Here is a 144,179-nt window from a genome sequence, read left to right on the forward strand (position 1 = left end):
GAACATTTGTCTACTGTAGTGAGGACAAATTGTCTCTCCCTCCATGACGGAAAGAAGTATAATGTAATCAACCTACCACCGTGCAGCAGCCCTGCCACCGGCCCCTCTCTTGGAAGTGGTGACCTGTTGGAAAAGAAGTGTGGGTTTCTGCCCTCAGCAGGTTAGGCATCAGGAGTGGCAGTAGCCAGATGAACCTTAGTGAGGGGTAATCACGTTGTTGAGCCCACACATAGCCATCATCCCTGTTGCTATGACCACTTTGTACATGGGCCATTGAACAAGCTGAGGGGACAAGCTATTACTCACATATTAATATCGTCTTGTTCATCTGATTTTTGAAAGTCCCCTCTGCAGTGAACGCCATTGAGAAGCAATCATATGGGACACAGACATCATCATGCTCTGTCCATTCTGGGAGGTCAGGTCTCTTCCTTAGACTTCCCTGTTAGAAATCTTCCAATTTTGTTCTAACTTCCCAACCAACCAGCCAAACAATTAGCTAATATCTATGAATCAGTGCAGATCCTTATCTCTGACTCTCTTGTTAGGCAAAGTACTCAAAGTTTTACCCACTGAACAGCTCTCCCCTCACCACTGTCCTTCAGGGCCACCCTTGAGAGGGGCTGAAGGCAACAGCAGTCCATTTCTTGCTGGTGCTAACGTGTTGCATAGATGCATCTGCAAAACAGACCCAAGTTTTTATGACCCTCTCATATGGTCCTGAGGGACTTCCATAAGGCCTTGAGTTTGGGGTTAGAGAAGCAGAGCATGGTAGCAAGAGTAGGTGTCATGGAACTCTGTCATTTCTGGATCTGCTTGAGCCCAGTCTTATGCATATTCAGTTATGGAACCAGTGGAGAAACAAGGTTGGGAGGGCTGCACTACAGAATGCTTTGAGCCAGGGAGTAATACATGGCACCATTTCTTCCACAGCAGGAATTCACAGGCCCAGGGATCAAGGAGTGGAAATGGTAGCGAACCCTCTCAACATTACCTGATGACCCGTTTCCATCCTTGAAAGCTTGGTCTGGAGGTTTCGAGTCTTTGGTTGTCAAGAAGAGAGTGCTTCACCAGGAGATGTGATGATGTTCCCGTTGACTTGCATGCTGAGCCCTGGCTATTTTGGGCTTCTTTATACCACAGAACCAACAGGCATATAGAGAAAGGAGGCTTACTGAGCCAGCTGGGCAATACCTCCTGACTTCCCAGGGGGCAGTGGGTTGGCACTATACAGCAGGGACAAGAGAGGTCCAGGGTTGGCACCGAGGGGATTTATTGAGCTTTTCTTAGTACTTCCATATCCAAAAGCAAAATCTAATGAAAAACTACAGCTACCCATTAAAGGCAGGACCACTAAGGACTCAGGTGACTCAGAAATAAGGGTTTGTGTCATCCTACGAGGTAAAGAACACCAACCACCTGATGGTCAAGGGAACTTGGAATGGGTGATAAGAAAAAAAAGTGATAATATCAATCTCATGAAAGTTACAGAAATGAGAACTGTGGTAATTTTAAATAGTAAAATATAATGAAAAATATAATAAATATAAAAATATAAAGTATAATACATGAAGTTTTAAAATTATATACACACACACACGTACCTACATTCCCACTTTACCTGTTGCCTATGGCTTTAGATGAGGAGGATTGACAGCAGTTAACCAGCGTAGTTCATAGACCACCAGAAACCACATCTGGATTTGATAGAGGGGACTGAGTATCACCAGAGATCCTGGACTTTGAGAAGGATCCAGAGATTGCTGGGACTTCGTGTCTCTCTATGTGGAGGGAGAGGGAATGTTAAGGAAAGTTAATCCTGGCAGGTGGACCCATGACATTATTGAATGGGAGTTAAATGTGGGTAGATATATGAGACTAGATACTGAGTCACAAAAAGAGTGGTTGTGCCAGTTATTTGCCATCTGCTCTCAGGTGCCTTCCCAGCCCCTACCTGCTTGGCTCTGTCAGACTACATTTCCCAGACTTCTCTGCCAATTTCCAGTTAGTATCAGCCATGGGAGGTCCTGGCAAGAGATTGGCAGGAAGGAAATGGAGAGAAGCAGAGCAGCCCCTCCCCATCTTCCCTGCTCCTGTAGCATCTCTGTCTGGGTCTCCTCTGCTTTGGCCCTGGCTGGGTGGCTCCTCCCCCGTAGCCCCAGTTCCAGCCAGGCAGCTTCTGTGGCTACAGCTCGCACGAGTGGTCTTGGCTTTTGGACTCCTGGCTTCACCTCCTCTCTTTGTCCTTTCTGCCCTAGGGAGGTAGTGGCTTCCTGCAGTTACTAATGTCTGGGATACCTTGCCTTCACTCTCAGCTTCCTAACACATTGTTCCTAGGTCCTCAGGTTAAGTCCCTGCTCTTGATCTTTGGGGTTTTGGCACGTTTCCCAAGCCTGGCTGCTGCTGTGTGTGCTGTCACAGCACGAGAACGTATTGTGATGAGCCTTATGAATTTCCATCATCCCCCAGACTTTTGTTTCCCCCAAAATCCAAATGAGCACAATGTTTGTGAATACGTTGAAAAGACAAAGTCACACACATCAGTGGCCTGCAAGGAGCATCTGGAACTGAGATCGTCCTGGGAAATGTTAGGATCATTGCAGCCTCGCCCTAAAAGAGGTCACGACTGTTCTACAGCAAATGGTTACACCCTAAAATTGTCATTTCATCACATCTAGTAAGGCGTGCTGATGAGGGAAGGATCCTGTCCTTGGTGGATGAACTGTCATAGTGATAGCTTGCCAAGTTCCTCTCTGCCTCAGGAGCCACTCTTCACCCAGAAGGACACAAGGGGCAAAACTTTCTGAAAGGAAAGTTGTGTTCTGGAAATCAGCTCTTAAGAAAATGGAATATTAAAAAACTTGGAATTTTACAATAATACATGAGGAGATAATCAGCTGCTATACAGAAAATATTCATTATTTTAGGAAAGTGTAACATTATGATACCTTTAAATAGTAAATCCCTGTGGTACGTTTAAAGTACCACTTTCAGGAATGCATCTCACGCTGGAAAGCTTCATGTCAGCTTCCTTCACCTGGCATGGAGACAGTTGAATTTCTCTTGCTGTCTAAGAAAGGTCTGCGTTTTGCTGTTCCCAGTTTATAAGAAGCTTATTTTTTCTTTTTCTCTATTCTTTTCTTAATGCTTACATAGTCAGGTGTTTATTTTCTGGTCCTCAGCAACAACTGCAAAGTTTTATTTTTTGGTCAGAGCATGTCTTCCCTTTTGTTGGTGGGGTGAGGGCGTGGCTGGCAAGCCTGGCTCAGGGGGAGCCATAGAGGTTGGCTGACCCCCCACAGGGCCAAGGTGGGTTCAGCCCCCGGGCCCCAGCCCCAGGACTCTTGGTTTGCGGAGCACCATCACCTGGGCTGTTAGGCGCCGTTCTCTAACCCCGCCCGGGAGCCCCTGAGGCAGAGTCAGCCTTTCAGCAAGATCCCTGGTGGTTCCATTCATGTTCAAGGGTGAAAAGCACAGCTCCACTGTGTAGAGATTTCTACTAGAGCCATAAAAAGTCAAAGCAGTTGTGGATAAGTTCACAGACTGTTGAGTTTGGTGTCTGGGTTCCAGCACTGAGTGTCTCTGGCAAGCACGGCTCTAAGGAAAGAGCAGAGGGTGGCTGTGGTCCCTGAGGGCCCCACACACTGGGGTCCTAGGGACAGGGAGGGCACCGGGCCTGTTTTGAGTCAGGGCATGATCTCCTCTTCTCTGGCAAGCACAAAGTCTGCCTGTGGCCCTTCAGAAACCGGAGGAGACTGTCTGCAGCAGACCCGGCCTCCTGCTTCCTTCTCAACAAGGCGCTGCCCCAGGCAGGTGGCCCCATTCCCAGCTTGGGAATGCCCTGTCAGCCCCAGGTCTGTGTGCCCCTTCCTTCAAAAGTGAAGGGCCCTTTCACAGTGCCCCCAGCGGACTTCCCCACACGTCTCATTAGCCAGGATCGGTTGCTGGCCTTTGGCTAAACCTTGCCTGGTCAGGCAATGCGCCTTTGTGATGGACTGACTGACCAATATTTCTACACTGGGGAAAGGTTGCCTTCCCAAATGGCAGATTCCCGAGCACAGCTGGGAAGAAGAGGCTCTGTGCACGGGAAGGCAGCCACACACCCACTGCAGAGAGCAGGCCTCAGATGTCTGAGTGCAGGGGGTCTCCTGGGCCAGCCAAAAGGGTGTGGAGAGGAGGCAGGGGAGTGTAAGGGGAGGCCAGGGCCCCACCTACCCCCATCAGTGCACCCATCAGGCCCACTGCCTCCCTGTGTGCGGCTCTATGGGCACTTGGGGAAGCTGTCACCTCAGAGGTGGAACATTTCCTGCTGGACCCAAGTCCAGAGGAAGCAGTTTTCCTCATTCTGGTTGAAGGAAGGGTGTTCCCCAAGTTCATGGGGCCAGAAACAACCAATCATCTTCCCTGGAGGCTGTGAGGGGTCGGGGTGGGGAGGGACACAGAAATGTTTCTAGTCCCTCTTTGCTAGTTTTGCCCCCTGCCCCAGTGACCACAGGCCAGTGGCTTGTTGGACGCCGTCACCGGCACGCAGGTCTGGCCAGGCAGCGGAGCCCCGCGTGACTTCCTCAGCACACTGGAGAAGCGCTTCTCCCCGGCGTGATTCTCTCTCCTGGTCCTGGTAGGAAGAACAACGGGCTGAAAAATGGATCCAACCTGAAGGAACTTCCTGAGGTGGCTGAACAGCAGGCCTCTGATGTAAGCAGGGAGGCCCAATGGCACAGTAGGCTGACATCCAGTCCTGGTTTACTGAGATCAGGAGCTATCACTCTGTGACCTCCCTTACAATGGGAAAAAGGTGCCTATTGAACATTTAGGCCTCTGGCCCCCTTCCCGCGCCGGGGCCCACTGACCCAATTCCAGGTAAGACACGTGGAGAAGGGGGATTGTCTGGGGTCTTTGAGAAAGACTCCCTCACTCTTCAAAGGAAGCTCTGGGGAGAAGTGGGTCTCTTCCACAGGCTATTTTGGCGTCTGGCTGTGAGGGGCTCACATCCTGCAGCCCTGAAGTGGGTGGTCTGAGCATAGTAATCTGAGGACTGCAGAGCACAGTGATGGAGAGGACCTGAGTCCTTGATGACATCATGGGGTGACCATGTCACGCCTGAGTTTGAACCCTGGTTCTACCACTTAAATTTTTAATAACTTGAATGTGTCTCAGCTTCCCCATCTGTAAAATGGGCTTGGTGATGATAGAGTTGTGTCTTTATCTCCTTGCTCTCTATGCGGGCAACTTCTACATCTCTACACCTCCCTCTTCCAGGGCCCAAAGCCTGCTAATTCTCTTCTGGTCTCCCTGCTGTGTTTTCTCAGCTGTTCCATTCACAACAAGGTATGAGTGATGATAACACTGAAACTGAAAAATTTCTGTTTCAGCATCCATTCATTTGATCCATTCATTCTCTTAAAGAGGAAGTGCAGCCCTGAGGCTGGACGGTTGATTCAAATCCCAACCCTGCATAGACTGCCACTGAGAGCTGTTGTCAGGATGAAATGGTCACCTGTGGGTGCTGCTCACAGCACTGGTGCAGAACAAGGACCGCCTAAACATGAGGTGTGACTATTCATTCTGAAAACAAGTGTTTCTTTGTGAAGAATGGGACACTCTTGTAACCATGCATTTGTAATTTCTAAGATTGCTTTGGGGGTCATGACAGTGCTACATGCAAACACAGGTTCATTTACCCCCTGCACAGTAGGGCCAATAACTAGAAACACCAGGTTTGTGGCAAAGAAAGACATTTATTATTATCGAAAGGCAGCCAGATGAGGAGATGGGAGTTAGAACTCAGATCTACCTCCCTGAAGGGAGAAAGGGCAGGGTTTTTTTCTGGGGTGTTATGTAGGGGAGGAGAACGTGTGCTGGGGTTCTAGGTGGGGGGCGTGCTGGGGTTCTAGGTGGGGGATGGGAGCGCGTGCCGGGGTTTTAATTAGGGTAGGGGGAACATGAACATGTGGCCATGCTGATTGGCACCAGCCTGGGTTTGGCCTTGAAGACTGAATATCTTTCCATTGAATGTCTGGACTTTTCTGGTTAGTTCTCATCTTCAGCCTGTGTTTGGTCTTGTGAGTCTGAATCCTGACATCTGGACCTTGACTTCCCAGGAATTACAGGAAAGGCAGCTGGCTCATATACTAAGGAGAGACAGAAAGACCTGGTTGGTTTTAAACAACAGTTGGTTATGCTGAGCATGCACAGCTGCAGTTAGCAAAGCTTATCTCAAAATTTTGCTGTAGGGAAGATTTTTTTCACCTCTTCATCCTTGGTTTCAATATCACAGTGACATACTGTGTTACCCAAGGTTCGTATCTTTATATTAGTAAACTAGTATTTCTTAAGCAGCCAGACCTGGTGGTCTAGTGGTTAAGATTCAGTGCTTTCGCCTCAGTGACCCAGGTTCGTGTCCCAGTCAGGGAACCACACCGCTGGTCTGGAGGTTGTGAAAGTGTGGCAGCTGTGTGTTGCTGTGATGCTGAAAGCTGTGCCATTGGTATTTCAAATACCAGCAGGGTCACCCATGGGGGACAGGTTTCAGTGGAGCTTCCAGACTAGACAGACTAGACAGACTAAGAAGAAGGAACTGGCCGCTCACATCTGAAAAGACTGGCCATGAAAACATTGTGAACGACAATAAAGTCTTGTCTGATGTAGTGCCAGAAGGTAAGAAGATGGCACAAAAAGACTGTCCACAGGGGCACTAGGAGCCAGAATCCACTCGACAGCACGAAAACAAATTTACTAAGCACCTGGCCCTGTCACCCACTGTACCAGGTACTGGGGACAGACAGTGAGCAAACAGATAAAGGTGCTTCCCTCGGGGGTTTACATTCCAGCAGAGAAGATAGGTACAAAAACATTCTTGCAAATATTTGTGTACATAACTGGGGGGAGGGGTGTTCACCTTAGTCTAGGGGTCAGTGAAGTGTTCCCGGAAAAAGTGGTATTTAAAACAAAACCTGAAGGTTAGGCAATTGGGCTTTTTGCAGTTGCTTGAAATGCTACTCCTGGTACTGGTCTGTGTTACTTTAACCTGCTAATTGGTGCATTAATATTATCTTCCATCTCTGACCTTTTTCATACATTGTCTTCATGAATCCATGGTCATTGCTGATGACAGCCATACAAATTGCAGCCATGTTATTAGGCCTCCACTATCCTATCAGATTCACCAAATTTGCCTCAAGGATGTTTTTGATTCTAAGTAATAGAAATACACTTACACCAGCTTAAGGAGGAAAAAGGACTTGATTATAAGGTCATGCATGTAGATCATGAGACCCAAGGCAGCCTCATGAGGAAATACCCAGGACCTAGAAAGTTGTTTCCAAGTCCTGCTCCTGAGCCACATGGCCATTTGTCTCCATTTCCATCTTTCATTGCTTATTTTCTGTCTTTGCAGACTGTTTGCATGACCAGCCACAGCCTGGCCTCCAGGCTGACAAGTCCCCGTGCAGCGGCCTGCGCAGACTGGCTTCACTGGTCCACAACTCCCAATCCTCAAGTAAGACCTCCTCTGCTGGGTGCAGCCTGGGTCAGGCCTTCAGTCAGACATGCTCAAGAGGGTCACCTGGGACAGATGTGACCTGCAGGGACTGCTGCTGGGAGTAGAGGAACAAGGTTTGAAAATGGAGAGTCATAGCCAGGCTGAGCCTCGCTAGCCTGGAAGGCAAGCCCAGCCCTGCTGGCAGCCATGCTGGAGCTGAGACAGAGGGCAAAAGGTGCTGGCCTGCTATGGGTTTTATGTGCTTCTTAAGGATTGTTTCCCAGAACATTAAAGTTGTTTGAAAATACTGAAAATTTGAAACATAGGTTTATGAAAACTCACAGCATCATTTTACATTTAACTATTTTACTTCCACCAAAAACTGAATTTATTATCATTTTACTTTCCAGGCTTTGAGGGAAGCAACGCCTTTAATAATATTTCATCAAAATCACTAGTCAGTTAAAAATACATAAAAATGAATATAGGGGAGCACACGATTCCTTTTGCCTTGGGCTCCAATATAGCTCAGTATAGTGCTGTCAGATCCTGTCTTCATTTAAAATTTTAACATTTCATTCATCATGGAATTTTTGCGTTCCTTTTGATTTTTTAAAATATTAAATCAAAATATTATTTATCTGGATGACTGAGTTTTCTGGTGCTGCCCCCCTTACAGTTTACGCCCGGAGTGAGTGCCTCTCCCTGGTCCCTGAGTGAAGTGTGAGGGTCAGTCCCCTGGGAGGAGACCAGAAATATAACAGAAAGTAACCTCGGAGAGTGCCCGTGGGGTCTTCCTCAGGAGGGCCGAAGGTTTGAGAGGGAAGCTCAGAGGCCGACAAGGAGGGCAGCCTGTGGAGTGGCCCTGGCCCGGGCAGGCGGGGTGCCCTGCTCAGCTGGTGTCAGGCTTCAGAGTTCCCTTGACTTTAGTTCCCTTTGGTTCTCCTTCATGTCTTAGTGAAGTTTTGTGAATGTCACAGCCTTTCTTGGCTGTGCTGAGAGGAAATAAGAGTTTTGTCCCCACTTAGAGCTGAGCAAAATGGGAAGGGCGCACCTCTGGGAGGCAGCATGGGGTTGACAGTCATAATCACATGGTTCCAGCACTCACACTGGGCTTCCTGTGTGCACACACAGCTCGACTAGCCTTCCCTCTCTCCACGAACTCTAACCTCCCACAGCTCTGCACGGGAGGCACTATGAGGGTCCTCTGACTGACTCGGGCTCTGACGTGGGGGAGGGGATTACACTGCTCAGGGTTGGTCCACACAGTTAAGTGATGGACGGGGACTCCAGCCTCCAGGCAGAGGACCACTGGGCTCTCCGCACCCTGCCCCTCAGAGCCTTGGCATGCCAGCCTTGGCCAGAAAGTCTCCTTTCAGAGATAAACTTGGGAGGACCCGCATTAATTTTAACAAGGCATGGTCTCACTTACTAATGGCAGCAGTAATTGGCTTTATACAGAGAACAAAATCTCAGGCTGAAAGGTGAATTTCAGGCATCACTCTCAGGGTTTGGCCAGAGGCAGCTTGTGCCCACTACACCAAGTGCAGCTGCCCGCTGCTCTAGGAGAGGGGCTGAGACAACGGACTAAATGCGGGGGTGTGCCGTGTGAGGCCCACCCCTCCCTCCCTCCTCTACTCTGTCTCTCCACCACTTCGCCTTGTGACGTTAACCCTGCACTCTGGCAATCAAGGCTCAAAGACAGCAGTCAAGGAATCATGTCACTGGGCCCACAAAGGTATGCATTAGAAAAAAAATGCTGTGGAAGAATTTTGCCAATGGTTGAAGAGTAACCTTGCTGCTGGCACTCGCACTGACATTTAGGAGCCCACTGGGCTGTGAATCATGGCATTGTCATCTGGGGCCACACAGTCCAGCTGGGGAAGCAGACAAAAGCCTCTCAGAGTTAGCTCTGCATTGCTATCCCAGGGGGTGGGGACCAGCAGGAACAAGCAACTAGAAAACGTCCCTAAAAGCAGACATTTTGACTAGAGCAGTTTCTGCTGACTTCCTCTTCTCTGTTTGAAGTGATGGCCTTGGGGCCTGGCAATGGATGAGGTCCTGTGATCTGGAAATCAAACATTGACAGGCAGCCTGGGAAGAGGACAGGAAACAAGGTCCAGGTTTGGGTGACAGCTCCACTTCTTTGGAAAGTGGAGTGCTGGCCACGGGGTTAAATTCCAGCCTGCAGCTGCATCCAGGCCACATCGCTGTGCTTCCCAGCAACAGTGTTCTAGATGCCTCTGGGGATAAAGAGATGCCAGAGCCAGTCCACAGCTCGTGTGGTTTGAATGTGGTTACTGTAAAAGCCTGATTTCTTTTTTTGCCTCAGGGAAATTTTGGAGATGATTTCTTAGCACTCATCTTAGAGTCTGGAAAATTCTAACTCTAATACACACTACTTTTCTCTCTCTCTCTTTTATTTATTTACTTTTTTGGCGAGGAAGATTGGCCCTGAGCGAACATCTGTTGCCAACCTTCCTCTTTTTTTTTTCTCCCCAAAGCCTAGTTGTCCTAGTTATAGGTCATTTCAGTTCTTCTATGTGGGATGCACCTCAGCATGGCTTGATGAGCGGTGTGCAGATCCGCATACAGGATCCCAACTGGCGAACCCTGGGCCGCCAAAGCAGAGTGGACAAACTTAACCACTCGGTCACGGGGCCTGCCCCACAAACTACTTTTATTTAACCACATTCTCCCTAGTGACCTTATTCATTCCTGTAGTTTTAAATACCATCCATTGGCTGGTGACTCCTAAACGTCTATCCCCAGCTCCAACATTTCCCTTGAACTCCAAAGCTGTGTGTCCAACGGTGGGTTGACATTCCTGATCACCACCTCAGACTCAGTACAGCCAAAACAGAATTTCTGAGTTCTGCCTGCCAGCCGGTTTTCTCCTCCCCAGTTTTCTTCTCGGTAAGTTTGTGGCTATTCTCCCAGTGGCTCAAAGCCAAAAACTTAGGAATCATAACTGGTTTCCCCCTTTCCTAATACCACTAGAAAACAGTTCTCTACTCCCCAAAAATATATCCCGAATTCATTCAATTCTCACCATCTCACTGAAAGAACCAGAGTACAGAGCACCTTCATCTCCCACCTAGACTGTATTGCAAAAGCTTCCCTCCCTCCCTTTCTTACACTTATTTATTTTTACTCTTTTTAAGTTTAAAATTATTTTTATTATGGAAAGTTTCAAACATATAACAAGTAGAGAGAATAATATAGTAAACCTCCATATACCCATCACTCAGCTTCAAAAAACATCCCCGTTTTGCTCCTATTATTTTTATCTTTTTTTCCCCACAAACACTGGTATTTTGTTTTGTTTCGGAATATTTTAAAGTAAATCTCTTATATCATGCCATTTTTTTCTGTAAATACTACAGTATGCATCTGTAACTGATAAGGAGTTTTTAAGAAACATAACCACCATGCCATTATCATTTCTAACAAAATTAACAATAGTCCTCTCCTATTGTATGTATTAGATTAAAAACCTATTTTTCTAATTGCTGTGGTGGGTCGAGATCTAAACAAATTCCACATATTGCACTTGGTTAATTTTTCCCCTAAGTCTTTTTTATAACCATCCCTCGCATTTCTTTTTATGCCAAAAATGACCTTGTCATTTGTCCTCTGGAGTTTTCCATATTCTGGATTGATTGATGACATCCTATGGCATCATTCAAATTGTTTCACTGTCCCCTGCTATTTCCTGTAAGGTGGTAGCTAGTTCTACAAGCTTGATTAGATTTAGGTCCCGTTTTTATGGCATGAATGCTACCTAGGTGATGCTGGAAACCCCATTGCATCACCCCACGAGGTGTAGTATCTAGAGTTCCCATTTTAGTGAAGCTAAGGTTGATCTGTGTGTTCAACTATCTTATTTATTTTTAAATAGTCTACAATTCAGAACCCCTTCAAGTCAAAATTAATGAAATGCTGCTATAATTTTAAAGATTCTGTAGGAATTCTATTTGGTAATCCAAGCCCAGAGTCTATTTAATAAGTAGGAGAATTGGCGCAACAAATTAGTTGGGACTGGTTGAAGATAAGGGGTAAGGATAGAGACATGGAAATGAGGCATCTAAAAGTCACAGGCCACCTGTTTCATGCTAGGGTTGACACTAAGTTGATTCATCCTGAGATAGGCTCTTGACCTTGACTTGAATCCTCTCCTCCCTCCCAGGTACAACCCACACCGTCATCCTACCAGCCCTTTGTTCTGTGCTGGACTCCCAGAGCAGGGTGCTCTCCAGAAAGGGGCCTTGCCAGATGTTACATTGACTTTTATGAGAAAATGCCAGCTATTTCACAACATAGACTAGGACTGGAAAATCTTGGTCTCAGTAAGAGTGGGTCACTCATCTCTTGAGTGTTTTAGGAGAATGGTGAAACATGATCTTTCGAATTCTGAGAATTTTAGAAAGACTGTTCGAGAGAACTTTGGTCAGCAAGAAGCTGGGGATGTGGGGAGCTGACGGTTCTAGGTTTAAGAAATGGCAGATTCTGGAATAGGTCTTTTCAGCTTTAATGTCTTCTTAGCCATCAGCACCCATCCATCCACTGAAGGCTGCACCCCAAAAGAAGATAGGTCAATGGGACTCTCCTAACGACCCACATTATTCCAAGGGCTATCCTGAGTGTATCAAGACAAAAGGACAGTATTTCGGAAGGGACTACACTAGACTTTGAGGCCATAACCTCCGATAGCATATAAGGGCACATGCGTAATTGCTCTAAGATCAAACTAGAGTTTATGAATTGGATCCCAAGCCATGTAGAAGGACATCTGAGTTAAACTCAGCGTATGCTACCTTGTTAAATTCCCATAAGAAGCATATGAGACAGTAGGTATCATTCATCTTTGCTTTGCTGATGAGAAAACTGAGGCTCAGAGAAGTAAATCAAATTGATTGAAGTCTCACAGCTAGTAATATATTTTATTTAAAAAGTGGATTTTGTAGCACTGTCCTCTGAAAGACCTAGAAACAATGATAACCCCAATGGCAATGAGCACCTTGGATGTCCCTATAGCATTCCTCACTAAGAAAACTAGGCTTCCTTAGAGAAACATCCAATTCCAGGTATGGGGAAGGAAATGTACAAAATGAACTCAGAACATATTGTCATATTAGAAGCAAAAAAGTAGCAAAGACTCCCAGAGTTGTGTCAAAATGAGTTATTAGCCAACTTGAGAGCCAACCAAAGGCCAAAAAGATCCTCTCAAGTTGGCTATTAGAGTGTCAAAAAATAATCAGAGGGGGCTGAAACACGTTTAATATGTTGAAGCTCAGAGTTCATAATGATCTTTAAAAGTCCAGCTCACTGGTCACCTTTGGAAGATGCTAGGAAACCATTTTGTAGTTCGAAAAACTGGCAAATAAAAGGGAAAACGCATGCATTTATCCTTCTTTTCCTATAGGAACTGTACCTCAGGGCAACCAAATAGATGAAGAGAAGTTTCTCTTTACAGAAGTAGCCCAAACAATAACTGAAGAAGGAGTGATGGAGTTAGACCACCATTTTGCAAGCCCTAATGAAATAATGGATCTGGACCAATCTTCTACACCACTGACACCACACTCACACATGCAAACAACAGATACTGTGGGTCTCTGGATAAAGGTACACAACGCCACTCATGAAGTCTTCTTGCCAAAATGGAATCTGAATGGGATCAAGTCTCTAGATATGCATACTGATCATCAGAAACAAGGAGACAGAAGAACATGTTATGACCTCATGGGGATGCAGTTGGAAAGTCCAGACTGAGAACTTCATGGGGAAAATGATACAGTTTCTTCAACAAATAAATTTGCGTGTGTATGTGTGCATGCTTGCACACTTACCTCTTAAAGACACAATTTTTTTTTAATTTTGAGTTTTATTAAGAATTTTAAAATCTAAACATTTCATAGCAGATAGGAAGCCTACCCAGAAATGATGCCCCCCCCTGCATTTCCCACTTAAACACATCCATATATCGTGCTGTACACACACCCTGATGATGTGCGACTTGGCAACACAATGAGTGTCCTTTAGTTTTACTATTTGTAGAAAACAGCATTTAGATTTCAAAATTTATATTACAAAATTACCAGCAACAGTTTTAAGCATTTCAACAATGCTTATGAACTCCACTTTTTCTGATGTCTGGGATTTGCTTCAAAATAACATGAGTTGGGGGAAAGTGTTAGGGAAATAGATGAAAGAAGATTTGACCAAAATGTTAAGAATTGTGGAACCTGGTTTGTGGGTACATTAGGGTTCATATACACTTTTCCATATTTTTGACATTTTTCAGAATGAAAAGTTAACAACAATAACAACAAGAGCTAAGCATTTCCTGTAAGATAATGCCTTTAATTCTTAGGACCCGCAATCTCATGACAACAGTTCCTATTTCCTACCTTATACACTACTTCTCAGCAGTGCACACCTGTGTTTCTAGCCAAAGTGGATTATTCTTTGTCCCCCAATATGAGATGCAGGTTCCAGACTTTGAGTACATGCATTATATTATCCTGTTGCTGGAGACAGTCCTTCTGTCTTCACTCTAAGGATGTGATTCCTCAGTCTTTCTCTTTAATGCTTCCCATTTCATGATTCTCTCTCTTCTCTGAACATCAGTAACGTGTTAATACGTGTATCTCACCTTCAGCACTGGTGGTGTTAGTTACCTTTCTGTGAGCATTGTACATGACCTTCCTCTTACCAGGTTATAAAATGCCTGAGACCAAAAACCTTGTCTTGTGCTTGTTGGTTCACACAGGAGACTTAGCAGTATGGTCCACATTAGTAAGTGACTAACAAATATGGTTTACTTAAGTGGCTGTAATCACTCAATTAGAGGTAGAGCTTTGAAAAGAAAAAGATGATAATATCTGAAAGTTAGGAAAAAGAAAAGTTAGAAGTGAGGCGATCTGCCCAGAAGAGAGAGAAATTACCTGCTGGACAGCCTTCTGAATACTTTGAGTTTTGCATGGGAAGATTTTGTCCCATGACGTTAGCAGATTTCCCCCTAGACTCTAAGGAAAGTGTCATTTTGTGCACACACAAGGGACTTTTATTTTCTGCTTACAGCATTACACTCGTCCCTGCCCCAAATGCTCAGTTGCCAAAACACACCATCCGGCTGATACCCTTGAACCTCTCATCAAGTGGCCATTACTCAGTTCCTTTTATTAATCCTAAGTCCTTTGTAAAATGCATTTCCAATAGCCAAAGGAAAATAAAGATTATTTGAGAAACAGAAAGCCTGTCTCTGCCAATTACATGACTGGCGAGGATATTGTCCCTTTGTTCCCAATCCGTGTGTGTTTTTTTTAATGTAGTAAATATACATAACATAAAATTTACCATTTTAGCCATTTTTAAGTGAACAGCTCAATGATTCCATTGTTGTGCAACCATCACCATCATCCATCTACAGAACTTTTTCATCTTGCAAAACTGAAACTCTGTCCCCATTAAACAATAACTCCCCATTCACCACCCCGATCCTCTGGCAACCATCTTTGTACTTACTTTCTCTACAAATCTGATTCCTCCGGGGACCTCATCTAAGTGGAATCAGACAGCATTTGTCCTTTTGTATCCGGCTTATTACATTTCACTGAATGTCTTCAAGATTAATCCATGTTGTAGCTTGTGTCAGAATTTCACTCTTTTTAGGCTGGATAATATTCCATTGTATGAATATTCCACATCTTGTTTATCCATACATGCCCTGATGTTATTTGGTTGTTTCCACCTTTTGACTACTGTGGATAACGCTACTTTGAACATTGTTGTACAAACAGCTGCTCAGCCTCCTGCTTTCAATCCTTTTGGATGTGTGCTCAGCCCGATCCATGTTCGGAAGGCATTGTTTGCAGTTATACTTCTTAGGCATCCAAAATATTTCCCTTCTTCCCCCTCTTAATTTTAAAATAATTCTGGAAGATTTATCCTCAATTTCTAGCCTTTCGTAAGCCCCAAATAAAAGCAACAACTCTAACTGTCAGAAGATTGTCAGAGTTGTTTTGGCAGCGGGAGCTGGGTGGGTGGGGGTGGGCACTCAGCCATCTGATTCAGTCCTCGCAGCTACACCTGGGCTTGATTTGGAATAACAGATGCTTCGGTCTCCAGGCTTGAGGCTTTGGAATGACTGTTCAGGAAACGGCAGTGGGACAGGATGGAAACAGAGCCCAGGAATCTGAGCCTCCTGTCTCTAAGGGCTGGGTGTGACTTTGATTCACGGAGCCGGGCAGCCAGCAGCCACAGGTAAGGCTGTAGGGACAGACCGTGGTGACGAGCGTTGCTGGGGCCCTCAGTGAGTAATCAGCTCCACCCTGGCTGGAGTTTACCTGCTGTTAGAAAAGGGACCTCGTAATTCATTTTACTGTTCAGAACCATTGTGAGGAAAGATTAAATATTAAAAGAAATTCGAGCTCTGAAAACAAAAGGAATCATATAATTTCTAAGTAACCGTGTGAATCCTCCTTTATGCTTAATGCACTCTTTCAGAAAAAAAATAGAAGGCAGAAGAAGGAAAGAAAATTCACAGCCATTTCTGAGCAGGAAGTTCCTGGGTTCTCTTTCACTCTTGCTCTAGGACTGGTAGAAAACATGGATGACCTGATAAGAACCTTTCGTAAAAGGTAAGTCAGAGCCCCCAGATTACAACAATTTCCTGACGTGGTTTAAATAACTACTTAATTAAAAACTTCAGAAGATTCTGGAGGGATTCTCTTTACCACACTTTCCAGTAAGATGGAGAAAATCTGCTTTAGTTTCTTAGCGTCGATTTGGCCTAATACTTAAATCCATCACTAACTACTATTAATTTCTCAGTTCAGAAGGTAGAGGGAAAAAATCTGAATGAATCTCCGCAAATGAGGAGGTGCCATGGATGGGACAACGCTGACACGTCTCTACGACATCAAAAAGCATTCCAAGCATAAGGCAACCAAGAAGATTGGATAGAAAATCCAGATGCCACCTCTTTCAGATGGCTCCCATGTCATAAAGGGATGTGGCCAGGAGCAACACCTGCTGGGTCCAGGCTTTGCTTTGGAGTGTGGCCACAACTCTACTGGAGGTAGGAGTCTCCAACCTCTATTTATTTCAAGAAACGTCGTCTCCGGGGGTTGGCAGAAGAACCGGGCAGTCTCACAAGAGAATCATCTCAACAACGCAATTTCCTAGGCATTTGAAACTGTTTTTTCCAACAGTTTTAGTGGTTTTTAGGAGAACCAGTCCTAGTAGCTGAGATCAAGCCCTCATGATAGGGCCATTAAAAAAATCTAAAAGACAACATTTGTATTATAATCATTGATCTTGTTAAGAGACTAGAACTTAATGATTGCAACACTAAAAAGAAAGGATAATTATGAAACAAGATAGAGGTGCTAACTTTTACTACAATGGCAATCATTATAATATACACATGTATCAAATTAACCCACACCTTAAATTTACACAATATTATATGTCAAATATATTTCAATCAAACAACAAATAAATAAAATAAAACAATAAAAGAATCTAAAAGGGGGCCATCCCAGTGGCACAGCGGTTAAGTGCGCATGTTCCGCTTCGGCAGCCCAGGGTTGGCTGGTTCAGATCCTGGGTGCGGACATGGCACTGCTCGGCAAGCCATGTTGTGGCAGGCATCCCATCTATAAAGTAGAGGAAGATGGGCACGGATGTTAGCTCAGGGCCAGTCTTCCTCAGTAAAAAAGAGGAGGATTGGCAGCAGATGTTAGCTCAGGGCTAATCTTCCTCCAAAAAAAAAAAAAAGAATCTAAAACAGAATTGAATAATGGGAACCCTGTTGCTGAGGCTCCATTTAAAACAAAGTTTATTACTGTACAAACCTCCTCTGCGTTATATGGTGAATCGGGGATTGCTTTTATTAACACATACGTGAAAGCCGAATCTGCCCTGGTTGATTTTGCAACACATCAATGGAAAGAGGCCACGGTGAGATCGCTGTCACCCTGCGGGGAGGCACAGCCCCACTCTGGAGGTCACCCTCAAACCAGATTCAGGAAAAACAACAACAAAACACAGCAGTCCAGACACATAACATGCACACCTGGCAGGGAATTCGGAACTTGAGTTTGCTTTTGTGGAACCTAAGAGTTTCAGGGAAAAGTTAAATCTCATATGGAAACTATTTTCTGAGAGCAAACCTAGTGTTTACCCCTTTCTTTAAATGAACTTAGTTTGCTTCGAGTGAGTGCTGCCAATAACAAATACCGGAAAAGCCTTTATCTTAACTCTTGCATAATAGTTTTCTGCTTTTACATTTTTTAAAATGTAACTTGCAGTAAGAGTACAAAGAATTTCCATATATCTTTTGTCCTGATTCCCCAAATGTTAAGATTTTGCCACATTTGCTTTAACTTTCTCTACCTCTTGATTTTTTTCCCGAACCATTTAAGAGTAAGTTGCAGACATGATGCTCCTTAGCCAGATAGTTACTGTATATTTCCCAGAAGCAAGGACATTCTTTTACATAACCACAGAACTGCCAATGAAAATAATCCATAACCAATCTATAAAAGAAAATTTGGGTGACTTTATTCTGAGATAAAATCTGAGGACTATGGCCTGGGGCCTTCCTTCCCAAAGGAAGGAAAGGCACCAAAGAAGTGGAATGTACAGAGTGGTTATATACCCCTAAAGAGGATATTTCACATATGCTTGAAATGTCCCTTTTACAATAGCCGCAAGACTGCTCTGTCGGCACAGTGATTGGTGGACACAGCAGGTAGGTCTGCTGTCTTGGTGAACACAGCAGGGTGGCAGGTCTGTTGTCTCGAGCTGGGAGGTCAAAGGTGAGCACAGCAGTCAGTTCTTAGCCTAGGGAGAGACGCTTATCCTTAAGGAAATGCCAATGTGGGGGGAAGTTGCACGTTCATCTTAAGGGCATTTGTTCTTGCCTTTGGGACATAGCAAATGCTTAAGCAGATACAACGCATGCTCAATGGCCATGTCAGGCCCTTTTGGCAAAACAAAGTCAGGCCAAATTAGGCTGATACCAAATGGCTTCCTCATATACTCCAATATATCATATTACTTGCCATTTCTATTTGTCAGAACAAAGATAAAAGCAGGAAATTAGCATTGATACCATGCCATTATAATCTACAGACCTTATTCAGATTTTGCAAATTATCTTAATAATGTCTTTTATAGCAAAGGAAAAGTTTGAATCATGCGCCATATTCAGTTGTTCTATCTCTTGAGTCTCCTTTAATCTGGAACAGCTCCTGGGTCTCTCTTTGTCTTTTACAATATTACCTGTTTGATGACTACATGTCGCTATACTATAGAAGGTCCCTCCCTGTGGGTTTGTTGATGTTTCCTAATTATTCCACTCAGGTTATGCACTTTTGGCACAGATTTCATAGAAGTAATGTGTTCTTTTCAGGAGGCATATGATGTCGATACATAATAATTTTTAATAGAAAAACTGTATCTTGATATGTTCTTCTCTGTGAAAAAAACCCATGTGAATTCTAAAGCATCATCAGATTACTAATAATGTAGCACAATTCTGTGTTTACTTATCATTTTGCAGTAGTTGGAGAAGTAGAGATATGTCTTGCTCATGCTGACAACTTAGCACCCACAAAGTGCCTGCAAGCGGAGCTCGGGAACACCTGTTGAGTGGGTTATTCTGGAAGAAGAGAACACTCTCCCTTCATCTCCATGCTCCATCTTTACTCTGGTCCCGCTCTCTCTCCGTGGTCTTGGCTTCTCCCTCAGCTCAGACAGGGTCGGACCGCCCCCTTTGGCAGTAGCTCCCTCCCAGGCCATGGCACATGGCTCGCTCGTGAGCTGTGGGTGAAGGCTCTCAGAGTGGTGAATGCCACCTGCTCCGCTGGTTGAGGATGCTGGAGCGCTGAATAAGCAAAGGGTTAGGATACAACGTGCAAAGGCTTCTCTCCCTCTGCTAATTCTCTCACTTAGGCTCCTGCCGTAGCCTCTGTGGTAGAGGTGCTGGCAGACGACCAAACAAACAAACATGTCAGCAGTGGAATATTTATTCAGAAAGATATGACCGTCAATGTTTACCAGTTTCTTATTTCTTCATGGATACTCATTTGTGGTTGTGACTTCACATTCTATGCAAATAATTAGTATCATAGTGAACATTAGTCATGTTTTTTATCTCAAATCCTTCCACATTAGTTCTACCTTAAGTTTTAACATTACAAGTGATTATTATTATTGTATTATGCAGTCAATATTCCTTCGATTTGCCACAGAGACACATGAATATACACATCACCACATACATTTCAGACCTTCCATCTGGGATTACTTTCATTCTTTCTGAATATAGTTCTTTAATGAGCAACTAACTACGTTGGAGGCAAATTCTCTCAATTTGCATTTGTCTGGAAATATCTTTATTTTGCCTTCAGTCTTGAAAGACCTGAAATCTTCACCTTCAGTTCTAGCTGACAGTTATTTTCATCAGCGTGTTGAAGACATCAGACCCCCTCACCTCCCCGCCTCGCCCCCACCTTCTGGCTCTTATTGCTGCTGTGATGAGATTGGCTCTCAGCCTAATTGTCCATTTTTTTTGGAGATAGTCTTTCTTTTCTTTCTGGCTTATTTTAATGTCTTCTCTTTGTATTTGGTGTTCTTCAAGCATAAGTATGATACATCTGGGTGTGAGTTTCTGTTCATTTATTCTGTTTGCAATTTGTTGGGCTTCCTGATCAATGACTGGCGCTTTCCATCAGTTAGGGAAAATTGCCAGCCATTACTTCTTTGAATATTTCCTCTTCCTCCTTCTCCCTGTTGTCTCCTCCTGGAATCCCAAATGCATGTAAGTTTGATCTCATCCTATCCTTTATGTGTCTTAACTTCTTTTTTGCATTAAAAAAAAAATCTGTCTCTCTGCGATACATTCTAGATAATGTCCTCAAATGTATCTTCCAGTTGATTTTTTTCCTCTTCTGAGGTATCTAATCTGGTGTAAGGCTATCCATTAAGTTTGGTTTTTTGTTTTAAATTCAATTATTATACATTTTATTTATGAGAGTTTTGTTTAATTATTTTTCAAATAAGCTTATTCAACTTGTCTCTTGCTACTTGCTCACATTTTTGTGCTGAGTGTTCAGCACAAAGAAAGGAATACAAGAAAACCCACACCCTGAGAAAGCTCGGCGTGCAGCACGGGAGACGACCCGCAGGACACTAATCCCAGTATCGTGGGCACCGCAGCTGACAACACACAGCACACGGAGGCAGCGACACACCAAAGGCTTCTTGGAGAAGATGACAGCTACAAATTGCAAGTGAAATCACCAGTTGATCTGTATTTCTCTTTGGCAGTAGCATTCATATGGCACCAGCTGTTGCACAAACTAGATTTTTAAGAGAATTAAACAGAATTAACTCTGTGCTATGTGAAAAAAATGAATGTCTATTGACTTTGGAAAATCAACCAGCCTGTCACAGTCCGAATCTAGCAGTCTCTTTTTTAAGCCTATGCTCATTTTCTGTGCTAGATATCATCCATCTGCCCCTAGATTCATTCTCTACCTGGGAGACAAGTCATCTGGGTTTCCTTTTTTTAAGATTTTATTATTTTCCTTTTTCTCCCCAAAGCCCCCTAATCCATAGTTGTATATTTTCAGTTGTGGATACTTCTAGTTGTGGCATGTGGGACGCCACCTCAGCATGGCTTGATCAGCGGTGCCGTGTCCACGCCCAGGATCTGAACCGGCAAACACTGGGACGCCAAAGTGGAGCACGTGAACTTAACCACTCGGCCATGGGGCCAGCCCCTGGGTTTCCTTTTTAATCTTGCCCTCGGTTCCACCCAGGTGCTGAGAAGCACTGGAGGAGACAGGTGGGGTTTCTCCCTCCTGCGTGGCTGTGGTTCTGCAGTGGCTGCATCCTTCTGGGACAACAGGACAGCTGGGAGCCCCTTCCCATAGCTCTCTACCAACAACCTCAGGCTTGAAGGTGGTAGCAGGTTCCCTGGGGGCCTCAGCCTTCTGCTGGTTCCCCTAATCTTGTCTATTCTTTGTAAAATCATCCCTTCCTTCAAAAGTCTTTAAAAAATTCCAGCTGAGGGGCTGGCCCAGTGGCGTAGTGGTTAAGTTGGTGCATGCACTCTGCTTTGGCGGCCCAGGGTTTGCAGGTTTGGCTCCCAGGCATGGACCTACACACTGCTCATGAAGCCATGCCATGCTGTGGCAGTGTCCCACATATGAAATAGAGGAAGATCGGCACAGATGTTAGCTCAGGGACAATCTACCTCTCCTCCAAAAGAAAAAATTCCAGCTGAATGTGCCTTCTATCTCCTGTCAGGACCTTGCCTAAACCAAACCATTTTCCATAGAGCCTGGGCACAATAAAAAGGCAGTAACAACAATTATGGTGATCTATAAGATTTTGCAGCTGAAAGGAATTTGAAGAGAAAGAAGGCAACAGTATTGAGCTGGCACTCTGAGGCTTGGGTCCAAGGCCTAGCTCTGCCTGAGCACGACTCACCCCTTATCTCTGCTGCTCCACATTTTGCTACCAGCCACAAACACAGGTTCTTTACCGGCCACACAAGAGGGCCAAATGAAGACTGGAACACCAGGCTGATGGCAAGGAAAGGGTTTTTTGTGGGTTGTTTTTGAGGAAGATTAGCCCTGAGCTAACATCTGCTGCCAATCCTCCTCTCTTTGCTGAGGAAGACTGGCCCTGAGCTAACATCCGTGCCCATCCTCCTCTACTTTATATGTGGGATGCCTGCCACAGCACAGCTTGTCAAGCAGTGCCATGTCTGCACCCGGGATCCGAACCGGCCAAACACGGGCCGCTGAAGCGGAACGTGTGCACTTAACCACTGCGCCACCAGGCTGGCCCCTGGAAAGGGGTTTTATTTAGAAGTTTCTGCATATTAATCAAAGACTACATTCCACTATGAGAGGTTTTGAATCCTTTCTTTTCAGGGTGACCCCTGAGGTGGACTTATCTGAACCAGAAGCTCCCTAGAATGGCCATTACAATTCCAAATTATCTCAAAAGTTTCCTTATTTTCACTTGCTTAATTTTAGATCAGGAATTTCGGGGGGGTAGAAGTGGGGAAGCTCAGCAAGAGAGAAGAGAGGAACAGCAGATTTGGCTTTAGCTGCTGGCATGTTTAATTAATTATTTTCTTTTAAAGAGGCAGTAAAGTATTCCTGATTTCATTTCGAAGCCTCAAAAGATTAAAATAGGCTTCCCTTTGGTTAACTTTGTAGCTGTCTTTTTCGAATTGCATATGTAAATACACCAGTTTGGGTAAACTGAAATTGCCCCATTTTGCCCATTTTAAAGTGAGCTCTCCTTTAGCACATTTAATTAACACAGCCTCCCAAGGGGATTTATATGCTCTTACAACATCAGGCAGGGGAAACGTTCCCCAGCATCACGTAATGTTTATCCCCATAACATTATCTATAATGCAATCAGGCAAAAGAGATACAACCATTTTACATAGAGCCCATTTAAATATATTAATTTATGCAAACTTTATCTTAATTTTATCAACTCTTATACTTCTAATTATAATTTATATTAGGATTCCATTAACAAGTTTCAGTATTCCAGTGTTGTGTAGGGGAAGCGTTTCTAGCCAGATGTAACATCTATTTCCAAAAAAACATTTAGACAAAGTTGACATAACCTCTTTATTTGATGTTAGCTTAAACACGTTAATCTTTATAGTCTCATTAACCTGAACAGCCTAACTGTTGCCCCAAACAATTGCTGGTCAGGTTTCTCACTGTGATTTCTGCCTTCTGGCTTTTTAATGTTTTTCAAACTGGGGTGAAAAGAACAGGCCTGTCTGAGGTCCTTTAATGTTGGGGGGCCAATAGGGGTTCCCTTTAGCCCACCCACCCTCAGGCGGTGTTTTATAAAACCTCTGTTTTAACTTTATTCATGTCTGTTCTATGTATCCCACTTTCCTTTTAATAATTAGCTAAAGATTTCCACCCTGTTGGGACAAGTCTTGTGATTCTTTCCTTTTTGATTTCTCTCTCTTTTTTTAAAATAGTTGTCTTATTTAGCTTGTTCTTTTTATTATTCTTAAAAACTCCTTTAAAAATTTCCACCTTGTTGGGGCTGGCCCCGTGACCGAGTGGTTAAGTTCGCGCGCTCCGCTGCAGGCGGCCCAGTGTTTCGTCGGTTCGAATCCTGGGCGCGGACATGGCACTGCTCGTCGGACCACGCTGAGGCAGCGTCCCACATGCCACAACTAGAGGAACCCACAACGAAGAATACACAACTATGTACCGGGGGGGCTTTGGGGAGAAAAAGGAAAAAATAAAATCTTTAAAAAAAAAAAAAATTTCCACCTTGTTGAAAAGAGTCCCTTTATTTTTTCTCAGCTTCCCTTTATTCTTTTGTCAACTTTATGTTTTTGGTAGCATCTGTAAGACCATGAAAAGAAGCTGAGACCCCAAGTTTGATCAAGTTTTTTGTTTTTTGTTTTTTTTTTTAAGATTTTATTTTTTCCTTTTTCTCCCCAAAGCCCCCCCGGTACATAGTTGTGTATTCTTCGTTGTGGGTTCCTCTAGTTGTGGCATGTGGGACGCTGCCTCAGCATGGTCTGACGAGCAGTGCCATGTCCGCGCCCAGGATTCGAACCGACGAAACACTGGGCCGCCTGCAGCGGAGCGCGCGAACTTAACCACTTGGCCACGGGGCCAGCCCCTGATCAAGTTTTTAAGACTCGTCATTGTATTTTACCTTTAATTTGGTCTTTTCATAGGTACCCATAAAACAGCTGTTTATCTCTCTCAAAATTTTCCAACTTAAGGATCCATTGTTTAGCCATGTTCTGTATGGAGTTTAAAGAATACTGTGGCCATGCTGTGTTACAGAAGAAAATCATCCCTTTTGAGACATTGGCTTATGGCTATTATTAGACCACCTACTCAGAATTAGCCCCAGTGGGCTCCGCTTGGGGACAGACAGCATGTTTCCCTTTCCAATACACAGAGGCAGACAGACACATAGATTCAGACAGAGAAAAGCCAGACACCAGTGAACTGGTGCCCAGATTTAGGGTAGAAAGTCCTACAACTGTTCCCACTCCGAATGTGCGCTCCGATGGTCCCTCCGGGGACGGAAAGGACCCCAGATGGCCCCTCTACGAACAGAAAGCTCCCCAGAGGAGGGGAAGGAAGTTCACAGCTGTCTCCGAGGCAACTTACCCTATTCCAGATTGAGTCCATCGACTTACCAGAAGCAAAAACAGACACACAAATCTAGAGCCTGTTTCCTTGCCATAAGGAAACACACCGAGGGTCAGCAGTGCTGGGCCAGACGGGAAGTGCTGGGAACAGGTCCTAGGGCAAATCACCCAGGTGGTTGCTGGGCCACTTCCCAGGGAATCCCAGTCTTCCCGGGGCTGCGGAGCCATGAGCAAGAGCCTCCTGGCTGGCTCCCCAGATTGCTACCAGCTGCAAACATAGGTTCCCTATGTGCCACACGAGAGGGGCCAAATGAAAACTGGAATGCCAGACTTATGGCCAGGAAAGCACTTTTGTTTCAGGTGACATCAGCTGGGAGATAAGAGTGAGCCCTCAAATTCATCTTGTCTTCCCAAACAATGGGAGGCGAGGTGTTTTAAAGTTTGCAAGGAATGAGGCTGCTTGTAGGGAGGGGGAGCCTGTGGCCTTGCTGGTTGGAGCTTTCCCACCAGCCTGCATTTGGCCTTGTGAGGCCACCTTCAGAGAGGAGGATGGCAAGATAAGGGAATCCACAGGTGGATGTCCTTAGTTGTCTGCCTCTGTGGTGGGTGGTGGATTCTGGTGCCAGGAAGCCAAGGAGTAAGCAGGGAAAGGGGATGAGTGCTTTTGTTTTAACCCCATATGTGCTGGGTCTAATGTCAGGGAACTGATATCAGGGCCGGTATCACGAGCAGGACAAGATGACATCTGCAATCCTACAGCTGCCACAAGTCAACTGCCAGTTCACACAACATGGCGTTCTGTCTGTTGAAGCTTCAAATAACTAGATATATTTTCAATATATGTTTTCCAAGTTTTTAATCTTGGAAACTTTCTATCCTTGTATATCCTTCACTGTTATCTCCACAAGTCTTCCTGATCCTCCAGCTGGAAATTATCTTGTCTCCCAAACCTTAGTATCACCTTGTCTGTGTAGCCCACATAGATTTTTCCCATTCCTTCCCGCTCTGCAGCTATTTGTGGGCATGTTCTGTTTTACTCCTGACTGAGCGTCCCTTGAGGACAGAGCCTGGGACATCTGGATCATTGTTATCTCTACAGAGGAAGCACATGGCTGCTCCCCTTCTGCAATCTCTAGAGTTACTTTTTAATAAATAAAGATCAGCAAACTGCACTGTATATATGTGTGTATATATATATACACACACATACTCATACACATATTTTCATGTTTACCATTCAAATTAGTACAGACTAGTATTGAAATTTGAAAATAAATTCTCAATTTAGTAAATACTTGTAAAGCTAGTGTTTATATTAAGGTAGAAATTTATCATTTTTCAAGCTTATGGAAATAAGTCCCGGAAAAATGAAAATCAGTATAATTTATTTTAAAAAAAAAACCTTTAAGGCCAAGTACTGTTTGTACTTCCTGGTGGCTATTCAGTAGTATTTTATATTTAGTCAGACACTTATAATTAAATGATTGCTGACTTGCTTGCCAAGAACATTAGCTTCCTCGAGAAAGAAAGGAATAATAAACAGAACTCGCTTAAGTATTTTTGTAAGCTTAAAAAAAAAATCTACTGGGGCTGGCCTGGTGGCGCAGTGGTTAAGTTCCCATGTTCCACTTTGGTGGCCCAGGGTTTGCCGGTTCGGATCCCAGGTGCGGACACAGCACCGCTTGGCAAGCCATGCTGCGGTAGGTGTCCCACATATAAAGTAGGGGAAGATGGGCACAGATGTTAGCTCAGGGCCAGTCTTCCTCAGCAAAAAGAGGAGGACTGGCAGCAGATGTTAGCTCAGGGCTGATCTTCCTCAAAAAAAAAAAAATCTACCGTTTAAAAGTAGATTAAATGTACTACCTGAGAGCCAGCACTGATAGCCGAGTGGTTAAAGTTTGGGGCTCTCCCCACTTCGGCGGCCTGGGTTTGGTTCCCAAGCGCAGAACCACACCACTCGTCTGTTAGTAGCTATGCTGTGGTGGTAGCTCACATAGAAAAATAGAATGACTTACAACTAGGATATACATTCAAGCACCAGGGCTTTGGGGAGGAAAATAAAAAGAGGAAGACTGGCAACAGATGTTAGCTCAGGGCGAATCCTTACCTGCAAAACAACAAAAAAATGTACTACCTGAGATGTGCTGCTTTGAAAAGACAGCATGTAATCAAATTGGTGACATGCGTTGAAACAAAATGTGGATAGACTGAAAAAGACCTAAACCAAGCAGACAGCTTTGGGGAAAAAGGATGAGTTTAGCAGAACAATGCATCCACCTAGAAAGTGTGAGGCTACAAATGAGGGAGGCTTACACTAGTAGACTGAATGTGACCATATCGGGAACAACAGGGGAGACCTGCCGTAATGGTTAGTGATCAGTCACTTGTAACAGAAACCAAGAGAAGGGGGTTTACTGCAGGGCCCTAGGTGTCTGGAACATCTTTGCAAGCATCAGAGAGGCAGGCTATAGGCTGAGCTTTTGGGACCGTCCCAGAACACCACCACGGAAGAGGGCCACTGGAGCTGCCCCCTCTGTTACTATTTGGAAGATGGAGAAGCAGGAAGTCACTGCCCTCGCTGTATCAAAGTTAAACACACGCACACCCTGCCGCCCAGAAATACCGATGTATATCCACGAAAAGCCTTTCAGTAGAGTGGGCATAGCACTGCTATTAACAGTGGCCCAAATGAAACAGCTCAACTGACCATCAACAGTACAAGAGATAAATCACGTTATAGCCACACAACTGTATAGCAATGAGAATAAACATCTGTAAGCAACAATATAGCTGAATCTTACGAAGATTGTTGAGCAAAAAAAGGAGAAAGTACTACATGATTCGTTTTATATAAAGTACAAAAACAGCCAAAATTAGTCTATGGACTTAGAAGTCAGGACAGTGGCACCCTTGTGAGGCGGGTGGTGACTGGAAGGGGCATGAGAGGGATTTCCAGGGTGAAGGTAAGGTTTTGTGTCTTGTTCTGGGTGCTGGTTACACAGCTGTGTTCAGTTTATGAAAAGCCATTGTTATATGCAAAGAATGTGTGTGCTTTCTGTATGTATTTTATATACTTCCATAAAAATTTTTTTTTCAAATCACTCCCTCAACTATGGATGTAGGCCCACATTGCCCCACCCCAGTCCACACCAGCCAATCAGAAGCCTGCACACTGTTCTAGACATCCACAAGGCTAAGGAGCAAACCAGGGCCCCAGTCCCAGGAAACACCTCCATCGCCAGCTCGTCTGCTGGCATAACAGAGGCAGAACAGCTGCACCTCACTTTGACCTTCCTAATCTGCAAGGCAGCCGTTTGGTGTAAGCCAGTCTAAACCAAACTTCTCAGATTTGAGAGTCTGAGAGGCAGAGCTGTGAGTCTGAGAAGTGGGCCAGTTTCCACAGTGAGGCACGGACAGGCGGTAGGAGGGAAGTTGTGTCACCAGTCTGCACATCAGCCTCACTTTCCCCTAACTGATGTTCCTGACTGTGCCTCCTTAGCTTAATTCTGCCCACTCTGTTGACAGCTGAAAGCCAGCCTTCTCAGGACATTCCTACTTTATCCTCCAGATTTTATTCTGAATGAGTTCAGACAAACAGCAAAACAAGGAAGAATGGAAAAGCCATGACACAGAAGATCAGACTGTGCCTATCTTTGTTCTTCTTTGTGTGCAGTATTTCAAATACACAGAAAAATACAATAAACAAATGTACACCACCACCCAGCTTTATTGTATTTAAACATCCTGCTATGTTTCATTTTGATTTTTTTTAAAAGAAACAAAACACCACAGATATAGTTAAGCTTCTCCACTTCATTCTCCTTTCCCCCAGAGGTAATGACCATATTAAATTTGGTGTATATCACTCCTATGCTTTTTTATACTATTACTACATATGTTTGTATCCTCAAATGAAAGAGAATATTGTTTTATTTTCAAACATTAAATAAAGTGTATCATACTCTACATTTCAGTCTGTAATTTGCTGTTTTTTCACTTAGCACTATGATTTTGAATTTAATCCATGTTGGTATACATGATTTTATTTTATTTAATTTTAGCTGCTCTGTGATATGTCATTGTACTGTAGTACAATTTATTTATCTGTTGTCCTTATGCTGGAAATTTGGGTTGTTCCCTTTTTTGTTTTATTAGAAACAAGCCTGTAACAAGCATGCTTGAGCCTGTGCCTGAGGTCTCTAGGGCCAGTGCTTCCAGTTCCTGGACCTTGTTAAAACACAAATTCTGATTCAGCAGGTCTCAGGAGGAGCCTGAGACTCTGGATTTCTAATGAGCTCTGAAGTGATGCTGACGTTATTGGTCCGAAGTCCACCTTTCGAGCAGGAAATGTATGGAGAAGTGGAGTTGTTGGGTTAAAGGATATACATATCTTTAACTTCATTACATTTTCCAATGTAATGAAAATTCATTTCTATTTTCCGCTCCATAGGGGTTCTAATTTACACAGATTCTGCGCACGCGAGTTCCCTTTGCTCCATATTTTCACCAACACTTAGTATTGTAAGAATTTACAATTGTTTAGATTATTTTACAGTTTCTCTCCATACCTGAATGTGGTATGTTATGTTAAACAGATTTTCTGATTTTGAGCCAACCTTCCATTGCTTGGGGGAGTACTTTACCAGAATTTGCCGAATTTGATATACTATTATTAAGGAATTTTAAATCTAAGTTAATAAGTGAGATCAGTCTATAATTTCCTTTTCTTGTACTCAATCAGTCTGATTTTGATACCAAGATTACATTAAACTCATAGAGTGTTTCTTTTTATATTCTCTGAGACAGTATATGATAGGAAGTATTTCTTCGTGGTGTGTTTTGTTTGTTTTAAGAGAGTACAGTGTTGGGGAGAAAGAATGACTTCTAAATAACAATTCAATTTCTTAAATGGTTATTTGGTTTTTAAAGACTTTCTATTTAAGTCTTTTTTTTCTAAAACACTATCTATTTAATATTAGTTTTCAAGTTGTTAGTATACAGTTGCTGTACTGTTTTAGCATAATTTTTTACCACCATCATTGTTTACTATTTTTTTTTGCAGTTTGATTTGAGTGATTAACCTAATTATTTTCAGTTTTTAAAATGAATTTCATTAAGGATATAAATTTGGCTCAAATAGCACTTTAAATGCATCATGCAAATCTTCATATATAAAGAGTAATTTGAGTGTAATTCGCTTCTCGACCCAGTATGTTGTCCCTTCAGATGTGAATTTTTTTAACTCATTAGAATTTTAGGAGCACAATTTTAGGGTTCCAAAGAACTTATTAAAAAACAAAAACTATTATTGTTGATCTAATTTAATTGCACTGTGGTAAGTGAATTGGTTTGTATGATATTGATTCTTTAAAATTTGTTGAGACTTCCTTTGTGACCTGTAAATGGTTAATGTTTGTAAAATTTTCTATGAATAGTGGAAAAGATATATTTTAACAATTTGTTAAGTACAGGGTTCATTTATAAATATACTGATTAAGTAGCTTACTTAGTTATTCAGATATTCCACATCCATTCCAATATTTGGAATGTATGATCTATCAGTTCCTGAAAGGCATTTTAAAGCTTCTGTTCTGATTTATCAATTTCTTTTTGAAATCTGCATACTTTTAATCTTCTCCAGGGGAGCTCTGGGTGTATAATCATGATCTTTGAAAAGGAAATAGCCTGATTTGGTGAGAGAAGACGGAAAAGGAACTTTGATAGTGAATCTCTTTAATTCTACATGTCATTTGTTTAGTACTTTGTAGTATTTTAAAACATTTTCATATCATTTAAATCTTAAAACAACTATGTGTGATGGGCTGTACAGGATATATCATCTCTAGTATATAGACGAACTATTGAAACTCAAGATACGTAGCCTGCCTAAGTGTAAATGGCACAAAAATGACAGATCAATTTTCCAGTGATAAGAAATAATGGTCATTTTCAACGAGAAAATAAAGGATCTATGTTTTGCATGAGTCAATTTTATCTAAGTAAATATTTTTAAATACTCTAATGAGGACTGATTGGGGGTGAGATCAACAGGAATTGATGAAAACTCTGAATTACAAGATGTTACAAGTGCAATCCATTTCTATTTAGTAAACTCAAACTAGGCTGACAAATTTCTGCTTCAACATAGGTCCCAGTGTTAAAGAATGCTGAGCCTGACCTGCAGCTGGGCTTCTGGGGCATGATCATAAGCATCTATATTATATAATTTTCTAGTTAAAATGACCTCAAAGTTTATCCTGCCTGCCTTTCCACTCAGTTCAGGAATTCTCTCTTCAATATCCCGCAGTGATGGTAGCATTACCCTGGAACAAAAGGCACATGGCAGTGGTTTAAGGTCTTTACCGGGCAACGTGTCCCTTAAATATTCCTTTATTCTGTTCATTTGCTTACCAAAATCTCTCCTCATAATTAGTTAAGAGGTTAAGTTCGATGTAGCCCAAATCTGAATAAATGGATTTTCTGTGTATAACCAAGAGACAGTGAGAGATGTATGGAAGGACCCAAGGAGAGAGGATCTGCAGCAATCAGCATCAGAAACACAAACATCTGGACTGCATGGTACTCATTATCCTCCCATAAGGGAAGGAAAAGAAGAGCAGAGACCTCAAATAACATTCCCCAGACAGCTAGAGATGGCTTCCAATGAAAACCTCAGGGAACAGTCTGAGAGAGAGAAATAATGCTTATGGAATGGGCAAGGTGGGTTGAAAGCATATATCATGGTCTATAATGTTGGCTGGAATAATAAAGGTAACTGATTCTGTGAATAATTCTGGACTGACTGGCAGTGGATGCACTGAGACGAAGCCGGAACCTAGGTGGAGCTCCCAGGGAACCCAAACTGTAACAAGTCCTCTTCTCCCCTCGGAAGCCTTACAGTTACCATGTGCTTAAGATGAGAATCTAAACACTAGCTTTGTTTCCCTTCTTCAATATCTGCATTCAACCTACTAAAAAGTGAATAAATTATTTTAAACCCAGGAGAGAAGCCAGCCTGAATTAAAGTAGTATAGAATAATCCAAAAATATCCAAAAGTATAGAAGGAACAACGGTCTGGAGTTACGCTGCAGAATGTAAATGGGGAGAGATGAGTAGTTCTTTTCACCCTGTCTGCTTCAACACTGTCATTTGTTTAAACCCATGAGCATACATTACATTTTTTATATAAAAATAGTTAATAAATTAAAGCAAGGCACTTTTATTCATTTGAAGTACATGTGTAGTTAACTGGGTATCAAAGTTGTAGCAAGCGACTCTTTTAAGAGCAATTTGCAAACAATAAGCAAATATTCTTAAAGATTCTGTTCTTAAAAACATTCAAATATCACCCTTGGATAAAGCAAAGGTAAGCTTCTGTCTATTCCAAAATGAGTTACCAAAAGTCAGATTTAGTGGGTTACAAATTTAGAAATTTATGGTAAGGAAAATGGATGCTGTGTTGGTGGTTTTCTTCCAGGTCGACCTTTAATCTCATGATTCTGCGGACGTGGACCCACCCCTTCCATTACTGCCTAAGTGCTCAGACAAGGCAGGGAGAGGGAAAGTGAGCCTAAAAAAAGAAACAGAGCCACACCCTATACATTTTAGCAACTCTACTATTCTGACCTATGGAAATGTTCTTTCCCAACCCAAAGAAATTTTATCCTGGGTGAGAAGGAAAAAAACAAACACCTTAAAACTGGCTCTAATCTTATTCCCGTGCAGTAATGTTAGGGTGTTAAAGTCAATATCTGTCTGGATCATAGTGCTTGTTTGTGGTTTTTGTTGGGTCTCTTATACAAGAACCATGAATTTTCTACATCATTTCCACATCAATAGTGGCTTGTAAGCTTCTGGCCGGTTGCCTGCATCTCACATTCCCGGAGAAATGGCGTAGGCTGGTGATCACCACGAGCCCTAGAGCGGTGCTGCCAGAATTCAAGGCCAGGCCCTGCCACCACCTAGCTTTGTGAACCTGGGCAGCCAGCCGGTTTCTGCACCTCAATTCCCCATCAATAAAATGGAGATTCTAGAATTGAATGGGGCAGGGAGTTCGGAGAACTAAACAGCTTCCTTTTCATAAGTGCTTAGAACCTAGCCTGGCATACACAGTAAGCTTTCTGGAAGTATTAGCTGTTCTCATACGACCAAAGAAAACTTTTGGCCCAGTTTAGAATCTCCGTAGTGCAGAGTCAGCATCAGCCGTGGCATTGAACTGCTACCTACAACCAAATAATTGCCTCTGAATGCAAACTTGTTACGGATTGAATGTTTGTGTCCCACCAAAATTCATATGTTGAAACCTAACCCCCAGCGTGATGGTATTAGGGGGTGACGCCTTTGGGAGGTGATTAGGTCATGAGGAAGAAGCTCTCATGAATGGGATTAGTGCCTTTATAAAAGAGATCCGAGAGCTCCCTTGCTGCTTCTGCCATGTGAGGACACGGCAAATAGAGACTGTCTATGAACCAGGAAGCAGGCTCTCACCAGACACTGAATCTGCCGGTAACTTGATCTTGGATTTCCCAGCCTCTATAACTGTGAGAAATAAATTTCTGTTGTTTATAAGCCACTCGGTCTATGATATTCTGCTATAGCAGCCCAAATGGACCAAGACAAAACTAGAAGGTCACATTATCAATATCAGAAACTTCTGGACAAATCCCAAGGATGCTCAATTATATTTCTAGACCATTAAACTCAAAGTTTCTTAGAGACATAGAAGAGTATTCTAACAGGCATTTCCAAGCTCTTTGATGGGAAAAGCATAAAGCTGGGTTTAAAAAGAACTTATATAGTGCTACTTCACTGGTTAACTTACTTAATTCTAAGTCAGGCCAGTTTTGGCTAAACCTTTGGTCAGAATGGATATGGCCCAGAGCAATGTTTCACAAGACAAAATGAGTCACAAGGGTGCTTTAAAATGATCTATTCTAACTTTTCGGGTGCTCATGTAACCTCTGACCAATTATTCCCAAAGGCTGAGTATTCTACCTTATGAGACAGTCCATGGCATGTTTAAAATGACTATGAAAAAGTTCTCTGAGCTAAACTAAACCTCTTCCTGTTCTTTTACTCTTTGAGGTTTCACAGAACAAGTAGTCATTTGTATACATGATGATACTTAGAATATTTAAAGCCAGTTAGAGTGGATTCTACTAGAGATTATATACTTGAGTCGACTCCTAAGGCAAAACTTTCTTATGATCAAATTTACTCTCGAAAATCTCTTAAATTGCTGCAAAGTAAAATCTTAATAAAGCCGAGTTTACCTCCAGGATTGGAACAGATTGTTCTTTTGGCTGGCCAGCAGAGGAAGTAGCTGACTGGCAGTTAGGAGCCATGTTGAATGAAAAATACCTTCATTCACTTGGCATGAATGTATATTGTTGAAATTATCCATATGATGCAGCATTACAAAATATTTCATTAGCGTTTCCCATTAAAACAACAAAAAACACTTATTGAGTACCTTCAACATGCCAGGCATCGTGCAAGAGTAGGGGCCCTTGTTAAACATACCTCACCAATAAACATGGAAAACTAGGCAATTAACTGAGTGGGGAAGCCACTTCCTGAGATGAAACTGACATTTATAGAGAAGATAAAGAAGAAGGTATGGTAACAGGAAAGCAATGTTCTTCAGAGGATAAAATCAGATAGTGATGCAACCAACTCTACTGCTCTATCTGGAAAAACAAGTTTACAAAGTGTCATCTTCTAGCTCTCTAATATTAATTATTTCATGAAAATTTGAGTCATCATTGAAGGAACAATGGTTTGCAGCAAATTCCCAGAGTATTTACATTCAGGATTAACTTACAAGAAAAATACCACTTATTTAGCAAAATAAAAAAATAATTTTTCACTAGGAAAAACTGCAAAGTTATCTTTAAGTGGGCTGCTCAATGAATCCTTTTAAGATGCACACTTCTAAGGAAAGATGTCATCCTGAAACAGAAACTAGACTTATCTAGTCCTTCAGTTGCACTGAAAATTGTTTTATAAGTTGTTATAAGTCAACAGCAGCAAGGAAAAACCCTAGCAGCAATTATAACAGGATCTTCCCAAGAGAGAGCAATGGCGGACAATTACAAGGATTCCCACATTCCTCTGCCATCTGAAGAGGTGAATTTTGTTAAAAGATCAAAGGCAGCTTTGATGAGGAAATGAATTCATTAATGTCCAATGCTTGACGGATATTGAAGAAAATGGAAGAAGGCATTCCCATACCTTTCTTAAGATCCGGTCTGGGTAGGGAAGGTTTACGGTAGATGGCGTGTGCATGGGCCAGAGGGTTTTTTTTTTAAAGGTGTGGTGGAGGTACTACCTTCCCAAGTTGATTCCTCCATCACTGGTGCCAAACCATAGCACTTTTGCCAAAATTTGGCAATACGAAGTGCAGAAAAGATGTTGTGGAAAGCAATGAATCTTAAGACCTAACTAACTGCCATTTACTTTGTGACACTGAATAGCCATCAACCTTCACTTCCTTACCTGTAAATTAGGGATATATGGCCAGTAACTTTGAGGGATAGGAAAGGGATCAAATAAACTGAAACTTCAAAAAGCATTGTGTGAACTATAAAACACTATACAGGTAAAAAAGTATAAAGGACTACAGAGGTTTAGACGATTCAGAGAAAAAATCTAGTGTGAACCTTTTATTTTGATAAAACAAAATTTACTATAAATTTTACATTTGAAACTCCCAAACTTTCACTTACTTATTTTTAGAAATAAGAGACAAGGCATCTTGGACTCCAAAATACCATTTTATACACCATAAAAGTGAAAACAATTGTGACAAACATTCACTAGTTTCAAGCGTACCTGTAAGAAACGCATGGACATACCTGGGTTTTCTAATCAGCTTCCCATCAACAAACATCTAAGTAACTGACATTTATATTCCCATTAACGGTAGACACAATGCCACAAATATCAAATTACACAAATCATTTGCTTTTTATAATCTCAATTTGGAAACTGAAAATAAGAGGAATGTAGAGTTAAGTAGCTGAAAATGCTACATTTACTTCACACGAGCACATCACGACAACGAATGCCAGAAGTAGTTCCCCTCAGGAATGATTTTTGAAAATTTAAAGTATACTTTATCCAAAAAGTTAAACTGTTTAGTGTGAAAGGCAAATTGAATGAAGTATTGACTCAATCTCTAAAGATCTAGCAAATTATAGATTTTGTGCAGTTACCAACACACACAGTTGAGAATACTGACCGTCCAAGAGAACACATGGATGGTTCTGAAGTGTCTGCTCTATAGTTCACTTCAGCTTTACATGTCAATGGAACGTAAGATTCCTCGATGGGAGGTTATTCTGCACTGGATACAGGTCACATGTATGATTCAGAACGAACGACTGTTCTTCACCTTTGAGGAACCTATTGTTAATTTATACAAAGTTAGATTTTTTCACCCACATGTATGGATAAAAGTGCTTCTGAAATGTACGTGGTCCATTTCCATTATCCTAAAACAAAAGTGAAGGCACACAAATGGATAATAGTTTATATATTGTATGTGCTTTTCATCAGTCTTCAAACAAATTCAGATGCTATCTAGAGAGGTGTGACCAACTCGTTACAAATTTCTACAACTTGAGAAATTAAAGATCTAAGAACTCTCTGAACAGTGCAGTCCTGTGCAATTCACATATTGGTTCACTCGCTCTGCAAGCTGGTGAGTCACTCCTTAATCTCTACAGGTTGCAGGTACTTACGTTTCAGCAATTATAAGACCAAAAAGACTACGGGAGACGGACTTGTCGGGGTGAGTCTCCCACAAAAGTTGCTTTGCATCTTGTTACAAATCGATTTAATATGTTGAATTAAGTTTTACAATCACCATAAAGACATTTACTCTGACAGAGTTGAAAGAAATTAAAAACCACACAAGTCTCTAATTTTAATGAGAAGTATTTTTCATTTATAAACAAAGGAATGTAATAGCCAGCAGCATTGAAATATAGAAATAGTTCCATCTCTTCTCTTTTCCCTTTTATAAAGTGCTATTCTTAACAGAGTAGATTTACTATTCAGCTTGTCAGTAACTTCACTGTACGTCTCTAAGAGATTCAAGGAAACGCTGGAAAATTGAAACGATTTTGTATTTTAAACATTTGCAAAACACTACTACAAAGCATAGAGACTATGAATGGATCGTATCAGTAAAATAAAAAGCGTACCTTGAGAATCATTGAGTTGATTTAATAATTACTTCACAGAAGCATACGCTAACATTTATGCCAATTTTTGCTGTCTAAACCAGAAACAGTTTCTGCAGGCAATTCAACTCTAAGCACCATCAAATAGGGTCATGTCAAATAATTCCAATGGTTATATGATCCCCAGAACAAAAACTCTGGCAAATTTAGACTTTTAGAATAGCAAAACCAGTGAGAATCAGAACCAGAGGCAATATTTTACTTAAAGTACCAGAGAGTGTGAAAAGTATTTTAAATAAAAATTGTGTAGTTAATAAAGTACCTCAACACTCAGTGCAGTGGGATGAAATATAGTTAAGAGGAAACCATACTGCGGACTAACTCAAAGGTGAATGTTGCTTATTTCTTTAGTTCAGTGATTAAAGCTGAAATTGCTTTAAAAAAAAAATAGTTGAACACTACTTGCAATACAAATAGGATGCCAAGAGGATTTCCATTTTTATTCACATTATTCACTAACTAGTATTTTGTGTTTCAACTTTGACTCAACCTTCAGTAGTATCTTAAAAAGCAAATTCAATTACTGTAGTAAAAAAACAGGGCAGTATATAGTTTGTTCACACTCACAAATACTACCAGTTTCATTACAATTTGCATTTCTTGTTGCTCTTGGAAGAGTAAACACTTTTAAAAACACACATAGAAGTGCAATATTCCTTACTTCACGTGGCATCCAGCAATGGTTAACTCAAAGGAACCCTCAGTCATCAGTTCTGCACCCCCAATGTAGATAGATTTCTGGTCCTTAGAAACAGGGACTCCAGGGCAGAGGGGTGGCATGGGGAAAAGAGGCCCAGGTCAAGGTTTGATGAAGCACTTGGAAATCCCCTTCACCCAGGATACTGGGGGGGAATTCCTATCACCTATTCCAGCCCCCAAGAAAGGATGGAGAATTTATCCTAAGTCTTTTCTGCCTCACTTCCTCACCTACATCTAATATGGTATTCCTAAAGCCACATAAATCTTAGAATTTTCTAAAAGAAATTGTTTTTACCCAAATACATTGGATTTCGGTCTCAACTTGAATGAAGAGGAGTGGCCTTTAAGAGACCGATCCTCCTCTTCCTCCTCCCCCTCCTCCAGCGGCTGCTCCGGATCTCGGAAAGAGCATGGTGTGGTGTGGATGATCTGGGTTCGGAAACGGATTTTGTTGAGTCGGGGTTTTATCCGCCCAGTGGAGCTGCCTGAGGCTTTGCGACCTTGCTCCTTTGCTTTGCCTCCAGCCCATCCGTCAGCCAAGTGGTGATGGTGGTGATGATCCCCTCCATCCTCCAGGACGTGGGAGAGTTTGTAGGTGATGAGATGTGAGGGGAGCACCTTGGAAAGCCTCCAGCGCCCACCCCCGCTGCCGGCCGCGCTCTCTCCGTCCTCCTCGTCCAGGGCTCCCACCAGGTTCTTGATCTCCTCCGCGATGCTCGGACTCAGGTACTGAGAGGCCTTTTTCCCACTGTAGTCCCTGATGTCCACGTCCGCGTCATAGGCCCCCACCAGCAACTTCACCACCTCCACGTGCCCGTGCATGGCTGCCAGGTGCAGGGCGGTGTAGCCTCCGCTTGTCCTGGCATTGATATTCACTGGCAGCTGGTGTTTGTTGGCGAAGTTGACCAGCATGGCCAGGAGCTCCTGCCTGCCGTGCTTGGCGGCCCAGTGCAGGCAGGTGAAGCCTGTGATGAAATCTCGCTTGGCCAGCAGGCCAGGCTCACAGGTGAGCAAGCCTTCCAGGCCGTCCCACTTGCCGTCCGAGGCGGAGAGCATCCACGCGTGCTCCAGAGGGTCCAGCGTCACCGAGCCCCCGCCGCTGCTCTCCTCCTCGGCCGACGACGAAGCGACGGACGCGCTGTCCGAGTCGCCCCCGCTTTTGCAGCGCCCTCCAGCAGAAGAGCCCCCGGGGCTGCTGCCCCCAGGACAGACGCTCCTCTTCAGCTGGGGGGAGCTGCCCATCACAAGGTCCCGGAGGTTCTGGCGGGTGGACCTCGGGGCGGCGATGCCCCCGGGCGGGCTGCCCCCGTCCGCCTCCTCCCCGTGGGGCGCGGGCTCCAGGTCCTCGCCGGGGCCAGGGGCTGGCCCACGGGGCGGGGGCTGCGCGTCGCGCCGCGAGTTCTTCCTCCGGGCCCCGCCGCTCCCGCTGTCGCCGACCGGGCTCGGCGGCCGGAGCGCGGCGGCCGCGAGCTCCCCATGCCCGTCGTGCGGCCCGCAGCCCGGCCCCGGGGGCGCTTCGGGAGGCGCCGCCTCCGGTGGCTCGGGCTCCGCGGGCGGCGGGCCCGGCGGGGGCGCGGCCGCCTCGCAGAACCTTCTCTTGAGGTGCACGTACTTGCAGCCGTCGGCGGGGTCAGCGCGCACCGTGGCCACGGCGTTGACCAGCTCCTTGAAGCGGGCGCGGGCGCGGGCGCGCTGCTCGGGCTCGCCGCCCAGGGCGCCCGCGAAGTGCTGCACCAGCTCGGCGTGCCGAACACGGCCCCCGCGCGCCGCCAGGAAGCGCAGCACGGCCTCGGGGCCCAGCTCCGCCGGCCCCGCCATCCGCGGCCGCGCTCTTGTGGGCGGCGGGCGGCTCAGCCCGACCCCATCGCGGCCCGCTCCACGGGGCCCGCTCCGACCGACGGGACGGCAGGCGGGGGCTCACGCTCCGCGCCACCGCGTCTGAGGGCCGGCACAGCCACTGCCCCGCTGAGCCGCGCCCCGGGGGACACGCCCCCGCCTGCCCCGCCCACTTCCGGTTCGCGCGCCGGCCGCAATCACAGCTCCCGCCCGCCGCCGGCGGACACGCCCCCTCCGGCCCCCGCCCACTTCCGGTCCGCGCACGGGCGGCAATCACTGCACCCCCGCCGCGGTGGGCTGGCTGGGGAAGAGTCGTCGCGCTGTTTCCTCGCGTCAGTCCTGAAACCTCCTCAGTCACGCCCCCGGCACTGACTTGTCCTCTCGGACGTCGAGGGGGGCGCCCCGACTTGGCGCGGCGGATGGCGCGCGCCCCTCCCGGCGGGTCCCCGCCCCCTGGCCCGCGCCCCGCGTCCCCGAGGCCGCTGGTCCGGCCCCGCCCCGTGGAGGCCAGCCCCGCCCGTTACCCCGCCGCGAGCCCCCGCCGAGAGCCTGGTCCGGCCCCCTGGCTGCGTCGGCCGCAGGGACCGCTGCTCGGGGCCTCCGCCGGCCGCGTCCGCTCCCGCCCGGGACCATGGCCGCCGAGGGGGCGCGGCACCTGGTGAGTCCCGCCGCCCCGCGTATTTTCTCAGCGCAGACTCCGGCCGCCCCCGGCTGGGCGGCGGCGGGGCTCCCCGTTCGGCGGCGGCGGCCCGCCGGGGCGCCGGGCGGGAGCCGCCGCAGTCCCCGCAGTGCTTCTTGGCTCTGCCCAGGGGAGTCCGGAGCGCGGTTGCAGGGCTCCGCGTTTAACGGTCTGAGTGTCCGGGCGGGGACGCGTGAGGGCGGGGACGCGTGAGGGCGGGGACGCGGCGGCGGCGATCCCGGGCGCGGGCGGGGACGCGGCGGGCGTGGACGAGTGCGGGCGGGCGCGCGGCGGGCGGGGACGTGTGCGGGCGGGGACGCGGCGGGCGGGGACGAGTGCGGGCGGGGACGCGGCGGGCGGGGACGAGTGCGGGCGGGGACGCGGCGGGCGGGGACGAGTGCGGGCGGGTGCGCGGCGGGCGGGGACGTGTGCGGTCGGGGACGCGGCGGGCGGGGACGAGTGCGGGCGGGGACGCGGCGGGCGGGGACGGGGTGGCGGCGCGCCCGGACCCTCGCTCCCTGGCGGCTCAGCAGCCTGTCTGTCCCCCGGCTGTGCGGTGGCCAGTCGTCCCCCGTGAGGATGCGAGCCTTGTTTTTGCCTTGGCACCCTTGTGGACTGAAAGAATACATGGCGGTCGTTTGCTCAGTGTTTGAGGCCTTTCGAGTCACTTTGATAAGTATCTCATTTGATAGTAAGCCAGTGGTTCTCAAAGTGTGGTCACGATTGTTTTCATGACAACACCAACCTGTTACTTGCCCTCTTCGCTCTCATTCTTAGGAGTGCACGTTGAGTTTCCCAGAGGCCACGTACTGTGGAATGGCTTCACTGTTCTGAGGGCTCATGGAATATGTCCCTGTGTATACTTATCTTTTTAAAAGTTTGTTTTAATTTCCAATATTGTAAATATCAATGGTTGTAATCCGTGTTAATAAAAGCTCATTGGAGGCCTGAGAGCAAAAGATTTGAGAACTACTGGTCTAAGCGATCCCCTAAATTAGAAGGTGAGAGCAGGAACAGAGTGGAGATGGTAGCAAGCGAAGCTGGGTGCTGGGCCCACGTTCAGCCGGCCTCTCTGATGGCGCCCGGACAAGGGCTGCTTCTCCCCGTGTCAGCCCGGGTCTCTTTCACTGTCACGTGTTTAGAGAAGTCTCCGTTCTCTGTCTGGACTGCTTTGTTGCAGTTGCTGTGTTTGGGTGCCTGTGTGGGTGAGGAAAATCTGTTTTATAAACTCTTTGATTCAGAGTAGTCTTTAGAATTTAATTTGGGCTGAAAAGAGCACTTCATTTGTCTGATTTCTTGTCTATTTCTCTATTATTTTGCAATAATAAGGCTACCTTTATTTTCTAATTAGACTTTATTTTGAGATAATCGTAGATTCACATCCACTGGTGAGAAATAAGAGAGATTCCCTGTGCTCTTTCCCCAGTTTTCTTTAGTAATAACATCTTGCAAAACCATGATACAGGACCATAACCAGGACATTGACGTTGAAGCCTTGAAGACAGAGAACTTTCCTTGACTGCGAGGATGCCTCAGGTTGCCCTTTTGTAGCCACACCCGATTCCCACCCACCCCGCTTCCTCAACCCCTGACAACTGCCAGTCTGTTCATTTATATAATTTCCTCATTTCAAGACTGTTACATAATGAAATCACACAGTGTGTAACCTTTTGGGATTGGCTTCTTTTCACTCAGCAAAATTCTCTGGAGATTCATCCAGGTTGTTACGTGTAATTTGTTCGTTTTTTGGGTAGTATTCCGTGGTATGGATGTACCATACTTTATTTAAAGGACATCTAGGTTGTTTCTGTTGGGCTGTTAAGAATAAAGCTGCTATAAACGTTAGTGTACAGTAACATAATATAACGTAACAATTCTGTGGGATAAATGCCCAGGAGTATAGTTGGTGGGTCATATGGCAGTTGGATGTTTAGTTTTATAAGAAATTGCTGAAATGTTTCCCAGAGTTTCTGCCCCATTGTCCATTACCATGAGCAATGTATATGAGAGATCAGTGTCTCCATATCCTCACCAGCATTTGGTGTTCCTATTTTTTATTTAGACATTCTGATAGGAATGTAGTGACATATTGTGGTTTTAATTTGCATTTCCCTAATGGCTAATGATGTTAAACATCTTTTCATGGGCTTATTTGCCATCTGCATATTCTCTTCAGTGAAATGTCTCTTCATTTTTTTTGCCCATTTCCTAATTGGAATTTTTTTTGTCTTTTTTACTGTTTATTTTAGAGTTTCTTTTCTAGATAGTAGTCCTTTCTTGATAGGTGCTTTGCAAATGTTTTCTCTCAGTCTGTAGTTTTTTTCATCCTCTTAAAAAGAGTCTTGCAGAGCAGAAGTTTTTCATTTTGATAAAATCCATTTTATACTTTTTTCTCCTATGGATTGTACTGTTTGTATCAAGTCTACGATCTCTTTGCCTAAGCCTAGATTCCAAAGGTTTTCTCTTAATTTTTTTCAAGAAGTTTTATAGCTTATGCTTTACGTTTAAATCCATGACCCATTGTGGGTTGGCTTTTGTATAAGATGTGAGACTTAGGTCAAGGGTCATCTTTTGGCTTATTGATGCTCCAGCACCATTTCTTGAAAAGGCTATCTTCAAAATTGTTTTTGCACTTTTGCCAAAAAATCATTTGAGCGTATTTGTGTGGATCTCTTTCTGGGTTCTCTATTAACACACAGTCTTGATTCCTGTAGTGTATAGTAAGCCTTGAAATAGACTAGACTGATTCTTTAATAATTTTTCAAGAGTTTCTTCTTATTTTTCAGAATTTTTTTGGCTATTCTAGTTCCTCTGCCTTTCGTTATAAATTTTAGAGTAGTCTTATCAATATCTGCAAAGAATTTTGCTGGGATTTTGATAGGAATTAGGTTAAATCTGTATATCAATTTAGGGAGAATTGATATCTCTACTATATTAAGTCTTCCAACCTAAGGACAGGGTACTTCTCCCCATTTCTTTATATTTTCTCTTAATTTCTTTCACCAGCATTATATAGTTTTCAGCATACAAGTCCTGTGTATGTTTTGTTAGGTTTCCACCTATTTCTTTTTTTTTTTAGCAATGTAAATGGTATTTATTTTTAATTTCCTTGTCCACATGTTCATTGTTAACATATAAAAATACAGTTAATTTTGTATGTTTATCTTGTATCCTTTGACCTTGCTGCATTCATTTATTCTAGGAGTTGGGATTCCTACTAGATTCTTTGGGATTTTCTACGTAGAAAATCACGTCATATACACATAGGGGCAGTTTTATTTCTTCTTTTCCAATCTGTATGCCTTTTCTTTCCTTCATTTCTTTCCTGCCTTATGGTGCTGGCTGGGACTTCTAGCATCATTGGAATAACAGTGGTGAGAGCAAGACATACCTGCTTTGTTTCTGATGAGGGGGAAGCATTCAGTTTTTCATTGTAACTGTGGGGTTTTTTGTAGATGTTCTTTATCAAGTTCATGAAAGATATTGGTCTGTAAGTTTTTGTACTGTCTTTGTTTGGTTTGGTATTAGGGTACTATTTTGTGAAATGAACTGGAAAGTGTTCCCTCTTCTGTTTTCTGAAAGAGATTGTAGAGAATTGGTGTTAATTCTTTAAATCTTTGGTAGGATTCTTCTGTGAAACTATCTGGGCCTGGAGATTCCTTTTTTGGGAGTTTTAAAATTACAAACTTAATTTCCTTAATAGTTACCCAGCTATTCATATCATTGCATAGTGGGTGAGTTGTGGTAGAGTGTGGTTTTGTGATCCGTTCCTTCCAAGGTGTCAGATTCATGTGTATAGAATTGTTCATAGGAGTCCCTTAATATCCTTTTGGTGTCTTCAGGGTGTGTCCCGATATTCCCTGTTTCATTCCTGATATTGATAATTTGTGTTTTCTGCCTTTCTTAATTTTGCTAGAAGTTTGTCGATTTCATTCATCTTTTCAAAGAAGCAGCTCTTAGTTTCATTGGTTTTCCTCTGTTGTTTTTCTATTTTCAGTGTAACTGATTTCTGATTCTTTTTCCTTTCTTTTGCTTGCTTTCTGTTTAATTTGCTCTTCTTTTCTAAGTTCTGGAGGGGAGACCTTAGATCATTGATTTGAGACTTTTCTTCCTTTCTGTTGTATGTACTTGGCAATGTGAATTTCCCTCTCAGCAGTGCGTTAGCTGTGTCCAGGAAATTTTAGTATTTTGTATTTTCATTTTTATTCTACCTTTATTTTTTAAAGACCTCTGTGTTAAATTTCACTTGATACTCTTAACAGATTTACAGACTTTTTTTTTTAATAGAAGACGACATTAAGTCTCAGGGAGGTTTAGTATCTGCTCCAGGAGTCACAGCTGGTGGTGGTGAGATCTGCCTTGGCTCTGTTGTCTCTGCCACCATCTCCAGCATGTCCCTTATTAGTCTTTGCATGAGTTTTATGATTCCAGAGATCTTGACTGTATAGTTATTTATTGCTGACTGTGGTAGTGGATCTTGAAGTAATATTGACTGTCTTTTTCTGTCTCCTGAAACACACGCTCATAATTTTCTGCTTCAGACTGTCCTTCTAAAACCTTTAAATGATGTCTAAATCTTTTCAATTCCTATATGTATTTGTCATTTCCGGTTTCACCTGCAGTGCCTCTGAACTCTTTTTCTGTTATTTTTCAGTGAGGATAATTTGTGTATCTTAGAGGCTTCCCTCATTTGTTTTACTTTCTATCTTGAAGTGTGAGTCTTAATTCTTTCCTTTCATGTCCTGGAGTTAATTATTACCTCAGTGCCTTTGTGCATTCCCATTTCTCCATTTGGTGAGACATCCTTCTTTCCCACTGATCCAGATCCTATAATCATTATAGGATAATGAAAGACCAAGTTCCTGTCCCACCTCCTCTGGAGCTTCCCCAGAGAATCCTAAGCCTTGGCATTCTGTCATACTGCTCGTTTGCCACTTAGTCATATGCTACCTTGTAATACCTCCTAATTTATGCTTTGTATTGTTATTTAACTTTTACATCAATTAAATTTTAATGAGTCTTGCATTCTTCCCCCCTCAATTAAGTGATCTATCTTCAGGAAGAGCAACCTGTAATATTTTTTGTATCCTGCATAGCCATGATTTTATATCTTTGAGGACAAGTATTGATTATTTTTTATATGGAAAATATGTTCACGTTGAATGATTTTATACTTGTTGAATGTTAAATGCATAAATTATAAATTCTCACAGAGAACCTGTGTTACTACATAAATTGTTAACCTACGCTCCTGTTCTAATGAAGTTCCCCCTTCCACCAGGCTGCACACTCGGAGTGTCATCATACCTTTTAGGTAGGGATTCGCAGATTGCTTTTGATCCTAACATAGTCCCAGACTGTAACTACTTGTATTGATTTTTATTTATTTGTTTTGGTATGTGGGAGACAAGGAAGAAGAGTGCTTTTAAATTTTTGTATTTTAGTACAGAAAAGATTTCCTGTCTTCGAGAATGTGTATTGGCCCTTCATTTTTAACCATATGAAATCTGTTTCCTCTTTTTATTATTTTAAGCATTCCCAATACAAAATGCTTAATTCGCAAAGCTTTTTCATTGAGAACTTTAAGTCTTATACTTCTGCTTATATCTGGGAGGAAGTTTGATTTAGATGATGCTTTATTATACAAATTTATTTAACATCTTGTAGAATTTGTATCGACTACTGACTGATTTGAAGATCACGAAAATAGAAATCACATTTCTCATAGTGTCAGTAACATAACCAAAGCATTAGAAACTCTCATTTTAAATACCTTTAAAACAAATGTCATGATTTAGTCGACTGGGATGTAGCACTTATACTTTGTTAGTATTAATTACTTTGAGTAAATATGCATATTTCACTCCAGTATTATTCTTGTCTTTGAAATTTTGTATTTGGCAGTTACACTTTTTTGAAGTTAACTACTTTCTCTGTATTTCTCAAAAAGTCCAGAGATTTTTCATTGAGGATTTAGCTGAAGCAGTTTAGATATACTAGAACTCGAGTTCATTACATTATATGAGTCATTCCAGAACATGTCATTTTAAAGGTGAATTTGTGTTTGCCAGTCTTAAATTTGTCCAGAATTATATTTTGGCAACCTCTTTTTCCTTGTCTGTTTGTTTTGGTTAATTTAAATAATGTCTCCAGATGTGCAGTTTTCTGTTTGGCTCCCTGCAAACCTTACTATCATAGACAAATGGGGATATCATTAGAGTTCTACCTAGTGAAAGAAGTCTTGGGTCCTGGGCTTGATGCAGCACTGCCGATTGCCTCTCTGAGTACCAGGATGCTTTTTCATCATGTGTTTGGGGCATCTATTTTGAGAAACATGGTTACTGTATTCTCTTAGGAACCATGAATTGACTATATTAGGAATTCTAGAACTTCCAGATTTCTTTCAGTTTGTTTTTTCAGACACTAGAAGTTTTTAAATAATGGGATAAATAAATTGTTGGAGCAAATTTTAAAAAGTGAACCAGGTATTGAGACTAAAAAAGGAAGGTAAAGTCAAACAGAGCAGGTGAAAGATTTTTAAAATGCAGCCTTGGGGAGAAATGAAGCTGAGGAAAATGAACCCAGGCTGTAGAATTTCACTCGTACTTCTTTCTGTTACAGGGAAGATGCTTGGAGACTCAAGTAAGAGGAAGTGGTAGCTTGTGGAGTATGAACGTGGGAGAGCTAAGGGTATAGAGCCTCTGGCGGGGAAGAGGGATAAAGATGCACCCTCTCAACCATATTCCATTTAAGGCTGTCCCAAATATTTTTCCATGTAAAGAATCCTAAATACTCTCATACCTAGACCTGAGACAGCTGATAGATGTAAAAATAAGTATATGGCAGTTTGGTAGAGATTGCATAGTAATCATTTAGTTAACAAAGGATATGTTCCAGAAATGTTTATTAACGAAAGCAGAAATTATTTAAGAGGCATAGGGTCATTTTCTGGCATGTCAGACCTGAGTAACGTAATTGAAATATGAATTAAAAGGATGCCGTATGTTGAAGAAAAGAAAATATGCATAGAAAGGCATAAGAAGGGGTTAAGGTTAGGGGAAAGGAGAGACCATTTCTGTTTGAGATTTGGATGTGGGGAGGGACCAGGAGGCCGAGCTGGCCCTGCAGGTCCTTGCCATGCGTGCTGTATTTCCCAGCCCCTCCAAACTAGTTTCAGGCAGCCTAGTGTCACAAGACTAAGGAGCTTACCGAAGATAAGGAGGAGAACTGTGAGACATCCTCTCTGATCTCCTTTCCCCTCTCCTCTTAAGAACCAGATAGAGTTTATCCTCCTGTCTGTGTGGGCCGTGTTTATGGAGACAGTGAGGAGTCCTGTTGTTCCAGTTAGACAGCATGATCTGTATAGACAGGGGTCATAAGTAGTGAAGAATATTGATGGATACCATAAGTCTTTTGTCAGTGGTCTGTACTCCACTTTTTTCATGGACAAATATAAGTTGTACACGGTGATATTTTTGCTTAGTTGAATGTGTACTCTTTAGCTGGAATGTTATTTTGAGCTATGAATTAAGCCAGAATTGCTTAAATGATTTTCAAAAAATAAAATAAAAAGATGTCTGTTATAAAGGAGCTTTGTTTTAAAAGGAGTTGTTCACTAGGGTAGTCCTTTATGCGTAGATGAGAAATTGTCCACATTGACAAATTGGTAGCTAGTACCGTTCAGTCTTCAGGCCAGTGATTCAGGGCTTCAGAAACAAAAACGTTGAATTATCCCCCCCCTCCAGTATGATCTTCAGCATTTTCCTGTTTATGTTGCTTGAAATCTACTTATTAAAAGGTCTTTTTTCCTCTTGGGAAAGTATAGCTAGCTCAGGGAAAGTCAGTCAGTGGGTCACTTTCCTAACACCTGGTGTGATCTTGGGAATCCAGAAAGTAGGCATTTATTAGGCGTGAGTGCAGGTGGGCACTTTTGATCTAGGACCAGACCGGGTGAGGAGACTGGGAGGGAGCAGGACAGCATCGGGAGGGCTACAGAGGGAAGGTGGGAAATACTAAATGCAAACGTTGCCTGTCTCAAGGTTTATCCAGCGTAGGATTGCTCAACCTTCCTTTGATTATTGCCCCTGCAAGAGAAAAATTAAATTTATGTCCAATTTCATTAATTAAGAACATTTAATTAATCTTATTAAATTAATACAGTTTATTCATTAACTTTAAGTTCTCCCTAATGAGAGGAATTCACTACTAAAGAATAAGTTTTTTTCACATAGGGTTGAACTTTGTAGGGCTTCAAACCGTTCATTTTCTTTCATCCCCGAAAAGCCAATTCCTACCATGTTCATGTGGCGGTGTAATATCCCTTTGAGAACGCATAATCTACAGTTAGTCTTTCTAGGAATGGGGCAACAAGTATGCTTTCTTCTTAGTCTGCTACTAGGTTTGAAAACTTAATCTAAGACTGTGAATAGTCTGTGCATTATGGGGTAAATAAGACATTCATGAAGCTGCTTGGGACCTTAACTCTGTCTATAATATTGTTTCTATGGAAACTGTATTCTAAATCTAAGAAGCTTACTAAAATGAACTTTTGGAAAATATAGGCCATTTGTAAGATTGTGATTTGTACTAGCTTTAACTTCTGTAAAGAGTGAAGACTTTTTGCAAAAGTTCCATATTGAGCTAAGTAGTAAAGGAAGAGATGGCCCTAGATGAGCAGAGAAGAACTGGCTGGATATTTTAGACAGAAAGAAGATTCATCATCTCAGACTGTACACTCAACCTGAAAATAACATGAGATGCCTTTTCAGTAGCATATACCAATCATGAAGAAAACAGCTTTAAAATTTTCTTCAATGTATAATTTTTAAAAAACTCAAGGGAACTTTAGCCATTTTCAACTTGTTTGGACCAGTTCTACTTTTTTAGTCGTCTAGTAATTTCTAAAGATCTTTGCAAGCATTTATATGCCTTTGTCCTTTGCTGTTTGACTGTATCTGCTGGGGTAACTAAATGCTGCCAAATGCTAAAGTACGTGCACCAGGGCAAGTACTTTACTTGTGTTTATCCTCCCATCTTCATGACTGAATTATCTCCATTTTTTTGGATGAGGGTTAACTTTCTCACATTTTGTTGAACAGACTGCCTCTTGTTGTGTTCATGCTGTCGTTGTCCCTCCTTGCCCCGGGCCCTCCTGCATGGCTTTGGCAGTTACTCAGTGCTCCAGCAGTCTGCATCTGTTACCACCATAAGCAATTAATTCTAACAGCCTTCTTAAGCCATATATTTATACTGATGTCATGTTAACTCTTCTCTCTTGTGATATGGGGCACTGAGGTAATTTCTAGGGGCTCTCTGTTTGGGGAGAAGATAGGCTGCTTGTCATATAGTAACAGAGATTCTGTTGTATAGAAAAGAATTATAGTTTATAGTTTCCACGTAACTCTAGGGGCGAAAGAACTGAATACTGAATTGTAATTTGAACGATTAGAGAAAATATTTTAATCTCATTTTGTGTTTGCATGTTTTGCTGTACATTTTGGTTTTTTTGCTGCTGACAGATAATCGTACATGCATTGTCTTAATCATTTAGTTTATCCTCAGATATTCTAAGTTTTTGTTAGCTACTGCTTTCCCATGTATTGATTACTTACTTTTAGTTAGAAAATTTTCTTGTATCTTTATGAATTAGCTTTTTTATTGAGGTATAACTTATGTACAGTGAAATTTACCTGTTTTTAGTATGAAGTTCCATGAGTTTTGATGACTGCATACAGTTGTGTCCCTACAGCCACAGTCGAAGATACAGAACAGTTCCATCACCTCTCCAGATTCCTTTGTGCTTCCTTGTAGTCCTTCTCCTCTCTGACAATCACGTTGTTGAAACGGGCTTGAAGACTGTCAGTTTTCTGCCCTGTTGTTTTGCCTTTCCCAGGACAACGTATCTGGGAACTTATGAAGCCCTTGAGCTGGCTTCTCGAGCTAAGTGCAGTGCTTTTGACATTCCCCCATGCTGCTGCCTATTCCCCTTCACTGCTGAGTAGCACTCCGTTGTGTGGACGTGCCACAGTTTAGGTTGGTCACTATTTCTCCAGTTGAAGAACATTTGAGCTGTTTCCAGTTTTACACAGGTTTTTATGTGAATATAAGTTTTCATTTCACTTGGGTTGCTGTCTAGGAGTAGGAGTGCTGAGTGGTATGGTGTGTGTTTAACTTAAGAAACTGCCAAACTGTTTTCCAAAACGTGTGTACCAATTTGCATTCCCACCAATAATGACTGAGCGTTCCTGTTGCTCTGCATCCTTGCCAGTATTGTCATTTTTAAAAAAAGTCATTCCCATAGGCATGTAGTGATATCTGGTGATTTAATTTGCATTTACCTAGTGACTAAAGATGTTGAACATCTTGTCATATGCTTATTTGCCATCCTTATGTCTTTGGTGAAGTGTCTGTTCAAATCTTTTCCCACTTTTTAAATTGAATTATTGTCTATTATTGAGTTGTACAGGTTTTAAAAATATGTGTATGTTTCTTATATAAGTTCTTTATGAGATAAATAATTTACAGATGTTTTATACAAGGATGTGTCTTGTTTTTTTTATTCTCTTAACAGTGTGTTTTGAAGAGCAGAAAGTTTTTAGTTTGTTAGGTTCAGTTTATCATTTTTTCTCTCATAGATCATGCTTTTGGTGTTGTAGCTAAGAAACCTTTGCCTAACCTAAGGCCACAAAGATTTTATACATTTTCTTCTAGAAGTTTTAGGTCTATGATCCATTTTTAGTTAATTTTTATATGTAGTTCAAGGTATAAATTGAGGTTTGTTTTTTTTTTGCATATAGAAGTCCAGTTGTTCCAGCACCATTTTTTAAAAAGACCATCCTTTCTCCATTGGATTACATTTGCCCCTTGTTGAAAATCTACCCCCGACTGTCATCTTGACTGCTTTAGATCACATCACTCTCTTTCCTTCATAGCATGTACCACACTTGGCTGTCCTCTTCACTATAACGTAAGCTCCTTGAAAGGAGGAATCTTTGTATGGGACAAAGGATGGAAGGGGCATCCAGGCAAAGGGAATGGCAGTTGCAAAGGGCCTGTGGTGGGTTGGAGCTTTGGCATGTCTGAAACTTGCCAGAAGGGGGCATCATGAACAAGACAAATCTGAAGAGGTGGATGGTGGTCAAATCCTACCATCCTTAGTGAGGCTGTAGGAATCAGAAGAGAGTATGGCCTGGGACAAAAGGATCACCTCTCAGAGAGAACAGGGCATCAATGTAGCATGGTAGTCCATCTTTGCCAATGTGGATAAAAGAGGAATAATCACATTTTTCACTTATTTATTACCTGGGTCTTGGTCCACAGCTCTCTAGAAAGTTTTGCCCGCTACTTTTGTGTTAAGATGGATCAGGCCTTCCCTATGTATTTGTGATTTTAGTCAGAATATAGTAATATTTGACTAATTTCACATTTGACTGAACTTTTCCCAGAGGGGATCTCTGGGAGCTTTGTTTTGAAGCCTACTGTCATTAATGGACACTTGGAGCACAGGGCCTGGAGGTTTCATAGTTGACCACTTTACTCCTCATCGCCACTTCCAGACCTTTCTCCTCCTCTCCTTCCTAAATATTCCCGGTTTTGACTGTCACTCAGCTATCATAGCATATACTCACCCCCTCTTTGTTGCAGTCATTTCTGAAACCCCACCTCCCCCATGTTTGATGGTGTAGCTGCCAGCTCCCTGTCGTTCCATGACAGTAGACCTGTCGTCATTCTGGATGACTTCAGTATCCACAGAGATGCTCCTTGCAGTGCCCTGCCTTTCCGTTTTTGACCTGCCCTGTCCTTTGGTATCGTGTTCTCTATGCTACTTTAGCCTCTCCTTTTAGTTAACACTTTGGTCCTCTCGTCATGCCAGTAACTGCAGCCCCTAGTCATCTCAGTTCAAGCATTCCGTTCTGACCACCCCTGCTGCCTTCCCTGTTTACTCCCTCAGGTACTCCAGGTCCCACAATTCTTTGGCCTAATCTGTTGATCCTGCCACCTTTCCCTTTCCCTCATGTCTTCCATGCATGTCCTCTTTTCTCTTTTTGCCCAGCTTTCTGTCCGTGCTTGTGACATTTATAATCATTTCCGTGCATGTTTCAGTTCCCTCTCTGCTTCATCGTTCTTCCCTGGCGAAACCCCACACCCCCTTCAATTAAACTGTCCCCTGACTCTGCTCTTGTGCTCTCACAGCTGAGTATGACAGAGGAAAATCATGCTTAGTGGTCTCACTTTAACGTCATGACCACTAACCTCCAGAGGCCTTGCTGCTTGCTAAAAATTGTACTTCATTTTCCTCGTTCATTCACCCTCTCATTCTTCTAGATCAAGGGTTGGCAAAGGTTTTCTTTCAAGAGTCAAATAGTAAATATTTTCGGTTTTGTGAGCCATACAGTCTGTGTCACAACTGTGCAGCTCTGCCATTGTGGCCTGAAAGCAGCCTCACACGATGCGTAAAGGAATGGAAGTGGCACACACTCTTTCCTCCCCAAAATGCTTTCTGCACCTGTCTTCCAGGACTCCACACTTTCTGGGTTTCTTTCACCCTCTTTAGCCGTTCCTTCTCAGTCCCTTGGACTGGTTGCTTCTCAGTTCCCCAACATTTAAATGTCTGAGTATCCCAGGGCTCAACTCTGTGATCCCTTTCCTTTTCTAAATACCTTTACTCCGGGGGTGATTTCTTCTCGTCCCACAGCATTAAGTACTAGCCGTATATCGATGACTTCAGAATTGTTATCTCCAGTCCAGATTGCTCTGCACTCTCGACTTGTTTATCTAACTACTTCCTTAGTACCTTCACTTCAGTATCTAATAAGCATCTCCAGTTTAACATGTTCCAAAGAGAACTTCTGATCTTGCCTCCTCCTCCTCCTCTAGTCTTCCCAGTTCCAGTAAGTGGAGCTCCTCCCTCCCTGTTGCTCAAGCCTTGCCTTGGCTTTGGAGAAACTTTGGAGCTATTCTTCGTACCCCACATCGAACCTTTAGCAAATTCTTTGGTTCTACCTTTGAGGTAGATCCAGAATTGGACCACATCTTACCTCTTCCTTTGCTAACATACTGCCATGATCTCGTTCCTAGATTAATGCAGTAGCCTCTTAACTAGTCTCCTTGTTTCTGCCTTGCCATTCTTCAGTCTACTCTCAACATAGTAGCTGTGGTAGTGAACCTTTTAATACAAAGAGGAATCATGTCCCTCTTATGCTAAAACCCTTCAAAGCCAAGTCCTTACAATACTTACAATAAGCTGCAATAAGACCTCTGCCTGGAATGCTCTTCATCTGTTCTGTTCCCAAACTCCCTAGGCCTTTGCTTGCCAGTTAGGCCTTCCCTAACCACCCTGTTCAAAATGGCACCCCCTCACCCTGCCACCTTGGCATTTCCTGTCCCCCTTTCCTACCTTATTTTTCCTTATTGCATTTGTTATTCTCTATTATCATATTATAGCATATACTTTACTTTGATTTTTGCCTGTCTTTCCCTAATTGGAGCAGAAGCTCCATAATGGCAGGGATCTTTTTCTATTTTGTTAAGTTATGCATCCCCAGTGCCTAGGACAGTTCCTGGAACACAGTGGGCACTTAGTACATATTTGTTAAATAAGTACATTTTTATAGATATTTTAGGAAGACTTATATTCTTTTTTCTACTTTAGTCTTTGTTAAATTCGCATAAGTGATATTAATGGATTTCAAGAAGAAAAGGAAATATTTATTCTCCTCCCCCAAGATTCAGATCCTATGTATGCTTGCTTATATGCATAAATAGTTTTTGCTTGTAACCACGATGTCAATAGTCTTATAGTCTTCTTTTGCCACTTACTAGCAAATCAGATTATTTCTCCTAATTTTCATAATTATTGCTTCTAATCTTTGTAATAATATTCTCCATAGCCAATATTCAATATAGATTCTTACTATGTGCAACTTTTTCCTTCCTTTTGAAGATTTATCTTTTTCTGACTTATAAAAACGAGATAATACCTTCTGAACTGGAGCCTGTTACTAGTGAGACAGTATTAACTATGTTCAGTCTAAAAACCGTACTACCGTAGTGACTTGGGCTGAATTTTTAGTGTGTTTACCAACGTGAAAGCATTCAAGTCTTATGGGATCAGTGAAGACTTCACGAGAAAGGGGAATAACCACTGTCTTTGTTTTTAATAATCATGTAAAAGTTACCCTGGATTAATCACACACTTGGCTAAAGATTCAGGTGACTAGTTGGAAGTTCCTTGAGGGATCCAAGGTGTTCATAGGAACCTTAAACTCAGTATTTCCAAAATTGCATCAAACCTGTGCTGATTCATCTCATATTATTTTTCCTGCTTCACAGTAATATCTATCAAGTGACCTTAGTTCAAGATACCTGAAGGTGCTCATGGAACTCACTCTGAGGCAGAGTGGATGCCCAGCCCTTTGTTGCCTTCTCCAGCCTCGCTTCTTATGCTGTCCTCCTTATAGTTAAACTTAAGCTTCCTTAGGCTTAAATGATGATGAGCTTACTGCCGTTTTCCAACCATACCAAGTATACTTGCGTGCTTTTGCGCACATTGATTCCTCTACCTTCTTTTCTCATTTGCTAGGAAAATTGCTATTTCTCTTTCAAGTCTCGGCTCAAGCCTTTTTTGACAGTGCCTTCTCAGATAATGCAGAGTTCATTATACCCCGAACTCTTGCTGTGCCCTCTCCATAAGTTGTATACATATCTCTCACCTGTACTAAATTTAAATTGCAAGGATATTGACTTATTCACCTTTGATCCTCAATGCTTGGGGTCTGTTGCTCTGTCCTGAAAATGCAAGAGCTTTTAGTAAATATTGTATTTGTAGAATAAATGACAAGCAGCGTGTACTGATCAACTTCACACTGATTCCTCAGTATTCTTTTTTCCCAAATGTTCCTTGTCAATATTAAGTCCTTTGAATAAGTTTCTTTGCCTTCCTTTTTGTTTAGCTTGTCTCCCATTTGCTTTTCCTGGGTTAAATAAATGACTTCTCAAATTAGGTTGGTTTTTTTATCACCTCGTCTGCATGGAACATGCTCCCTCTCTCAGGAATTCAAGTCATCTACTTTTCATTTAAGTAAACCTTGAGTTTTCGTTCTGAGAGGTCTTCCGATCAACTAGGTACAATTTTGCTGGTCTTCCCTTAATCCACCTTATCTGTACGTGCAGTTCCCGTGACTCATGCTTCAGTCTCCATCACATACTTTTTCCTCATTGCTTGCTCGGAGGCAGACAGTCATAAACTCTGAGGTGAGACAGACCTTAGAAGATCTTTATTTTTGCTTCCCACTCAGTGCAGGCCTCGGCTCTGCAGTTTGCCCAGTTGATGATTACTGTGTCACTGTTTGAATGCCCCCCAGGGCCAGCAGCTGAATCCTGCATGGGGCAGCCCATGCTATTCTTGTTAGACAGTTCTAGTCCTTCAGTGAGTTCTCTTCATTGTGTCACATCTGCCTTTCTAGTCCATTCATGGGTCCTAGTTTTTCTCTTGGAGATTCATTTCCATAAGACAGACTATAGATGATTGAATATACTTTGTTCTCCATTGATGGTACAGTGGCTTTGGGAAAAAGTCAGATTTCCTTAACTCACACAGTACTAGAAAGTAATTTTTAGAAGGCCTGCAAAGCTTATGTATAAGACATGAAACCATAAAAAAACTTGGAAAAAGTTTAGATGCATTTTTTTAAACTTAAGAGTGTGGAAAGATTTTCTAAGCTTTACATTTAAGGAAGAAACCATAAAGGAAAAGACTGATAGATTGTACTCTATGAAAATTGAAAGATCAGTGACAAATCAGGAGAAGCTGCTTGGAGTACACATGACAAGCATGGAGTCATATCTAACAGCTCTGTATGTTAATAAGAGAGACAAAGAAGGAATACCCTGATAGGCAAATAGAGAAAAAACATGAACTGATGATTTATGAAAATATATACTTTTCCAGCCAGTGACCTGAAAAAGAGGTTCAAAATATCAGAAGTCCAATTAAGATGTCAACTTTTGCCTATCAAATTGACAAACACTTAAAAACTGTTAATACCCTGTATTGATGACTATATAATACAATGGACACTTTATTTTTATATGCTAATTTTGGAAGTGTAAGCAGGTACAGCCTTTTTGAGGGGCAGTTTGGCAATACGTTTATACCTTTGATCAGTAATTACATTCTAGGAATGTATCATGAGGAAATTATCAGATGTACAAAATGATTGATGTGTATACAGGTGTGGCCGTTTGGATCCTCCAGGAAACAGATGCTGAAGAATTAGGAGTTAAAGATTCATTAGGGGTGGGAGGAAGAGAGGGGAGGTAATGCCTGTGAAAGAGAAAGGGGGCGGAAGCAGGACTGGAGAGGACAAGCTTTAAGGTCCTGATGCAGATCTTGACAACTGTGGAAGGAGAGACGTTAGGAAGCAAAACAGGGCAGAGAGAGCCCCAGAGGCCGTGCTGATCTGGCAGTCTGGGCCAGCCCACTGGAGAGCTCTGCCTGCCTGACAGGGAGGCCTGCACAGGGCAGCAGGGGCCAGACCGGGACACCTCCACTGTGCTCAGTCCTTGGCCAGGGGCTGCCTGGGAAGAGCGTGGTCTTCAGTCGAATGCTGTGCAGATCTTGAAGGCTCTGCAGCTGGAGGCTGTCAGCTGACTGCGTTCTTTGTAGACAAAGAGCAGTTCTTTCTTAAGGGACTGAGTGGCACACCTCTTTTGCTGCTGCAAGAAGGATGTTCGTTGCAGTGTTATTAAAATGACACAATTAGAAACAGTATTTTTTTTCCTATAGTAAACATGGAATACTCCTTTTCTAATTAAGGGGGGAAAGTAATGTCAAAATAAGATTGCATTTGTATTTTAAGCACCTATGTATTACTGTAAGGTTTTGTTAAGCTTGAAACCACTGTTTTTACATGAACTGCTATCAAGAATTTCCCATCTTGATGATCTTTTGAGGCTGAATGTTAGACCTCGTAGTTACCTGTTAGCTTTTGTATTTATTGGAGATGATGGTAAATTGAGGTGGTGTGTTGGTGGGACTTGGACTGTGCTCAGCTGCCTTAGGCTGGCTGACTGGGGGAAGATCCAGGCAGGACACGCACAGGAGGCCCCTGTGTTGCTGTGGCTTATACTCCCCAGTCTCACTGATTTCAGTTGAATTCTGTCTTTTTTCCCCTGGCTTGTAATTAGCATCCACTTCTAAAATCATCCTTGGCATAATTTGAATAAGGTAATGATGTTACTTGTTTTTAGGAAAATTTTAGATCAGCACTCTTAAGTTTATTTTAAACCTCCTTAACCTGAAGATTTAATAAAAAGATTTTTAAATAATGAGTCTGTCTAATCTTTCAAAGTATTATTTTACTTCAAAGAACCCTGCCTTCTCGAAACGTATAAAATAGTCCCAGATAACTATTTTGACCACTGTCTCTTACTTTTCTTTTTTTGCCCTAAAGAACTTTAAGAAACACTGGGGGACAATTTGAAAACTATTTCTTGGATTATTTTTGTGTGTGTGTGAGAGGAAGATTGGCCCTGAGCTAACATCTGTTGCCAGTCTTCCTCTTTTTGCTTAAGGAAGGTGGTCCCTGAGCTCACATCTGTGCCAGTCTTCCCCATGTTATGTGGGGTGCCACCACAGCGTGGCTTGACGAGCAGTGCTAGGTCTTCGCCCAGGATCTGAACCTGTGAACCCCGGGCCACCAAAGCGGAGTGCGCAAACTTAACTGGGACACTACTGCGCCAGCCCCATCTTGGATTAATTTTACAAAGATAAAAATTGTGGGAAAGTGAAGTTCAAATGAACCTATTGTAAAGCCAAGTCAGAATGCTGTTCCTCAAGGCCACTTTTTATACCTAGAGAGAGGCTGTATGACAGTTGCAGGAAAGTTTCTGAGGAGGGTAAGGAAGGTTGTTATCTAGGGTCCTGTGGTGAATGAATCACCAGTTTTCCCCTAATTGGCTGATAAGAAGAAGGTCATCTACTGCATGTTTCCCAAGGGGCCCCAGGACAAATTGTGTGCTGCCTCTGTTGTGTTGCCCATACTCCTCAAACTAAAATTTCGAAGATGGTGGAGAACCTGGTTTTCCTCCAGCTACCCCAAAATGTTCTGGCGCTTTTTTCTGTGATTCATGATATACTACAACTTAAAAAAAAAAATGTGTTAGGTTTTGCCAGGAGTTAAAGGTACCCTGTAAGTTTTTTCCTTTTAGGAAGTAGGTGTATAGATTTAAATATATGTATGTTTGTATGTATCCTGTATATGTATTTAAGATAAAAGCTACAGGCAAAGAATTGTGTAGTCAAGTGTAGGTAGTGATTTCCTTAGTCTCCCTGTACCTTGGAATGAGATTGTGATTGCCTCTTAGGAGTGTGTTTCTCTAAGATAAGTTCTTAAGACCAAGGGCTGTGTCTGACTCCTCCTGACTCCTCCTGAGGCCCCAGTACCCAGCCTAGTGATTTGCATGTAGTAAGTGGTGGTCAGTGATAGAGCAGATTGGTATTCCACTTCCAGATTTTATTTTATTGTTTTTAATTTAGCATTTGCCACTAGGGGGACTTGGGCAACTCTTGTCCCCTTGTTATTTTACCTTCAATAATGCTCTGATAATTTATTAAAAGCCATTTTCATTCTAAAACTTGTTTTGGAAATTTGACTAGTTGGATAGTACCAGTAATACTTTTATGTGGGGCCAGCCCCATGGCCGAGTGGTTAAGTTCGCGTGCCGCACTTAAGCAGCCCAGGGTTTCGCTGGTTCAGATCCTGGGCGTGCACATGGCACTGCTCATCAGGCCGTGTTGAAGCGGCATCCCATGTGCCACAACTGGAAGGACCCACAACTAAAATACACAACTGGGTACTGGGGGGCTTTGGGGAGAAGAAGGAAAAAATATATATGTACATAATACTTTTAGGGGACTCATTCATACTTCTTGATCAAACATTTATCCACAGAGATTTTAAGTAGGCTTTTTGGCAGGTTTTAAGAAACACATGAAATGAATAAACAAAACCAGATATTTGATGTGAACTTACATAAATGACAGAAATGTAATCTAGGTTTCATTAGTCAAAGTTTAATAAGTGAATACAAAACCTATTTTATTTTTTCTAAGCAAATTTTACTTATCAACCAAACTGCCTACTAAGCAGCATTTCACAAAAATCTAGTCATATGCTATCCATTTATATTAAAAACTGAAAACTGCTTCCTTACTGTAACTTTTTTTAAAGTTTAATTTTTAGCAAAGTTCTATAGTTGATAAGTCAAAATAATACAGCCTTCAGTTAATTAGATGTGTGGCACATGACTTCCATCACTGATGTGAGCAGATAGCATGTGACATCAGGAACTGACACTGAGCATGGCACTCAGGGCTCTGAGCACAGTCCCTAATCAGATATTTTCTGTGGCACTTCTTTGCCGTTACCAAGAAGTCAGACTCTTTAGATGGATACTTCATACTTCGCCAGTCAGCTGCTCATCTCTTATCCCTAATCTGTTTCTCAACCTCATTCATAACTTTGTAGCAGGAGACCAATGAACCCATCTTTTCCCCACCAAACTGTTATCCTCACTATTTATTTTCTCCAGATATGAAAGTCTGCCTCCCTTCTGGTGCTCAGGGATTTTTTCCTACCTTAAGTGCCACCTTATCTGATGCTATACCACTTTTCTGACTCAGTTCAATATCATCGTCTTTGAAAACTGCTCTGGCCTGTAATGATCCCTCTCTCCAGATCTCTGTAACTACACAGCTCTTTTCCACTTGCTCTCGCTTTTCTGTCCTGGCTCAGGAGAGGGACATATCTATTCCTTGTGTGCCACACAGTAACTGAGGGTGAAGGGGGCTAATTAGAATGGCAGCAGGCTGGCTGGAGGGAGTAAGGTGAAGTATATGTATAATTCAAAACAAAAAACGAAACCGTAGGCCAATTCTGATATGCTTTGTATAATTATGTACTTCTCACTTTTTAAATTGTGAAAACACAGCTAGTGCCTGTGCATCAACAAGCTTTCGTTGTGTGCTTTTGTATGGGAGCATCTTCTAACTGACACGAGTCATTTCATGTTGGAGGAGTGTGTTGAGTCAGCTGTTCAGGATCTGGAAACACTCTGTGTAGTGGTTAAGTCACAAGGCCAGCCTTCAAGAGCTTATACAGTCAAGCACTGCATAATGACCTTTCGGTCAACAACAGACCACGTATACAACAGTGGTCCCATGAGATTAGTACCATGTAGCCTAGTGTAGTAGGCTGTACCACCTAGGTTTATGTAAGTACACTCTGATGTTTGTACAATGACAAAATTGGTTAATGACAGATTTTTCAGAATGTAACCCAATCATTAAGCCACACATGACTGTATTATCAAGAATGTACCAGATTGTTATTAGTGTTCTGTAAAATCCAGTCATGATGTATACCTGTGTGTCTGTGTGGGGTTGCATTCACAGTCTCAGGGTGGGGGCACATTTTGAGATGCCAGAGAACTCCACTCCCTTGCTGCAGCAACAAGGTCTCCCTTTCATCATATGTATGGGCAAAGCTTTTCATTGCAGCCTAGTTAATTGTAATTAAAGACTGTTGAAAGCCCTGTGATGAGACTGTCCAAAATGAAATATGAGCTAGTGCTGGCAGATGAGACCCCCGGGCCAGAAGGCACTCAGTTACCGGGGAGGAGCAGAGAACAAGTACAGATAGCACTGTTGCTGGTGACACAAGCAGACTAAGGCCGGAAGGACGTGCAGCGGCTGAAGAGAAAGGAAAGCCGAGGCCGTGCAGCACACACAACTGGGACATGGCCCGTGAGTAGCATGAACCAAGGTGAGCTGGGAACTGTCTAGCAAGAAATGGGACGTGTAAACATCGCAGCACTTGGCGTCAGCAAGCTAAAACGGACAAGAATGGGGCACTTTCAGTGAGATGACTGCAGAGCGTTCCACCCCAGAAATGACAGGCTCGGAAGAGATGGAGCGGCTCTGGTCCTGGGGCAGGAGGCAGCACAGGCAGTCAGGGGCCGCGACACAAGGTCTCACTGGGGAAGGTCAGTCAGACTTCTGGGAGCACCTGTTAGCGTAGCCGTCACCCAAGTCTGTGCTCCAGCTGCAGACGCTGAAGATGGTGAAACAGTTTTCCCGCCGTGTCCAAGAAGAAACCAGTTACACAGCAAATCAAGATGTGCTGGTAATTGTAGGTGACTGGGAATGCAAAAGGAGGAAATAAAGCAGAATTCTTTGGAAAATTTGGACTAGGGCTCAGAAGGGAAGCAGGAGACTGGCTCATGGATTTCCGTGAAGCCAACATTCTGTCCATTGCGTATACACGCTTCAAGCAACGCGACAGGACTGTCTGCACGGGGAAGCTGTGTTCTTTCTGCCAAAACAAGACCAGGAGCAGACTGTGGTCCTGACCACGAACTGTTAACATCAAACATCAGAGTAAAGCTGAAGAAGAACACTGAAAGAATCCTAGAGCCAAAACTAATGTAAACAGCATTCTTGGTGAATTTAAAGTCCATGTAAAACCAGATTTGTGTTGTTAAACTTAATTGACCGAGAACCAGAAGAACTCTGGACTGAAACCAGAAATATTACTAAGGAAGATGCAGAAAGACAGTGCTTGAAATAAAAAGAAAGCTAAATCAAGATGGCTGACAGAAGAAACACTGAAACTTGTTAAGGATGGAGGAGACGCAAAAGTTAAAGGTCCAAAAGCAGGGTGAGAATCGTGAACGCAGTTTTTCAGTAACTGTCACGTGGAGATAAAGAGAACCAGCCTAATGGCCACTGCAGAGAGAGAGAAGAGAACAGCCAAAAGGAAAAAGAGGTCTCTTCCAGAAGATTCAAGAAGCCAAAGGGAAATTTAAACCCAGGTTAGGAATGCTGAACGACCCACAGGGAAGCACACCCTCTGATCAGGAGAAAATAGAGGGAAGGTGGAAACCATATGTGAAAGTCCACACAGAAGAGACGAAAGGATGACAGATGCCTCCGAAGAAGACTCCTACCAGGAAGAACCCGTAATTCTAGAAAGTGAAGGGAAAGCTGCCCTGGAAATGCTGGGAAGAAATACGTCACCTGGACTAGATGGGATATTGATAGCGTTACTTCAAGCCACAGAGACCAAATCTGTCAAAATCCTGACAAGAATGTGCCAACGAAACAATAGCCTGCAGACTGGAAACACTCGATGTACAGGCCAATCTCCAAGAAAGGCGCTACCAAGGAGGGCAGTGCCTCCCGGACCATCGCTCTGATGTCCCATGCGAGTGAGTGATGCTCATGGAGCTGCAGCGAAGGCCTTTACCTTGTGTGGACCAAGAAACGCCCGACGGCCAAGCTGGATTTCGAAAAGGGAGAGGCACATGAGATCCAACTGTGACTATCCGCTGGCTACTGGAGCGCGCCCAAGAATTCCAGAAGGTTAGTCTGTGTTTATAGACGACAGCAAAGCCTTTGCCTGCGTGGATCATGGGAAGCTGTGGCTGCTCTGAGAGAAATGGGCGTGCTCGGCACTTGACTGTCTGGTGTGTGAGCTGTGCTGTGGGCAAGAAGCCACGCCAGGACAGAATATGGAGAGACGGGATGCTTTCCTTTAGGCCAAGGTGTCAGGCAGCATGCACTTTATCTCCCTATCTGTTTAATCTGTACGCAGAACCGAGCAAACGAAGAACTGGGCTGGGCTCAGATGGAGGAGGAGTGAAAACCGGTGGAGGAAACACCAACCGTCTAGGGTCCGCAGGTGACACCGTCTTACTGGAAGAAAGCAGCAGTGGCTTGAAACAACTTCTGACAAAAGTGAAAGAAGAAAGTGCCAAAGCAGGACTGACTGCATTTGAACATCAGGAAGACAGAAATCCCACTGCGGAAGAACTGCACAACTTTAACGTAGACAGTGAAGACACTGAAATTGTTAAAGAATCTGTCTGCCTTGGTTCAGTCATCGATGTAAACGGAGGCTGCAGCCACGGAACCAAGGGAAGGCTGGGACGCGGAAGGGCAGCAATGGAAGAATTAGGGAGGATCACCAGGTGTGAGGAAGTGTCATCAGACACCAAGGCCAAGGTTGTCCACACCCTCTGCTCCCAACTACTGTGTACACATGCGAAAGCCGGACAGTGAAGAAGGCTGCAGGAAAAAATGGGTTCATTGGAAATATGGTGTTGGGGGAGAGCTCTGCGGACACCCTGGACTGCCAGAAAGGCGACCGGTGGGTCCCAGAGCAAATTAGGCCTGAGCTGTCGCTGGAGGCAAAGATGATAAAACTGAGGCCGTCCTACGTTGGGCACACCATGAGAAGGCAGGACTCTCTGGAAAAGACAGTAACGCTGGGAACAGTAGAGGCAGCAGGAGAAGAGGAGGACCGAATAGGAGTGGGTTGACTCCATACAGGAAGCCGTAGGCCCGTGTCTACAGGAGCTGAGTGGGGCTGTGGAGGACAGGACATGTGGACATTGCTCATTCCTAGGGTTGCAGGAGTAGGAGCCGATGTGATGGCACATAACAACAAATTAAAGACTAGGGAAGTGCTTAAATAAATATAGAACATCCATATATACTGTAGTATACAGAATAGAATGCTATACTGTAGAAACAATGAGGCAGATCTACATACTAGTGAAATGGTCTTCAGGATTGATGAAGCAAAAAACCATAATACAGAGCAATAGGCCACTTACATCTGTATAAACAAAAAAGACCTGTGTATTCACGTGTGCTTTACACACACCTCATCGATCTCTGGAAGGGTGCCTAAGAGTCTGGTGGCCTCTGAGGAAGAAAACTACTGAGGTACTAGGGAGTCAAGCGTAGGAAGGGAACTTTGCATTCTATTCTCATTGGCACCGGTTGCATTTTTTCTTCCTACATCCATAGCAATCTTATTTTTTTGAATGCCACATTTCCTCAGTGTCTTGTGCTGCACTCAGAAGTAGGATAGCAGTGCCTTTTGAGGCAGTATTACTTGGAGATTTGCACAACTTCTCTTGTACCTCTCTTCCCCCATCCCTCACCATTGCAAACATAGTGAATATGTATTTGGTTTACAACTTGAGACAGTAAAAGGAACACCAGCTTTGCAGTCAGATCAGACCTGTATCTACAACTTACAGGCTTACATGATTTGAGGTAAGTTATTTAACCTTTCAGAATCCTAATTTTCTCATGTAGTCTATGGGAATTCATACATTTGGCTCAGATCTGTTGTAAGGATTAAATAAGAAACTGCTTAATGAGCTAGCATAATGGTGGGCATATAATAGGAGTTGTATAAATGATAATCATTTCTATTTTAATTGGATAACTAAGGAACCTGTTCAGATGTTAAAGTCCCTCCATTCCCAAATATACTGACATTGGAGCATTAACATTTCTGTTTCCTCTTGTGTGCTACAGTGGAATACACCTAATTTTGAGTGCCGCCTTGGCTCCTAGAGTTTTTGGTTTTTGGAGGTTTTTGGTGAGGAAGAGTCACCCTGAGCTAACATCTGTTGCCAGTCTTCCTCATCTTCTTGCTTGAGGAAGATTAGCCCTGAGCTAACATCTGTGCCAGTCTTCCTCTATTTTGTATGTGGGTCTCCACCATAGCATGGCTGATGAGTGTTGTAGGTCTGCGCCTGGGATACAAACCCATGAACCTGGGCTGCCGGAGCAAAGCACACTGGACTTAACCACTACGCCATGGGGCTGGCCCACTAGAGTATTTTTTTTTAAGTGAAATAGCTCATTTTCCCTTTTTAATCCTATAAAGTATTTTAAGTAAATGTAATGTTCTTTGTCTTCCTGAATGTAAATGAGGTTTACTATTTTTTTACAATTTGTGTGTGTGTGTATTAGTGCATTAATGTATATTATATGTTGAATATTTCATGTAGTTTACTTAGATATCTATCCAGCAAGAAAACTACAGTTTTAAACATCAGTCAGTTGTGTAGATTACAAGTCAAAACTTGGTGGTAACGACAATATTAGATTTCCTTTATAAGGTAAATATATTATTTAGATATAGGTTTTTTTTTTTTTTGAGGAAGATTAGCCCTGAGCTAACTACTGCCAGTCCTCCTTTTTGCTGAGGAAGACTGACCCTAAGCTAACATCCATGCCCATCTTCCTCTACTTTGTACATGGGACGCCTACCACAGCGTGGCTTGCCACACGGTGCCACGTCCTCACTGGGGATCTGAACCAGCAAACCCCAGGCCACCGAGAAGCAGAACGTGCAAACTTTACCACTGTGCCACTGGGCCAGCCCTAGATATAGGTTTTAATATCTGTTTTCTTTTTCTTTTTCTTTTTCAGCTCTTTCAGTCTCACATGGCAACAAAAACAACTTGTATATCCTCACAAGTTTCTGATGATGAACAGAGAGTGAGTATATCTTTTAAATAGATCCGTATCATACTGCAGATGCCTTTATGATTTCAAAATAACCACTCAGAGACCTCAGAGACTTGTTTGTACTTACCTTGAATGTGAATTAAATTTTATGTTGATTCAAGTTAAAAATCAATGATGGGTTGAATAACTGTTGAGTGTCCACGATGTCTCTATCTTACATGACACTAAGCAAATTCCGACTGCCTCCACAGCGTTCAGTAGGAGGACTAGCACTGCTTTTGCTGGGCGTGCTTACCGAGCTCGGTGGACGTGGAGAGCTCCTTTAATGACAGAGAGCAGGAAGTGTCTGGGCGGCCCTGTCACATGCCTTCCTAAGTGTGCACTCCGACTATCATGCTTCCAGGTCCTTCTCACTGTGCCCGTGCAGGAGGAATGTGTTTGGTAATTCAGATTAAAATCTATAATAAAAAAGAGGGAGTAAATTTAACTTGGTGAAAGAGGTGAGTTGTCGATTTTTTTTTAAAAAGAAAATTGCAAATACAGCTTGGGTAATTCAATAAGGTTAATTAATTTCCTTTAGTTGTGTGTTCCAATAAGTCTCTTCTTGTTTTTCCCTCTTCCTCCTCACATGCTAAGGTCCCCACAGAGTTGAAAAACCATAATTTGACTGCCAAACTGCCATCGTTTTTATCTTTTTTTCTCATTGGTAATAGTAGTCTGTTGCTTCTTTATTTTATCACCTCGCGGACTTTTTGAATTACTCTTTAATCTGCCTTCTAACACATTGCTCTGCTGAACTCTTCTAGTGACTGTCGACGAAAATAATCCATAACCAATCTATAAATGAAAATTTGAGATGAGTTTATTCTGAGCTAAAATCTGAGGACCATGGCCTGGGGCCTTTCTTCCTGAAGGAAGAAAGGGCACCGAAGAAGTGGGGTGCACAGCGTGGTTATATACCCCCAAACAGGATGTTTCACATATGATTGAAATGTCCTTTTTACAAAAGTCACGAGACTGCTCTGTCAGCACAGCGATTGATGGACACAGCAGGTAGGTCTGCTGTCTCGGTGAACACAGCAGGGTGGCAGGTCTGTTGTCTCGAGCTGGGTGGTCAAAGGTGAGCATAGCAATCAGTTCCTAGCCTAAGGAAAGATGCTTATCCCTAAGGAAATGCCAATGTAGGGGGAAGTTGCACATTTATCTTAAGGGCATTTGTTCTTGCCATAGTAAATCTTTAAAGCAGATATACAACGTGTGCTCAATGGCCACAGTCAGGCCTTGTTTGGAAAAAACAAAGTCAGGCCTAATTAGGTTTACACCAAATGGCTTCCTCATATGCTCCAATAGATCCTATCGCTTGCCATTTCTGTTTGTCATGACCAGCCCATTGAGTGGCTGTTGCTTGGTCCTCCCTTTCTCTGGCCCCTCTTCTTCATCAAATTATGGTGACCACTCCCACATTTTTGAAAAGCTTCTTTTATTTCCATGACATTAAAATCTTGCAGCTTTAGAACCAGAAGGGATTCTAAGGCCATTGAGTTCACCTTTTATGTGATAAGCATGTGATTGTCACATACGAACTCTCCTAAGTGGTGTTCTTATCTTCTTGAGCACGTTCCTGACTAGGAAGCATGCTGTTCCTTCACTCTCTCTGTTTTCATCATAGAACTATGCTTTCTTGACTAACAGGAATTTAACGGCACAGAAGAGAATGCAGTGGACTCGTTTTCAGTTGTTCCCTAAGCAATTGCTACAAATTTGGCTGCTTAAATCCACGCCTGTGTTAGCTCACAGTGCCAGGGATCAGAACGTCAGGCGGGGCACTGCTGGCTTCTCTCGTGGGGCCTCACGCTCAGCTGCATTCTTGTCTGGAGGCTCTGCTTCCCAGCTCTTCCAGGTCGTTGGCAGAATTCTGTTCTTGCTGACTGGTTGCTCTCAGCTCCTAGAGACCACTCTTAGGTCACCACCACATGGCTGTCTGTCACCCACACAGGAGGGGGCTCGGATGTTGAGTCCCCTCTGTGTGGCTGTCTCTTACCACACAGCAGGGGGCTGGGTTGTTGGGTCCCCTCCGGTGGTGGTCTCTCACCCTCAGAGCAGAGGGCTCCGATGCTGGCTCCCCTCCGGTGGCTGTCTGTCACCCATACAGCAAGGGGCTGGGATGTTGGGTCCCCTCTGGTAGCTGTCTGTCACCCATACAGCAGGGGGCTCAGATGTTGGGGCCTCTCCATGCAGCTGGCTGTCACAAAGCAGGGGCTCAGATGTTGGGTCCCCTCTGTGTGGCTGTCTCTTAACTACACAGCAGGGGCTCGAATGTTGGGTCCCTTCTGTGTGGCTGTCTCTCACCCACACAGCAGGGGGGCTTGGATGTTGAATCCCCTTCTGGCTTCAAACCCCTTTCACTTGGAAGTTCACAGTCTCTTTTAAGGGCTCACCTGATTAGGTCAGGCCCATCCGGGATAATCTCCCCTTCTAAGGTTAACTGATCTGGGATGTGAATTACATCTGTAAAATCCCTTCACAGCAGCACCTAGATTAGTATTTGATTGAATAACTAGAAGGTATGGGTATGCGAGGGACCATCAGTCTTGGGGTCCATGTTAGAATTCTACCCACCATATACAATAAAAAGCAAGTCTTTCTCACCTCCACCTTAAGACCACTCTTCTCAACCTCCCAGTCCACTCTCCAGTGGTAACCACTCTCAATAGTCTGTTACTACCCTTTGAGACATTTTCATCCATATTCATGTATATGTGAAAACATAGACGTTTTTTTTCCCTCAAATCACAGTAAATAAATCACTGCTTAGATACTTAGCTTTTGAGATTTATCTATGTTGTGACATGTATCAGTGGTTTAGTATTCCATTGTATGGGTATACTACAATTTGTTTATCCATTCTCCAGTTGTTGGACATTTAGATTGTTTCCAGTTTTTTACTTTTTGGAGTAAAGCTGCTATGAACATTTGTGCACAAGTCCTTATATGGATATATGTTTTTACTTATCTTAGGTACCTACAAGTGGGGTTGTTTTTGGTTGTATGGTCATGTGTATTTAACTTTATAAGAAATTACCCCCGTTTTCCAAAGTGGCTGTACCATTCTGCATTCACGTCGGCACACTTCAGAGTTCCAGCTGTCCTTCGCCATCTCCAGCAGTGGACATTGTCAGCCTTTTTAATTTCAGCCATTTTTGTGGATGTTCAGTGGTGTCTTACTGTAGTTTTAATTCACATTTCCCTGATAACTAATAATGTTGAGCACTCTTTCATTTGCTTATTGGCTATTTTATCTACTTTGTGAAGTGTCTGTTCACTTTGAAGTGAAGTGTTTTTTATCCATTTTTTTAAAAAATGGGTTATTTTATTATTGAATCATACGAATTCTTTCTGTATTCTGAATACAAGTGCTTTGTCATATATATATGTGTAATATTTTCTCCCAGTGTGTGACTTACATATTCCTTGATGATCAGACGTTTTTAATTTTGATGAAGTAGACAAATAGATAAATAATAGATTGTTACAATACCACACTTTTTGGTGATTGTAGCTTTATGATTAGGTAGGACTTCTTCAACTTTGTTCTTTTGTAAAATTGCTTTAAGTATTCTAAATCTTCTCCATTTCCATATACATTTTATAATCATTCTGTCAGTTACTGTATTGACAGCATATCATTGGCTCTTGCTCTTTTATCCAATGTGACAGTTTCCTTCTTTCAACTGAAATGTTAAGACCTGCACTGCCCAGTATGGTAGCTTCTAGCCACATATGGCTGTTTGAGTTAGTTAAAATTAAATAAAATTTAAAAATTACTTCCTCAGTTGCATTAGTTACATTTCGATTGCACAATATCTGCATGTGGCTAGTGGTTACCTGTTGCACAGCTCAGGTATAGAACATTTCCATCAGCGCAGAAAATTCTGTTGGACAGTGCTGCTGGTTTAGACCATTCATATTTAATTTAATTGTAGATATAAATGCGTTTAATTCTGCCAATTTGCTGTTTGTTTTCTATTTGTCCTTTCATTTTTCTTCTTTTCCTGCTTTCTTTTGGATTAATAGAGTATTTTATGATTGCATTTTATTTCCATTATTGGGTTATTAGCTATTACTCCTTGGTCTTTTATTTTTTAAAATAATAATTGATGTAAGCTTTAACTTATCACACACTACCTTCAAATAATATTATTGTACTTCCTGTATGATATAGAAACCTTAGAACAGTGTGTCTCAATTCCATCTCCCATCTTTTGTGCTCTCATTATCATACATTCTACTTCTCCATTTCTTTATCATACATTCTACTTCTCCATTTCTTTTTTTTTTTTTTTTTTTGAGGAAGATTAGCCCTGAGCTAACTACTGCCAATCCTCCTCTTTTTGCTGAGGAAGACTGGCCCTGAGCTAAGATCCATGCCCATCTTCCTCTACTTTATATGTGGGACGCCTACCGCAGCATAGCTTTTGCCAAGCAGTGCCATGTCCACACCTGGGATCCGAACCGGTGAACCCCGTGCCACTGAGAAGTGGAACATGCGAACTCAACTGCTGCGCCACCAGGCCGGCCCCAACTTCTCCATTTTTATAAATCTGTAATACATTGTTGTTGCTTTAACAGTCAAGTATATTTTCAAGAAATTAAAACAAGCAAAAAATTTTCTTACATTTACCCACAGTTTTATCTTTCTGTTGATGTTCATTTTTGTAGATCTGAGTTTCCATCTGTTGTTATTTTTCTTTTCTCTTGAAGAACTTTTTAACATTTCTTGTAGTGTAGGTCTGCTTGCAGTGAATTTTCTCATGTTTTGTTTGTCTGAAGGTGTATTCATTTTGCCTTCATTTGTGAAAGTGTGTTTTCATTGGATGTAGAATTATAGGTTGTCATTTTTTTTTCTTTTGGCAGCTTGTTGATGTTTTATTGTCTTCTGGTTTGTGTTGTTTCTTCTGAGAAAACTACGATTATTTTAGATGTTTTACTTGTGTGCAATATGTTTCCACACACCTCGTTTCTTTTAAAGTTTTTCTTTATTTTGAACAGCTTGCTCTGATCCTGGTCGTGGGTTCCTTTGGATTTTCCTGTTTGTTCTTCTCTTGTTTCTCTGAGTTCATGTTTAGAAAACTGAAAAGTTTGCAGTGACTATTAGCTGCTTCTTTCCTCCCTCTCGCTGCCACCACCTCTCTTTACCATCTAGTGTTTCAGTTATAGGTATATTAGACCATTTGATATTTTTCCAGCTTTTTGAGGCTCTGTTATAGTTTATCTTTTCTATGAGAGATTTTTAGCTTGGATAAATAAAGATATTTACCTTGGGTAATAATTATGGAACAAACCTTCCATTGTTTGACCTGCTCTTAATACTCTTCAGTAACTTGTTTATTTCAGATGTATTTTTTCCATTCTAGGAGTTCCATTTGTTGCCTTTATTGTTGTTGAGAGCTTTCATATCTCTCTTAAAATTCCCTATCATGTCACCCATTATATTCATCACTCTTTCCTGTAGGAAAAGAGCATATTTTTCTTCTTTAGCATATTTATCATAGTTATTTTAATGTTGAAGTTCTTATCAGCTAATTAAACATCTGGTTCATTTGCAGATCTTCTGTTGACTGTTTTTTTTTTTTCCTTGACTGTGAATCTCATTTTTCTGCTTCTCCCTATGTAGTAATTTTTGATTGTAGGGTGGATATTGTGGATGACACATTGTAGAGTTGCTGCGTTCTGTTTCTTCTCCCAGAGTGTTGACCTTTGTTCTAGCAGGCAGTTAACGTACTTGCGGGTCCCAGTGATCCTGTTGAGTCTGGTTATAGGTGTTGTTAGGGCGGGTCTGCTTCAGTGGTGCCTTCAGCACTGGGGACTAATTTCTGATTCCTGCGATGTAATCCTGACTCCTAAAATGTGGCCCGTATGTTTTCAGTCAAAAGTCTGAAGTGTTTACCAAGCCCTTTTAACTTAGAGGCTTAAAATTCAAGCTCCCTAGGATAGCAGCCTTGCACAGTCTGCGTAGCTCCTTCCGGGTCCCATGTCCTCTCAGCCAGGTTCTTTGTATCCCCCTGTACATACACACTTCAGCAGTCAGCCAAAGATTCCAGGCGAGTGTGTTTGCACATTTTGTACTCTCTCCTCTGGATTTTCTTCAGTGTTTTGTTGCCCTGCCTGCCCTTATCTCCAACTGGCTTCTCAGCCCAGTAAGACAACTTCCTTCTTGTCTCTATCTTCTTTGTGCAGCAATGGTTGAAGAATGCCCTCAGGGAAAAGCTAGAAAATCTGCGCCTCACCTTGTATGGTTTCCTTCTCTCAAGTCTCATTCCCTCCAGTGTCTTTCTGCCTTTGGTTGCATTCCAGTACCTTAAAAGAATTGATTATAATAGTTATTAGCAGGGATGTAAGTGTGACGTAAGTTACTCTTCTCTCACTAGGAGCTGGAACTGTATCTATAATTTCATATTGTACTTTTTTCACTTGACATTTGAATGTAAGAATTTAAGTTATTAAAAATTTGTTTAAATTTCTTTAATGACTTTAAACATTCCTTTTTATTAATGAATATGCTGTAGTTTACTTGGGTATTTCCCCATTTTTAGAAATCAAATACTTTAATGTTATAAACAGTGCTGGACTCTCATCATATGAAGAGAAGAAGAAATATGTGTTTTGAGGGTCTGAACACAAATTTCTCACAAATTTACTAAATCATTTGTGTCTTAGAAGAGATGTAATGATAAAATCTTTAGTTTCTTTGATAAATTATATTTAACCTTTCAAATGTATCTATATCTTATTTTAGTAAAACTCGTTTTTATTGCTCCTGTTTGTGTTTCCCTTCAGCAAAAAAGAGAAAATGTTCGTTCTTTAGCTATGGGTGGCCATGTTGGTTTTGAGAGTTTGCCTGATCAGCTGGTCAACAGATCCATCCAGCAAGGCTTCTGTTTTAATATTCTCTGTGTGGGTGAGTGCCAAATCCTTCCTCTGACTCCTTCCTTCATATTTCTCGTGCTCACTTCGTTCTTGTCGTAAGCAGTATGATGTTCATGTTATCAATTTGAGATCATGCTCGCAGATTTTGTTCAGTTAGTTAAATTCTATCAATTTCCTTAGCTGTACTGCTTTACACTTTGTGTTTGCTCTTTAAACATTTCAGTGCTTTCTTCAGAGTTGTGAATTAGTTAGCATACCTACTCATTTTTATGCTCTGCTGATGACTCAGTGGACCAGCCTTAGCATGTATCCCTTTCATGACCAACCCAGCCTTTGAAATACTTGAAATATTTGGGATCCTTGAAACCACTAAGAGTTTATAGTTCTATTTTTTCTCATCTGTCCTGTGTGCCTGTGAAGATGTACCTTTGTTTGTTTCAGGGGAGACTGGAATTGGAAAATCAACGCTAATTGACACATTGTTTAATACTAATTTTGAAGACCATGAATCCTCACATTTTTACCCACATGTTAAGCTTAAAGCTCAGACATATGAACTCCAGGAAAGTAATGTTCGATTAAAATTGACCATTGTGAATACAGTGGGATTTGGTGACCAAATAAACAAAGAAGAGAGGTACGTGTTTTCTTCTTGTAAAAAAACAAGTTTTTCTTATTTCAAGATATTTAACTTCTTGCCCCATAAGCTATTGTTTGATTTTCTACTATGGAAATCTATTTCTGTCCTCCCAGACTTTAATTTTTTTAATAATTAAGTAGTAGTTTGTTCTAATTGACATTTTTCTCCAGTCATCTAATTTCTTTAGAGTAATTTGAATCACATTATTAAAATGTGTATTTCATCAAAAATATTATTATTTCTGGCTGTGTCAATTCAGTGTAGATTAAATGTTTTGTACTAATTTTCAGGAGAACTTATCTTGTTAAGGAAAAAAGAAAACAAGACATACAGTGGCAAACATACACTGGCCAAATCATTGGTGCATGAATTTTTTTTGTGAAATTCTAACCAAATTAGCCAGGTACATTATTTAAGCATTGCAAGAAAAGTTTGCTATAAAATTTCTATTTATATTTCATGTTATGTCATTCTCTCTCCTGTGGTATTGTAAAGATTGATTATAGATTTTGTATGAAATTTAAAATATGAAAAGGGGAACTAGATTAGGGTAAAGCAATAACTCTATTCTTTTTTTCTTTTTGAAATGTATATATTTTCATTGGTAGAGGTAATTGCCTAGTTTCCTAAAGTTTGCTTTAGAGGGAAAATGTTTTGCATAATTGACTCTCTTTCTGTGAATTATGTTAGCTTTTTTAGCACATTTGTGTGTTCTGCTTTAAATTTCAAGAAGTGACTGGTATGGCTTTCTGGAAGAAGCAGATAGTAGTGGCAGAGGCAAAGGCCTGTGGCACATTGTTTGAATCTTATTAACCTCTTTGTAATTTTCTATAAAGAGATCTTATACAGCTTTAAATAAATTTATTCTTAGATATTTGGCATTTTTGATGCTCTCGTAAATGGTATCTTTTAAAAATATTTCATTTTCTGTTTGGTGTATAGACATATAATTGATTTTGCATATAGCAACTTTTGTAAATTTTCTGATTAAGTCTAACACTTCATCTCTAAATTTGTTTTAGATTTTCTATGTATGTGGTAGGATAACTGACAAATAATGACATTTATATTTCTTCCTTTTCAGTTCTTTTGTTTCTTTCTTTTAAAATAAGTTTTATTGCTGTATAATTTACAATATATAAATAAAACACTGATTTTTTTAAAGTGTACAGTTAGTTAATTTTGACAAATGTACAGTTTTGTAACCACCACCACGGCTGTAACGTAGGTGATGTCCACAGTCTTGGCCCGTCCTCGCCGCATGTGCTGGTAGACGAGTGCTTCGCCCTCTCCAAAGCTCTAGCACTTTCTGTCAGTGCAGCTCCCTTCTCTCCAGGGTTGTCTCCTACAGACTCTGGTTGCCTTGTCCTCCCTGAGCTCCTGTCTGCGTCTCCACGCTCAGGGGGGTCTGAGGGTCCTGCATTCCCCTTGTGCTGTGCCTCGCGACCTCGTCTCCCAGCGCACTGGGGAGACTGGAGAGCTCCGAACGCTTGTTTCTCTTCTCAGTGATCACAGTTCTGTCCTGCCTGTCATTCAATGCCTGATAACCTTTTTTCATATATTCATTGTCCAAGTTTCTACTTATTTAAAGTGGGGGGGTAAGTCCAATCCCAATTACTACGTCATGGCTGAAGATAGTAGTCTTTGTTTTCTTTCTTTCACTTTTAAGGCCTGGCTGCACTGGGTGGGACTTAGAGTATTTTGTTGGATAGTCAGTGGTGATAGTGGGCATCCTTGCCTGTCCTGCCTCCAAAGGGAAAGCTTTATTTTTACCGTGTATTGTGCTGCTTTCTTTTTTTTTAAGTTAGAATAAGGAAATTCCTTTATATTATTAGTAAGACATGTTTTTTTTTAAATCAGGAATAGATATTATCAGATTTTCTTTTTTGCATTCTGTGGAGAAGATTATAGTTTCCTCCTTTAGTCTTTAATAAGGTGAGTTACAGTAACTGATTTTTCTATTCGTAAATTAACCTTGCAATCTTGGATACCATTTGGTATTCTTTTTACATTGTGCTATGTTTGATTTCTTTTTTTTTTTAGTATTATTGCATCTTATGTTTATAAGTGAGGTTTTTAACCTGTATTTACCTCTTATAGTGTCTCTCTCTTTTTTTCTATCAAGGTTATATTAGCCTTTTAAAATGAGTTTTGGGAGTTTTTTAGTCTATTTTCTGGAAAAATTTGTATAAGATTAGAGTTATTTTTCCTTGGAATGATTGGTGGAACTCACCAATAAAACCATCTGCGCCTGGGGGCCCACCCGGAGGTGCAGCAGTTAAGTTCTCATGCTCCGCTTCGTTGGCCTGGGGTTCACTGGTTCAGATCCTGGGCGCAGACCTACACACCACTTATCAAGCGGTGCTGTGGCAGTCGTCCCACATATAAAGTAGAGGAAGATGGGCACGGATGTTAGCTCAAGGCTAATCTTCCTCAGCAAAAAGAGGAGGGTTGGTGGTAGACGTTAGCTCAGGGCTAATCTTCCCCCAAAACAAACAAAAACAAAAAAAATCTGGGCCTGGAGTTTTCTTAGAAGATTTTGAGTTACTAATTAGTTTTCTTTAATGATTATAGGACAATTTAGAATCATTTTTTGAGACAGTTGTGATGTTACAATTTTCCAGGAATCTGTCCATTTCATCCAAATTTTCAAATAGATTTACTTAAAAATATTCATAATCTACTCCTAATATCTTTTTATTGTCTACATCATCTGTAACAATGCCTGCATTTCCTTTTCTGATACTGGTTTTTATGCTTGTTTTCTTTTCTCCCTGATCAGGCTCGAGAAAGCATTGTCAGTTTTTTTTGGTCTTTTCAAATTTGAGCTTTATTGATCCTCTTAATTTTATACTTTTTGTTTTCGCATTTCATGAATTTCTGCTCTGATATCTATAATCACCTTTCTTTGGGTTTTGATCTAATTTTTCATTGATTCTCAGCTTTATGCATTTGAGATTATAAATTACCCTCTAAGTATGGCTTTAACTGCATCCCACAAGTTTTAATACATAGTATTTTTCCAAATTTCAATTAATTTTTAATTTCTACTTTTATTTCATCCTGAAGAGTCAACACTGTTATTATTATGTAATGGCCTCTTTTTCTCTTGGAATGCTTCTCGTGTTAAAGGCTATGTTGAAGATTTTAGTGTAGGTATATCAGCTTTCTTTGTATGCTGTACTTTTTCTACCTCTTTACTTTCAACCTTTCTGTACCCTTGTGCTTTATATATGTTTCTTATTGAACATATGTGTTTTCATTTTAAAATCCTCTCTGACAGTGCTTATCTTTTAATTTGCATTTAGTTCATTCACTTTTCGTTAATGTAGTTACTGATATATTTAGGTGTAAATTTATCATCTTAGTTTGCGTTTTCTGTTTGTCCTGCTAGTTCCACATTTCTTTTTCCTTTCTTGCTGGATTTCTCTTCTTTTAGTTGTTACCCTAGAGATTATAAAATGTAATCTCTAACCTAATCAAAGTTTAAGATGAATTAATATTGGTACTTGTCCTTGATGATACAGATGGACAATAAAATGGAATTTTGAACACTTAAACTCCATTAACCCCATCTTCTTACTTACCCTGTCATGTGTTTTATCTCTCTTGTGGTTAAAAAACCACAAGACATTATTATTATTACTTAATGTGGCCAATATTTATTAACCTCTTAACCAAAAATCCCTGTTTTTCTCTCATAATTGACATTTTAGTAGGGTACACCATTCAGGGCAGGTGCTTATTTTCTTTTTTCCCATTGAAGATACCATTCCACTGTCTCCTGGCTTCTGTTTTACTGTTGAGAAGTCAGCTGTCAGTCTTTCTCCTCCTTCATAGTACTCTCATTTTTTCCTCCAGTGTTTTTAAGATCTTTTTGTTTTTCTCTAGTTTTACCATGATGTGTATGGTTTTTTAAAAAAAATTTCTAATTTATCCTGCTTGTCATTTGTTTGGCTTCTTGAATCTGAGTAGTGTCATCAATTCATTAAAAAAATTGAGTCACCGTCACTTTAAATATTGCTTCTGCCCCTTTGTCTGTCTCCTTTCCCTCTGCAACTTTGATGAAATGTATGTTAGGCCTTCTCATTATGTCTTCCATGTCTCTTACTCTTAATCTCTCTTCATATTTCTATCTTTTTTTCTCTCTATTACTTGCTGGATAATTATTTTTTATTTATCTTCCAGTATACTAATTCTGTCTTCAGCTTTGTCTAATATGCTGTTAAACTAATCCATTGAGTTTTCATTTTGGCTATTTGTGTTTTTCAAATCTGTGCATTTTGTGTGGTTCATATGCATATCTATAGGATCAGTTTTTATCACTTTACTATTCCCAGCATGTATATTCAAGTTTGTTTTTTCTTTCTTTTATCTCTATTATAATTATATAATTCCAGTATATTAAAATTTTGCAATTATTTTTCTGATGTCTGTTTTTTCCTTTGGTTCTCCTTCATTGTGCTTTTTCCTTTTCTTATGTGCCTGGTTATTTTTTATTATAGTTCTCATGATCTTTAAAAAATTATTTTTAGAGATATTCTGAGGTTTAAGATGAAGATGTGTTCCTTTGGAAAGATTTGAATTTGCTTAAGTTCAGCCCCTCTGGGCATTAATACTCTGAGGATCCCTAAGCCTCTTTCATGGCTTGTGGTTCCCAGAATCAAAGAGGCATTGTGAACCTGGGTTGCAAATATTTTCAAGAACTGACCCTGTGGCCACAAGTTCTCAAGGATGGGATTTTTTTATTCTTTTCTTTTCTTTTCCTTACTTAATTTAGTGCCGGGGCAACCTTCCCTACAGATCCTTGAGGAGGGGGAGGAATCATAGGTTTACTTCTAGTTCATTCTTACCCTAAAGGTGCAAGCTTTTAGGATGTCACTTATTGTGGGGAGGCAGCCTCTCATTAGATTTCTGTCTTATGTGAGCCCTGTCCTGTGAGTCCTTCAGGAACAAAGCCCAAGAACTGGATTGACAGGTGACCTCAGGATGAAACTATCCTTGATGCTTTTAGTGCAGGGGTTAGTAAACTTTTTCTGTAAAGTGCCAGACAGTAAATATTTCAAGCTTTACAAGACACGTGGTCTCTGTCCAGCTGCACAGCTCTGCCATTGTAGCACAAGCAGCCATAAACAATACATAAACAAATATACATGACTGTATTTCAGTGAAACCTTAATTACAAAAACAGGCATCAGCCTGGATTTGGCCCATTTACTGACCCCCACTCCAGTCCTCTACTTACTTCTCTCAGTTTCTATTCTCTTCAAATTTGACCTGGTTAATTTCTTACCACTTTAGAGTACTTTAATTTTTTTCTCTTTTCTTTTTTTTTGGTGAGGAAGATTCACCCTGAGTAACATCCATTACCAATCTTCCTCTTGTTTTGCTTGAGGAAGATTTGCCCTGAGGTAACATCTGTGCCAGTCTTCCTTTACTTTGTGTGTGGGATGCCTCCACAGCATGGCTGATGAGTGGAGTAGGTCCGCACCCAGGATCCGAACCTGCTAACCTGGCCACCAAAGCAGAGGACGCAGAACTTTAACCACTCAGCCACAGGGCCAGCCCCTACTTTGATGTTTTTAAGGAGGTGATTTTTATATTTTAAGCCATTGCCTTTCATTTCATGGAAGGAGTGAGTCTGCAATTTACTGGGAATGGAAACCTAGGGCAATTACTGTGGAAGAATTCCTAATGGTTTATTATTTATTTAGAAGGAAATGTTTATGGTTTTTATTTATGAAAAGCATAATGCAAAGCATTCACACAGAGGAGCATTTATGGCTGTTTATTTAGGTCATAGTACTGATATATTTTAAGTCATTAATAAAAGCTTTTCTGGAATTTTTATGTTAGATATGCACTCACAGATTAATTTTTACCATTTTATTATTTAGGAGGGAATCATGTTAGGCCGCATTTGGATGGTTTCCCAAGGATGATATGCCTAATAGTGAACACTGGTGTTCTTAATAGTCCTCCTGAGAAAATGCAAGGTATTAGGCTAGTTGTTGTGGGGAACACAGAAGTGTAAGATGCCGCCTCTGTCCTCATGTTGCTTACCATGTGCACAGTGAGAACAAGGATTCTGAGTTTAAAAGAAGTGATGTTCCTCAAGGACTAGAAGAATCAGGCAGCTTTATAGAAAGGCTCAGTTCTGTACAGATTTATTGAGTACCTCAGCCACACAAGGTACTGCCCTACTTGGGCTACAAAGACACTTATAAAATTGTGAGTCCAGGGAATTTGACAGGGGAACTGTTTGCTGTTATTTTCACTTGGAAACCAAGATTTGCTTAATGAGAATGGTTAAGAGTAGAAAGTTGAGTTGCATAGGCAGTGATTTAGCACATCATAATGAAGTGGAACATTCACAGACTAATCTTAAAACCAGATGAGCACAGTGCTCTGCATGTGCACTGTGATATGATTGGTGTCTTGAAGGATGAATAGAAGGAAATGAGAATGCCTGCAGTCCTGGTGAGATGCTCTCCTCTGATGTGTGCCCTTCCTCCTGGCTACGTTAATGCTTTTCGTGCCTGACAAATCTGATTTAAGAAGCAAGAAGCCATGGAATTTGACTTAAATATCTTTTAAGTTATTGATACTCCTGCCTTTTCTCAGTTAAATAATATGCCACATCTAGTCAGACGCCTAGCCTCGTTCAGGAGTCTGGAACGTATGAGAACCTTTGTCAGAAAGGGATCTAGTGGTTGAATGAATGTGAGGATGAACCAATATAAATTCAAGACCATTTCTATAAAACAATTTAAAGCACAGGTTGTCATGATGGTTTTAAAGTACTACCTTTATACATGCATGTTCTGTACAATTTGTTTTATAACTGAAGTTATCTGTTTAGCATTGATATTAACTTTATTAACTGGTGAAAATCCAGATCTCAAACTTTGGACTTACACAGATATCATTAAGGTAGCATGAATATGTTACATTAAATATTTAAATAATTACTTTTTCAGCTACCAGCCAATAGTTGACTACATAGATGCTCAGTTTGAGGCTTATCTCCAAGAAGAGCTGAAGATTAAGCGCTCCCTCTGTACCTACCACGACTCCCGCGTCCACGTGTGCCTCTACTTCATCTCTCCCACAGGCCACTCCCTGAAGACGCTGGACCTCTTAACCATGAAGAGCCTCGACAGCAAAGTGGGTTTGGAAAAGGAGTCAGCTTAGTATCCTTTAATATTTATTTTGAACTATTAAAATATCTTTATGATATACATAGATCATAAATGTTTTATTCTGTGCATTTTTAAAATACTTTATGAGCTGCAGTCTTAGGTTATTTTCCAGAGATGTTCAGTTTGGAAGATGAGATGCAGAGAAAAAAACGTTAACATCAAATTTTTGTGATTAAATTGCATGCCAGAATATGGGTATCATTTAACGTTTTTTAAATATAGAATTTATTTGACATTAACTTTATGACACTATTAAGTGGGAAGAAGTTCACTGACAAAGACTAAGGTCTAATGTTTCGTCATATATTATAATAAGTTATATTTTAATTTGAACTATACCAAGAAAACTTATTTTTGAATTTTTGAGCCAAGGAGCTATATATAAATTTAGGGAGCTATAAAAAAATATTATCCACAGATTAACTCACCTCAGGCTTTTTTATTTGTTTAAAAGATCATTAAGGACTATCTTATACTAAAAAAATCTTCAGAGTTTTCTTCTAACCTCTGGTGGTGTGAGAAATGCAGCTTCCGTTTTCTGGGCCAGTTGTTTATGAGCTGGGATTCAGAAAGCCGGGGCGCTCTGGCACCACTGCTCGCTGTAGAAATCGGCATGGGAAGCATGGGGTTGCTGGCGAGGTCTCGCTACGTGGACTGATTGACTTCAATGAGTTGTTCAGTCCACTGGCTGTAGCAAAACTTGATGAAGCTTGTATGAGAGACTGTTCATCTCCTCAGATGTTCTAATCATTTAGCCAGTTGTTTTCTTAGTTTTCTGATTATATGGAAATTCATATTTATTAAAGGAACATAAAAACAAGAGTGTGCAACTTTGTCTTAGCTAGACAGAAGTAATGTGATGTAGTTTGTGTAAAAATCATGGACTTTGGTGTCACTGGAGGCTGGTTTTAGATACTGCCTCTGTCACTTAATAGCTGTGTGTTCTTGGGCGTTTCTTTAGTGCTCTGAGCCTCAGTTTCCTTACCTCTAAAATAAACAGTAGGGAGAATACCTGCCTCGGGGGAAGATGTGAGGATTAATTGAATTGATAGTTTGTCTTGTTCCTAAATGCAGAACACTCCACTGCTTAACCTGGAAAGTTGCCTTATCTTATGCCAGTAGTGGCAGGTTGCCATCAGTGAGAGCCTCTGTTACTTTCCCTCCCCTGACAGACAGACGACCACTGTGTTCACATTCAGTCTAGTTGTGTCCTCCCAGCCTGGTGATAGTGACGGTCTTGGCTAGGAAAGCCCGAGGTACTCCCTGACTGTATTTCCTCATAGCCAGCCCCACAGGCCTTCCCCTACCACCACCGGGGCCAGTGTCTGAGCTGGGCCAGCCTTTGTGGTTCTTTTGTTTGTTTGTTTTTGGTGAGGAAGATTGGCTCTGAGCTAACACCTCTTGCCAATCTTCCTCTTTTTGCTTGAGGAAGAGTTACCCTGAGCTAACATCTGTGCCCCGCTTCCTCTATTTTGAATGTGAGTTGCTGCCACAGCATGGCTTGATGAGTAGTATAGGTCTGCGTCTGCGATCCAAACCAGCGAACCCCTCTAAAGTATAGTGCGCTGAACTTAACTACTGTGACACCAGGCAGGCCCTTTTGTGGTTCTTACTATGATCTCTAGTTGCGCTTCAGTAAGAAACCATCGGGGAACTTTGAAGGACAAGATTTGTTACTTACAGATCCTGGAGGGGACACAGCACACCCAGGGCCACACAGTGAGGTCGGAAGTAGAGAGAGGTGAGGGGAGTACCAGCCTGTTCTCTGCCTTTATTAAAGTCTGAGGGTGGGGTGTCTAGGGTTTCGCAGGTTCACTGTTTATTGGCAAATTTAAAGCCTAAGAACAGGAGTTCGGGTGTGGGAAGGGAGAAGTGGAAACCGTCAAGCAGTCAGTTATCTGGGTCTCCCAGACTTTCTGAAAGGGAACTTCGTGGGTAGGGATGGCAGGCTTCCTCATCCAGTTGGTTTGCTAGTAGCTGTGTCATACAACTGGCAATGCGTTTATTCGAGATGGATGTCTTTGAAATGAATACCTCGGCAACCCAAAGCTTAATGTCAGGCACTTTCATTACAATCAAAAAGCTTCATGTCAGGCACTTAGCTACAGCCTGCTTCTGCTATTTACTGTGGAAGCAATTATGAGTTATTAACTTGACATAATTTATGGAATATCTTAGTATATAATATTGAAACCAAGAACGTGGCATCAAATTTTTATGTACTTTGATTAATTGCATGTGAAACCTTTTTACCCACAATTGTTGGAAACTTTTCTGCCATTTATTTCATGGATAGTTGGGAAAATCTTTATGTCCTTTGGAGCATATTTAAGACTAATAAATCCAAATGTATGTAGTAAATCAGTGTGAAATTGAGAAAGAAATTTAAGAATAGAATAGGAATTAGAATTTTTGCTTTTCACTTTCATTCTGAAAATTACATTGATGGCTCACTCTTTTGACATATATGACTAGTTAGCCTGAAGTTTTCACTAAAAACAAAGTAAATAAACAAAAAACATATAAACCCCTGAATTTGTGGAGATAGTCTTTTGTGGGGACGTTAGTCTTATAGAACTGGCTTTACAAGTTAGTCGGTCTTCATGACCCCAAATCTCTCCCTCTGTGGCCAGTGATAGGACTTTAAATAATACTGAGAGAGTTATTCTTTTGAGTCTTAAACACTTTTAGTTAATATTCATAAAATTTCCTTCCTTCAACATCTAGGTGTAAGAGTCTGTGACAACGGGGTCCAGAGCTGATAGATTCATTGGGCAAAGGGGACCTGCTGAAATGAGAGGCAGAAGGAGAAACTTCACCTGTTTCATAGCTTTGCTAAGGGATCAGTCACCCTAATTACTTAGTGCTTAGATTATTAAGAAATAAAAAAATTCTTACTGAGTTAAGCAGGTGATTTCAGCTTACTGCTTATATTTTACTTATTGTGTGTGTAACAGAATCATAAGAAACTTTGAGAGAAGAAAATGTGAGATTTCTAAACCTAAATTCAGATGAAAGATTAATGTTATAAGAGCTCTGGGGTTTTTTTTCCTGAGGAAGATTCACCCTGAGCTAACGTCTGTTGCCAGTCTTCCTCTGTTTGGTATGTGAACCACCATCATAGCATGGCCACTGATAAATGACTGGTGTAGGTCCACATCCGGGAACTGAACCCAGACTGCCAAAGAGGAGCGTGCCAAACAACCACCCGGCCACTCCGGCTGGCCTAAGAGCTCTGCATTTTAAAGGCAGTTATTGTAAGGCCAGCATCTGTAGGAATGATTGTATAGGGGTATAGGTAAGAATGACAGCCAGTGATTATCTAGGTCAGGAGTCGGCAAGCTTTTTCTCTGAAGGACCAGGTAGTACATACTTGAGGCTTTGCAGGCTGCATGGTCTCTGATGTAACTACTCATCTTTGCTATTGTAGCATGAAAGTGGCCATAGAGAATATGTAAATGGATGGGCCTAGCTATGTTCCAATAAATCTTTATTTATATAAACAGGCAGTGAGCTGGACTGTAGTTTGCCCATCCCCTGATCTAGGGTAAGGAAACTTGTCAGAGACTGAGTGGTTTTGAATGCAAAATCTACAGGGTGTAAAAAATAAGTCCTCAGTTATGAGATTTTGTTTTCCTTTATTCTTAATAGGTGAACGTTATACCAGTGATTGCCAAAGCAGATGCAATTTCTAAAAGTGAATTACATAAGTTTAAGATCAAGCTCATGAGTGAATTGGTCAGCAATGGTGTCCAGATATACCAGTTTCCAACAGATGATGAAACTATTGCTAAAATCAATGCTTCAATGAATGTAAGCTCCTAATTGAATATTAATTTTGTTTTACATGTGAAAAAAAAGTAATTCATAAGTAACATTGCTACTAAGTAACATTTTTACTTATGTCTTCCAAAAAGACTTTAAACAAGATGAATTTTCAAACTGTCCAGGATGGGAAGATGTTTTGTTTTCTAGAGTTGAAAGAAAGTATAATGAGAATATATTTTTGAGCATATTTTCTTTCCTCCCTACTCTCACCTAAATAAAGCGATAAATTTGTGAGACTGCAAATCACCTTTTTGGAACCATACTTAATTGCCGTAGAAAGATGCCTTTCTATCCTGCCTTTAAAAACATGGGAAGACAGTATAACCTCGTGTAGAATGCTGTATAATCTTGAAATCTTTAAGGAGATCTTTCTAATCTGGTATTTGAGCTCATTCCCCCTTACAGGGTCACATGTACATATCAAGCATTCACATAACTTTTAGTTTAGTATAATTGAAGATGACTAAGTTCTTTGTGTTCCTTTCTCAGGCTATTAAATTTCTTAAATATCTGGTTATATTTTGAAGGATCATGGGTTTTGGAGTCAGACGGACTTAACCGTCTGTTCTTGTGGGAGTTATTAACCTCCCTGAGACTGTGACTTCATCTACATAATTGGGTCAATAATACGTATCTTAAGGGTCATTGTGAGGATACAGCCTTTGTTCACTGCCTAACACAGTGACATTCAGTAACTATTCATTCCATTGTTTTTCTTTTCCTTTTCTGATTTTTCATACTCCATTTTACTTAAACTAAATATATAAAAAGCTGGCTAATGTAAATGATTGATCTTAATTCTTATGTGTTAAATTATCTCTAGATCTAGTTTTATTTCTTGTGCCCACGTGGAATAATCGTTTAGAAAGGCACAATTAAGAGACTAAGTAATGTCAATTATTAAATATTAAACATAACACTTAATACTTTTTACATTAGACTTCTCACCTGTGTTAATCCACAGCTTCAGACAGACCAATCTACTCACTGCCCCTAAATCTAGCTATTGTATCTTGTTCAAAATCTTCTCCTTAGTTAGTTCTTCCTACTCTGATTCATCTCCAGTTTGGGTGGTATCTTCCTGCTCACAGTGATCTCACTCCTCTAAATTTCTATAACATTTACTTTATTTAGCATTAGTTTGGAACGTAAATATTACCTTGTATTAGTATCATCTATCTAAACACACACTAAATATAGATATATACTTTAGTTATATAGTATGTGTGTGTGTGTGTGTGGATATTTCCTCAACATTATCTTTATCTTTTAGGGTAAAGATAATATTGAAGGAAATGATACCTATACTAGAATTCTTGCTTCTTTTGTATTCTTCTAGCATAATGCCTTGCATGTGGGGGATGCTCAGTAAACAATTTTTTTTGTAGGGCCTGGAAATGACTCTTGCAGAATAGTTGGCACGTATTCACTGCCAAGTTTTAAAATCTGAGTCGTAGCAGATCATTTGATTTTAATATATTTGTTATTTAATAAATTTTCTCTTCTCTGTTATTTTCATAAAACTTTTTAGGTAGGCCTTTATCACATTGGTATGAAATGTGATGGGTATCATGGTTCCTTTCCAGGGACATCTGCCATTTGCTGTTGTAGGAAGTATGGATGAAGTAAAAGTTGGAAATAAGATGGTCAAAGCTCGCCAGTACCCTTGGGGTGTTGTACAAGGTAAATGAGATAAACAGTAACTAGAAATAGGTATGTTGCCTAAGAGTCTGAAAGAGGCATATAGTACATTCTTTGAGATGATGCTTATTTTGGATCATGGTTGGTCATCAGAAGGGTTGGCTATCTAGAGGCTGGCAGAGCCTCCCCATGTCGTACATCCTGCCACACACACGTTCCCTGCCCAGGTGCGCCAGACAGTGCATCCAGCACTGGCTGGATCCTTTAAACAAATTGGAGTGTAAATGGCAGTGTCAGCATGCTGCATAAACTAATTACTAGGTAATTCCTAGGGCACAATAAACCATCTTGTAAATTTATGTATTTTTACTCATCCAAATGTTGCCAACTATTTCCAAACCAAACTAGTCAGCCAACGAAAAATTTTAGGATTTATCTAACATTATAATGAGGAAGTGATTAGTACTATATGGTTCATTTACTTGTGATGCTAATTAATGGGGGGTGGATTACCCCTACTAGGACTAGTTTTGCAGTGCTGCTTTTTTTAAATTGACAAATTATGTAGTTAATGAAAAATATTGACAAAACTTGAGACATTTTAATGTATAAAAATGTAGAAATAATAACTGTACTTAAAACTTTTGGTCACAGTGACATATTTATTTGTAATCATCTGGTCAGTCTAAGCATAGAAGGAGAGCCATGTAAGTTTATTCACTAATTTTGAATAGTGTCTAACACAGGATCATAAATGTGGCATTATATAAAAAGAATTTGATATTTATAGCATGCACAGATGGTATTTTTGAGAATGTAGAATTTACTACTTTGAAGTTTTAGTGAAATAATGTTATATACTCTTTTTAAGTACTGTGTGAAATGTCCGGAGGATGGTTTGTAAACTAACAGAATATTAGTGAAATAACTGGAGCATATGGCAACATAATATAACATATTTCTTTCCTATTTCCTGTTTATCCATTGGCTACTAAATTTAAAGGAAATCTCCCAGTCTGTTAATTAACATTGCCTATAATTCACTGGGTATAATGCAAGAGTTTCTTCCTGGTTACTTGTATAAAACAGTTGCAGCTATTAATTAGACTGATCATTTTGCTGTTTTGTTATTTAAAGTGTGTTTTCATTTATTCATTCATTCATACTAATTGTGTGTCAGGAATTAAAAATGGGTGTTACTGTTTTCTTGTTTTTCCGGCTAGTGGAAAATGAAAACCATTGTGACTTTGTAAAGCTCCGGGAAATGCTCATTTGTACAAACATGGAGGATCTGCGAGAACAGACCCACACGAGGCACTATGAACTTTACAGGCGTTGCAAACTGGAGGAAATGGGCTTGACAGATGTGGGCCCAGAGAATAAGCCGCTCAGGTAAGTGGGGATTTCTCTGAGAAACCAACGAAGGAAGAAATGAGAGAGGATTGTACCTTTTTATATATCCAGGATGATGGAAAATGTGTTTCCCAGATATCTCCCAAACCTGAAGTAGAATCATTTTATAATGGTTAATTATTATCCTTCTCAAATCACTTGAAACGTGTTTGCTTTTGAAGCGTCTCTAAGACCTCATCTGACTCTAAGAGTTCAGTAGAAGGAAAAACATACAGCAAAAGCCCATATTTCACTACATGCCGAAATGAATAACTGAAGGAAAAACTCACATTATCTGGTTTTATTTTTGTATTTATCTGAAAAACATGGAAGTATCTGTTATTATAAAAGAAGATTGAAACTGGAATTATAGTAAACTAAAAAACAGTTGGTTTTTATCCTGATGAAAGTTTTGGAATGACTTAAACTTGGGAAAATATCTTGTGAAGGAAGAATGAAAGTACTCATAGGGAACCAGAGATTAGACTGTTTCTCAAAATATTATAATAGTAGTTACAAGAATTTTAGAACTTGACCTTCTTGCTCAGTGATTAAACCACTAAATGTTGTTATAAACTTGCTAGGTAATTTTATCTGCTACTACATTCCTGAGTTGATTTTGATTAAGATATGTAAACATGAAACTAATCCTTAATGTACTAAATCAAATTTGACTTGATGGATCATTCCAGAACAACTTTTGCATGGAGGAAAGCATGAGATCCTTAGGACAAACACTATTTTAAACTCCGTTGTGAGACTAAGGATTCCTTTTCCATTCCATTATTTGCATTTCAGTCTTATCCCTAGCTATTAGTATTTGTACCAGAATAAACACAAAAGGAAGGAGAAGGACAACGTTAAATCGATGCTCTTCTCGCGTGTGACTTTTGGAAAGATTTAGTAATAGATTAGGTTAAATTTTTTCAGTCTATGTATTTAATTAGTGTTTTAGCTCTAGTAGCATAATAAATTAAGAATTATATGTACAGAACCCTCCCTCGCCAGTTTCCAGCATACTCTACTTCCGGTTATGGGCCAGCTTTGGTAAAATGATTGTGTTCTCTATTGTGGATAAATCGTCTAGAGTTGGCTTCTCTGGTGTCTGCCAGAGAAGGCTTTGCTTCTCGCTCTTTCAAGTCTGAAGGTCAGTTCAGCGGTCTCTGTGTGCATTAATGAGGCACAGATCCTGAGTGAGAGCAAGTGGGACAGTCTTCAGGTTCTCCAAGACAATGGCTTCAGATTGCCTGGTGGGTCAATCATCAGTCACCTTTGACTAGACAGGGATGGAGCCTAAGAATCAGCATTTAAATTAAAATTCCCATTCATCATTCACTAGATTTTTACTGTTTGTCTACCATCTGCCCCACATGATGCTAGTCACTGGTGACAAATAAAAATGGCAAGTAATAGGATATATTGGAATATATGAGGAAGCCATTTGGTGTAAACCTAATTCGGCCTGACCTTGTCTTTCCAAAAGGGCCTGACCAAGGCCGTTGAGCATGCATTGTGTATCTGCTTTAGAGATTCCCTATGGCAAGAGCAAAGGCCCTTGAGATAAAGGTGCAACTTCCCTCCCCCTCCCAACGATGGCATTCCCTTAAGGATTAAGCATCTTTCCTTAGCCTAGAAACTGATTGCTGCGCTCACCTGTGACCGCCCAGCTCGAGACAATAGACTTGCCTCCTGCTCTGCCCACCAAAATAGCAGACCCACTACCTGCTGTGTCCATCAAGTGCTGTGCCGACAGGGCAATCTTGTGACTATTGTGGGAGGGACATTTCAATCATATGTGAAACACCCTCTTTGAGGGTATATAACCACCCTGTGTACCCCCACTTCTTTGGAGTGCTCTGTTCCTTTGTCGAAAGACTCTCCCGGGTTATAATCCTAAGATTTAAGCTCAGAATAAACTCACCCAAATTTTCATTTATGGATTATTTTCGTCAACACTGGGTATATATGTGCTGTGGGATTAAACAAGACTCTACCCTTGTAGAGCTTCTGGGGTGGGGGTGGGAGGAAGACACTCTGGCCCTGTGAGGAGCATAGAGTATGGGCAGTGGTCAGAAGTGGAAATGAGGACTCCCACTTAGGAGGCCACTGTAGCAGTCCAGGCGTGAGAACACAGAGGCTTGGGGGGGGGGGGTGGCAGAGGTGGTCAGGAGCGTATTTAGGATAAGTAATTTGAAATTAAAGTTAGTAGGACTCACTGATGGTTTGGATATGGGGTGTAAAGGAAAGAGAGGAATCCGTGATGACTCCAGTATAGTTTTTGACATGAGAAACTAGGTGAGTGGTGGTGATGTTTATTGATACGACCAAGTCTGAGGAAGGAGTAGATTTCAGGGGTTGTGGTTGGTAATTGAGAGGTTTTTGGACATGTTAAATGTAAGTTGCTGATAAATATCAGGTAAAGAGTTTGAGTAGGTTACTACATAAGTGAATCTCTTGGGGTTAAGTTAGGGCTGAGATAATTTGGGAGTCAACAGTGAATAACACTGTATAAAATCATAAGTATTTTTAAAGTGTCTACTCTTTGCAAGGCTCTGGAGATGTAATACCAAATAAGATCCTATAGTCCTGGCTCTCATGGAGTTTACATTCTTATAGGGGAGGCTTTCACATTTGTGAATCAATTACTTGATAAAGGTTCTATAGTTTATTATAGCCTGATGATGTCTTAGGAAAGTTTTACTTTTATAGATTTAACAAGTTATATTCTATTCTCTTGGGGACTCTTCCCCATTTAATTGGAGGTGTACATAAGAATAGTCACTATGATTTGATTGGCATGTAAAATCTGTCCCTCAATATTATATCTATCAATAAAAAAATAGTTATGTGAACCTGTTAGAATGTCTGTCCTTTATTTCTCTTTAATTATTTAAACTATATGAAACTTGCTTTTATAAACCTTCTTAAATCCCCAGGTTATTTTAGATTAACATAACCAATCTTGTTCCCACAGTTAGTCACCTTTAACATTTTGAGTACCAAATCACTGTCACTGAAGTGTTGTGGCACCTGTAGTTTGGAAAGAAAGATCTTCGTAGTATTTTAGAGTTGCACAAGTGTTTGACAGTTTTTTGTGTCAGCGAATTTTGTGTCTTTGGAACTCTCAAGAAATAAATAGTTATTAACTTTCTGCATTTAGTTTACAGTAGAAAAGGAAAAAGTTCACCAGGCTTATTAGAACTATACGTAAAGCACAAAGAGGTCCTAAGTGAAGGGACCAGAGTGATTTTCTTGATGAACACGAGCATCTGAGAATTTTTTTTTCTCTTTTATTTTCCACTTTGTGTTGTCAATGATATTTGCAACTATAGTAGTATGTTGCATTAGATATTCATGACAGCAAGCTACTTTTATACTAGAAATGGGAGTAGGATAGCAAGGAAACTTTTTATTTTCATTTAATAAATAAATCCTTGATAGTAAACAATGGTTGCATTAGTTTTACGACAGTTACTATATAACCCATTCCCTTTCAGATGTTCTGAGTTTCTTTACAACCTTTTGAAAGATAGTGCAGGTTTCTTTACGTGCAGTTCTGACTTTATAAATTGACGTGGTCAAAGTTGGAAAGCAGTGTGATGTGATGCAAATTACGCAGGAGCAGTCTCTCACTTTTGTATCTTCTGCTGAGACTTGACTTCAGGACAGTCTTGTGGTGGTTAGGAATGCGGGCCTTGGAGCAAGGCTGATCTGGCTCAAATCCCAGCTTTTTACTTACCAACTATGTTACTTTGGGCAAATTACTTTACCTCTCTGACCTTTAGTTTTCTCACCTGTGAAAGAGACTCTCAGTGCTTGTTCTTCGCTGTTGCTGCGGGAATTAGACAGTGAAAGGGGTCCAGAAAGGACCCTGCTGGTGGCAGCTGCTCAGCAGACGTGAGATCTCTCTTTGCCGGATAGACTTGTTTTCCTCCTAAGCAACTCGAGTGCTTGTGTAAATAGATTAATGAGACCCTTTTTTAAAGATTTTATTTTCCCTTTTTCTCCCAAAGCTCCCCAGTATATAGTTGTGTATTTTTAGTTGTGGGTCCTTCTAGTTGTGGCATGTGGGATGCTACCTCAGCATGGCCTGATGAGCGGTGCCATGTCCACGCCCAGGATCCGAACCGACAAAACCCTGGGCTGCCGAAGCGGAGCGGGCGAACTTAACCACTTGGCCACGGGGCTGGCCCCTTTCTTTTTTTTTTTTTAAAGCTTTTACTAATGAGACCTCTTTTAAGCTGACATTTGATATGAATTCAAGACGTTATTTAAACCAAGTTTGTCATTAAAGACTATCAGTCAAGTGTAAGACGAGTGAATGTAGTGAGGTTTCTAGAAATAGTGAAAGTAGCCTCATAGATTTAGAGGCTTCTTTAAAATAAGACTAAAACAACACAGAAAAACAAGAAACCTGGTGAAAAGTAAAATGCTTCCTTGAGATTTGAGGCATTTATATGGTGATCCAGGGCATTTTGTACATTTATAAGCTTTGCTCTTGAAGACAATGTCTAGGATCTGCTCCTCCTTGGAGCAGCTGCTGTGCATACCACACACTCACATCAGCCTTAACAGCTTTGTGCCGCATTTCTTTACTCTATTGTTCCGTGAACTTACAGAATTCTATACTTAGAAGATTAGTAAACTTCCTCAATTCATCACACTTTAAATCTCTTTAGATATAAAGTGTTCTTATAAGCAGTAGAAATTTCTAATTGTGACGCCACGCCGCTGGAAAGTAGATTTGTGCTCCTTGTTAAACCTCTGGGAGATTCTCATAGTCCTTGCTCTGCCTGATTAAATCTGGCTCTACTTCCCAGCAATTTCTATCGTCACATGAACATTTATGAAGAAACTGAAGTGTCTAGAGCCCTGTGGCTAGTCAGCTCACAAAGGTGACGGTCTGTTGGATGAGAGAGGCGAGTAGGGTATAAATGCCAAAGAAGAGGCATAAACAAGGGCCCTGAAGTGCTTGGACTGAGACGAGAGAAGGCTTTCTAGAGGAGGCTGCTTTGGGATTTGGCCTTGAGGGAGAGCCGATTCGCTGGGGGACAAGGAGCTGGGAAGTGGGGAATGGTGTTGAAAGCAGAGACACACCAGACTAAAGCATGAAATGTGTGGCGCATTTGAGGAACAATGAAGAGGTTGATATGACTGGAACCTTAGGGGGATTGGCTTGGTTTGGTAGGAAATGAATCTGGAAACGTAGAATTAGGGCAGACTGTGAAGTATCTTAAGTGCTGTTTAAAGGAGTTGAGACTTTATTCTGTAAATAGCAACTGTAATACAGAGAAAAAAGGTAATGAGATTTGTGTTTTTGGTGGAAAATCTTAGGAGAAGAACAAAGTGAAAGAAAGAGGAACTAAAAGCCCAGAGATCTATCAGGAGATTATTGCGGTAGTGAAGGCAGAGAATCACAAAGATAAGTTGGGCTGTAGCGGGATATCTGTACAAACCAAGAGATGACTGGACTTAAATGATGTCAGGGTCACAGGCCTTGGTGATCACATACGGAGATACAGGTAAATGGAGAGTCGGAGGACTTTAGAACCTCAAGGTTTCCAGACACAGTGATGCCAATTAACAAAGACTGAAAGAAGAATTTGTTTGGGGTGAAATGAGAGTACTGCTAGTGAAGGATTTGATAAACCAAAATTTCAAAATCCCGGTACTCTGTATTAACTGTAGCACTGGTGGCTTTTTATGTCTCATGCTATAGGAAATTTCATGCTTTGAGTTGCTCTCTGTAACAGGATATTGGTACATGTTGTTATAGTTATGAAGCTTAAACCATGATGATTGAGTTGTTGCAAGTTTGTTACATCATCTTTTTAACATGAGAGTACCACAAATAATTTTTTAGTCTTCAAGAGACCTATGAAGCCAAAAGACACGAATTTTATGGTGAACTTCAGAGGAAGGAAGAAGAAATGAAGCAGATGTTTGTGCAGCGAGTAAAGGAGAAAGAAGCCATCCTGAAAGAAGCTGAGAGAGAGGCAAGTACGCTGGTTTGTTGTAATGTGCAGTTAATTTTTAGGTGTCCTATTAATTTGGAAAATTTTCCTCAAGAATTTAGTTGAGATGATTTAGAGATTACTTCTTGTTCTTTAAAAAGTAGCTATTTTAACATATAGTCTGGATACAGACTTTAAAAAAATCGTAGTCTGAAATCAAATAAAAATTTTGGCCTTTTTGAGCAAATAGTCTTCACGTTAGATTAGAAGTAGTTTCCCCAAAGACTTGTAATGAACTAGGCTACTGAGAAGTGTTTTAAATGTCTTCACCATGAGCCGGAAATGTTTTAGCTGTGGCTTCACAAAGCCTTTTTTGAGATTTTGAGAGTTGTTGGGATTGTTATTTGCCTGAAATGAGTAGCTATGAAAGCTGTTCAGTAGTTTTTTTAGTTTGAACTCAGGCTTTCTAGATGAGTTACATGGTGGTGTTGCCCTTTGGATAGCCTTGGCACAAAATACATCAGCAGTGAATTTCCATACTTCTGTTTGCTTCCAGTTCTTCAAGCATTAATTTTAATTTTATTTGAGTTAAGCTATTTTCTGTAGGCCTAACTGCAGTCACTACTTCTAAGTAAAGTCACATTTAAGATGAGAGTCAAACAGGATGAGCTGCAAAAAGGAATTTCTAAGAGAAGACAGAAATGTTAATACAAAAGAACTTGATAATATAAGAACTCACGAAGAGTTATTTGTAAAGTAGTTTAATTTTACAAATTTATTATTTCAAATACTTGCTATTTAAATGAACCCTGTAGTAAGTGGTTTTGTAAAATTAATAATCTAATATATCATTTATAATTTGAATTTTGATCTTTTATTTTGAAAAAGTTCAAACAACAGGAAAATGAAAGTACAGGTTACCTGTGTCCCTTCCCCTTCCCACCCCTAGATGTAGTGTTGAATGTCTTGACGTCTTTATTTTGTGTGTGTACGTGTGTGTGTGTTTCCCTGGTCATCTGAGTGCTGGTTGTAGACAGCAGGACACTATCCCTAGGTACTTCAGTGTGCAACTCTGAAGCTTAGGTGCATTTTCATCCGTAGTACCAATATTATATCTAAGAAAATTAATAGGAATGCCATAATCTCACCTACTCTCCAGTCCATTTTCAAATCTTCCCAGTTGTCCCAAGATTGTCTTTTATTGTTTTTTTGTTTGGTGATTTTTTATTTTTGTTTTTGAACCAGAATTCAGTCATAGGTCTCACATTGCATTTGGGTGTTCTGTTTGTTTATAGTCTCTTTTATTTGAGAATAGTCCCTCGTTTGAAATTTGTTTAAAGATAATATTGAGGAAGGAGTTGTGATGAATAGGAAGTAAAGATACTGACTTTTCTTTGAATTAGTAGATTTATCTTTAAGATGGTAGCAGAGTAAAACTCTTAAGAGTTTCTCTCTCATATACCATGATTCTTAGTTTCTCTAATGAGGAGAGAAGATGTTCAAGTGGTTTATAATTGAGTTTTGATTTTTTAAATCCCACATAAAACTATTTACTTAAATGTGTATTATTTAAAAGGAAATTGAAAATTCAGGGTGACCAAATGATTGAAAGAAAAAGAGAAACACTAATTGTCAGTAGATGCTTTGTAGATTTTTATTTTTATGGTTCAAGTGCTTTTTTTGTTGTTGTGGTCATAATAGTTTATAACATTGTGAAATTTTAGTTGTACATTAATATTTGTCAGACACCATATAAGTGTGCCCCTTTACCCCTTGTGCCCACCCTCCACCCTGCTTCCCCCTGGTAACCACTAAATTGTTCTCTTTGTCTGTAAGTTTGTTTATGTTCCATACATGAGTGAAATCATATGGTGTTTGTCTTTGTCTGGCTTATTTCGCTTAACACAATGCCCTCAAGGTCCTTCCATTTGGTTGTGAAGAGACAACTTTGTCTTTTTTTATGGCTGAGTAGTATTCCATTGTGTATATATACCACATCTTCTTTATCCAATCATCAGTCAGTGGGCACTTGGGTTGCTTCCACGTCTTGTCTATTGTGAATAGTGCTGCAGTGAACATAGAGGTGCATAAGTCTCTTTGTACTGTTGATTTCCAGTTCTTTGGATAAATACCCAGTAGTGGGATAGCTGAGTCATGTGGTATTTCTGTTTTTAATTTTGAGAAATCTCTGTAGCGTTTTCCATACTGGCTGCACCAGTTTGCATTCCTACTAGCAGTGGATGAGGGTTTCCTTTTCTCTACAACCTCTCCAACATTTGTTGTTTTTTGTCTTGGTGATTATAACCATTCTAACAGGCATAAGATGATATACTAAGTATAATTTTGATTTGCATTTCCCTGATGATTAGTGATGTTGAGCATCTTTTCATGTGCCTATTGGCTATCTGTATATCTTCTTTGGAGAAATGTCTGTTCAGATCCTCTGCCCACCTTTTGATTGGGTTGTTTGTTTTTATGTTCATTTGTGTGAGTTCTTCATATACTATGGCAATTAACCCCTTATTGGATATATGATTTGCAGATATTTTCTCCCATTTGGTGGGTTGTTTTTTCATTTTGATCTTTGTTTCCTTTGCCTTCCAGAAGCCCTTTAGTCTGATCAAGTCTCTCTTGGCTATTTTTCCTTCTGTTTCCGTTGTCTGAGAAGATATGGTATTCGAAAAGATCCTTTTAAATATGACGTCAAAGGGTTTACTGCCTATATTTTCTTCCAGAAGTTTTATGGTTTCAGGTCTTACCTTCAAGTTTTTGGTCCATTTTGAGTCTATTTTTGTGTATGGAGAAAGATAATGGTCTACTTTCATTCTTTAGCATGTGGCTGTCCAGTTTTCCCAACACCATTTATTGGAGAGGCCTTCCTTTCTCCACTGTATGTTCGTGGTTCCTCTGTCAAAGATTAGCTGTCCATAGATATGTGGTTTTGTTTCTGGGCTTTCTTCTGTTCCATTGTTCTGTGTGCCTGTTTTTGTACCAGTACCATGCTGTTTTGATTACTATATAGCTTTGTAATATATTTTGAAGTCAGGGATTGTGAAGCCACTGGCTTTGTTCTTGTTTCTCAAGATTGCTTTGGCTATTTGGGGTCTTTTGTTGCCCCATATGAATTTTAAGATTCTTTGTTCTATTTCTGTGAAGAGTGTCATTGGGGTTCTGATTGGGATTGCATTGAATCTTTAGATTGCTTTAGGAAGTATGGACATTTTAACTATGTTTATTCTTCCAATCCATGTGCATGGAATATCTTCCCATTTCTTTATGTCATTATCGATTTCTTTCAGTAATGTCTTATAATGTTCCTTGTATAGATCTTTCACCTCCTTGGTTAAATTTATTCCTAGATATTTTATTCTTTTCATTGTGATTGTAAATGGGATTGTGTTCTTGAGTTCTCTTTCTGTTAGTTTGTTATTAGAGTATAGAAATGCCACTGATTTTTGGAAGTTGACTTTGTACCCTGCAACTTTGCTGTAGTTGTTGATTATTTCTAATAGTTTTCTGATGGATTCTTTAGGGTTTTCTAGATATAAAATCATGTCATCTGCAAACAGCGAGAGTTTCACTTCTTCAGTTCCTGTTTGGTTTCCTTTTATTTCTTGTTCTTGCCTAATTGCCCTGGCAAAACCACCAGTACTATGTTGAATAAGAGTGGTGAGATTGGGCACCCTTGTCTTGTTCCTGTTCTGAGGGATGGCTTTCAGTTTTTCCCCGTTGAGTATGATGTTGGCTGTGGGTTTGTCATGTATGGCCCTTATCGTGTTGAGATACTTTCCTTCTATACCATTTTATTGAGAGCTTTTATCATGAATGGATGTTGGATCTTGTCAAATGCTTTCTCTGCATCTATGGAGATGACCATGTGGTTTTTGCTCCTCATTTTGTTAATGTGGTATATCACATTGATTGATTTGCGGATGTTGAACCATCCCTGTGTCCCTGGTATGAATCCCCCTTGATCGTGGTGTATGATTCCTTTAATGTATTGCTATATTTGGTTTACCAATGTTTTGTTGAGGATTTTTGTGTCTGTGTTCATCAGTGATATTGGCCTGTAAAAGTTTCCTTCTTTGTGTTGTTGTTGTCTGGCTTTGGTATCAGGGTGATATTGGCCTCGTAGGATGTGTTAGGAATATTTCCATCTTCCTCAATTTTTTGGAATAGTTTGAGAAGAATCTTCTTTGAATGTTTGATAAAATTCTCCAGAAAAGCCATCTGGTCCTGGAATTTTATTTTGGGGAGGTTTTTGATTACTGTTTCAATGTCTTTACTTGTGATTGGTCTATTCAGATTCTCTATTTCTTCTTGATTCAGTTTTGGGAGGTTGTAAGAGTCTAAGAATTTATCCATTTCTTCTAGATTGTCCAGTTTGTTGGGGTATAGTTTTTCATAATATTCTCTAAGAGTTTTTTGTATTTCTGTGGTATTTCTTGTAATTTTTCCTCTTTCATTTCTGATTTTATTTATTTGAGGCATCTCCTTTTTTTGTGAGTCTGGTTAAGGGTTTGTCAATTTTGTTTATCTTCTCAAAGAACCAGCTCCTTGCTTCATTGATCCTTTCTACAGTCTTTTTTGTTTCAATTTCATTTATTTCTGCTCTGATTTTTATTATTTTTCTGCTTCTGTTGAGTTTGGGCTTTATTTGTTCTTCTTTTTCTAATTCTGTTAGGTGTACTTTAAGATTATTTGAGCTTTTCATTGTTTGTTAACTTGTGCCTGTATTGCTATAAATTGCCCTCGTAGGACCACTTTTGCTGCATCCATCTGAGTTGGTATGGTGTTTTCGTTCTCATTTGTCTCCAAATATTATTTGATTTCTCTCTTTATTTCTTCGATGACTCATTGGTTGTTCAGTAGCATGTTGTGTAGCCTCCACATTTTTGTTCCTTTCCCAGCTTTTTTCTTGCAATTGATTTCTAGTTTGACAGCATTATGGCTGGAAAAGATAGTAGATATGATTTCAATCTTCTTAAATTTATTGAAGTTTGCCTTGTTTCCCAATATATGGTCTATCCTTGAGAATGTTCCATGTGAGCTTGAGAAGAATGTGTATTCTGCTGTTTTTGGATGGAGCGCTCTCTATAAATCTATTAAGTTTATCTAGTCTAGTTTTTCATTTAATTCCACTGTCTCCTTGTTGACTTTTTGTCTGGATAATCTGTCCACTGATGTAAGTGGGGTGTTGAGGTCCCCTACTATTATTGTGTTGTTGGTACTATCTCCTTTTAGGTTTGTTAATTGTTGCTTTATGTACTTTGGTGCTCCTGTGTTGGGTGCATATATGTTTATAAGTGTTATGTCTTCTTGGTGGAGAGACCCTTTTATCGTTATGTACTGCCCCTCTTTGTCTCTCTTTACCTGTTTTATCTTGAGGTCTACTTTATCTGATATAAGTATGGTAACACCTGCTTTCTTTCATTTGCCATTAGCTTGGAGTGCTGTGTTCCATCCCTTCACTCTGAGCCTGTGTTTGTTTTTAAAGCTGAGATGTGTTTCCTGGAGGCAGCATATTGTTGGGTCTTGTTCTTTAATCCATCTTGCCACTCTGATTGGAGAATTCAATCCATTTACATTTAGAGTGATTATTGATATTTGAGGGCCTAATGCTGCCATTTTATTGTTTGTTTTCCAGTTCTCCTGCATTTCCTTTGTTTCTCATCCCATATATTTCAGACTACAAATTCAGTTAGGTAGTTTTCTATGCTGGTTTTCTTCATTTTCTCCTTGTTTATCCTATATGTCTCTGTTCTAATTATTCGTTTAGTGGTTACCATTAGGTTCTTATAAAATATCTCGTAGATGAAATAGTCCATTTTCTGATAGCCTCTTATTTCCTTAGTCTCTACTGATTCCATCCCTTTCCTCTTCCCTTTCTAAGTTACTTTTGTCATATCTTATTCCATCTTGTGTTGTGAGTTTGTGGTTAAAATGATGAGATTATTTTTATTTTGGTGTTTTCCTTTTCTTTATCCTTGATGTAAAAGTTAAGTGTTTACCAACCTGATCTGATAGAGAGCTGCCATTTTCTGATTATTGCCTACCTATTCATCTCCTTGCTCAGGGCTTTGTAGCCCCTTTCTTATTTTTTTTCTTTTTTCTTTTCAGGTATGAGGGCCTTCTTGAGGATTTCTTGTACGGGGTGTCCTGTGGTGATGAACTCCCTTAGCTTTTGTTTATCCTGGAAAGTTTTTGTCTCTCCATTATATCTGAAGGAGATTTCCACTGGGTAGAGTATTCTTGTATGGATGTTTTTGTCTTTCAGAATTCTGAATATATCATGCCACTCTCTCGTAGCCTGTAAGGTTTCTGCTGAGAAATCTGCTGAAAGTATAATAGGGGTTCCTTTGTAAGTTATTTTTTCTGCCTTGTTGCCTTTAATATTTTTTCTTTGTCATTGACTTTTGCCAGCCTCAGTACTATATGCCTTGCAGTAAGTCTTTTTACATTGACATATTTAGATCTGGTGCCTCTTTCACATGGATTTCCATCCTCTTCCCCAGGTTTGGGAAATTCTGTACTATTATTTCTTTCAACAGGTTTTCTGCTCCATTCTCCCTCTCTTCCCCATCTGGAATACCTCTAATCCTTATGTTGCATTTCTTAATTGAATCAGATATTTCTCTGAGAGCTTCTTCATTTCTTTTTAGTCTCAGTTCTCTCTTCTCCCTCTGAAGCATTTCTATAGTACTGTCTTCTAAATTGCTAATTTGGTCTTCCATATTGTCAGTTCTGTTATTTAGGGAGTCCAGAGTTTTCTTGATCTTCCACCATTGTGTTTTTCTTCTCCCACAATTCTGATTCTTCTTTATAGTTTCAGTCTCTTTTGTGAAGAAGCTCCTGAATTCGTTAATTTGTCTTTCTGTGTTTTCTTGTAACTTGTTGAGTTTTTTTACAATAGCTATTTTGAATTCTTCATCATTTAGATTATGGATTTCTGTGTCTTCAGGTTTGGTTTCTGGGTACTTGTCATTTTCCTTCTGGTTTGGAGGTTTAATTTACTTTCTCATACTGCTTGATGGTGTGGATTTTTGCCTCTGTGTGGTGTTACAGTCTGGTCGCCCCTGCCACCTGCCTCCACTGGGTGGGACTCAGGCACTGTGAATTCCAGGCCCAGCATGGTCAGGGGCTCCCCAGCTCCTGCCACTGACTTCTTTTCTCACTGTGCAATGCTCTGACTGATGGCAGATCTGGAGCACCAAGCAGGGGTGAGGGTGCTCTCCTTCATCTGCACCTCCCCCAGCCTCTGCTTCTCTCTGTGTGCACAGCTCTGGCCATCACAGGACTGGAGTGCCAGATGGGGGAAGGGACCCTTTCTTACACCTGTGTGCCTCCACCAACCTCTGCCTCTCTCTCTGCATGGTGCTCTGGGTGCTCACGGGGCTCCGTTAGCTGCCGCCTGTCTGTGCCACACCCTGAGCGATCTTGGGGCTGGAGTGCCAGGTGAGTACAGGGCGCCTCTCCGCTGCGCACCTCCTCCAGCCACAGCCCCTCTCTCTCCACAGAACTCATGCCTTTCAGCTTCCACTTCCTCTGGAGGATCCAGCCTCACCACCACCTTCAGACATATGGCTGTGTGGGTCTCTGACATCTTTTGTGTTGTGTGAATGTCCTCTGTTGGTGTGTGAATGTCCTTTTGGTTGTATTTTAGAGGGGGAGAGTCCAAGGGAACAACTCGCTCTGCCATGATGCACACGTCACTCTCAAGTGCTTTTTTGTGTTGCGTGTATATTAAACTAATGATGAAGTTAATTTAAACCCAAGGCACCAGCAACTGAAGTTGTCACCAGAGTTCTAAACTTCTAATTATATCGCTTTAGAGGCCAATGTATTACAAGGGACCTCATGACGGATTTTCACATTGTAAAACCGATATTGTTAATCGTTTAGAGTCAGGGTCCCTCTGGTGAAGGGCATCCATCAATAATCATTGCTCCATGATACCAAGAGTCATTAACTGAAAGACTAAGGAAGACCATGTCATTTGTTGTCTTAATTACTACAGTTTTAGAGGGAAAGGAAGCTTATTAATAATTATACCAGGAGAACAAGTAGGTATAAACAGGTAGGTATAAACCAGGGCTATTCCGGGCATCTGGGACTTTTGGTCACTCAAAACCTAGTTGTATCAGTAAGATACTAGCAGTCACTAATAAAAAGATAACCCAAAATACTAGTTAATTCTGTGTTAGAGGACCTTGTTATTTAAAATATCCTTACCAATGTTGTTGTAAAACAGATACCTCTTAATTTATCTTTTGTATAAATGTGGATTTTTAGGTATAATTAGCTGAAAATGCTGTGAACATCAGATACCTGGAGTATGGAGATGCATAGAACAAATGTTATCTTGAAACACTGGTTCAGTGTTATCTTTTCTGTATGTTTATTAATGTCATTCTAGATGCACTAATGAGCCATGTTACGTTTGACATACAGATTTCTCATACCCCTTCCCCCACTATAAGAAGAAGTACACATTTTATATTTATCCCTCAAAGTGCATAACCATCATTAAAATATTACTACTTCCCAATTTTATCTTTGTCTATTTTTTGGCTAGTTTTTCATTTAATATTTATGCCTCTCCCATTTCCAAAAGTACCCTAGATAATTTTCAGTAAAAAAAATACAGCTGCATTATAAGCTTGAACATGATAGTACAGGTGCCTTATAATGCAGGACAGCAGGAGTGGTTTGCACATAGGTGCAGCTGAGAGCGGTGGCAGAAGGTGACTTCTCCATGAGCACAGACAGCTCTGCCCTTCAGGCAGTTAAGGCAGAAAGGGACCCCAGTGATGCACAGAGCTCAGATTAAAGATATTTACTAGTTCAGCACGAGATCAATGTTTTCTCTCACATTTATTTGTAAAAATGGATACTTTTCAAAGGGTCATTGACAAATAGACTGTATAATATCCTTAGAAATAGTATTTCTGAAAGATACAGCAGTGTACCATATTGGATATGATTTTAAGAGCATTGGTGAGTAGTTATCAACAACGCAAAAGGTCTGCTGTTTTTAACTTTTTGAGTATTTGAAAATCTGTTTGAATTAAGTGCCTACTGTAGTAAATAATGGAACCACGAGTGAGTGTTTCATGTGTATGGATTAGATTGTTACCATTCAAAAGCTGTAAACGCCACATCATGTGAATGATGGTCACATTCACACCTTCCCCCTCCCCCCTTTAAGACGTTTTTCTCTTTATAGATTTCCTGGAATTTTTAGTCAACTTCCAGAATGATATATGAAGTACTCTGTAACCTTTCAAGATATTTAAGTATGCATATAAAGTCTGCAGCCTCCGTTTAAGTAGTCAGAGCTAGAGCTCTACTCACATAGTATGAACCTGCCCCTGTGCCCTCCCTTCCATGCTGTATGTTCCACCCCACCCCTCTCCCGAACATAGAAGGGATGCACACATCCTCAGAGAGCTGTGACTGTTGACACCACGGACTTGAACGACAGCTGGATGAGTCTCACCCTTTAAATACACACACATACTCATATATCTTTTTATAAAAGCAAGAGCCATTTAAATAAGCAAATATTGAGGAACTGATGCTTCCCTGAAATGACCTCAGGAATAAAAGAATCTTAAAGTAGAAGGGCCTTAATCTCTTTCAACCGTGTTGTATCTCCATTTTAAATACTTCTGTCAGGGGTTTATGGGCTCAGTAGACAACCAATTACATATTTGGAACATTTGATTTTTATTAGGATGGAATTTAGCACTCTGCAGTTTCTACCCTCATCTTTTCTAGAAACCAACTCCTACTTTTAGTATGAATGCTAGATTGCTCCCCAGAACTGAAAATACTAATTTATTTTGTCTAACCAGACTAGAGGATCAAAAGACATTATCTTTTGGGTCTGGCCCAGTGGCATAGTGGTTAAGTTTGCACACTCTGCTTTGGCAGCCTGGGGTTCATGGTTCAGATCCTGGGCATGGACATACACACTGTTCATCAGGCCATGCTGTGGAGGTGTCACACATACAAAATGGAGGAAGATTGGCAAAGATGTTAGCTCAGTGACAGTCTTCCTCACCAAAAAAAAAAATTATCTTTTTTGATCTAGGTTCTCTGTGCAGTGCTTGTGTTCTTGGCAGGCGTGGCACACAGTTGATTCATATGGAGTCTACTAAAGTCTCTAGATTTTTTTTTTTCAGATAAACAACAATTAAACCAGGGAAATCTCATGTTGTGGTGTTATGAACTTTAGGAAAACTCATAATGGCTGCGTTGAGTATATTTAGCATAAATTTATTTTTTTATTTTGTTAGATGCAGGCTGTTTTTTCCCATCATGGTATAAATTCTACTACAGTTAGTATTTTAATGTTTAAAACGTTCTCTGAACTTAGGATTTCTTGACTTAGTTTAGATTTCAAGAAGATGAATGACTGTGGAAAAATGTAACAGATTTTTAAGATTCTTGATTTAAATTGACACTTGCTTTCCCAGAAAATTTACCAGTATAACTTTCAATAACGGTCTCCCTATGTGTAGTAACTTTTTTGGAAAATAAGGAAGCTCTTTTCCTTTCTGACAACTTGCTTCTGTAGTTTGTGTCCTTCATTTGTATTGCGCATGAATTTTAGAAACTCTGAAGAAGCTTTGTGGGGAAAATGTAGAGCAAGAAAATAAAAACTCTAAAAGATCAAGTGTTTTAAAAGCTTATGTTTTGTTCATGCATTTTTTGCGTGGGAAATCATTTCAAGTTACCAAGGCAATTCTATGTGTAAATTTTTGCTTGAAGCAGGAACTTAGGAGACATCAGGAAGGCTAGATAGAGGACGTGTAGGAGGGTGAGCGGTAGCGGTTGTGTTCTGAGACAGACAACACATCTGTGCATGTGCTGCCACACTGTGTCATCAGTGGGAATTGCACCTTTGTTTCACAGCTACAGGCCAAATTTGAGCACCTTAAAAGAGTTCACCAAGAAGAGAGAATGAAGCTTGAAGAAAAGAGAAGACTGTTGGAAGAAGAAATAATTGCTTTCTCTAAAAAGAAAGCTACCTCCGAGATATACCAGAACCAGACCTTCATGGCATCAGGCAGCAACCTGAGGAAGGACAAGGACCGGAAGAAGTAAGCCACCCGCGCGCCGGTCTCTGGGAACCCCGCCCCACCAGCGCCTGTTTCGTGGCTCTTTCACCCTCCCTAGGGCTTCTCCCTGTCGGCTGCCTTATTCCTTGTCTGCCTCCTGGGGCTCCGAGGTCAGCTCCCTGCCGGCAGAAGCCTTATCCCTCCTGTGCTCTGCTGTTTCCTTAGCATCCGGAACAGCTCTGGCACATATTAAGTGCTCAGAAAATATTTGCCAAAATGCGTGGATAAATGAATGAACAAAATAAAAACACATCACGGTGTAAAAAAGGGTCAATTCCTTGGGGAACAAATGGCTGCTCTTATTTCCTGTCCCAGCCTGTGGCGCTAGTAGACAGCTGGTAACTGCTGACCTCCCAGTAGTTATGTTGAATTTCATGTCTAATTGGAAGCTGTACTTTACTGGGGAACCATAGGCATAAAATAATGCTTGATTTAAAAAACTAATTCTTAGGTTCACTTTTTTTTTTTTAACAAATTCTACTAATAATGATTTTGTGAGAATTTTTATCTTAATAAGGGCACCAGGCTATCGATTCGAACTCCTGTGCTTTGATGTCAGAGCTTGTGAGACCACTGGTGGACCTAAAGATGCAGAGGAAGGTAGAGAGGGCCCCAGTACAGTGGGGCGGCCATGAGTAGCATTTGGATGATAATCAAAGGCTTATAGGTTTGGGGTATGTGTTAAAATCAAAGTTACCAAAGTTTTAGAAAATAAGTTTTTTTTCCTCTTCTGTACTTTTTGTCCTTCATTTTATTTCTTCCACTTAATATGTCCTTGTCAGTGTGCCTGTTTGACTGTTCTTGAAAGTCATCACTGGCTTGTTCTGTTGAGAATGCTCCTTTGTGGGTCTTGGCCTCAGTTCCCTCCAACTACCTGTGCTATAGTGGCATCCACTCTTCCTCAGGCTCCTCACAGAGCAACACTCTCATCTAATTCTATCACCACATCTTATTTCAAACAGAGCATTTGCAGTATTGCAATTCAACTTCCAAATAGTTAGGAAAATATGAACTATGGAGAAGTAAATCCACAGAGTTTTGGTGGATTTAGTTGGCCTGTGGATTATATAGTTTGGGAAGAAAGAAGGAATTCTCATGTATGATCTTTTAATGTAATCTCTACAAGGGCACGCATCTTTGTTTTGTTCCTTGACATTCCATCCCCAGCTCCTAGAACAGTGCCTAGTACATAGTAGGCATGCAGTTATTTGTCGAAAGAATGAATACAACTCATAAAGGCTGTTTTATTCAAGCATTGAATTTCAAGGGATAAACTAGAAATATAATTTATTACTGCTTTTCAGTATTCTTTGAATTATAAAGCTAAGGGACCTTTTACCTTCTTATCCTTTCATCTTAATGCAGTGTTACTAAAATTGGATTCCCCAATTTTATTCCATACATGAAAGACAATTTACATTTATCTTGTAGAAATTGTCACCCTGTTCCACTTGAGAACCATTAGTCTGTGCACAAAAATCAGGGCCAAGCCCATAGTTTTTTGAGAGCTCAGAATTCATTCTCAAGATAACAGAGTTTGGTGTTTTTTTCTGTTTTCATAGCTAGATATCCTATAGTATGTTAGACGTATATTTGCTCTTTCTATAAAAGCTTTGTAAAACTAATGATTCTAGTCATTTTTATTTCCTGTGATTTTCTATTGTACCAATAATAAGTTTTCTTTTCTCTTTCCAGCTCCAATTTTATGTAAAACAAAGGTTCCAGATCACAGAAAGTCATCACAAGCAAACGTTATTAAAATGTTAGAAGTGTGCTTTGATTTTCTTGCTGTTTTTATTTGTTCTATCACTTATTTTATATCTGGCAAATGGCCACAGTAATTACCATTTATGGAAAAATATGTTTAAGTGTAGGGGCGATACATAAGCCAGAGTGGGCATCACTTACGTCTTGAGTGTTGTTAGAAGTTTTTAAGTTGCTGGCTTGTGATGAATCTAGATCATTTCTCCTACTGCCCAGTTATTGTCACTTTGCAGTGCTTTATACCACAGAGCAAAGTGTCGGTGCCATTGAAAATACAGAGCTCATTCATATGATGGCCATCTGATTGCATTTATATTCCAAGATGAAACTTTGTTTTCTGCATTCTAAAGGTAAAGTTTTAGGGATAAGTTTGAAAATGTATTACGTACCTGAAACACTAACCTCTCAATAGTTTTATGGAACTTTTAAATTTTTGATACAGTTATCCAAATGGTAACATGATCTAAGTTTTTGTATCAAATTATATAACATAGTGGCCTTCCATGCTTTAGTATGCTTTATTGTGATTGATGTATTGTTGTGATGAAACAAAATATGTTTAAAAGTAAAAACATCCAGGTATATAAATCCCTTTTCTAGTGACAAATACCTTTGAACCTGGATGTTATCAGACTATTATCATTAGGATGTATTACATACTTGTTTAAAATTCTGTCTTCCAGGGGAATAAATAATAAGGTTGAATCATCTTTTTAAAAATATTTCTTAAGAAAATAACTATGAACATCTGAATGTTAAAGATACAAGAGTTTAGATAATTCATATCCTAAGGGATATTTGAATTCAGTGCCTTAGTAGTATTCTCAGAACAATTTAGTGGGTTTCTAACTTTTTTCTTAATGGTCATAGGTTATAAGTTTTCATACTTTGTACTGAATATTTTAAATAAAACTGACATTTAATCCTGACAAAATGTATCTACATATTTACTAAAATGTATTTAAATTACTTTAACTTTTCTTTTTGCAAACTGTCTTCTTAAGAAACATTTTATCAAAACTAATTCATCTAATTATATATTTGAATTAAGACTTGGGTATATTACCAGTATTTTTTTTAGACAACAAAATGTTTTACTTAGCCTATGTCAGATTCTGAGCAATGTGTTTTTTCGTGAAGTTGTATAATAGGCTGTAAATAAAACCTTTATTTCGTAGCACAATTTATCTGGACACTTTAAATTCCATTTTTGCATTTGAAATTCACAAACATCTCCTAACCTTTTAAAACTTTACTAAAGTAAGTTACAAGTATTGCAGAAAAAGCTCTGAACTTTCTTCTCAGGATCAGTAATGCCCAAGCTCTGGAAAGTGGGAGCCGGAGAGGTGGTGCGCCCCTGTGGACAGGTGGCCTGCCACATAGAGCCCAACTCCTGCCCCAGTGCTGAGCGTTAGCTGAGGAGCATCATCCCGGAGCTCGGGGACCTGATGTGACTGCTGGATATTTGTAGCCACATTATATCAAACTGTGTATAAAACAGCTACCCTAAACTGTAATAGAATCACCGTTAAATGCCATATTGGTGGTTGGCATGTTAAAACAAAGTGATTCAAGTTTCTAGTTGAAAAGATTATTGAAACCTCCCCAAGACTCTGAACTTAACAGAAGGGTAATCATTTTGTGCACCGGTGATTGCTGTGAGAAAGACTCACCACATGAGTTTCAACCACAGTGTGAATCTTTCATTTATTTCATATATTTGGGATTCATGTAAGGTTTCATTTTAAAAGAGTTGCCACGCAAAGAAAGAAAAATTTTAAAACAATTGCACCATAATGTTCAACTTCTCCTTAGAAAGCTAATTTATTCTCCCCTACTCAGGGTCTAGGTTACAAAGTGACATATTATCCACTGATGCTTAAGTTCATAAATTGCCTGGGAGCAAAATAAAGCTAGACATGTTTTCTTCAATTTTTTTCCATAAAGCATGTGAAAGAGAATTGCCTCTCACTACCAACCATGCATCTGTGTATACAGCCTTTGATTTTTAAAGCTCTTTCAAATAGACTATGGATGCAAAGGAAACAACATTACAGGGATTACTGTTATCCCTATTTTGAAAATAAACTCAATTTAGGCCCCATTTTCCTATTGGGCAAGGAAATGGGACACAAACCTGCTTAAAGCTGTCTATGCTCTCGTGGAGCAGCCAGAGCAGCAACGAGACGAGAGCAGGCTGTGCGTGGAGTGCCCTCAGGAGCTCCGCCTCCACCACAGAGCACAGGCAGCGTCCAGGGCAGGGCCTGGTCCTGAGGGAGCAGGAACACCTTCTCAGATACGGGAATGGAGAAAGGCAGTCCAGGCACGAGCAGTGGCACGTTTTGGTAGAACCTTTGTACTCTGGAAAGTAGCAAAATGTGAATAGCAAGTATGGGGAGATGTGGGCCACGAGTAAAGGTGAGGTTTTAGAAGTAGGTAAGGAACAGATCAAGAAAGAGTTATAAACCCAAATCAGCAGGCAGTAGGAGCCACAGGAAGAGTTGACCTCCTGTGGTCAGATACCCCTCCAGAGTTCATGGGAAAGATGTCCTGGGGGAGGAGGTTCTCCAGGCCAGGGACTAAGTCCATGCCGGTAGTTGTCAACACTGAGTGTGCAGTAGAAGAGCATAAGCAGTGTCTAAAACCACTGATGCAGAAAGGAGTACACAGTAATGGAAGTGGCAGTCATGTGGATAAATCTGAATGAATAATGATTGTGTCTTGTGGATGTTGTGAATGATAATGTCTTGTGGATTGGAAAGCTAGAGAGAACTGGTGGCATGTAAGTTGGGGAACAGGGTAAATCGAGTGATCTGGGGCGAGGATAGAAGTGCCAGTCAGCCAGGTAAAAGAGCCTCAGTAAGAGTGCATGTAAGTTGGGTAAAGTGTCTAACTTTCAAGCCAGTAGAAGGAAAACTAGTCTGATAAGTGATAATCCAAAAGAAAACTAGAAAATTAAGGGAATAAAACAGGTATGACAATGAGAAAGCGTTCAGTTACGTGGTAGGTTCAGATCTAGATAAATCAGCAATTACATGGATTACATGCTCTAATTTTTTTAGATAAAAGTTTTAAAAGATCAGTTCTATGCACTTTACAAGAGAGAGGTCTAAAACTTTCTCTGTCTTTATAGACACAGGAAATGGTACATCATGCGAACTCTGTCCAAACGCTAATGCGTACCTATGTTTTCTATATAATAAAAAAAACTTTAAGGCAAAAAGCATTATTAGGGATGAAGATGGGGACTTCAAATAAGAGAACAGGTAACAATTCCACGTTTGTATGCACATAATACAATAACAGCATGTTGAAAGCAAAAATTGATGACGAGACGGAGAAATATACAAATCCACACTCAGTGGGAGATTTTAACACACACTCTTGTGTGTAATAGAACAAGCAGACCAAAAATTAGTACAGTTGTGGGAGACTTGAAGAAAACATTCACCAACTTTGGCCTGGTGAACACACACACAACAGTGTACCCAAGAATCACAGAATACACGATTTTCAAGTATACTTGGAACATTGATGAATATTGACTATATGTTTGACTACTATAAAGTAAGCCTCAATACCTTCTAAAGGAATCATACAGACTATGTTCTCTGATCATAATATAATTAAGATAGAAATCAGTCATAATTAAAAAATACCAATATGTTTGGAAATTAAGAAATACATTTCTAAATAAACCATGGATCAGAGAAGAAATCAAAAAATAAATTAGAAAATATTTTGGACTGAACTGAATGATAATGAAAATATTGTGTATCATAACTTGTGAGAAGCAGCTACAGTCATTCTTAGAGTCAAAATTTATAGTCCTAAATGCTAGTATTGGGAGGGAAAAAGGCTGGAAACCAATGTTCTGGATATTCATCTCAAGAAGTTAGGAAAAGAATAGTAAACTAAACCCAAAGAAAAATAATGAGGATGAGAACAGGAATTAATGAAGTAGAAAAAAAAATATTGAAAGTTCCTCTACTTTTAAAAGATTATCAAGATTGATAAACCATGAGAAGAATGACCAAGAAGAAAGGAGAGCGGCATAGAACAGCTAAAATGAAAAGTCAACAACAGCAACAAACCTGACACTCCCCAAGAAAGAAGGGCATGGAGTGGCTGGAGCGCTGCGCTGCTGGTAAGCAGGCCGGTGGGTCAGCCTCTGGCACTTTGACGCTTCTTATACCCTTACCATGCGTATTAGTGTTCTGTGGCTGCTGGGACAAATTATCACAAACTTGTGACTTAAAAGCTGTTCTTCAGTTTTGGAAGTCAGAAGGCTGACCTGGGTCTCACCGGGCTAAAATCAAGTGTGGACAGGGCTCTGTTCCTTCTGGAGGTTCTAGGGGAAAATCCCTTTCTCGGCTTTTCCAGCTTCTAGAAACTGCCCCCATTCCTTGGCTCATCACCCTTACTTACCCCATCTTCAAAGTCAGCAAGGGTAAGTTGAGTCTTCACATTGCATCAGTCTGCTCTTTTCCTCTTCCTCTTCCACTTTGAAAGAGCCTGTGATTACTTTGGGCCCCAGCATAATCCCCCTATGTGCTGATCAGCAGCCTTTTTTTTTGATCAGCAGCCTTAATTCCCCTTTGTCATGTAACCTAACATTCAGAGGTTCCAGGCATTAAGATCTTTAAGAGGACATTGTTCTGCCTACCACACCATACAACCCAGCAATTCCAGTCCTAAAAAATATATTTAAGATAAATAAAAATATTTGTTCATACAAGGACCTGTACTTAAATGTTTATAGCAGCTTTTTTCATGATCTGCCAAACTTGAAATTACCCAAATGTCCATGATGAGGGCATAAATGAGTTGTGGCTTATCACACAGTGGGAAGGAACAAACTACTGATACATACAGAGACATGAATAAACCCAAAAGTATTATGCTAAGTCAAGCCAGACGGAAAAGGCTGTATGCTATATGACTCCATCTATATGACATGTTTGTCAAAGCAAAACACACGAGGACAGAAAGCTGCAGAGGCACACAGGGGAGCCTTTGGGAGTGGTGCAAATGCCACCAACTAATTCCCCCAAGGAACTCAAGGGTGGATTTGGAAGCATTTAATGTTTTTCCAAGTTGTTTTTTCCGTTTTGTTATTTTATGTTGAGATGCCACCAGCAACCTCCCTGAACGAGTCCAGGCCTCACCACAAGAGCTTGCCTGTGAGCTTTGCCTTATTTTTAAGGCTACGAGCTCTCCAGGAGGAGGGTGGGCCTGGTTGCCACCACCTGCAGCGTACGTGGAATCGCGTTTTCCAAGTGAGCTTGTGCAAGAGGATTCCCACCTCTCCCTTTGGAGTATTCATTCCTTGTCTGAAATGAATGTCCCTGCTTCCCTTTGTTCGGGGACACCGCGACTCTGGAAATGATTCCTCAGGGGCTCCTATTTGCTGCAAACACACTTCACTTTGTGAGACAACGACTTCTGGTGGAGAGTCTGATTTAACTCGCCAGGAGGGAGCCCACTTTGGTTTCAGTAACAGAAATACTCTATCTTTACCGTGGTGGTGGTTCCAGGGCTGCATACATTTGTAAAATCTCATGCAACTATACACCTAGAACACTTTTTAGAGTATGTAAATTATACTTCAATAAGCCTGATTTTTTCCTTAAAAAGTAAAAGGCAAAAACAATGGAAATGAAAAAAAGAATACCAATACAGATCCTATAGACGTTAAAACGTTGTCAATGTTTGAAAATATAGAAGAAATGGTAAATTCATTTAAGAAATTAACTTACTGATATGAGAACTAATATAGGGCCGGCCTGGTGGCACAGCAGTTAAGTGCCCACACTCCGCTTCTCAGCAGCCCGGGGTTAGCCGGTTCGGGTCCCGGGTGCGGACATGGCACCACTTGGCAAGCCACGCTGTGGTAGGCGTCCCACATATGAAGTAGAGGAAGATGGGCACGATGTTAGCTCAGGGCCAGGCTTCCTCAGCAAAAAGAGGATGATTGGCATCACTTAGCTCAGGGATAATGTCTCTCTCTCAAAAAAAAAAAAACTAATAGAAAATCATAATTAAAATCCCCATAAAGGTTAGGCTAAGATACGTTCATCTGAGAATGCTGCCTGGACATGTAAAGAGGAAAGCCATTCTTTCACAGTTCCTGTGGCAGGTAGGAAAATGCTCGCCCCCCAAAAATGTCCATGTCCTCATCCCTGGATCCTGTGACTATGTCCCTTACCTGGCAGAAGAGGCCGTGTGGGTGTGGTTCAGTTCACAGCCTGGAGACGGGTGACGGTCCTGGATTGTCTGGGGAGCCCAGTCTAATCACGTAGGTCCATAAAGAGGCCATGTGGGTGCAGTTCAGTTTACAGCCTGGAGATGGGAGATGGTCCTGGCTCGTCTGGGGAGCCCAGTCTAATCACGTGGGTCCATAAAGAGCTGACAGTCCCTCAGCTGTGGTCCGAGGGAGATGTGAGGCCTGAAGCAGGGCCAGAGAAATGCAGCGTTGCTGGCTCTGAAGATGGAGGGAGGGGCTGTGAGCCAAGAAATGTGGGTGGATCCCAGAAGCTGGAGAAGGCAAGGAGGCGGGTTCTCCAGAAGGAACTCAGACACTTTGATTTTAGTCTCGTGAGACCCAAGAGAGACTTCTGACCACCAAAACTGGAAGAAATTTATATTGTTTTGAGCCACTGTGTCTGTGGTAATTTGTGACAGCAGCAATAGAAAAATACATTCCCACAGAATGGGTAAAAGAAACATTCCCAAACTCATTTTATAAGGCCAGTATGACTTTCATTTCAAAGCCTAATAAGGACATTCTGAGAAAGGATAATTATAATCTGATCTCGTACGTGAACAGAGATGCATAAAATCCTGAACAAAATAGTAACAGACTGTATCCAGGAATATATATATATAAATAAAAAGACAGTACTTCCTCTCCATGTTGGTCTATTCCAAGAATGCAAGGTGGTTTTAACATTAGAAGATTAATGTAATTCATAGCATGAATATTAAAAGAAAAATCATATGGTAATCCCTGTAGATCAGAGAATATTGGTAAAATTTAGCATCTTTTCAAGATTTAAAAAACAGACAAAAAAGGACTCAGAACACTGAATAGAAGGAAACCTTGTCAATGTGATTAAGGATGTCTACAGAGGATAACCCATAGCAAGCAGCATACTTACTGGCAAAATACTGAAAGCCATCTCTTTCGGACATGGGACAAGCAAAGGATTGCCACCATCACCCTCTTCCTTTACGCGTTTTACTGGCGGTTGTAGCCAAAAAAATGAAGGTGGACTGGAAAGGAACAAAAAACTCAGTATTCACCTGTGATGTGTTTGTGTTTGTAGTAAATGCAAATGATGCTGTAGACAAAGTATTAGAATCAATAATGAGTGTAGGAAGGTTGTGGAGTACCACTGCCCACCTAATCATTTAAGAACAGTGGGATGTGGCTCATGCACGCCTTGGATGCCTGAAGTTGAAAAGCACACTCCCTGTGCAAGGAATCTCTTTTCCCTAAGTTGCCTCCTAGGCCCTGTTGCACCTTCGCCCTTCCGCCTCAACAGCTGTCCTGCATTTTCTGGTTTTGTACTCAGGATCCTGCTGCCACACACCTCTGCTAACTGCAGCTCAGGATTAAGGTCAGGGTCAAGGTACTCCACAGGCCCATCCTCTCGTGGGGTCACGCAAATGGCCTGTGCCTTTGCTGAGGCCCAAGCAGCCTTTGCTTAAATTCCTGCCTCTGTGGAAAGTCACTTGCCTGTGGACAGAGCCACTACAAGTAAGCAGTCCCCCCCAATGTCAAAGCAGCATGCTCTTTAAACCTTGAATTCTCCTGCCCAAGGCTAGAAGTCAAAAGCCGACTGCACAACAATCCACAGGCCCCCCGCCCACCTCAACTCTGTGTAGCTAGGAGCCCACCTAATGATTGTCCCAGGTGAGGAGTAGAGACCGGAGGGTGTCTGAGGGGAGATTCTGGAGTGCTGGTAAATTTCTGGATCTTCGTGTTCGTCACGTGCGCGTTACTGTTTAGTGAAAATTTGTCAAACTGTACATTTATATGTACACTTTCTGCAGTACTTCAACAAATGTTTAGAAAGAAAGAAGAACAATGCCCACATACTGAGGTCCACACACCTGGTCCCACAACACTTCCCCATGCGTTACTTGGTCTGCGTCATCCATTCTCTGGTATTTTTTAGTATTCCTGTCCCACGCCCTAAATGTTAGAATTTTTCAGGGGCCTAATGGATAGCCCCCGTCTTCCTCACCTGAGTTCTGAAAGAAATTGAAAACTAGAAGTGTGGTAGCTGGAGGCCAAAATACCACGTTTATTGCTGACAAAGGCTAAGCTTAGTGTGAGAGCCAGATGAGCCTGTTAACTAAAGCACAGAATCAGGGAGAGTCCCCCTCCCGCTCCCAGGCAGTGCTGCATGGATGCAGGCTTCTGGGAATTATATCCAACACCAACTCACCTGAATTATTTGACTTCAATCAGGTAAAACATAACAACAAGAAACTTTGGTCTTAGACATTTCAATAGTATTGGCCTAAATATAGTTGGTTATTTTGGTGCCCTCCCAGCTCTGAGTTGCTTTTAAAGCACTTAGTAATTTTCAGACTGTTCTAATTTTTACTTTCCTGTTTGAACTCAAGGAGGCAGATGGGCGGGTGTTACTATCTGCATTGGACAGATAAGGAAATTGAGGCCTGGAGAAGTGAATGACCTGAGGGGACAATGACAGAACTGGAATTCCTTCTTGAATACCTGTAATTCTTATGTTGCATTTCCTCATTGAGTCAGATATTTCTCGGAGGCTCTCTTCATTTCTTTTTAGTCTTAGTTCTCTCTCCTCCTCTGGAGCATTTCAACATGTCTATCTTTGATTATGCTGATATGCTCCTCTATGATGTCCACTCGAGCATTCAGGAAATCCATATTTTGCTGTATCTCTTCCATCTCTAATATTTCTGATTGATTCTTCTTCATAGTTTCAATCTCTTTTGTGAAGTAGCTCCTGAACTCATTGACATAAAGAGATGGAAAGAGATTCCATGTACATGGGTTAGAAGAATAAACATAGTTAAAATGTCTATATTTCCCAAAGCAATCTACAGATTCAGTGCAATCCCAATGACATTCTTCACAGAAATAGAACCAAGAATCCTAAAATTAATATGGGGCAACCAAAGACCCCTAATTGTTAAGGCAATCCTGAGAAAAAAGAAGAAAGCTGAAGGCATCACAATCCCTGACTTCAAAATGTACTACAAAGCCATAGTGATCAAAAGAGCATGGTACTGGAACAAAAACAGGCACACAGATCAATGGAACAGAACTGACAGCCCAGAAATAAAACCGCGCATCTATGGACAGCTAATCTTCGACAAAGGAGCCAAGAACAATGGAGAAAAGATAGTCTCTTCAATAAATGGTGTTGGGAAAACTGGACAGCCACATGCAAAAGAATGAAAGTAGACCATTATATTACAACATATACAAATATAAACTCAAAATGGATCAAAGAGTTGAAGTCCTGAAACCATAAAACTTCCGGAAGATAACATAGGTAGTACAGTCTTTAACATCAAACTAAAAATGATCTTTTCGAATACCATGTCTTCTCAGACAAGGGAAACAAAAGAAAAACAAGTGGGAGTTCATCAGACTAAAGAGCTTCTGCAAGGCAAAAGAAACTAGGATCAAAACAAAGAGACAACCCACCAATTGAGAGAAAATATTTGCAAATCATATATCTGACAAGGGGTTAATCTCCATAATATATAAGGAACTCATACAACTGAACAATAAAAAACCGAACAACCCAATCAAAAAATGGGCAAAGGATATGTTCTGGTTACAAATTATGTTTGTGTGAAATAAGTGAACTCAGCTCATATTCTTACCTGTTTCTATTTGCTAAGAGCTAATTTCCTTTTTTAAAAATGTTTTAAAAGTCATTCTGTACTAAAAAATCCAAACCAATTGGCACTGAGTGAAGAATATTTTCGGAGTACAGACGTCCCCTTGCACTATGTTATCTCGTCCGACAGCCTCTCAGACCCACGGTTCTATCAGCCTTTCCCGTGGGACTGCACGTCAACCTTTCTGCTTTAGAAGATAAATGTTTTGCTGTTCTTGACTAGTAGATGCAAATAAAACTTAGAATAGTGCAATAACAAAAAAGGCTGTGTCACTGTCGTGCTACTCCTTCTGTGGTTCCCAGGTCACCCGCGCACACACAGTTCACAGTGTGAATGGGAATGTTGGTCTTTCAGATGCTTACTTCTTAAGAACCATCCATTTAAATGTGAACCATTTTCATTTCTTTCTTCTCATTCAACAACAACAACAAAAGTAATAAAATCTTTATCCGGTGCTGGAATTTTCCTAGTGAAAATACATACAGTTTGCCATAACCAAAATAATTTCCTTTTCAAATCTGGGGTGCTTATGATTCCCACCAGCAGATGCTGCTAAGAAATCACTGTGAGTCATATGTGGCTGTGGTCTTAGTCAGCTGTTAGGATAGCTGTCTCCTTGATGAGCATCAATGGTTCTGTGCAAATTTCTGAGCAAATCTGAGGCTTACCCGGTATCAAAGTGGGTAATGCTGATTTAAGATGGGAGGATTTAGGAAATCATTTGAGATTGCCCAGAAAATGCTGAGAGATTTTTAAGAGTGTTACAAAGCATAATTGAATACTTGCATAGATGGCTGACTTAAGGAAAACTTGTTGATCTCTTTTAGAAATCTATCATTTGGGTAAAAATAAGATGCAGGATTACTTTACATGGAAGTGCCGCACAGGAACTGAAATAGTGCATGGTGTCCATAAGCACAAGTGATGACATACCAACTATAAAAATAATCTCCAGGTTTAGATAAACTATTGATCTCCATAGCTTCCTCTGATGTGTAAAGATGGACAGATTATTGTCTCTCCTTTTTCTGGGTGACAGGACTAGGACCCATTTGCTAGGACACTTTCCACATCCAGGTAAGAGAGACATCATCTATTCATATCTTCCTCAGTTCCCACTTTCTACGTGGTGTTTTCCTGAGTAACAGGAGTGAATGGGCTAAAATCCCAGGCTTTCCTGAGTTTCAGACCATTTGTTATTTAATATGAGAATGGTTAACATACTATGTGTGAGGCACTGAGTGCATTATGTTATTACATTATTATTTCATTCAGCCTCAGAATAGTTGAAAAGGTCATGGTTTTTCTCCCCCTTTTGAAGATGATGAGACAAGTTCGGGAAGAGTGAGAGTTACTGTCACCTATTTCTGCCACATTCTGACTCTCACTCTCCGTCCCCGGTGCTGGACCAGCTCTCTTAATCACCTGCATGATGTCATCCTCAGTTTTCCTTCCTTTTCCTCCTCCGCCCCCTTCTCAGCCTCCCTGTGTGCTCACTGCACTTCTTGCTTAGGCCACATCCAATGGCTTCATATTCCTACCTGGGGCCTTCATCTCTCTCCCAAGCACCAGATCATATTTCTAACCATCTGCTGGAAATATCTACTTGTGTGGTCCACATGCAACAAAAATCCAGCAGTCCTAAATGGGCCTCCTGATGTCCACTCTCCAATCCTCCTCCCCCGTATGCTAATCTGGCTAATGGGACACCGTCTGTCCAGCTGCTCAAACCTGTCTCCCTGGGCTCCCACATGGGCCCCCCCAGTCCTCTGGGTAACACCCCCTTCTGGGCTCTGTGTCAAGGAGGCTGTGAGACCCTGGGCATCTGCCCTACCTGCCTCTGGTAGCACCTTGCCCAGAAATTGCTCCCTTTGGTTCACATGGCCTTGTAACCCTGGCTGGTTCAACCCAAGAGGGCTCATGTCCCATGACAGCCAGGTCCAGGTGGCTAGCAGCCTGTGGGATTAATCTATGTTTGGGAAAGAGGGAGTGAAAGAAGGATATGACACTATTTAACAGCAACTTAGCAGTCTGGATCAGTTAGGATCCATTCAGGAAGAGCTAACCGCACCAGGGATTTCACAAAGAGTGTGCTATGAGGAACGGGTTACATGGCAGGTGGAGAGCAAAAGGGAACACTGAGCAATGTGGAGACAGCAGCTGCAGGGCAGCATCTGCCCCAGGGCAGAGGAGCAGGGGAGTGAGGCTGCCAGGTGCCATGCTGATGGGAACAGCAAGCCGCTGGGGAAGGAGCTGGCCCTTTGTCCCCTCTCACCTTGCCATGCTCCTCCACCCCTCCATGAAGCCTTGCAGGAAGCTGCTGCAAAGCTAGAACATGGGCTGTGGAATTGTGAAGGAAGGCACAGGACGGTGGGTGTGAGCTGTTGGCAACACGACCCAGTCAGACTCTCCATAAGAGTTTGGATGTGAGGAAGGTAGTTGTCAACAACCGAGGCCCAGGCTGAGAGAAGCCAGGATGCGGTGAGGCCAGCATCAGCCTGTTGGCCAGTCTCCTTCTCTCTCCCTCCCTCCCTCTCCCTCCATGTGGTAACATCCAAGAGGACATCAAAGATAAAAGTGACAATGTTGAACTTTACCCAAGCCCTGTGATCCTGGAAAGCAGCGAAGGTCAGGGACTCCCTGTGCCCTCCGTATTCAAGGAAGGGACTTGTTGCCAAGACCCCCTTCCCCATTGACTTACATGAGAGTCACGCTGTCCCCTGTTTGCCAAGGACGGGGCCAGACATAGACCCTCCACGTGTTTTGCCTGTTTCATAAATGTTTAGGTGAACTGCTTGCCCCCACTGATTGATCAGAACACAATGCTTGAACCTGAGCCAGCACCCAGCCCTCCTGATGGACCCTTTGAAAATAGGCTGGGCTCTGGGTGAATCATTCTCTGATTTATTATCCCACCTGCCCTTCTTTCATTGCATCCACCCTGCCCACAGCTGGTCCTCAGCAGCCTCGTTCACTACTCCCTGCAGCAGGAAGAGCCTTCCTGCCAAACCTGAGCTCCAGCAGCTTTATTCCTCCTGGAATGGTCCCCCTCCATCCCTTGCAACAACCTTGTTGAATAAAGTCTTTCCTTACTAAGTCTGTATTTGTTTTTCATTTGACAAAGCTTCCTGGGAGGTGGGGTGCAGAATTCCCAAGGGGGAGACGGGAGCAGCGGCTAGGGACTGAAGGGCGGTCCAGGATGATTTGTGGCCTCTGGGCAGGAGGACAAATGGAAGCCGGCGGCACCTCTGTTCAGACCAAGGGTCCCCACGTGCATAGGACTCTGCCTCTCTGGCCCCACACCCCCTCCACAAGCGCACACCGGCTGCTTCTTGTCCACCTTTATTCCACTCCCGGAGACCTAGGCTGTCCTGGGAGATGGCACACAGGGCAGAGGCCTGCACAGGCCCTGTGGGGAGGGAGTGGCTGGCGGTGCTAGCGCAGGGGTCTAAGTGTGCACTGCTGGGCATCAGGTGGGCAGGCTGGGGAGGCAGGGGAGAGAGGGAGCGGACAGAAGAGACAAGCCAGCAGGGCGAAGTCCTCTGATGTCCCCAGGACTCCCTTCCTGGTGCACGCACACAGTGTATTCCTACATCGCAGTGCTTCGAAGGCTTGTTTTGGCTTATGTGCTTGAGCCCGAGTTACGTCACAAATTCCTCAGGTCAGAATCCACATCTAATTCGTCTCTGCAGTTACAGGGTCTGGCATGCGGTCCTTTCAGCTGTCAGCTGGATGAATGGTGCCAACCTGCTGGCGTTAAAAATGGTGTTCCTGTGCTCTGTACGGGTTCTTTTTTTAATTGCTGAGGAAATGTTTCTAGCAGATGTTATATGTATCAGGACCAGTCAGGAGAGAGAAACCATAGTAAATGGGGAAAATTTAATATAGAGAATTATCAACTCTAACGGGTGTCAAGAGGGTTTGGCTCGTCGGAAGTGGAGAAAAGGCCACAGAGCACAGCTGGCTGCTGTAGGGAGCGGCTGCCTGGGCTGAGGAGAGCCCCAGCACCTGTCGCCTCCTGTCTTTCTGACGATGGCCCCCTAACAGGTGTGAGGCAATAGCTCACTGTGGTTTTGATTTGCATTTCCCTCATGATTAGTGAGGTTGAGCATCTTTTCATTTGTCTGTTGGGCATTTGGATGTCTTCTCTGAAAAAATGTCTGTTGCCCATTTTTTAATTAGATTGCTTGATTTTTTCTTTTATTATTGAGTTGTATGAATTCTTTATATATTTTGCATCTTAACCCCGTATCCAACTTATGGTTTGCAAATAGTTTCTCCCATTTTGTAGGTTGCCTTTTTGGAATGGTTCCTTTGCTATGCAGAAGCTTTTTAGTTTGATGTAGTCTTACTAGTTGATTTTTGCGTTTGTTGATTACACTTTTGGTGTCATATCCAAAACATCATTGCCCAGACCAGTGTCAAGGAGCTTTTCCATATGTTTTCTTCTGGGATTTTTAGGGTAGCAGGTCCTGTGTTTAAGTTAATTTTTGTGAGCAGTGTAAGATAGGTGTCCAATTTTATTTTTCTGCATGTGGCGTTCAGTTATCCCAACATCATTTGATACACAGACTATCTTTTCCCCTTTGCGTATTCTTGGCTCCCTTGTCACATGTTAGTCGACCGTAAATGTGGAGGTTTCTTTCTGGCCTCTCCATTCTGTTCCGTTGGTCTATGTGCCTATTTTTATGCCAGTACCATACCGTTTTAATTACTATAACTTTGTAGTATAGTTTGAAATCAGGAAATGTGGTGCCTCTGGCTTTGTTCTCTCTCATGAGTGCTTTGGCTATTCAGGGTATTTTGTGATTCCACACCAATTTTAGGATTGTTTTTTCCACTTCAGTGAAAAATGCCTTTGGAATTTTGGTAGAGATTTCACTGAATCTATAGATGGCCTTGGGTAGTATGGACATTTTAGCAATATTAATTCTTCCAATCCATGAACGTGGGATAAATTTCCATTTGTATATATCTTCTTTAATTTCTTTCATCAAAGTCTTGTAGTTTTCATGGTTTAGATCGTTCATTTCCCCCCAGTTTTATTGAGAGATACTTGACGTGCAGCATTGTGTAGGTTAACAGCATGATGACTTGACTTTCAGGTATTGTGAAATGATTACTCAGTAAGTTTAGTTAACATCCATCGTCTCATAGAGGTACAAAAACAAAAAAGGAAAAATATTTTTTCCTTATGATGAGAACTCTTAGGATCAACTCTGAACAACTTTCCTGTATGCCACACCGCAGTGTTGGCTATAGTCATCATGTTGTATGTTGCATCCCCCGTACTGATTTATCTTATAATGAGAAGTTTGTATCTTGACCACCTTCATCCAATTCCCCCCTTTCACTTTCTTGGTTAACTTTATTCCTATGTATTTTGTTGTTTTTGATGCTATTGTGAATGGCATAGTTTTCTTTATTTCTTTTTTCATATCTTTTGTTGTTTGCTGTGGGTTTGTTATAGATGGCCTTTACTATGTTGAGGTGTGTTCCTTCTATACTCAATTTCTTGAGAGTTTTTAATCATGAAAGGGTGTTTTTTGTCAAATGCTTTCATGGAATGCTTTTTCTGCACTCACTGAGATGACCATATAATTTTTATCTTTAATTCTATTAATGGGGTGCTTCATATTTATTGATTTGCATATGTTGAACATTCCTTGCCTCCCAGGGAAAAAAATCCACTTTTAAAATGTTGTTGAATTTGGTTTGCTAATATTTTTTTGAGAATTTTTGCATCTATATTCACCAGAGATATTGGTCTATAGTTTTCTTAAAGTGTCCTTACCCAGCTTTGGTATTAGGGTAATGCTGGCCTTGTAAAATGAGTTTGGAAATCTTCCCTCTTAAACTTTTTGGAAGAGTTTGAAAAGAAGTGGTGTTAATTCTTCCTTAAATTTTTGATAGCATTTGCCAGTGAAGCCATCTGGTCCTCAGTTTTTCTGTGTTGGGAGATTTTTTGATTGCTGATTCAATCTCCTTGCTTGTTAATGTTCTATTCAGATTTTCTATTTCTTCCTGATACAGTCTTGGTCAGCTGTATGTTTCTAGGAATTTATCCATTTCTGCTAGGAAAGAAATTCAATTTGGTGGCATGTAATTGTTCCTATGCTCTTATGTATTTCTGTAGCATCAATTGTAATGTCTCCGCTTCCATTTCTAATTTTATTTATTTGAATCTTGTTTCTCTTTTTCTTAGTTAGTCTAGCTAACGGTTTAGTCAATTTTGTTTATCTTTTTGAAAAACCCACTCTTAGTTCCACTGGTGTTTTTGGTCTCTATTTCATTTATTTCCGGTCTGAACTTGGTTGTTGCCTTTCTTCTGATACCTTTGGGCTTTGTTTGTTCTTTTTTTAGTTCCTTGAGGTGTGAAGTTAGGTTGTTTCTTTGAGATCTTTCTGTTTTCTTAATATACACATTTATCCCTATAAACTTCCCTCAGAATCACTTTTGCAGTGTCCCATAGGCTTTGGTATGTTTTGTTTCCACTTTCATTTGTTTCAAGACTTCTTAAATTTCTTTTTTGATTTCTTTTTTTTCACTCATCGGTTGTCCAGGAGTGTGTTGTTTAGTTTCCACATATTTTTAGATTCCCAGCTTTCCTCTTGTTGATTTCTAGTTTCACACCATTGTAGTCAGAAAATATATTGGTATGATTTCACTCATTTTAAACTTGCTCAGACTTGTAATGGGTCTGTCTGGGAGAATGTTCCATGTGCGCTTGAGAAGAAGGTGTATCCTGCTGCTGCTGGTTGGAATGTCCTTATGTGTCTGTTAGGTCCATTTCGTAAAAGGATGGTTCGAAATTTTCTTGTTGACTTTCTGTCTGGATGACCTATCCATTGTGGAAAGTAGGGTATTGAAGTCCCTTGCTCTTATTGTGGGTGTTGTCTGTTTCTCCCTTCAGACCTGTTAATATTTGCTTAATATATTTAGGTGCTCCAATGTTGGGTGCATAGATATTTACAATTGTTATATCTTCTTGATGGGAATTGAGACATGCATTACATTACATTTATTATTACATAATGACCTTCTTTGTCTCTTGTCACCATTATTGGTAAAGTCTGTTTTGTCTGATAGAAGTATAGCTATCCCCACTTTCTTCTGGCTTCACTTGCATGGAATATCTTTTTCCATCCCTTCACTTTGAGCCTATGTGTGTCCTTAAAGCTGAAGTGAATCTCTTGTAGGCAGCATGTAGTTGGATCTTGTTTTTTAATCCATTCAGCTGCTCTGTGCCTTTTGATTGCTGAATTCAATCCATTTACATTTAGAGTTATTACTGGTATGTGAAGACCTACTAACATCATCTTATTGTTTTCTGCTTGTTTTGCATTTTCACTGTTTCCCTTCCCCTCTGTTTCTGCTTACCTTTGTAAATTGGTGATTGTCCATGTTGATGTGCCCTCTTCCCCCTTTATCGTCTGTGCATCTACTCTAGGTTTTTGCTTTTTAGTTACCACACGGCTTATATAAAACATTTCATAGATTAAACAGTCTATTTTAAGCTGATAGTAACTTAACTTCAATTGTCTACAAAAGCCTTTTACTCCTGCCTCTTTAATATTTTTGATGTCATTATTTTTCTCTTTATATTATGTATTTGTTAACAAACTACAGTAGCTATAATTGTTTTGAATAAAAGTTATTTTATACCATAGTTAAGTGGCTAACACACTGTCCTATTACAGAATGAGGGTTTCGTGTCTGACTGTGTGTTTACCTTTGCCAGTGTGTTGTGTACTTTTGTATGTTTTCATGTCACTGATTCGTGTCTGTCTTTTCATTTCAGCTTGAAGAACTCCTTGCAGCATTTCTTGCAAGGCAAGTTTAGTGGTGAGGAACTCCCTCAGCTTTTGTTTGTCTTGGAAAATCTTTATTTCTCCCTCAAATATAAAGGATAACCATGCTGTAGAGTATTCTTGGCTGGCAATTTTTTCTTTCAACACTTTTACCATGTCATTCCACTCTGTCCTGGCCTATAGGGTTGCTGTTGAGAAATCCACTGATAGCCTAATGGAGTTTTTTTGGTAGTTTTACAATCTTTTTTATTGATAACTGGCTGCTTTTCAGATTCTTTCTGTATCTGTGATTTTTGACAGTGTCATTATAATGTGTCTTGGAGAAGGTCTTTTGCATGGAGATAACAGGGTGATCTGTTAGCTTTATCAACTTGGATTCTAAGTCTCTCCCCAGTTGGGGAGGTAATCAGCTATTATTTCTTTAAATAACCTTTCTTCTTTCTTCTTCTCTTCTCCTACTGGAACCCAGATTATCCTAATAGTTGTTCTTTTGATGGAATCCCATAGATCACATAGGCTTTCTTCATTCTTTTTGCTTTGTTCTCTGACTGGGTTATTTCAAAATTCCTATCCACTAGCTCATTATTCTGTCTTCCATTTGCTGTACTCTGATGCAGATGCTCTCTAGTGTATTTTTCATCTTGTTCATTGAATTCTTCAACTCCAGACTTTTTGTTTGGTTCTTTTTAATGATTTATATCTCTTTGATAAATATTTCACTTTGTGCTTGGATCTTCTTTCTAATCTCAATGAACCATCTTTCTGAGTTTCCTCATAGCTCATTGAGTTTCTTCAAAACACCTATTTTGAACTCTATCAGCTAGATTGCAAAATTCCACGCCTCTGGACTTGGTTATTGGTGAATTATTGTGATATTTTGGTGATGACATGGTTCCTGGATTTTTCATGTTCTTTATAGTTTTGCATTATTGCTTTTGCCTTGAAGTAGCGGTCACCCCCTTAAATCTTTCCTGGTTGCCTTCAGGTGGGGTGTACTGTTTGCTAGCGCTGTTATATCTGAGGTTTTCTCCATCTCCTGGGTTTTCCAGAAGGGGGCACTATAGCCTAAGTTTGCGGTTTCTCCCTCACCCGCAGACCCGGATCTGTGTTTCTGACAGCGCTTCGTTGATTGCACTTGCTTTTGCCGCTGCACTTGGGAGTGCACACAAGGAGCCGGCCACAGGGCCATGGGAGGTGGGAGTCTAGTGCTTTGGGCATTGGTGGTGCCTGCAGGCAGCGGGGAGATCCTCGGGCGAGGTTCTCCCAGAGGATCATGGGCAGATTTCCTGCGAAGTCCTGAGTGCAGTCAGCAGGAACCATGTCCCTTTAATGCCCTCTGATATTTTTATCTGCCTCGTTCCTGATCTCCTCCTTCCCCCAGTCATGGAGGCCGCACCTGGGTACTCTAGGTGCTGCTGGAGAGAAACAGATTTCTCCAGTCAAGTCCAGTGCAAGCTGGGCAGCTGGGCAGGCACTCACACTCACTTTTCCCCACTGTAGGGGCTGCCTCTGGCCCCATGCACTGTCGCCTCGTGGGATCGGCACCCGGAAAATTCTTCTTAGCATCTCCATGGCAACCAACTCATATATATATATATGAGATATATATATATATCTCAAATATAAACACCATTTGATCATGATGCACTATCCTTTCTATATATGGTTGGATTTGTTTTGCTGCATTTTTAAAAGCATTTTTGCATCTGTGTTCATTAGGGATTTCAGTCTGTAGTTTTCTTTTCTCCTAAAGTCTTTGTCTGATTTTGGTATCAGTTTTATGCTAGCCTTGTAGAGTGAGTAAAATGAGTTGGAAAATATCTCCTCCTTTTCAATTTTCTGAACAGTCTGTTTAAAATTGGTATTGTTTCTTTATTAGATGTTTAATAGAACTCACCAGTGAAGTCATCTGGGAAGATATATATATCTATATTTTTTGTGGGAAAGTTTTAGGTTATGGATTCGATTTCTTAAATAGACACAGGACGATGCAGTTTACCTATTTCTTCTTCAGTGAACTATAGTAGTTTGTGTCTTTCAAAAAATTTGTAAATCTCATCTGTTATGAAATTTGTTGGCATATTCATAATAGTTCCTTATTTTTCTTTTAATGCCTAGGGGATCTGTGGTGATGTTCTTACTTTCATTTCTGATGTTGGTAATTCATTTATTCTCTTTTTTTTTCCCTCCTCAATCTGGCTAGCTTTTCTAAGAAACATCTTTTGGTTTTGATTTTCTCTGTTGTTTTTCCACATTTTATTTCACTGTTTTTGCTTTATATTTCTTATTTTCTTCTTCCTGCTAACTTTGGATTTATTGGCTCTTGTTATTCTAGTTTCTCAAGGTGAAAACTTGGATCATTAATTTTAGAACTTTCTTTTCTACTTTAAGTGTGTAATACCATGAATTTCCTTCGAATCGTTCCTTCAGCTGCATCTCACAATTTTGTGTGTTTTGTGTTTATTAAGTTCAAATATTCTGTAAATTTGTTTAAGGTTTTTTTTGAGCCATGGGTTTTTACAAGTGTGTTGTTTAATTTCTGAATATTTAGAAATTTTCCAGACATCTTTTCATTATTGATTGCTAGTTTAATTCTACTGTGGTCAGAGAGCATACTTTATACAATTTCAATCCTCTTAAATTTATTGAAGCTATGGTCAAAAATATGGTGTATCTTGGGGCTGGCCCCGTGGCCGAGTGGTTAAGTTCGCACGCTCCGCTGCAGGCGGCCCAGTGTTTCGTTGGTTCGAATCCTGGGCGCGGACATGGCACTGCTCATCAGACCACACTGAGGCAGCGTCCCACATGGCACAGCTAGAAAGACCCACAACAAAATATACAACTATGTACTTGGGGGCTTTGGGGAGAAAAAGGAGAAAAATAAAAAATCTTTAAAAAAAAATATGGTGTATCTTGGTGAATGTTCTGTGTGCACTTAAAAAAGAATGTGTATTTTCTGCTGTCGTTGGCTGGAGTGTTCTATAAATGTCACTTAGATCAAACTGATTGATAGTATTGTTTTCTATGTTTTTATAGATTTTCTGTCTACTTGTTCTATCAATTACTGAGAGAACATTGTTGAAATTTCTAATTACAGTAGTGGATTTGCCCTTTTAATGTCTATGGGATCTGTGGGTCTCTTTTCAGTTGCATCAGTTTTTTGCTTCATGTACTTTGAAACTCAGTTATTAAGTGCATAGACACTTAAGACTGGTAAGCTCTTCTGATGAATTGGCCCCTTTATCATTAAGAAATGACACCTCTTATCCCTGATAAATTCCTTGTTCTGATGTCTACTTTGTCGTGTATTAATATAGCCACTTTAGCTTTCTTTTCATTTATGTTTTCAGGATATATCTTTTTTTCCATTCTTTTCCTTTTAATCTATCTATGTCTTTACTTTAAAGTAGTGTTTTAGTAGACAGCATGTACCTGAATCTTACTCTTTTAACTTGGGTCTGACCGTCCGCACCTGTTAGTTGGAGTGTTTGACCATCAGTAGTAATAGAATTGACTTACAGCCACAATCCTGCTATAGTTTTTGTTTCATCCATTCATTGTGTTTTTCTCCCTCCCTCTTTTCCTGACTTCTTTGTATTAATTTAGTATTTTTTATTTTTCCATTTTATTTTCTTTTTTGGCTTAAGAGGCATACTTTTTTGTTTTAAAATTTTGTGATTGCCTTCGAGTTTACAATATGTATCTTTAATTAGCATTAAGTTATCATGATATTAAAGATACGTATTGTATCAATTCACATATTTTGTAAGTACCTTGTCAAAGAATGCTTCCATTTCATATTACAGCACTTCATGTATTTTCTAAGCATTTTATCATAGTCTATGTCCATTTTACCCTTTGCAGGCTTTGTGTTATTGTTTTCATACATTTTACTTCTATATATGTTACAAAGTCCACAATATGTTTTGATTCTGCTTTAAACAGTTGGTTATCTTTTAAAGTGATTTTTAAACATGAGAAAAACAGTCATTTATGTTACTCACATATTTACCATTTCCAGTGCTCTTTATTACTTTGCATAGATCTGAATTTCTTTTAGGTGTCATTCTCCTTCTAGCTGAAGAACTTCCATTAATGTTTCTTGTAACTTAAGTGTGCTCGCAACGAATATTTCCAGCTTTTGTTTGTCTCAGTGTCTTTCTTTTGCCTTTGTTTTTGAATAATACTTTCACTGGCATGGATTCTAGGTTGATATGGAGATAGATATAGATATATGTATATATTATTCAGTCCTTTTAAAGGAAGTCATTGCCTTTTGGCGTGCATTGTTTCTGATGAGCTGTCTTCTCTCATTCTTAACTTAGTTCCTATCCATGTAATGTGTCTGTTTTTCTCTGACTGATTTTAGTTTTTGTCTTTGTCACTGGTGTTCAGGAGTTTGATTATAATTTGTGTGTGTGTGTGTGTGTGTGTTTTCATATTCTTTCTGCTTGGGGTTCATCGAGACTTTTGTATCTGTGAATTTGTAGTTCATCATATTTGGAAGACTTTTTGGTAATTATTTCTTCAAAATATTTTTCTGTCCACCTCCCTGATTTTTGAGGACTTCAGCTATACGTAAGTGAGGTCAATTGATGTTGTCCCACAGCTCACTGATGCTCTCTTAATAGCCTCAGTGTTTTTTCTCTGTGTGTTTCATTTTGGATAGTTTCTACTGCTCTGTCTTCAAGTTCATGGATCTTTTTCATGAATTATGTAATCTGCTGTTAGGAGCATAGCATGTATTTTTCATTTCAAATATTGTATTTTTCATCCTATAAGTTAAATCTGTGTCTTTAACAAATTTTCCATTTCTCTTTTCATCATGTTCATGCTTTCCTCTACCTTTTTAAACTTATGGACTATATAATAGTAGTTTTAATGCTTTTTGTCTATAATTTTGTGAACTGTGTCTTTTCTGGTGTATTTCTATTGATTAATTTTCTGAATATTGTGAGTCATATTTCCTGCTTCTTTGTATGCTTTGTGCCTCTTTACTGGATGCCAGATGTTGTGCAGTTTACACTGTTATCAGTGGAGGCTGGAGTGGCTGTATTCCTGCAGATGTTGTGCAGTTTACACTGTTGTCAGTGGAGGCTGGAGTGACTGTATTCCAGCAGATGTGCAGTTTACACTGTTATCAGTGGAGGCTGGAGTGGCTGTATTCCTGCAGGTGTTGTGCAGTTTACACTGTTATCAGTGGAGGCTGGAGTGGCTGTATTCCTGCAGACAGCTTGGCTTTTGTCCAGATGTAGTTAAATCCCTTGAAATCAGTTTGACCTTTCTGAGACTTGTGTCTGGGCTTTGTGCGGATGGCTTTCTCCTGGAGCTAATTGGATTGCATTACTGAGACCACACACTTCAGAGGGATCTTAGGACCTCCTATGTCAGGACATCGCTTCCCGTGTGCTTGTCAACGCACATGCCGTTCCTGGTCCCGTGTCAGTTCTGGGAATTGTTTTGGCTGCTCCTTCATGGTGTTCATTTGCCCAGCTTGCATTGTCTCCCAACTTACCTGTGCAGACTGCTACTCAAGGAAAGATTTGAGGGGCCCCTCTGCCCATCTCTAGAGCTTGTGCATTCTATACAGTTCCCTCCTTTCTGGTATTCTGTCTCACAAATTCTGTCCACCTCGGCCTCTGTCTCCATCACTCAGCAGGTCAAACAGGCTCTGTTTGGGTTCCCCTTCCTTGTACTGAAGCCTAGAAACTCTCCAGGCAGTGACCTGGGCACTTGCTGAGCTCTTTTTGTGTTATGGGTTGAATTGTGTCCCCTCCAAAATTTGTTCTAACCCCCAGTACCTCAGAATGTGACTGTATTTGATGTAGGGCCTCTAAAAAGGTAAGTAAGGTTAATGAGGTCATTGAGGGCAGACTCTAATCCAATATGACCGGTGTCCTTACAAGAGGAGGAGATGACGACACAGACACGCACAGAGGGAGGCCACATGATGACAATGGAAGAGGATGACCGTCTGCAAGCCAAGGACTGAGGCCTCAGAAGAAACCAACCCTGCCAACATCTTGATCTGAGCCTCCCAACCTCCAGAATTTGATAAAACAAATTTCTGTTGTTTAAGCCTCCTGGTCGGTGGCACTTTGTCGTGGCGGCCTGAGCAAAGTAACGCACTTCTTTTGGTTCCCTTCTTTCAGAAATCTCGGTTCTGTGATATTTGTGTTCTAATGCCCTATATTTTATTTAATTTTCTAGTTAAGTAAGGTGGAAGGGTACATCAAATGCCTGTTTTTCTATTGTAGCCATAAGCAGAGGTCAGAACTGGTTTATAATTATTTAGCAATATCTGCTGCAGCTCTAACTAGGATGCCACCAGAGCTGAAAATACACAGGACGTCAGATTAGAAGGAAGGCTGGTGGGGATCGCAGAAACACAGACACCAGAGCCGACAATTCACAGGACGTCAGATTAGAGTGAAGGCTGGTGGGGATCGCAGAGTCACAGACACCAGAGCTGACGCTTCATAGGACGTCAGATCAGAGGGAAGGCTGGTGGGGATCGCAGAAACACAGACACCAGAGCTGACGCTTCACAGGACGTCAGAGTAGAAGGAAGGCTGGTGGGGATCGCAGAAACACAGACACCAGATGAGAAAGGCTAGACGGCTCTAGCCAGAGACTCAAAGTCAGTGGGTTTAAACAGGTGATTGTCTTTTTCTCTCTCAAGGATCCCCTTGGGCAGGCCATCCACAGCAGGTGAGTGGGTCCAAGGTCCCCCCTCGTCATTCTTCTCCTATTGGTCGAGTTTGCTCCTATCTTCATGGTGGTAGATGGGCTTTCTACACATCCATGCTCCACCTTGCAAAGAGGGAGCAATGGAGCGGATGGTGCATGCAGCTTTCTACTAACAGTCCCCACTCAGGGCTGGGTCCAGCTACAGGGCAGTCTTGGAAATACATGTAGGGGCCATGATGTGCTCAGATAAGATGACTGTTTCTCCGAAAGAAGGGAGCATAAGAGCAGTTGATGTCACACACATGAGAACTTTCTATCTGGTAATAAAGGAGAAGAAGCTTTTCAAATGGGAGGCAGGAGTGAAGTTACCTTCACAAAACTCTGTTCAGCAGGCAGCATCCACAGTAGCTGGGCATTTCAGGAGGTGGCTGTTGAAGATTTTTGGGGATGGGCGTTTCCACTTATCTTATGGCTGTGAAATGGCTGTACAGGGATGGCCGTTGACAATGGTCTCGTGATGCCTGATACTGAGTAAGAAAAGATGAGGAAGTAATAAACCTGAGAGCGTTGGCCCAAAATCAAATCCCAAGGCATTCTGGGAATATAACCTATGCTGTATATAAAATGCAGGCATTTTGTGTGATAGCTGAACTGTTTAACTTAATTTTGTGATATCAATTCTGGATCATATTTTTAGGTCTAAACATCCTTACAAAATCTTCCAGGAGTTTATTACACCATCACGCCCAGCACAGCTGACAGCTGTCAGTTGTTACAGAAATGTAAGATTGCAGAAGTGTTATATTTGCCTGGGAGAAACAAAAAAGAGCCAAGTGCACACAGGGTCCAGGCTTCTGTTGTCACAGGGATTTCGAGCTGATCTACACAGGCCTTCATGAGTGTCACAGGTGTAGGGGCACCTGTGCAGATGGGCACCTGGGCCTCCACCCCTGTTTCAAGCAGAATCACTCTGCTTTCATCTGGTTTATATGTTGAGCTTCCAGATAAGATTTCATTTGAACAAAAAGTTCTCAGGTTTTGAAAATATAAAGTATAAACAGCTCTTCTATAATTTACTTGGTTGATGCAACTGGAATGCTTGTATTAACAGATAACTCCAAAGCCTGGAGGGTGACCTAGTTTATAATGGAAAAGAACCTCCCTCCCTTGTGAATTCTGCCTGTTCATACTGGGAGCCCCTTTCAATAGTCAGAGGGGATTCCAGCCCATGAGCCCTGAGAACAGCACTGTGTCACCCCGATGCGTCTCCAGGCTGCACAGCTGCAAGCCTTCGGTGGTTCCCCACATGCCCCCATGACATGCGGCCGCCTCAGCTGGACTCTCCGTGGCGCAGGTGGCCAGTGCAGAGTGCAGTGGGACCCTCTACATTCACCTGTGCGGGCAGTTTTCAATTTACTTATGTTACAGCATCCTTTTGGAGGAACTTCAGTCACTTTGCAAATGATCTTTGGTCAAGTACGATGAATTGCTGCTTTTACAGTTATTCAGATTGGTGCATTAATCTCTTCCCTTGAGGCAACCGTGACCTTGATTCTGTCAACTGTTATATCTACCTGTCCCACTAGGCTTTGGATAATTGATAGATGTGATATTTATGCCTTGATCCTTCATCTAAATTATAGAATGTACTACTGGGCAGAGCCCTGTGGTATGCCACTAGCGACCTACCTTCAGATTGACAGTGATTTGACCTGGCCCCACAGAAGATTCTGAAGCCTTTGATTAAAATCTAGGTACTTTGATGAATTAATTGAAAAACTATAAATCAATGATGCTCCAGATGAACAGCTGAAAAGTCATTCCCAGTCTGATTTACATTTATTATGGCTATGATGCATATTTAAGAGGCACATGAAAGGGCTGAGTTCAGGGTAACGTATTGGATTTGCCATGATTTCAATAACTCAGCAGTGTTGCAGGGTCTGCCCCCTCCTTCCCTTTAGAAGTGCTCAGTGCCACAGCAGCTGAGAAGTGAGAAGAGAGAAGGGGCCAAGAGCGAGCTGAGCAGAGTCCGCATCTCTGCAGAGCACGCCCTGAATCCTGGAGAGGACGGACATCAAACAAGGAGCCATGTGGAGAGTGAGATGTTTCCACAGCAGAAACCGAGTGTCAGGATTGCAGCTTTGAACACCAAAAAGGAGAGAAAGCCCGACAGCACTGATCTCCGAAGGGCGAGCTCTGCGGCCAGAGCCCAGGGCGGGAGGCACTTCTGCTGAGTCCTCAAAGATCCCAGGTGGGAGGGTGATCTGCCCAGCTTTGTCACCTCTCCTGTTCTTCTCATGCACTCCCCGGCTGGAGAGGATGTGGCTGACAATGGGGTGAGGAGTGGGGAGGACGTGGAGGCACTGGCCTCCTGAAGCTCCAAGTCCTTTTTCCCTCTTCCATGGTCTCTACTTCATGTCCTGAAATGCCATTTCTGACTGTGCCTGTGTTGAGGGCTCAACCTTCGCTCCCCTTCCCGGCTCTCAGCAGACAGCTCAGAGGCTGCTCCACAAGCACCCAGGAACCAGCCCTGGCCCAGCCCTTCCTCCCGAAGGTCTCAAGGGCAGCACAGACCCAGACAGAGGGATCCTAGTAAACAGCGCCATGGAGAAGGAGTCGGTGTACAGCATGTGACTTTCAAAACAGGTCATTTGATTTTTAAATTGAAAATTACATTTCGACAAACAAACACACAGATACAGAGGACAGATTGGTGGTTACCAGAGGGGAAGAGGGTAGAGAGAGGGTGAAAGGGGTCAAGGGCACATATGGATGGTAATGGATAAAAACTAGACTTTTGGCAGTGAGCACAATGCAGTCTATACAGAAGCCGAAATATAATGATGTACCCCTGGGATTTACACAGTGTTATAAACCAATGTGACCTCAGTAAAAGAAAGATAGTTACGTTCTGAGTACGTGAGATATTTACCTGTAAAAGGAAATACTGTGTGGAAAGGCACTCCAGTGGCCTCTCGTGCTGGCCTCTGCACATAGTCCTGTTTGCTCCTGTTCCTTCACGATTTGAATTACAACGGTGTTTATTGCCAGTGTTGTTAGTATTTCTTATGCAAAACCAAGCAGATACAGAGTATATATATATTCTTATTACTTTTATATGCATATATATACTTATTACTTACAAATTTACTTCCTTACAAGAAGATGTACGTGTTTATTGTTCTGCACTTCACTTTCTTCCTTTGGCAATCTATGTGGAAGCTTGCAGCTCCGGGCTCACTTCTGAGTCGGGTTGGCAGCTGCATGGTTCCCAGGTCCCTGGCTGGTGGACACCTGGTTGTTTCCTATTGTTCGATGTTACAACAGTGCTGCAATGGATGCCCTCATCCACGTGCCATATCTGGGTGCCCAGGTGTGTCTGTGCGGCTGCCTTCCCTTCCTGGCGCTGCTCTGCCTGCGTTCCCACCAGTGGGTGGGAGAACGCCGCTCCCTGCGGCCTCACCCACGGAGCGCGCTGTCCAACCTGTGGACTTCCGCCAATCTGACGGGCGATGAGTGATGTCACCGTCGTTTGAATTTGCATGTGTCTGATTATGCATAAGGCTGGGCATCTTTTCATACGGTGAGGGCCATTTGTGCTTCTTTTCTGGGAACTGTCTGTTCATTAGACTCTTTAGACCTAAAGCAGAAACATCACTCTTGAAAGTCAGGGCCCCTGGAGGTCTGGCTCCAGGCTTCCCAGGAAGGCAGAGGTCTGTGGACTGACATAGTCTAAAAAGGCAAACTTCTAAACACTCAGCAGTTGCATTTTTATGACTAATTTCCAGAACAGTCCTTGCGCTGCAGTGGGGCTTGGGCGGAGGGGAGCGAGGGCACTCAGGACAGAGTATGTATGCAGGATGCAGCAGGGTGAGGCTGGACAGAGGCAGGACATCTGTTCTGTACACCACTGAACAGCTTAAGTTTTTATTGGTGACACGCTGTCACCAAATCTGTTCTTGCAGAAGCCCCGTTGGGCTCAGACCTCCCGGGCCGTCCCGCTCAGAGGCTGGTGGCCTCCCTGGGCTGTAATCAGGCTACTCCCTGTTTCAATATCCTCTGGGGCGTCTCCAGAAGGAAGCAGATGCTTGGTGGGCATGCAGAGCCTGTCTGGGCTGGTGGGCTCTCTTGCTCTGCTCCACGCCCCAGCACCCGCCCACTGCACCCCAGGAACACAAAGACTTCCTCCTCACGCAGACACACCGTTTACTTCTCACCACCGCCGAGTCCCTTCTCCCACCTCAGGTCTGTCTTCCTCTGCACAGCCTTCCTCCTGCCAGAGTACCCACCCCCGTGCCCAGCTCAGGCGCAGCCAGGGCCTCCCGCACGCTTACGGCCCTTGTGCCATGAGCATGCTTTACGAGCTGGAACCGTCCTCAAAGATGGCCGTGCTCAGCACCCCGAGGGGCCTGACGCTGTGGACTTTTCCTGTGGAGCCGACCATCAGCCCAGACAGATGGACTGTCCACTAGTCTGCCTGCACGGGCTCCGCTGTCCCGCCCTCACTCTCCCGCCGCCCAGTCTCAGTGAGCCATTGCCCTTCTCTTCTCTCTAGGCAGCTGGGAAGAGGGCTTCAGGCCCTGGCGACTCTGCTGAGGGCGTGAGGGCCTTCAAAAGGAATCAACTACAAAGCAAACTTGTTAAGATTAACAGCCTGTCAGCTACATCTCTTTATTTTCTGTTAAAAAATCTTTTATTTTGAGATAACTTTAGGCTTAGCAAAACGTTGCAAAAATAGTACAGAATTGTCATATTCCTTTCATGGAGCTCCCCTTAATGTGCAGATCTTACACACCCACAGCACAATTGTCTGAATCAGAACATTGACGTTGACACGCTGCTAGGGTGGTTGAGCTCTGTCGGTTGTCCCACTCAGGCCCGTCTCCTTCCCAGGATCCCGCTTTGCATTGTCCTGCCTCTTTGTCTCCCCAAATCTGTGACAGCTCCTCAGTCCTTCCCCGTTGTTTAGGACCTTGTCCGGGTCCAGCTTGACTACGGAGAACTGCATGCAACATGTGTGCATCTGTCTCTCTCCAGAATTCTTTCCCCACCACGGAGAGGAAGGAGGCAAACGCCATCTGGCCCCCAGTAGGCCACGTTCTGGGTAGCGCCACCCCTCATGTTCACGTGGCTGCTTGTCCATGGCTGTGGCCTTCTGGGGTCCCTCACGCCTTCTCCGTCTTTCGTCTTCAGGACCAGCAGTGTCTGCATGTGGCAGCGGATCAGTAAGTGTTGGCTGCGCTGGGTTCAGGTAGCAAAGTGAAGCTGGTGTGTGAGTCGGTGTGAGGTGTTGCAGGTGTGTGTGAGCTTTTGTAGGAGTGGGAGGTGCCTCTGTAGACAGCTGCTGTGAAAATCAGTTATTTCTATAAGTCAAATCAAGCCATTTAAATTGTTCAACTAAACGTCACTAAGCGTCCACTTGGTGGCAAGGACTGCACTGATTAGACCAACATGAAGTCCTCGAGAGACCTCTGACGGGCCAGGGAGCCACGGCCCCGCCTTGGGGCAGCTCAGTCTTTCATGGGAAGCAAACGCTTGCTGGCTGGACACACACCTTGGCTCTGGGAGTGCGGAGCCCATCAGGGGGGCTTCCTAGAAGAAGTGACACCGTACTTGTGGCAGGGGCCTTGAATGGGAATTCACCAGGAGTGAGGGAGGGATGGGGACTGGTGTGGGTCTCAGGCAGAGGTGAGAGAGGGGCTGCATCTGGGGAACCACAGCCGTTGAGGCCCTCTGTGCAGGTCCTGCGCCAGACACTCAGAACATTTCTCTAATCCTCAGACCTCAGACAGCAGGCACGTTGTCCTCATACAGATGAGGAGAAAACAGCTCAGAGAGGTGTGACTTGCCCAAGGCCGTGAGGTCAGCAGGAGGCAGCCCTGAGCCTAACCTCAAGGAAAGGTAGCCTGTGGCGGGACTGCGAGGCCTCAGAGGACAGAAGAGGCCTTCGTGTGAAGTGACGATCTGGAAGACAGACCAAGTTTTGTCCTTGTTCACTTCCCCCAGATTCCTGCCTGCCAGAGGCTTGATGGGAACTGGCAGTGGGGGCTGAAGGTTAGGGGTCGCAGACAGCTCCTCACAGCTGGACACTTATGGCCCTGTAATTGTGACCTATGACCTGGTATGGCCTCCCCCACGCACACTCAGCCGCCCAGGGCTGTCGCTCAGAGGCTGTCAGTGCTGAGGCTCCTCATTAAGCTGGAGAATTAGCAAGAGCAGCAAAAACAAACCAATTCTCTCATCCACTTTGGATGAAAAGTGGTGGGACCAGTGAGACCCCAACCACGAAACCATGGGGGAAAGTGGAGCCAGCAACCGGCTATGTGAGCGTGGTCCTGAGCACAGGGGAGAGGGCAACACTGATGAGGAGCAAAAGCATTTAGTTTGAGAAGTGAGTCTGTTTTTCATAATAAGACAAGAGCAATGGCCAGCAAGCCGCGTGGCCCGTCTCCCAGGCATTTTATAAAACTCACAGGCTCTGAGCAGGCTGTCCCCAGCTACCCAACAGGTGACCAAGGAGGTGCCGAGGGACGCTCCGTTCTCCAGACCATGGGAGGTGATGTGCCTGAGCCCCGAGGGTGCCGCGCTCCTTCAGGGCCCGGCCCACTGTGGGGCCCATGTTGCCGGTCCAGCGCTTCTTCACGGCACGCATCTGTGGCTCTTTCAAGACCCGGCTCAAACGCACTGCATCCAGAAGAGAATTGGATGTCGAGGACCATGAGCTTTAGAAGTGTAGGGCTGGACAGGGTGGCATGGCGGGGTGAGGAGGCAAAGGCCGGGCTCGGAGAAGTAGCAGATGCACAGCGAGAAGCAGCTGCAGGCCTGAGAGACTCCTTTATCTTCCTGAAGAGCTCGGCAGGCGACTGGCTCGGCAGGCGCGGGCAGGCCTGGTCCTTTCACTTTGCCATCTTCAAAGGGTGTTCCTCAGCATCAGCCAGAGGTGGTCCCAGACCACATCTAATCCAGGTGGAGGTGATCAACTGGTAGAGAAGGATGTCCAGCCTCCCACCCACAGGTGTCTGAAAGGCCCTGGGAGAACTGTCCAGAAAGATCCAAATGGCCGGGCTGTGCCATTCGCAGGCCAGCACAAGGAGCTTGACAGGACCTGCAGGACTAGCAGGGGCAGCACTGTTCTCAGGAGGGAACCTGGTCCACAGAGAGGACCCACAGAGGGCCGCGCAGGGACACAGCCCACAGCAGCCAGGCATGCATGGGCGTCCTCCTGCGGAGTCGTGCCCTGTGGACGCACGCTCTTCCACTGATGTCTCTGGTTCGGTGCATGCTCTGTGCCAGGTGCCTTACAGATAGCAACTCTTCCCTCTTTAGAATGATCTGTGGAATGGAAACCAGGCTGCCTCCTCTGCTCCCCAGTGTCCACGCTGACCCAGCAGCCGGAAGCCGTGGGCAGCTGCCTCCCAGCCCTCCCATCTCTCTCAGCTGCCTGGGCGCATTCCCAGCAGGGCTGGCAAGCATTGATGTCACCCACACATGGCTAATGCCTCAGGGACTGGGACATGGACCACCATTCAGCTGGAGATTTATCCCAGTTCAGATTTTTCTATTTGTGCCTCACGGCCGGGCTTCTCTGCTCGACTGCAGTAGTTTCTGCTGCACCAGCATCCCTGAATAGCCGTGGCACACAGCCCTGCCTGCGGTGCTGTTTCCATCACAGCTGCTGCCTGGCACAGGGTGGGGGCCAGGGCAGACGCTCGCCCTCCACAGTCCTGGGCTGGCTCCTGCCTTCGCAGTGAGACAAGAGCTGGGCCCGTTCTGTGGTCTTTGGGACTCTGTGCCCTCACAGCATGCATAAGGCCTAGCGAGTGAAGCCTCACACACACTGATAAGTGGCAGGATTTGGGTTCAAGCCAAGATTTCCCGCTCAGTTGTCTGCTCCTCTGTAACAAACCACCCCAAATGCGGTGGCCACTGTCTGACCGCAGGTCTGCAGTGTGGGCTGGGCTCAGCCGGGCAGCTCTGTGGCTGCCTCCTGGGGTCCCTCATGCAAGTGTGGTCACCTGGCAGGCAGGACGGCTGTGTGTCCCCAGCAGGGTTACTCACAGATGGCAGATGAGCTGCCAGCAGCAAGAAGGTAAACCCCCAGGCACAGAGCTCTGTGTGCATGACGTGTGCTGCTGTCCTCTGAGGCAAGCCCCAAGCCGGGTTGGGGGGACCACACGGGCCCTGGCCTGAGCAGTGCAGGTGACTGGCGTTTTGAACAGGCATGTCTATTGGCCACATGTATTACCATCACTCTAGGTAAAGATGCCTTTTACTTTTAAAATTATTGAGGGTCTTTAAATCAGAAAAGAACTTATTATAGAAAATATGGAAAATAAGGAAAACCACAAGTGATCCTCAAGCCCAGAGTGAGTATTTGGAAGACAAATGTCTTCCATTTGTTTTTCTTAAGCATGATTTTTTCTGTGTTTGCTTAATACTATATCTTAAACCCAGCCCCACAGACACAGTGATTGGCGGCTGCCTCATATTCTTGCATATCACAGATGAGTTAAACAATTTCCCGAGGCTGGGCATTTACAGTCTTTATCATTTTTTTCATTATTATGGATAATGCTTCAGCAAATATGTTTTGACATAATTTTTTGTTCTCATCTCTGATTATTTCCATGGTTAGATTTCCCAAAAGGCCAAAAAGCATGAAGATCTGAAGGCTTTTGGCACATTTTGCCAAACTCTAAAGCCACCTCTTAACAGGTGCACTTGCCGAGAGTCACTGCCGGCCTTTCAGGGGTGGCCCTGCCTGTCAGCCAGCCATGTGTGCGGCCTGGGCTTCTGCCTCAGGCCTCTCGGAGGCCCCGACTAGAGTTCTGCATGATGCGGGCGAGTCTCTCTGAAGACAGGCCTCCCCTAGTGTCTTCGGAGGCTGGAATGCCTAGCAAGGACCTGTCCCACTTAAGACGGGGCCTGGGGAGACATCAGAGGCAGCCACGGCCTGAGGCTCCAGAAGGCAGGGGTGTCGGTGCTCAGAGCAGAGAAAGCCCCCATCCAAGTGCTTCAGGGGACAGATGGCATTTTGCATGTCATGTCCCCACCACTGTGTCCAGAGGAGATGCTCCATAAAGGTTTGTAAAAAATAGAGGCTGAAGGAGATGGAACTAGCGGTCGTGAAAATGACTCAGGGCAGTCTGTAGGTGGGAGAATGTTAACCGAGCAAATGTTGGAGCTTGTGGATCAATTACAGTAAGAAATTTAGTGACAGCTCATTTACATATACTTGTATGTTTGTTCCTTTTAGCACTTCCTCCAAATTGGGCAACCTACAATAAATGGAACTTGAATTTATGCCGCTCCGTGTAAACGCACATTTATTTTAACGCTCTCCTTCCCTCCGTCATTCTCAGCAGTCTGACGGCTGTACTTGAGCTGCTCCCATGCAGGCAAGCTCATGGCCAAGCTGTTTCCATAAATGAAGATAGAGAGCAACGCTTCTTAATTTTGGTGGCATATTAATGTCCCTGGGAAGCTAGTAGAAGACAGTGACGCCAGGACTGACTCTGGCTCCGCTGGACCAGAATCGTTGCGGTGGGCTCAGAACCACACGTACGGGTAGCTGGAGACTCAGCCATGCCCCCTCAAAGCTTATTTTGCTAAATTTTTACTGATCTCAACTGGTAGGAGACTCAATTCAATTTGCATATGTTTGTTCAGTGGTTTCTTTTTTTAAATTAAATTTTGGGAAGGAAATTTCTATCCAAACTTTAACCATTACGAGGTAAGATGCTGCTGCTGTGGAGCGAGGACCGTGCCCTCTACGCAGTGCTGAGTCAGGGGCTGTGCTGGACCAGGGTCTGGAGCCACCCGTCCACGGCCGCCTGCCCGGTCCCCGCAAAGTCGTCCTCAGTTAACACCTACTGTCACAGGGACTAATAAGAGGCACGTAGGTAACGAGGTGATTAAATCTGTAATGAAACTGTTAACAGGAGGGCCCCAGAGGAGATAAGGGCTGCGGGGTCTGCCAAGCGGACACGAACCTGCTTCCTGTGGATGCAAGCTCCTTCCTGTTTGAAAGGGCGTTTCCAGGTGACTTTTCCAGCCGGTGATTTCTTTTGATTGTTAAAAACATCAAGACTCGAATAAAGGAGGTGGAAACGAGTGGAACAGAGTATGACAGAGCAGGTGTGAGCATCCAGTCGTTAGACCGCGGGCTCGCGCTGACCGCTCAGTGTTCCCATTGGTGCAGCGCGAGGGCCCCAGCTCTCCTGGACATTTCTAAGGTCAGGAGCTCCCTCCCACCTGGCAGCACGGCCTCGGCCGGCTGCTGCCAAAGAGCAAGAAAGGAAACCCTGGACTTTCCTGAGCACGCTCTCAGCCGCGCGGGTAGACTGAGCCAGCGTGGCAGGTGGGTGGGACAGCAGGGGAGTGTGGTGCGACGCGACAGCATCACGCCGGCGCAGCCCTGGACAGCTGGCCTCCTGCAGCGCAGCCCTCCCTGGGGCCCCACCGTCTCCTCTGAAGTCCGTTCTCCCTGATGGAGCAGGCGTGGCAAAGCTGAGGGTGAGCTGCTGAGCATCCACCTGCCTCCAGCTCTCATCACAACATCCCAATCCTCACGTAGGCTCAGACCCCCCACTCTTTCATCTTTGTGCTCTAAGCTCAGCTCCAATTCCTCTCCTGCTTTCTAAAACTTTATTTTGAGATAATTGTGGATTCACATGCAATTTTAGGAAGTAACAGAAAGAGACTCCGTGTGCCCTTCACCAAGTTTCCCCAGTGGTAGCATCTTGCGCCCTGTAGACCATATCCCCACCAGGAACCCAATCTGATACAACCCTCTGGCCTTATTCAGATCTCACCAGCTCTGCTTGTGTGAGTGTGTGTGCGAATGTGTGTGCACACGCACTTAATTCCATGTCCTGTAGTCACGACCACCAAGTCATCTATGTATAGATTCGAGTCACCACCACCAAGACACAGAACAGCTTCATCACCACAGGGATGCCCCACTGCCCTTTCATGGTCACACCCACCTCCCTCCTTCTGCACCCCCAACCCCTTGCCACCACTAATCTGTTCTCCACCTCTATCATTTTATACTTTCAAAGATGTTATACAAATGGAATCATACAGTATGTGACCTTTTGAGTTGGCCTTTTTTTACTCAGCATAATGCCCTTGAGATCCATCCAGGTTGTTGATGTATCGACAGTTTGCCCCTTTTCGCTGCTGACTCATAGTGCACAGGGTGCCTGTGTCACAGTCTGTTTAACCACTCAGCCATTGAAGGACATTTGGGCTTTGTGCAATTTGGGGCTATTAGGAATAAAGCTTCTATGAACATTAGTGTACAGGTTTTTGTGTGAATATAGTTTGCATTTTTCAGGATAAATGTGCAAGAGTGTGCAATTTCTGGGTCATATATCAGCTGTATTTAATTTTTTAAGAAACTGCCAGACTGTTTTTCAGAGTGGTCATACCACTTTCCATTCCCACCAGCAATGGATGAGAGACCCAATTTCTCCACATCCTCACCAGCATTTGGTGTTATCACTATTTTTTATTTTAGCCAGTGGTTTTCGGTGTACAATCATATTCTGTGGTTTTAATTTGTGTTTCTCTAATGGCTGATGACGCTGAGCACCTTTTCGTGTGGCTGTTTGCATCTGTTGGTCCTCTCTGGGGAGGTGTCTCTTCATGCCTTTTGCCCATTTTCCAATTGACTTGTTTGGCCTTTTATTCGTGAGTGTTGAGAGTTCTTTCTGTACTGTAGCTGTCACTCCTCTGTGGGCGGTCTCCCTCCTCCCCGTTCAGTCACCGTCCTCAGTGCGCCTCTCTACTTTGGCTGCTCGGGGTTCTCTCGTGCGCCTGCCGCCCTCTGCAGTGGCCCCGCAGCGCACCCTCTCTCCCCCCGTGGGGTCGGGGTTCCCAGCACCCTTAGCCACCCTGGCGACCTCTGCATTTCCATCTGCCCCACAGGCGGAGAGGACAGCAGAGGGCCTGCCTGGCCCGAGCCCAAAGTGGTCCTGCTGATGGGCCAGCCCGACCCGGCCCCCGTCCTGAGCCTCGATGAGAGCACTGAGCCGTGGCAGGGGCCCCACCCTCTGTCACGCAGGAAACCAGCTCTTGCCTCCTTCCTAAGACCCAAGCCCCACTGGGCACTTTCCACCAAGGTCACCATCTCACTTCCTGGGTCTCAGGCCTGTCTAGGAGTGGCCTGGTCCCCACGACCCCTAAAACAGGGACATGCACGGAGACACTGGGACTGAAGGACCTCTGACCTCTGGGGAGCACCTCCTTCCTGACTCTCAGGAACATCCCCTTCTCTAAAAAACCTTGTTTTTACCTGAATGGGTTTTCTCTCACCATGACTGCTCCTCCCCAGGGGTGGCCCCATTCCAGCACCTTCTCCTCTGTCTGCCACGCCAAGCTCTTCCCAGGAAGTGCAGGTTATTGATCCTACCCTGTGACAGCACCAAGGCAAGGATGAGAAAGAGAGACAAATAGATGCATCCCAGCCCCAGAAACGTCTTGGGGCTGTGGACCTGGAGGTGACGGTCTGGGGAGAAACTCGAGCTGAGCAAACGAGGCCGGAACCGAAGAGGGATGGAGCACCCAGCACGGAGCGCCCCGCCCATGTCCTACTGCAGCATGTCCTCGTTCACAAACTTCAGAGGGCGTTCTGTGGGCCCAGACCTGACCACGCCCCACCTCAGCAGACGAGCCTCGATGGCCCCTCACTGCCTGTGCTCTGCTGGTCCTTGGTAAGTATTCACTGGAAGGTTCCATGAAGGGCCATGTTTGATGCCATCTGCCCTGTGCCAGGCACGTCCGCACACTGTTCCTGCTGATCTCATGAGGAAGAGCAGTGGGCATTCTTTCCTCGTTCTGGAGACGAGCAGACGTGGGGCAGAGCCCTGACGCAGTGGCCCAGCGCGAACGGTACAGCCAGGTCTGCACCAGCCGTCTTCACTCCCCAAGTCCAGAGCAACAGCCCTGCTTTCCGAGCCCCGCGTGGCCAGCAGGTCACCTGCATCGTCCTCCTTCTTACACCGTCTCCATCGTCCCTGAAAGAAGGGATGCTAGCCCACCTGGCCCTCACCCTCTGAAGGCACCTCCTACCAGGACTGCACAGGCTCCAGGTTCCCTGCCACGGCTCTCCCTGGGCTCGGTCCACTCGGGCAGGGACCTGGTTTGTGGGTCCGTGGGCCCCGCCCTGCCCCGAGGCTCACTCAGGCCAGATTGTGCTGGGAACAGAATGAACCAGGCAAAGATCCCACAAGATGATGGACCTGCAGCTCTTTCTTCCTCCCCGTGAGACAGGCTGGGCCCCAGCAGCAGCAGAGAGGCCTGGGTGCCCTGACGCCCCTCACTTCCTGGAACCAGCAACAGAGAGAGCTCTGGCCACCTTGGCCAGGTACCAGCGAGTCATCCATGTCCTGCTCCCCGACGGCCTCCTGATGTCAGCAGCCAGGCCCCGCCCCGCAAATGCTCCGGGTAGGGGCGGCTGACCCAGAAGGCCGATGCACAGGCTAGAGTAGGGCCCCTTCCTGCCCACACCGCCCTGCCGGCTGTAGGCTCGAAAGAGCCCCACAGCTTCAGAAGGCACCTTCTCTGACTTCCTTTTAAAAGTGCTTCTCCCATCTTGTTTAGAAATAGTCCGTCCTCTACGAAAAGTCAGAAGCCAGAGCTGTATTCCTTGGCCTAACCTGCGTCTGACTTCATATTATGACTAACTATAACTCATGCTGTAACTAGTACGAGTCCCGCCGAGTTTGCGGCTGTCTCAGGCGGGGAGATGAGCACAGAGGCCCTGCTGCAGGCGCCCTTGTGAGAAGCACACGACACGCTTCGTGGCCAGCGTCCCCCA

The 144,179-nt window shown here is 42.2% G+C and overlaps 2 protein-coding genes and 1 long non-coding RNA gene across 10 annotated transcripts; 2 read left to right on the top strand and 1 right to left on the bottom strand.

Annotated features, from left to right (window-relative positions):
- The first annotated feature begins 15,536 nt into the window (after positions 1–15,536).
- On the top strand, positions 15,537–20,928 carry LOC139045467 (uncharacterized). 3 transcript variants are annotated; one of them, XR_011503800.1, is made up of 4 exons: positions 15,583–15,748; positions 15,992–16,125; positions 16,319–16,565; positions 20,611–20,928. It is a non-coding gene; the product is annotated as an uncharacterized lncRNA (long non-coding RNA). The 3 variants fall into 3 exon arrangements; XR_011503799.1 differs by lacking the exon at positions 20,611–20,928 and having other exon boundaries at positions 15,537–15,748; positions 16,324–16,975; XR_011503798.1 differs by lacking the exon at positions 20,611–20,928 and having other exon boundaries at positions 15,553–15,748; positions 16,319–16,975.
- Positions 20,929–35,321: 14,393 nt separating this feature from the next.
- On the bottom strand, positions 35,322–39,573 carry SOWAHC (sosondowah ankyrin repeat domain family member C). The gene has a single exon (XM_014829956.3). The coding sequence runs from the start codon at positions 39,435–39,437 to the stop codon at positions 37,911–37,913; it is 1,527 nt and encodes a 508-aa protein (XP_014685442.2). The 5' UTR covers positions 39,438–39,573; the 3' UTR covers positions 35,322–37,910.
- Positions 39,574–39,763: 190 nt separating this feature from the next.
- SEPTIN10 (septin 10) lies at positions 39,764–107,127 on the top strand. 6 transcript variants are annotated; one of them, XM_070511468.1, is made up of 11 exons: positions 39,931–40,113; positions 65,432–65,500; positions 72,308–72,428; positions 72,839–73,034; positions 80,018–80,204; positions 83,891–84,052; positions 85,654–85,750; positions 86,932–87,100; positions 92,964–93,096; positions 103,975–104,162; positions 105,876–107,127. In XM_070511468.1, the coding sequence occupies exons 1-11, from the start codon at positions 40,087–40,089 to the stop codon at positions 105,889–105,891; spliced, it is 1,365 nt and encodes a 454-aa protein (XP_070367569.1). In that variant the 5' UTR covers positions 39,931–40,086; the 3' UTR covers positions 105,892–107,127. The 6 variants fall into 6 exon arrangements, with proteins under 6 accessions (XP_070367571.1, XP_070367569.1, XP_070367574.1 ...); XM_070511469.1 differs by lacking the exon at positions 39,931–40,113 and adding an exon at positions 40,154–40,303; XM_070511473.1 differs by lacking the exons at positions 103,975–104,162; positions 105,876–107,127 and adding an exon at positions 99,175–99,195 and having other exon boundaries at positions 39,956–40,113.
- The last annotated feature ends 37,052 nt before the right edge of the window (positions 107,128–144,179 follow it).

This window comes from Equus asinus, chromosome 6, assembly GCF_041296235.1.
Source record: "Equus asinus isolate D_3611 breed Donkey chromosome 6, EquAss-T2T_v2, whole genome shotgun sequence".
Lineage (NCBI taxonomy): Eukaryota > Metazoa > Chordata > Mammalia > Perissodactyla > Equidae > Equus > Equus asinus.

Excerpts from the sequence above, each read along its gene's own strand:
- SEPTIN10 (XM_070511468.1), top strand. The coding sequence starts at position 40,087 with ATGGCCGCCGAGGGGGCGCGGCACCTG. Across the intron at positions 65,501-72,307 it reads TTTCTGATGATGAACAGAGA|CAAAAAAGAGAAAATGTTCG; the intron begins GTGAGTATATCT and ends GTTTCCCTTCAG. Across the intron at positions 87,101-92,963 it reads CCAGAGAATAAGCCGCTCAG|TCTTCAAGAGACCTATGAAG; the intron begins GTAAGTGGGGAT and ends ATAATTTTTTAG.
- SOWAHC (XM_014829956.3), bottom strand. The coding sequence starts at position 39,437 with ATGGCGGGGCCGGCGGAGCTGGGCCCCGAGGCCGTGCTGCGCTTCCTG.